The sequence below is a fragment of the Anarhichas minor genome, unplaced genomic scaffold (assembly GCF_050575085.1).
Source record: "Anarhichas minor isolate MPS153535 unplaced genomic scaffold, ASM5057508v1 ptg000037l, whole genome shotgun sequence".
In the NCBI taxonomy this organism is placed as follows: domain Eukaryota; kingdom Metazoa; phylum Chordata; class Actinopteri; order Perciformes; family Anarhichadidae; genus Anarhichas; species Anarhichas minor.
The window spans coordinates 3,661,902-3,805,503 of NW_027466483.1; the positions used below are offsets into that span (position 1 = coordinate 3,661,902).

Consider the following 143,602-nt stretch of genomic DNA (forward strand, 5'->3'; position numbering starts at 1 on the left):
CTGTAAAGGGAACCAGTGTGATGCTAACTTCCTGTTGGACTTCCAACATACTTCATCCTTGCAGCTCTCTAGCAGTAGTAGCAGAGGTAGGAGGATTAGCATTAGTAGCAGCACAATCAGCAGCATGACTCATAGGAACAGTAAGTGAGTCAATGAGAAAACGAGTTTGCATGTAAAATCATCTTCCCCCCATTTTTATTTACCCCCCGGCCACACTCCTCCACCCCTCTCCCCCATCTCACCCTGGCTTCATAAAGACTCGTCCAAAGTGGATCTGAGCATGAAGGTCAATATCCAGCACCTGTTTGAGGTAGTCCTGATGAGACACACAAACACAGATTGAGAACACTGTAGAAGCTGAATTAACTGTGAGACAATGCTGCTTTCAGATGTTGGTAGAGCAGAAAAACTAACCTGGAGGATAAACAGTCGGCAAACAAATACATAGTTAAAAAAAGGTTGACGAGTCTGTGAATTATTCAGTAAGTTAGAGGAGACGGGTCAGAGGTGAAACAGTTACCTTCTCTCCCATGGACACACCCCCTGAGGTGATGATGACATCGGCGCGACTGATTCCCTCATGGAGAGCTGACAGCAGGTCATCAGGGCTGCAACGATAGAGGATCCTCAGTTTACTATTTAATGGGGAGCGCTACTATGCTGCCTATGGACACTGCTGTGTAACATCTTCTGTGGCTGTGAGGGGAAGCCACATCATTAACGGAAAGCCTGCATTAGAAACTGAGATGTGGAACTTGAAAGATGTGGGTGTTCACCAGGCAAAGAAGGTTCTGAAAAAAAGACGCAATCAAGCGGCAGTGTGGGAAGTGAAGGATCCATGTTTTTCTGAAGCTTGACCCGTACTAGGGACTCCTCGTTCAGACCGTTCTTTTTCACTCCGTCTCTTGCCCACTGCTTAATTAAGTGCAACATCAAATGAGTACTCATAAGTACTTCGTATTAGTTGTATTATTAGTTATTTTGTAAAATGTAAATATAAAATTTGTAGCAGTTTACTTTTTGACATGCCTCATCTTCAGTCTGCTGCAGTTCGTGTTTTCCTAAATTTCCCAGACTGCCTGTTCACTAGGGACAGAGCATTAACTTCTTCAGTTTAGCCCAGGAGTAAAAAGTACTTCTCCAATAGTTTATTAACAGTGTTTCAGTTGCTTTGAGCTGCCTGAGAATGTGCTGACTGGAAACTGGAATGAAATGAGAACAAATGTATTGTATGTATATTCAATGTATCTCTATAACCAAAAGGTGATGAATGAAATTATACGCACCTTATAGTCCAAACGCTGCAGGCAGAGTACTTGTGCATGCTGCAAACTGTGTTTTGTTTTTTTACTGTATACTTTCACATATATTTCCTCAGTTGATTTCGACTTTCTTTTTTTTTTGTCAAAAGGACTGGTAGCAAAGCTCTCGATCAAATGTAGTCTGCGCTGTATTTTTGTGTAAACCTATAAGGCTCCTACTTGTCTCCAACGATGCCCAGGTTGATGGTTGGATATCCGTGCTCCTGGATGGTGGACAGCAGGGTGGAGCGGTTGGAGTCTCGGATTTTCCCTGGGTGGAGGTCATCCTCTGGATTTAACAGCTACATACCACACACACACAAGGACAGAAGAATCCCGAAAAACTCTAAATGCAAAGATTTTAAAGCCAAGCCTGTGTGTATTTTCCCGAGCCGTTTATGTGCGCGTACCTCGTTTCCGGTGGACATGACGGCCACCACAGGGAACTTGTGCACGCTGACCTCGGTCACTCCCACTGTAGCCAGCAAGCCGATCTCTGATGGGCCCATGTGTGTCCCTTTGGCCAACACACACTCCCCTCGCCTGATGTCATGACCTATGGGCCTGTGCAGACACACACACACAAACACGTTACATCATAATATGCTAGTTGCTTTCTGATGCAGCTTTGAATTACCACTTAGAATTTACACAGTCGAATCTGATTGGTTGTGCTTATCAAATAATCGTGTGGTTTTTTGGTGTTTTTTTTGCCATTGATCCACATTCTCATTCGGGACATTAGCTTTCATCTCTTCCACACCAAACAAAAGAGCTGAAACACCCAATAATACAATACTTTTTCTTGACTTTTGTGTAAGAAATTATTTTATAACTGGCGTTTTCTCCTCTTCGCCAGCCCCGGCGCCACGAAGATCAAGATCAATAGACAGACAGCTTTGTCTACATGCCTCCAGCATGCTGATCTGACAAACAATCTTCATAAATTCAAAATACATTTCGCTCTGATTAATCAATGTATTCTTTGGTTTTGAAACAGTAGCCTTATGCTGTTGTTATTTGATCCTTTCTGAGGCTATGGACAAGATGCCGCTCCGATGGTCCCGTTAATTTGGACGGTGGAATTTAGTCTACATGGTGATCTATTTAAACACACTAAAAAGGCTGATTGAAAAGCACATGACTTATTTTCAAATTTTATGACAAGGTATTATTAATAGGATGATATTCAGACCAAAAAAGGCTATACATCGTGATTTATTGGGAGATACCAAGCAGTTCTATGTAAAATCTGACATTCACCACCCCCATGTAGCCAGAATGGAATGATCCTTTGTTTCAGACACATTTTCCGTCACTGCAACGATCCCACTGTGAGAATCGACAGTCGAATCAGGCTAAAAGTCATTTGCCTTCACTTAGTTCCTTTCGCACATTGTGCTGTTTTTACCTGATGTCCTGTCCGGGCCGGGCCTGGACCATAATCCTCACCTCCAGCTCCTCTGTGCCCTGAAATAAGCCAGACTCAATATCGCCATGCCTGCTGACAACAACTCGTATACGGTTAAACTAGACAGCACTCAAGGTAACACCCTCACTCGTGTACTCACATCCTCAGACTCCCTCAGCAGCTCCGTGTCCTCCACCTGGACCACTGCGTCGGCTCCGCAAGGAATCGGAGCCCCGGTCGTCACCCTCATCACCTGACCTGGCATCACTGTGTGTGTGGGCTGCACACGCGCACATTGAATCATGAATTAGTTTCAAAAGATGATTGGCAACATCAGTGGGATGATATGATCAGATTTGCTGAGAGTGTGTTTATTAAATCACACAGACACACCCGCTTTCACCATTTCAGTAGCACCCTTATTATCACAGTATATTTATTTCAGCAGTGTTTACTCACCGTGCTTGATGTAGTTGGTGGGATTTGTATGAGCAGAAGTGCTAACAGTAGTGATTGTTAGCAGTGCTGGTACCTACACTGCTAAAGCGCACTAATGGTGCTAGGTTGTATTACTCTGGACTGTAACACTACCAATAGAGTATTAATAGCTGACCTGTTGTCCGGCCTGTGATTCTCCCATGATGAAGCGATCTCCAGGGCCGTCGGCAGCTACGGGTTAAACGACAACCATGTTGATTAGGTTCATTATGGAAAATACAAGATAAGATACTTTGTTATTGTGTCAGTGGTAATTGTTTCGGCACAGCACAGTAGGGAAGTCAGCCGACAGCAGAGCAGTGTGGCCGTGTGGAGACAGTGAACTGAACCAGGAGAGGTGAAGATTACTGTGACAATTATGCTTGTTACTGTACTTTAAGTGCAGTAAAAAGCCAACACTATATAAATACACCTGTTCATGAAGCATAAACATGAAGAGAAGAGATATTTCAATCTGCTCCGTCATCCGCCGTCGCTATGTTTACACAAGCACAGAGCGCTGGCTCGGCTAACAGCAAGTTGTCAAACAAAAGCTGTCTGTGTGAATGAATACATTCTAATCCTGTTCTCAATTTATTTTTTTCTAAAAAAATAAATTAAAAAAGCAATTATTTATTTATGAAAAAGAACCGATAAGAGTATTGATAAATAAACGCACCCTTATCCCTACGCATGAATATGAAAATATGTACAGTGAAAACACATGATATGATGCCCAGCATACCAAGTAACCCAACGGGCAAAAAGTACACTGATTGATGTCCAGTTTAAGGTCAGTTCCCTGGTGAGTGAGACATACATCTGTTGTTGTATTGATGGAATTAGTGCTGTTGAAAGTTTTGAGTTTGCACTAACAGCAAATTTAAATGGTAGCAGATGGGAAAACAGGGAGGCTTGTTACTAAAATATGATATAATAATTAGTACATAGACAGGACAAAATGTGAAATAAGGACCTAAAAGCTTGTTGGATAAATAAAAGCCTGTATCTCTTTGCATTTAAGGTAAATAAAGGCCACTATCATATGAGAGTTTTCAGTCATTTAAACATAAGAAAATTCTCACAAAATTAAATTATGTTTTTCAATTTTACCCGCATAGCCAATCCCTTGATATCAATTGGGATACAATTTAGGTGCAAACAAGTCCAGTTCATGTTCAGTCCAGAGCCTGCAGAGCAGTACGGGTCAGTTTACGGGGAACTTGTGGTAAAGGGGGCTGGCGTGGGGAGTTCCATCTTCTGACTGCTGTAGGAAAGATGACGTTTTTGAATCAAGTGGTGGTGGCCTGGACAGGATAGGTCACATGGTGGAACGTGGGATCCATGAAATTAGACCATGACAATAGATGTTTTAATATTTAAGTGGCAGCAAAGAGGACAGCTTACATACAGTGTAACAGTCTAATTCACTCAATGCCAAGAAGTGAAAGCATGTAAATGCGTGGATGAATGCAGATGTCAGCCAGGTCAAATTGAATGGCGTTTTCATAGATCCCGTTTTACAGCCGTGTCCCCTGACGTAGTGTTTATCGGACGTTGTGTGGTCGGCATCAGGGGTCTCACCTCGTACAGCGTAGCCGTCTTTAACGGAAGCAGGGAATGGAGGAAGGTTGTCTTTGGCATAGATGTCCTGAGCGAGCACTCGACCCAAACCGTCTGCAGAAATGAGCCGAGCCATGTCGGTTTTAGTGCACACTTTATTATTACCAACAACAAACATGACAATGCAATAATATCTACATGTCTGTGCATAAAACTGAACAGAACGCACATATTTACAGTACACACACACTCTGAGGACTCACCTCTGTAGTTAATGACTTCAATTCCCAGAATAGGTGTCATCTCTAGAACAGTGATGAAGGCTTTGTCCATTGACGTCAACGGGAACGGAGACATGCGATGACGACGTGCCACCTTGCTGATGTCCACCGCACTGTGGCCTACACACACACACACACACACACACACACACACACACACACACACGAATAGACGTGAGTGAGTGGAGAATATGTTACTATAAACAATACCACAAAGTTTAAACATTTAAACACAGAGATGTAAGTTACTGGTGCAAGGCTGGCATGTTAATGAGGCACACACACACACACACACACACTCACACACGCTGAACTTACTGGCTCTCAGAATGTTCTCATTACTGCCACATCGTGACTGAACCTGCAGAGAGACAGGACAGTTATTCTATATTTGGTCATTGTTTGATGCAAAGGATGATTTCATGAGGATGATTTCATCGCCTCTCCTCCATAACAGGACAGTATGGCCAAAGGCGTTCATGTTCTATTAATAACGTTTAAGACACAGGACATGGATACATAAGTAACACGAATTCCAGCTGAGACGTTCAAGCCGGGTTTGATTGATGCATCAGTCCAATTCTGTTCCTTAAATCGCACACAGAATATCTGCCGGTGCGTTGTCCACATCTGCTGTGGAAGTTCCTCTCCTAGCGGAGCGTTATCAAAACAGTTTGTAAAACCTGTGATGACATTTTACCTTCAGCATATATCATACTTGTTTACTGCTTTTATTATCATTTTCAACACTCTTTTTCCTGAGTTGTCTCTTTGATTTAAATGTTAATAACCGTGGTTGCCATTGAATATAAAGAAAGAAAAAAAGGCAAATTCTTGAATAAAGCCAGAATTCAAATAATAGACATGTCCGGTACTAACAAAAGAAGGCCGGTCAACAATAAAGGACAATTAAAAATCACTGAGGATTGGTAGAAATTCCTGTATACGTTTAACTAACTTGGTAAACTCAGCACTAATGCCAACTGAGTCATGTCCTACTCACCACTCTGCTGCTCTCACTTCTTCCTTTCCACAGAAATACTGTTTTCATTCGCTAATCAATTCCAATCTCTACTTTTAAGTTTATCTTCAATGAAAGACAACGCCTCCTGTGCTCATATTTCAAAATAAAAGCCTACAAAGGAAAAGGAACGATAGTCCACGCACTGAAGGTTGCAATTATTCAGATATGCAAAGTGGTGAGTGAGACATGAATGTGTTGTTGTACTGACTGCTGTTGAAAGTTTTGAGTTTGCATTAAAGCCTAATTAAAATAGTGGCAGATGGGAAAACAGTTGTTACTAAAATATGATGTAATAATCAGTATTTACATGAAAGGAAAAAACGAAATGAGGCCTTCAAATAAAGGCCTAAAAGCTTGTTGCATAAATTAAAGCCTGAATCTCTTTTCATTTTAGGTAAATAGGGGCCACTATCTATCATATGATAGTTTGTAGTCATTTAAATATGACCTTTAAGAAAACTCTCAAGAGCTTTTGTTCCCCCCCATATCCAATCTCTTGATATCAATTGGGACAAATTTTACGTGAATGTACCACAACTGAAGATATTTACATTTCAGTTTTGCCAAACAGTCTCATTCACTCCCATTCAACTCCAAACAGCACACGAGGCCCGGAGACTTTTAACCTATGGGTAGTCCATCCCTGGGAGAGAGAGGCCGACAGTCACGTCCGACTACCAACTTTTCAGTTTGGTCTCACATAAATATTTGAAAGCCAAAGTAAGACAGAATTAGGGGTCACATTTAGTTTGCTCATCCTCAACACTTATACCATTTGGTAAGGGATCTTAGGGGTTTTAGTGGGACCAAACAACTCTCGAAACGATCCGAAAGAAATCTTGTTTTTTTTAAAGCTAGGAATTCAAATTGGCAACCTCATCTTTACTGGGAGTTTGTCATAATAAGAAAAGAAATGAGCAAAAACTCTAGTCATGCATGAACTGTCCCTTATCGGTTTGTTTTTTATTGGTAACTGCTGAGATAGCATACAAATGTTATTTACATAGGAGTCTTGAAAAGCATATATATATATATAAAAACTTAAAATTTCATGCAAATTGTTTTTTTAATATACATTTCTTTATGGTTGAAAGACTTTCAATTTCAGAGATTCTTATTTCTTAGTGCTAATTTGTGTGTGTGTGTGTGTGTGTGTCTGTGTGTATGAAAGCATACGTGTACCTTGGGTGTCGGGCATGAGGCGGTGGAAAGGCGGGATGTGGCCTGTGTTGCCCGTGGTGACTCGGAAGGGGTGGAGCTTAAAGAGGCGGAATCTCGAGGCAGCACCTGAACGCCTCGAGAAATGATTGAGTCCGGGATCTACACACACACACACGCACACACGCTTAATGCTAAGTCAAAGAGTTTGTGTTGGTGTTTGGTTTTAAGGAATGCAAACTACACAAACTAATCTGGTGAAGAAAAAAAAAACTCTTAATTTAACATTTGCTGCAACTAAATCAAATAGAGGACTGCTTTATCTTTCATTATCATTCAGGTTACTTTTTTTTTTTTTCTTGTGTCCCATTCAACTTAAAGAACTTCCTCCAAAGGTTACGAGAACATAGACACCGAAATCATCCATGTTTCCTTACAGGATCGCTGCTTCAGCACTTTGGCATTTGTTTAGAAGCAACTAGGGACTGTGGACTTCCTTCATCCAACACATCGATGTGTGGCACATTCACATGTGGGGTAAACAAAGTCTGTTTCACCTCAATTTACCGACCAAATCCCTGACCGAAGGATTATCTCCGGATTCTATTTGAACTTACTCTTTCTTTCAATGGGTTTTCAACGGGACCCAAAATACTATCAAAGCTCTTATTAATATAATGTCACTGTAGCCACCATTATTCAGAATGAAAGAGAGAAATACAAAGAGTTTTAAATTTCAGTCGCTTAAATGGTCACTGTGATAAATAACCTATCGGCAAATAGATTTTTCATTACAAGCTGGAATTCACTGAAACCAAGAGCGGCCTGAAAGGTAAGGTAAGAATCATGCAAAACCACCGTTGAGAAGGAAATAACAACCATTAATATTAACTTAATTCTAGCTGATTCACACAGGTCTATTTGTTTAAGAGCTACATCGGGTTCCACCACTGGTCAACAGGGAGAAATTGGTTAATCAATCTGATCATGTATGCTAAAGTGTAGCATATTTAAGTCAAAAATGTACCAGGGATAAATGGATGGTTTTATTGTCTCTGTTCTCATCAATGAATTGCCCAGGTGACCACAAAAAAGGACACAATATTTGTCCAATTATTCTTAAGATACATAAAAGCTTTTTTACCCAGGTTGTAAAGTACACAGCCATCACACCTACAAACTGCTTTTATAAACGATGGTTAAACGTTAGCCGGCTAAAATAATCAATTCTTATCTAGCTACCTGAAATATATATAACAGCAGTTGGAAGATTTACTTGTTTTTCTTAAAGGCAACATGAGCAGAGAACCATGATTGGCTGTGAGCTGATCATGTGATTGCGCCCGTGACAGGCTGGCATGAAGCCGTGGCTAGCTGCTCTACTGCAGCTGCCCACCAGTTCATTCAAAACTGGAACCTTCTGTATCTTTCCTTAAGCAAGTGTATAGACTTTCTACTTCTGAAGTACATTTTTTACATTTCAGTGTGTAAAGAATTTTACATTTTACTAACATGAATAGTTTGATAAATAATAGTATCCCAAACTAATTTTGGATTGGTTCTTTTCTTTGTAAAGCTGCATTAACTTGTTGGCCACCTGTGGGTGGCAGAAACAAGCAGCTACAATATTATTTACATATTTTTCACCTTATAGCGTTGTTATGATATTGTGTGTGCAAACAGTTGTCTCTTTACACATCCAGCAGACATGTAATCCACCGTAATCTAATACATTTTCACTCTCCATTTTCGCTCTTCTTTGGTCTCCATCAACGCCTGAAAGAAATATCTGGCTCTTTAAATGTCGAATGTTCAACTTTCTAGCGTCTAGCTTTGCCCGTCTGCTGTTGCTGGGCAGGTAGTGTACAACAACAATAGTGTATTAAAGCGTTTTTTGCCGAATGCTCCAGATACATTTAAAGCAATTCAGAGAAAGGCAGATTCAAATAATGTAACAGTACCTGAAAGACACAATGAAGTGACCAATGACAGGGCGAGGAGGGGCGTGTGGGAGTGTCTCACCTGCTGGTCATGGGTACAGGAGCAGGTGAAATGAGTGGGCGGGGCAGGCGTGTTGCCGAGCAGGTAGGGACCGCCCTTAGCCATGACCGCAGCATGGCTCGTCTGATGGACACACACACACATGCACAAACACAAACAGACAGACACATGGCCCCATAGACAGACAGGTGAATGAGATGAAATGGAGTGCTTCAATCTGGTTAATGAATGACATCACAAAAGTGGACATTTTCCTGTAACAGCTGCTCCATCGGCATACTTCTCAATATTAACCAAACTTGAGTGCTAACGGTTCCTACCAGTTATGTTCCACATACAATATAATCAAGTATTTGGAATTGTGAGAGTAGGCCTTCTGTATCTTGATACATTATCTGGATAATGACATCGCCATGGGCCTTTGCATTTACAACTGCAGCCTGTTGCACAAGCTGAAAGTAGGATTGAGTGTCAACATCATAGACTGTTTATAAGAAGTGGACGTAGTCATGGTGACGTCATTGGTTTGTGGACTGATGTTTTGAAGCCTCATGTTCGCCATCTTCGAATAGGGCCGTTGCCATGTTTGGAATACGGAGGAGTGACGTAGAGACACCGTATGTTCTCTGGTAGTGGCAGAGACCTGTCAATCACAGTAAGCCCCGCCCTAAAGCATCCCCTGCTTTATGGTCTGTTTGACTCTAAATGGACCATCATTTACTAAATGAACATCATGCTGTATTGAAGAAGACTTGAAACTAGAGATTGAGACCATAAACTCATGTTTACAATGTTTACTGAGGTAATAAATCAAGAGAGAAGTAGAGTCATTTTCTCATAGACTTCTATACAACCAGAGGAGTCGCCCCCTGGTGGACAGTAGAGAGAATGCAGTTTTAAGACACTTCCTCATTGGCTTCACTCTGCAGAACCTGAGGTTGCCGCCTGGTCAACACTCACTGCTGAGTTGTACCTAGGTGTTACAAAATTCACAATCAAAACACTGTAGCAGTCCAGTGCAATATTTGGGAAATATTGAAGAAAAATAAATATGTTTTAAGGCTTTAAATCGACTATTTTATTAACAAGACTAGGTAAACCTAGTGTATGGCTGGAGCGTCCATGGTCAATTTTCTTAATTGTGGCCAGATTGTTACAGGGATAGTCAGTGGTGTCTATCATGTGAATTCCTGGATATTAAATGTTCATCATCACTTTTCTGGAGTGGTCCCAGTAATATTTGTTCTTAAAGTGTAGAAAACCACATGACATGGTTCATCTATGTTCGAGTCAAACCACAGTTTGATCACCAAAATCTAGTCAGTTCATCCTTGAGTCCAGGTGGACGCCTGTGCCAAATTTAAAGAAATTCCGTCTCGGCATTCCTGAGATATTGTGTTCATGACAATGCACCGGATGGACGGACGGACAACCCGAAAACATAATGCCTTTGGCCACAGCTATCGCAATGACAAAGCCAAGCACGCCCACTTATTACTATCAAAAAAAGATAGATGTAATCATTACCAAAATTCCCAACATGTTTTTATTTAATGAAATATTCTGCTTTAATCCACATTTGTTGGCGTTAAGGCATTTTGACTGTGGTCTAAAACTGGTCGCCCTCCCCCACACACACAGAGAGGCTCGCACCTGTATTAACAGACATTCAAAGCTTTATTCATAAACCCAATAGAAGCTTCGAATGTAAAAAAAAAAAAAAAGACATTCAGTACAGCCATAGTGCCTAAGTCTGAGTCACACTGTTTGTTTTGGATTTAGCGAGCCAGGGCTGTGTATGAATACAACCGTGAGGAGATATTCACTGATTTTGACAAGAAGTGTATTGGATTAGAATCACAGACTCCACCTTTAAATAGGCCTATGTCTTATTATCATTCAAACTTAAAAACAAAAATTTTAATTACGGCTAATAAAAGATTCCGACAACATGTTTACTGCTGGACCCTTGTGCTGCACATCGTTGTGGCCGCACATTTGCCAAGGGAGGGGTCAGCTGTTACTTTTTTTAACATGCGTTATGTGACTTTGATTTCAAATTGTTTTGAAGAACGTGGTCACACGTGTTCTACTCTATCCAGACAAGATATTCAGATAGAGATTTAAAAAACAGCTTTAAACGTGGTCTCACTGTCTCTGTTCGAAGTTAGATTACTTTCCATTCAATTTCCCAAGGAGTGGTATAAAATATACTGAAGTGCTCTTTCTTCAAACAGCAACTTTCCTCAGCTTGACCCAGACAATAATTTCTTTGTATCATAGTGGGAAAAAAAAGATGTTTCAGTTTTCTGAAATGCCCTGCTGCTTATTTCCTTTAATACTAATAAGTGATATTTTTGTCGTCTTCCAGCAGCTAATAGCATTTGAGCAGCGGTTGTCTGTATTACAGTACCCTGCTGCTGCAATGACCCAATTTCCCCACAGGGATCATTAAAGTTTCCTCTATCAATTCTCCAGCAGCAGCAGCGTCAATCGCATCTGGTTTACCTTGGCAGCGATGGCAGCTGCGGTGATGTGGGAGGAGCCATGCTGGTGATGGTGGTGGTGGTGGTGGTTGTGCACATGTGGACCCCGCCTCCTGTCCTCCTCCTCCTCGTCGTCCTCGTCCTCTTCATCCTCGCACTGGGTGCCTCGCTCCATGGTGTGCATGTTGATGTGCGTGTCGATGTGCGTGTTGGCCAGCAGAGGGGAAGGGGAGGGCAGCTGCTCCAGGGCGGCGTGAGTGGACTTCACCATGACAGTGGCCTCGCGCAGCAGGTCAATGGCGTGGGGCAGAGCGGGCAGGATGAACTGAAAGCACTCCTGGAGAAAACAACATGACGAGCAAGTTAAACTCCACTTTCAAACACTGGATTGATTGTAGTAGCCCCGCACTTTCTTACTTAAAACGTTACTGTGTTTATTGATATATTGGTAACATTTGATGCCGGACGGTTTTTAGAGCTTTTTCACTGAAAACAGCAGCCAGCTTTAAACAAAAAAGTACAGTTAATGTTGCAAAAACCCTCTCAAATGGAGCTATCCACTATATTTTGTCAGGAAAGGGCTACTGTATAGCTATGATGACATATGAAATCACTGCCACACAGTGGTTCAATTACTCTTTTTTCATTCGAATAACTTTTGGGTCACGAAAATTGGGGTATTACAGTATGTACAAATATATAGAACAGGAGAACAACAGACATTGAACTTTTGCCGTGGTCATTTGACAAAGTCAAAAGAAAATGTTGGTTGTTGTTAGTTGTTATGATGACAATGCCAATGTCAGTGGGGCCTTAACGAGTCTTGCTGCGCCGCTAAGCCGGAAGCGGAGGTAGTTACAGAGCCCAATCAATGGCTGTAAAAGCCATTTCACACTTTCTTTATTACTTACGTATTTATAGAGAGAACTGCCTGCATGGCGGGACTACACACACACACACACACTCATACACACACGCACACACACAGATGCCAATGCTTGAGTGAGTCTGACTTGCTGCAAGTCGGTTTGTGTGGAAGTTAGCCCGCTATGAAATGGCTGTCGCTCTGACCACCCTGCAAACGTTGATAGAAATGGGAATGTCCGTTCTACTTCTATTCTATGTCTATGTTTTGCCCCAAGTCCCAAGTAAATCTCAAGTCAAGTCCTAAACTTAGAGTTTGAAGTCTTTCACTAGTCGGTATGCGTTCTTTACCAATGTCATTTTCAAATGACATACACTTGACAAATTACATTATATTTCAAAGTTAATGTAATAGTAAAAATAGAACAATTTTTTATGCACCTGTTTCAAGTCTAGTCAAAACGCATCATCATCAGCTACAGATTCTCATAATAGCTAGCAGGCATTACATGAGTAAGCATGTATAGGGTTCTAGCAGAGTTCAGATAAGGACAGAATCCCACCTGAGAGCCCTTCTTGCTCCCTGGCAGGTTGATGATCAGGGTCTTACCACGGATACCACACACTGGCCTGGAGAGACAATGCAAGTAGGAAGCAGATTAGAGCAGGAGAGGATATCGCGCACACTAATCTGGTTAGAATTGAACAGATTAGCAGATTTAGCGCCGCACATCCCGGTGCAGACAGCATGTCTTAACTGACTGACGGTGAACAGCAGTGGTGAAAAAGTCTTCACCTGGAAAGCATGCCTAGCGGTGTAACGTTGAGTGATCCCATCAGCATGGCGAGAGCCATACCTGGAGCCTCTCGCTCTATCACGTCTCTGGTGGCCTGCAACACAAAACACCCGGTCTCTAGTTAAAACATCAAAATCACTGGTTTGGTTAGAAGACAAAATACATTTTTGAAGCAGTTTGTTCAGTGAATTTTCAGACAGGGCTCACTAGTTTAGTCTCTAATTGTCCTGATTTTAATCAGAGGGCCGTGGTTACGCTCGTCTCTTTAGTGCTTTTGTCATCCCATCGTTCCAGGACGCATCAACTGTCAAGTCTGTACGCTACGAGATCAGACCTCGCTCGCCTTGGGTTCCGATCAGCTGGACCACATGCCAAGGTGGCCTGGCCCGCATTGAGTTGGGATCTGAACGTGGTGTGGACAGCATGTGGACACAATCGGGACAATTCATCAAACATAGGTCACCATCATCTCCAGATCAGAACCAGTGCTGGTTTTTCCTGATTTTGCTGCTTCAAAATAACGGGGGACTTTTATTGTGAAGAATTTATGGGAAAGTGGGTTTAGCACTGAATTAACGGAGCTTCGCTAGCAGCTATTTTTCAATTTGAAAACAAACCTCTACCAATACTGCAGGGAGGAAGAGTGATCAGCAAAAATAACGGGGGACCTTTATTGTGAAGAATTTATAGGACATGAAATATTTATCCAGCATTTTACAGCCGCTCCTTTGACCACGGAATTTTTCCAGTCACTATCTGATCAGGCTGATCGCATTGAAGTGTCAAGAGTGGACACACATAGGCAGACACGGCCGACATCCGATCTAGCGCCCCATCACAAATACAAGTGTAACCACGGCCATGTTTAGAGTTTTATTTTATTATTATTTTCACTTTCAAGCGCTGCAGTCGGTGGCTCTGTGCATTTGTACCTCAGGTGTAACATCTCGTGGTGCAAATCCGGTTCCTCCGGTAGTGAGAATGAGATTCAGCTGCTGTTCATCGCACCACTCCAGAAGAGATTCCTGTGCACATGTAAACACACACGGCTCACAACTACACCATGCATCCTCTTGACCTGGAATGCTATGGGCCCAGCGGACAGCTGCAGTGGATAAAGACACTTTCATTCAGGATCATATCCTCACTGCATTCAGTGGCTAGAACAGCATTGAAGTGAGGGATCACAGGTGGCTAAATGTTGGATGATAGACGGGTGGTCACTGCAACCGCTAATAAGACTTTGAGTCAAAAGGAAAAAGATTCAGGGAGTATGTGATGAAGAATGTGCCACGGTTTTCATTCGGTGTTGTATCTCGAGTGCGTCTTCTTCTATGACAGATTCTAACTTTTTTGAGTGCCAGTGGGAAAGTGTGCAAAGTCCAGTCTTCACCTCACATTGCTTTGTGTCTCGTAAAACTGGGAGTGATGGGATTGCTAGTGAGCTCGAAGCGATGACACGTACCTTGATTTCATCAATCTCATCTGGAACTATCTTGTAGGCCGCTATGACTCCTCCTAGCCTGCAGGAGGGGACAAAGACGGAGCGAGGGTAACATCCGTGCACGTGAATGTGTGCACTTTATGCGTGTGCAGACCACAGACTACGGGGTCAGATCAGTCTTAGTATTAATGGATGCACACAAAGGGATTCACAAATGTATTTTTTGATGTACATTTAAATTACTCTCTCCACAAAAATAGATTTCAATGCAGAAAAAAAGTTATCAGTCATATCATACAAAAAATAGGGCTCACAAATGTGTTTCTGATGCATTGATATCTTAAATAAATGTAATAGAAAACATATGTTTTGAAATGTATTTGCAATTTTCATCCAAAACATGTGGATGTTGTTACATTCATATACAGATTGTTGTACCTGCATTTATAAACTCCTCGTCTTGTGTGACCTTTACTGCATTTGTGTGTGTGGGTTTAATTTTTGAGACTCCCCTGCCTCGGCTCCATTCACAAATGCCATTTTTTCAACGAGATTTGAAAGTACGATTTTATGTGATCACACAAAGCGTTACACTGTGCAGTCTTCGACTACGAACAGGAGGATTGACATCAAAGTGACTACATGCCGCTGCAAGGAGGTCAAAGGTCAACCTCGACATGTGTCTGGTGGTGGCGCTCCATGGCTGCAGTCGGATTACGTCCTGTATCTTTTCCTAACCACTTTATCTTGACCTCAAGATGAGAGAGGAAGCACTGAGGCACCTTTCCTCAGCATTGAATGAATCCGGCCAGCTCTCATCATGGCTGCCGCTTACATACTTCCTGGTCATTTCACTCGGTTAGGACACTTCCTCAAAAAATAAAGACCATTCGATCGCATCCCACGTGTAAGTTTAAGTGGAATAACTGTCTTGGCGAGAATGATTAAATATGTTTGAGTCATGAATGCTTGCTATGTTAGTGATGTGGCATTTAACACTAACGCAAGCTAGTTACCCATTTACTTACTATGGTTTGCTAGCAACTTACTTTATTGCAAATATTTAAACAGGTAAGCTATTTGCAAGTGAGTTAACTGTAAGGTTATTATGGCTAGCTAGCTAGCTAATAATCCTAGGTTGTCTATTAGTGATATATAGCTAACTTGTTAGCAAACGCTAGTGTTGAATGCCACTACCTCAGGGGTCGGCAACCTTTACTGTCCAAAGAGCCATTTTGCCCTATTTTCCACCAAATAAAATTTGTCTGGAGCCGCAAAAGCCATTTGATATCACAGCTTATAAAGTTTTATAGTTATATTATATATACAAAAACTATAGTTTGTTGTATTTATGAAATTATAGAACAAGAATAAAGACAATTCTTGACATTGTATTGCTATTTTACCCGTTATAACAATATCAAACAATACACCGGCATGTGTAGGCCTACATTGAGGTCAATTAAACACAACTGTGCAGGTCTATTTGGGTCCTCCCCATGTTTGTGGAAGATATATTCAATAAAAAGTAGCCTACTTTGAAATAAATATAACATATAGCTGCAGCCTAATATCTTAAAAAGAGTAAACGTAAAAAATAGGCCAGTTTGTATCTAAGTAAGACTAAAGTCCATTTCAGTGCGCTGTCAACATCTTGTTTTTTTCCTCAGACACTTACAGCCATCAACCTTCGTGCCTGAACATAAACACACAACAATCAGTTCAGGATCTAAAATGAATATTTTTTTCCAAGATAAATTCTCACCCGTTTAATGCGATTTTTGTTTCTGAACATCGCTGCAGAGTTTCTCTATATCAGGGCTGTAAGATGTGACTTTGAGCTTCACACAGGACTGCAGGCTGTCATCTGTGAGGCGGGAGCGATATTTAGATTTTATGTAGTTCATGCTTGACTAAAACCTACTCGCATAAGTACTTGATCCAAAGATGGACAGGACTCCAAATGTATACTTCTTCATGTTCATGCAAGTGTCGGGAATGGCATTCCATGTTTCAAACACAAGTTTATCGGGTTTGGGGAGGTTTTCAATATCGCTCCATTTGTGCTCTCTAGCGAGGATGGCCTTCGGACGGGCGACATCTTCAAGATCAGCATCGTTGGCAGTGACAGTAAATTGATACGGCCACGCAGAATTAAACTCTCTATTTTCCTCCGTGACTTTTCTTTTTTTGGATTCATCCATTGATAGTTTACCGAGGGTCTGCAAATCATGATTAGCCACCTGCAGGGAAAGGCTCTTGACAGCAACGTAATAGGATGTGACGCACATACAGTAGGATGCTGACAAAATATTAAGATCTTTTTTTTATTTCATCACACAGTATCACGTCAAACTCCAAGATAAGAGGTGTTCCCTTTGAAAGATTGTCCACTGTGCAAAACATTTAATAAAAATTATTTCCATGTTATTTTTTGTCAAGGGTGCCGCAACCGAGGGGCTGAAGAGCCGCGGGTTGGGGAACACCTGCACTGAAACGGAGGGAGACGTCCGATTGGCTACGGATACTTCCCTGTGGAAAAAATGGCATTTGTGAATGGAGCCGAGGCTGGGGAGTGTAAAAAAAACCAGACCCACAGACGCATGTGGTGAAGCTCACTCATAACAAGCAGGTTATAACTGTGGGTTCAACTGTCTGTATATTAACAGAACAACATCCAAACATGTATTTGATGAAAATTGCAAATCCTTTTAAATACATAAATTTGGGGATTTCTATTACATTTATTCAAATTCAGGTTAATGCGTGTGTGCATCAGAAATATATTTGTGAATCTTGTTTTTTTATTTATATGTAGATATTTTTTTTACATTTCTGTACAAAGATAACTTAAATCACTTTAAAATAAATCAGGAAATATACATCAGTGAATCCTTCAGTGTGCATTCATTAGTATTGAGAGTGATCTGACTCCATAACAGACGTGTGTGGACTCACAGTGAGGGATCATGGACCAGGTCCTTCAGGTTGACTCCACTCCTGTCCTCAGCCAAGTTCTTGAAACAGCTGTCACTGACTGAAGAAGAGAGAAGTTCAGGTTACACGACAGATAGATGTGATGCAAAATAAAACTGGTCACTGATACGCTGACTGGTGGAACCTCGGTTGATACTAATGAGACATTTCATTTTGCACAGTGGACAATCTTTCATCCATGTACATTTAAATAATGTTATCACCCAGAATTGTAATTGCGGTTGTTTGCAGCTCAGTGTCTCATTCATGTTTCTCAAATGCAATTTTGTCAGTTTTCCGAGGGAAACTGGAGAGTACCACATTCAAAATGAAAACGGCATTTAAACAATATAGTTACACACATATACAGGATAGTAGTCCTTTACGGTCTCTGAACATTGGATTATATATATTTTTTATTATACCTATTATGAATTGTTAAAGTAAAAACCTGAGATTGTCCAAAATCCACTTCAAAGAAAGTGTGTAGACTAACACGGTGAATTATAAAGTCTACCCAGTGAGTCTTACAATGCGAGCAGTCAAACTTCAGACTTTGTTATGGACTGGTTCTGGCGGTTTCTCCCCATTTCCAGTCGTTATGTTAAGCTACGCTAACCAGCTGCTGGCTGAAGCGTTGAATTTAACAGACAGATATGAGAGTGGCATCAGTTCTCTCATCCAACCCATTGCAGGAAAGGGAATGGTATGTTCCGAAACTTTCTAACTATTTCTGTTTTTTTTCTATTTAAATCTAAATTAAAAACTACATTTTGAAAAGTTAGCCTACATTTTGCTTAACATAAACATAAGTGACTTCTCACCAGAAAACCCAAGCTGTTGAAAAGCTATTACACTTTATTACATTTGAAGACTTTTAACGCATTTCCATTACAGTCCCTCTGACACAGAGAAATGTAGCTTGTTGTGAAACCTTGGTACCCTTGGTTCAAGGGCAAAACTACAGTATTTAGAGAGCATCCAGGCTATTAACTCTGGTATTCAGGCGAAAGGGAGTGTGTTCTCAAGAGTGACCAGGTGAAACTACTATGGCTAAAGTATAGTTTGAAATGTTTATTGTTTTGTAGTTTTACACCTCCGTTTCAAATAAGAACAACAGTACCACAGAATGTTACTCTAAATATTCTCCAAGAATGTAGGATAGTTGATTTCCAAAGGACATTAAAAAGGTAAGATTGACTCTGGATGAACAGCAACCTGAACACAAACATGCATTCTGTATTGACACATTGTTAAAAGTAAAGTCAACGTGATCACTGGGCAGTGAGCGTGACAAGTGGAGTTCAGATAAACCTTGACGACTTCTCTAATTTCTCTTGACTTTAACCCCTTATAGTCATGTTTAACACCACGGGAAGAAGAAAAAAACATTTGCATCCCCATCTTACCAATGAATTGTTCTGAAATAAACAGAAACTGCATCAATATACAGTTGTAATCGATTTGCCTGTGGATTAAACAATGAGACTCCCCGACTTCCACCATACAGTATATGATATTATTAGTACTCTGGCTTTATTAATCTGTGCTTTATTGTATTGTACTAACTCCATTGATGAGCCTATATAGTGAGATCCTAACTGTGGGATTGGCACAGTGCGCCGATTTGATAGAGTTTTGAAGTCTTTGGAGGAATAAGATGTATCAGGGATAAATACAAAAAACGTGTTAGTAGGATTCACCAATTGTTGGTTTGGGTCTTTAGAAGCATAGTTCCCTATTGGACAATTCCCTCTTTGGTAAAGCCATGGCCTAGTGTATTGGAAGTATTTCCAATAGTATCTTAGCTACATTTAGCACACCACAAACAGTGTGCTCTTTCTGCCAAGTAAACACAAGAAGCTAAATTACATTTCTTTGATTTCCCTTATGCTGACTTAACAATCAAAGACTCTGGCTAGTAGAAGCCACTGTTGTTATGTGTTCATGGTCAACATTATTTCATATATTCCAACACATTATGCTCCACATATGTGACCTTAATTAAACATGCCTTGCGTCACATTTTACCAACCGCATATTTGACCCTAAACATGACCTAAACTCCTCAGTTAAAACCGTGTCGTGTAAAAACCAGATAAACCCCCCCCCCCCCCCCCCCCCCCCCCCCGCACACATGGGCTAGGAACGTGTGTTAACATGTGACAGGAGGTTGTGGTTGTCGACTGTACGGACAACAGGGGTTAGCTGCCGTTAGCCGAGATGCTCGCTCATCAAAACCACAGACTTCCCAGCCAGCTGCTGGGGCGCATCCTCTTAGCATTATTCTCACGTCTCCCCCCGCCTTGGCGAGGAGGCAGCGGGGCTACTGGTGACTGTCACACGGCTGTATACTGGTCCCAGTCCTCCTCTGCACGACTCAAGACCAACATCAGATGAGCTAATAAGCTGTTAAACAACCTGCACAACGGGGGGAAAATCGCTTTGGCAGTCGGCCTTGCCTGCTAATAATATTTTAATAGCTACCAAACGCACGATTTATGATTCATAAATGTACATTTTTAAGTACGATAAAAAAAGCTGACTTTAAGTCCAAATTAAACGGCCGTCAAAGGAACCATACAATAAATATGAATGAATAGCGGCCAACACATCGGATCTGTAAAGGGACATGAATAATGCAGCTGATAGCCTCGGTATCGCTATTGCTAGAAGAAAAATATAACGTTCCCTTGCGTCAAGGTGGCAACATACAGCCACAGCCAGAACGGAAGAATGGTGTTTTTTCTTCCACAATAAAAGCGCCAATCTTAGTTAAAAACTCATTGCAGCACTAGCTCGCCAAAGGAATAGCCCCTCTAATTTTGAAAGTCCTGGCAAGTCGTCCTTTTTCCCACTGTCTCACTTGACGCCGATTAAAATATCACTACAATGTCGTGCAGCTATCATAATCATAGCTATAATGACAGCCAGTCTGCCTACGTACACATATACATAACATATTTTACCACAGAAATGCAAATGATGTCGTTACAAGGCAAACTCCACATCTGCCCGACCTGTCAAATAGGGAAGGCAGCTAACGTTAGAGCAATGACAGCCAACGAAACCGGTTAGCTTAGCATACTGGATAACGACAGCTAGGTCGGCAGCGGAGACAGCTCGTATCGTGACACCGACGTGCAGAGGCAACCGAAGGCAAAACGCCACGGAGGTGCACTACGGAGAAGCGTCTTGTCGCATTTGACCAAACAGGCTCCTTACCCGTCAGAATCCCCACTCGGGTCTGATGGTCGTGGTTGGTGAGCACCATCCCGTCCGCCGCCATGTTTACAACCTCTGTCTGCACTGTGCCGGCACATAGGGGAGAGCGGGGTAAGAATTACCTTGCACGGCAGCTGGATTCTCGCGATGTCACGGCAAGATCACGCGAGAATCGTAGGATCACATATATATATATACTGAATATATATGCACACGCGAAAATCCATCTAGTCAGGAATCAAGTAACGCGTTTGTGTCCGGTAAGCCAGAGGACGGACCAAATAAGCATCCTGTGAGGAGCTACTGGCAGCTAAGGACGTTGCTTAGGTGTGTGCGAGACCACTGTTTGTTTTAGACAACAATGGCGGCTCCTAAAGAGGTTCGCGTAGGTGCTGCAAATCACCTGTCACCTGTCCTTCACATATCACCTCACACATTCAACCTGACTTCAGAACACTCGTTCACTGAACTAAAACACAGAAAATGAGGCTACAAACAATAATAATAAAAGTAGCTACTAATATATCAGAAACATGATCCCTGTCAGTGTTTTACCATTATATATGGATATTACATATTTATATTTGTTTGGATCATTATTCCTGCTGTAGATGTTTAAGGTGCAGCTCATTTTAACTCCTTTATACACTGTTGTTCAGTTTGGGTAGTTAGGAAGGGTTTCACAAATTATAATGTGAAAAGTAACTAGTAACTAAAGCTGCCAGACAAATGTAGTGGAGAAAAAAGTACAATATTTCCCTCTGAGAGATGTAGTGGAGTGGAAGTACAAAGTTAAATAAAATAGAAATACTCAAGTAAAGTACCTTGAATTTGTACATAAGTACAGTACTTAAGTAAATATACTTAGTTACATTCCACCACTGATCATAATATTTACTCTAACTCTTACCACTTACAGCTTATCAAAACCATACAATTTACTGCTTTTTATAAAGAGGTGGAATAATATTGAGCAGGATTGAGTTCAGTCTATTGGTCCGGCCCACCACAACAATCCCTGTTTCTCATGTGGCCCCTTGGGAAAAATAATTGCCCACCCCTGCAATGGAGGGCACTATTTTCTCCACTGAGCAGGGCAGGGCAGAGCAGGGGTTCTTAACCTTTTTGACAAAGCAAGTTATGCTGGAGGAGCATTTACATGTTTCATCCATCCATCCATTTTCCTCCGCTTATCCGGGGTCGGGTCGCGGTGGCAACAGGCCAAGCAGGCTGACCCAGACTTCCCTCTCACCGGCAACATGTTCCAGCTCATTCTGGGGGATCCCGAGGCGTTCCCAGGCCAGCTGGGAGATGTAATCCCTCCAGCGTGTTCTGGGTCTTCCCCGGGGTCTCTTCCCAGTTGGACGTGCCTGGAAAACCTCCAGTGGGAGGCGTCCAGGAGGCATCCTAATTAGATGCCCGAACCACCTCAGCTGACTCCTTTCGACGCGAAGGAGTAGCGGCTTGACTCCAAGCTCCCTCCAAGCTCCCTCCTGATGACCGAGCTCCTTACCCTATCTCTAAGGCTGAGCCCGGCCACCCTACGGAGGAAGCTCATTTCGGCCGCTTGTAGCCGCAACCTTGTCCTTTCGGTCACGACCCAGAGTTCGTGACCATAGGTGAGGGTAGGAACGTAGACCGAGTGGTAAATTGAGAGCTTTGCCTTCCGGCTCAGCTCCCTCTTCACCAAGACGGTCCGGTGCAGCGCCTGCTTTACTGCTGCAGCCGCACCGATCTGTCTGTCGATCTCCCACTCCATCTTACCCTCACTCGTGAACAAGACCCCGAGATACTTGAACTCCTTCGCTTGAGGTAGGCTCTCCGTCCCGACCTGGAGGGAGCAATCCACCGGTTTCCGGCAGAGCACCATGGCCTCAGATTTGGAGGTGCTAACTCTCATCCCCGCCGCTTCACACTCGGCTGCAAACCACCCCAGTGAATGCTGGAGGTCACGATCCGAGGAGGCTAACAGGACCACATCATCTGCAAACAGCAGAGAGGCAATCCCGAGACCCCCGAACCTGACGTTCTCCACCCCCCGGCTGCGCCTAGATATCCTGTCCATGAAAGTCACGAACAGGACCGGAGACAAAGGGCAGCCCTGGCAGAGGCCAACACCCACCGGGAACGTGTCTGACTTATTGCCGAGAATGCGGACACAGCTCCTACTGCAGTCGTACAGAGACCGGATCGCCCGTTGTAATGGGTCCGGCACCCCATGCTCCCGCAGCACCCCCCACAAGAACCCCCGAGGGACCCGGTCGAAAGCCTTCTCCAAGTCCACAAAGCACATGTAGACTGGTTGGGCAAACTCCCAGAACCCCTCCAGTAGTCTTGCGAGGGTAAAGAGCTGGTCCACTGTTCCACGGCCGGGACGGAATCCGCATTGCTCCTCTTGAATCTGAGGTTCGACAAACGGTCGGAGCCTCCTTTCCAGCACCCTGGCATAAGCCTTCCCCGGGAGGCTGAGTAGTGTGATACCCCGGTAATTTGAGCACACTCTCCGGTCCCCCTTTTTGAAAATGGGAACCACCACCCCGGTCTGCTAGTCCATGGGCACTGATCCCGACCCCCATGCGACATTGAAGAGGCGTGTCAGCCAGGACAGCCCAACTATGTCCAGCGCTTTCAGCATCTCAGGGCGGATCTCATCCACCCCCGGCGCCTTGCCACCGAGGAGCTTTTTGACTACCTCAGCGGCCTCTGCCAGGGATATGGGTGAGCCTCCCCCTAGATCTTCAGGCGCTGCCTCCTCTGCAGAGGACGTGTTGGTCGGGTTTAGGAGTTCCTCAAAGTGCTCTTTCCACCGCCCGACGATGTCCCCTGTCCGGGTCAGCAGTTCCCCCCCCCTGCTGAGAACAGCCTGGGGTAAGCCCTGCTTTCCCTTCCTGAGTCGTCGGATGGTTTGCCAGAACCTCCTTGAGGCCAACCGAAAGTCCTTCTCCATGGCCTCCCCAAACTCCTCCCATGCCCGAGTTTTAGCATTCGCGACCACCGCAGCTGCAGCCCTTCTGGCCTGCCGGTACCCGTCAGCTGCTTCGGGAGACCCCTGGGCCAACCAGGCCTTGAAGGTCTCCTTCTTCAGCTTGACGGCTTCCCTCACCTCCGGTGTCCACCACCGGGTTCTCGGGTTGCCGCCACGACAGGCACCGATGACCTTCCGGCCACAGCTCCTAGCGGCCGCGTCCACAATAGAGGCTTTGAACATGGTCCATTCGGATTCCATGTCCCCAACCTCCCTCGGGATGTGTGAGAAGTTCTTCCGGAGGTGGGAGTTAAAGACCTCCCGGACAGGGTCCTCCGCCAGACATTCCCAGTTCACCCTCACTACACGTTTGGGCTTGCCAGGTCTTTCCAACCGGTTCCCCTGCCATCTGATCCAACTCACCACCAGGTGGTGATCAGTTGACAGCTCTGCTCCTCTCTTCACCCGAGTGTCCAAGACATACGGCCGCAAATCCAATGATACGATTACAAAGTCGATCATTGATCTCCGGCCTAAGGTGTTCTGGTACCAGGTACACTTATGAGCCACCTTATGTTCGAACATAGTGTTCGTTATGGCCAAACCATGGCACGCACAGAAGTCCAATAACAAAACACCATTCGGGTTCAGATCGGGCAAGCCGTTCCTCCCAATCACCCCCCGCCAGGTTTCTCCGTCATTGCCCACGTGAGCGTTGAAGTCCCCCAGGAGAACTATGGAGTCGGTAGGCGGCGCCCTTTCCAGGACCCCTCCCACCGACTCCAAGAAGGCCGGATACTCTGAACTGCTGTTTGGTGCATAAGCACAAACCACATCAGAGCCTTGCTCCCCGCAACCCGTAGGCGCATGGAGGTGACCCTCTCGTTCTCCGGGGAGAACTCCAACACAGCGGCGCTCAGCCGGGGGCTCGTGAGTATCCCCACTCCCGCCCGGCGCCTCTCACCCTGGGCAACTCCGGAAAACGACAAAGTCCAACCCCTCTCCATGAGCTTGGTTCCAGAGCCAGCGCTGTGTGTGGAGGTGAGTCCAACTATATCTAGCTGGTACCGCTCCACCTCCTGCACCAGCTCTGGCTCTTTCCCCGCTAGCGAGGTGACGTTCCACGTCCCTAGAGCTAGTCTATGCTGCCGGCGATCGGCTCGCCCAGGCCTCCCGCCTGACCCGCCGCCCGGTCTGCATTGCACCCGACCCCGATGCTTATCCCTGCGGGTGGTGGGTCCACAGGGTGGCTGCTCCATGCTGTTTGTTCGGGCTGAGCCCGACCGGGCCCCATGGGCGAAGGCCCGGCCACCAGACGCTCGCCGACGAGCTCCCCTCCTGGGTCTGGCTCCGGGAGGGTGCCCCGGTTTCCCTCGTCCGGGCGAGGTGACTGAAGTCCGTGGGCTGCTTTTCATTGGGGTCGTTTTGAACCGCTCTTAGTCTGGGTCTCCCCTGAGACCTGTTTGCCTTGGGAGACCCTACCAGGGGCTAATGCCCCGGACAACATAGCTCCCAGGATCACTGAGCCACTCAAACTCCTCCACCACATTAAGGTGGCGATTCGCGGAGGAGCATGTTTTATCATTGTTGTTAATGGCTTATTACTAAACTATAAAGCATTATTAAGACCATTAGTTACAACCAGATTCTGCAGCATTTTTTTTGTATTTGGAGATAGAGTGAAGCCCATATTATTTCTGTGCCCGTGGTAATGTCCATATCCGCTTCATTCGCTCTGACTGCCCCATGATGAATTTGCAAAGACTGAACACCCATTGATCACCACAGAGGATGTGAATGTTGGCATGATAAGTTCTTCCCTCTCAATAAGCCGGCCTGGTCTCCAGCAGGATGCCAGTGTCTGATGGCTGTCCACGAGGATGCAGCAGTGTACAGCGCTTTGGCTCATGAACTGACAGCCATCACCTCCAGTGAGTCCTCCACCAAGGCGGCAAATCCATGAGTGCTGGCTGGCTACAGTCTTCGTCTGGGCCTATTGTCATTCCCTGTGAAGGCCTTAGGCCGTGAGCCTGTTTTATATGTTACGGTTATTAGGGAAATGATTAGTGCCTAACTTTTCAAATCATGGGAAACAATAATTTTATTTTGTTCAATTCTTTGATCTGTTAAATAATATTCTATTAATTGAAATTGCTGGATTGCTTCACATCAGAAAAACAGGAAGTAGGGCTGTTATTCCATCACAAACAGAAGCTCAAATACCCCGGCTTCCTTCCATCTCATCGCCAGATTGTTTCGTCAGCTCAGTGGTAGCTAGAATCTTGGCCGCTCTGAGTCTTTTCCTCGACTAAGAGATTTTTGTACTCACTAACCTGTTTTCTCTTGTGCCTCAAGATTCCTGTGCCCACGTCGCAGCCCAGCCGCCGCCACTCACGCCGCCGCCACTCACGCCGCCTCATCTCCCTACCTGCATTCTTCGCCTGCTCTACGAGCAACTCATTAAAATCCATTTCCTTCACCTACATTGCCGTCTCCGTGTCTGCTTATGGGTCCAGGATAACCGACCGTAATAGATTTTCTTGTTGATTTTGTGAAAGTGAACATAGTTTCAAAGATTTTCTTCAAAAAAATGACTCAGGACAGTTTATTTCAGTCTGTCATTTTCATGAATTTCTGCAGCTTTCAGCACTTTACTGCCTAGAGATGCATTTTCACTTGTTATGCTCTTAAAAGACGTTTCAGGCAGAGAGGAGGACAAAAGTTGATTTTGTGAAAGTAAACGTAGTTTCAAAGATTTTCTTCAAAAAAGTGCTTCAGGACAGTTGATTTCACAGTCTGATGTCATTTTGATGAATTTGATGAAAGGCAGCTTTCAGCACTTTACTGCCTGGAGATGCATTTTCACTTGTTATAAAAGATGTTTCAGGCAGAGAGGAGACCAAAAGTTGATTTTGTGAAAGTGAACATAGTTTCAAAGATTTTCTTCAAAAAAAATGACTCAGGACAGTTTATTTCAGTCTGTCATTTTCATGAATTTCTGCAGCTTTCAGCACTTTACTGCCTAGAGATGCATTTTCACTTGTTATGCTCTTAAAAGACGTTTCAGGCAGAGAGGAGGCCAAAAGTTGATTTTGTGAAAGTGAACATAGTTTCAAAGATTTTCTTCAAAAAAAATGACTCAGGACAGTTTATTTCAGTCTGTCATTTTCATGAATTTCTGCAGCTTTCAGCACTTTACTGCCTAGAGATGCATTTTCACTTGTTATGCTCTTAAAAGACGTTTCAGGCAGAGAGGAGGACAAAAGTTGATTTTGTGAAAGTGAACATAGTTTCAAAGATTTTCTTCAAAAAAGAGATTTCACAGTCTGATGTCATTTTCATGAATTTCTGCAGCTTTCAGCACTTTACTGCCTAGAGATGCATTTTCACTTTTTATGCTGTTTTTTAAGACGTTTCAGGCAGAGAGGAGGCCAAAAGTTGATTTTGTCAAAGTAAACATAGTTTCAAAGATTTTCTTCAAAAAAGTACCTCAGGACAGTTGATTTCACAGTCTGATGTCATTTTGATGAATTTGATGAAAGGCAGCTTTCAGCACTTTACTGCCTAGAGATGCATTTTCACTTGTTATAAAAGACGTTTCAGGCAGAGAGGAGGCCAAAAGTTGATTTTGTGAAAGTAAACAGATTCAAAGATTTTCTTCGAAAAAGAGATTTCACAGTCTGATGTAATTTTCATGAATTTCTGCAGCTGTCACAGCACACTTTACTGCCTAGAGATGCATTTTCACTTAGTATGCTCTTAAAAGATGTTTCAGGCAGAGAGGAGACCAAAAGTTGATTTTGTGAAAGTAAACATAGTTTCAAAGATTTTCTTCAAAAAAGTGACTCAGGACAGTTGATTTCACAGTCTGATGTCATTTTGATGAATTTGATGAAAGGCAGCTTTCAGCACTTTAATGCCTAGAGATGCATTTTCACTTACTATAAAAGACGTTTCAGGCAGAGAGGAGGACACAAGTTGATTTTGTGAAAGTGAACATAGTTTCAAAGATTTTCTTCAAAAAAATGACTCAGGACTGCCTGAGTCACTTTTCTGAAGAAAATCTTTGAAACTATGTTTACTTTCACAAAATCAACTTTTGGCCTCCTCTCTGCCTGAAACGTTTTTTAAGACGATAAAAAATGAAAATCCATCTCTCGGCAGTAAAATGCTGAAAGCTGCAGATATTCATGGTAATTACATCAAACTGTGAAATCACCTGTCCTGAGCCACTTTTCTGAAGAAAATCTTTGAAACTATGTTTACTTTCACAAAATCAACTTTTGGCCTCCTCTCTGCCTGAAACGTCTTTTAAGACCATAAAAATGAAAATGCATCTCTAGCAAGTAAAGTGCTGAAAGCTGCAGATATTCATGGTAATGACATCAGACTGTGAAATCAACTGTCCTGAGTCACTTTTTGAAGAAAATCTTTGAAACTATGTTTACTTTCACAAAATCAACTTGTGGCCTCCTCTCTGCCTGAAACATCTTTTAAGAGTATAACAAGTGAAAATGCATCTATAGGCAGTAAAGTGTGCTGTGAAAGCTGCAGAAATTCATGAAAATAACATCAGATTGTTAAATCTCTTTTTCGAAGAAAATCTTTGAAACTATCTTTACTTTCACAAAATCAACTTTTGGCCTCCACTCTGCCTGAAACGTCTTTTAAGAGCATTCACTTTTTATGCTCTTAAAAGATGTTTCAGGCAGAGAGGAGGCCACAAGTTGATTTTGTGAAAGTGAACATAGTTTCAAAGATTTTCTTCAAAAAAGTGACTCAGGACAGTTGATTTCACAGTCTGATGTCATTTTGAAATTTGATGAAAGGCAGCTTTTTCTTTCAAAATGCATCTCTAGCCAGTAAAGACTGGCTAGAGATGCATTTTCACTTTTTATGCTCAATAAACTTTTTTAGGCTAAAAATAGGGCTAGGGCTTAAGAGGTTAAAATATGTTTCAGGCAGAGAGGAGGCCAAAAGTTGATTTTGTGAAAGTAAACATAGTTTCAAAGATTTTCTTCAGAAAAGTGGCTCAAGACAAGTGATTTCACAGTCTGATGTCATGTTGATGAATTTCTGCAGCTGTCACAGCACACTTTACTGCCTAGAGATGCATTTTCACTTTTTATGCTCTTGAAAGACGTTTCAGGCAGAGAGGAGGCCAAAAGTTGATTTTGTGAAAGTAAACAGTTTCAAAGATTTTCTTCGAAAAAGAGATTTCACGGTCTGATGTCATTTTCATGAATTTCTGCAGCTTTCAGCACTTTACTGCCGAGAGATGCATTTTCACTTTTTATGCTCTTAAGTTATTGCTAATCCTTATCATTTTCATATTATTTCCTCCTTTAAAGATCATTTACAACTTGTTATCATTAGTTCCCCACGGAGACAAATGTGTTGTGTGTAACATTAGCGCCCTCTGCTGGCTGCTTGCAGACTTTAGTGGTGCGGCCGTTTTCCTTAACTAACGTTAGTCTGAAGCAAGCTTTCTCCGTGGTAGGTTGATCTTTGACAAGCTCCGTTGTGAAACATCTCATTCGATATCTGAGATACATAAATATAGAGAGATATCTGTATAAGCCCTTTTTGTTCGTATAATTGTTTAAATTTATAATTTCTAGAGCAAATGTTTTTAACTGATAACTGATAACTGCTTTAGCATTAGTAACATGCTAACAACAGCTAGCTTAAGTATTTGTCTCTTTAATTTGACAGTGTTCCGGAGCTTGTAACCACGACGTTGTCCGTGAGAGTAACTGAATATATTCTGTCTGTTACCAGGTATCTATATGCTGTGCTGTAAATAAACGTCTGGTTGGAGCCATCAATCGATCAAGTGTGACTGAATAAACACAACGCAACCAAGAGAGAGAGTACACAACTGCTACACAGACAGACTTGATATTTCGGAGAGTGATGGTGCGCGTGAGTTTGGGTTCTGGGATGGGGATGTCGATCTCCATGATGATGGCTAGATGGTCGGAGATGGTGAGGTCATAGCCGGAGAGGTGGTTGATGGTGATTTCAGTGGAGCAGACCAGGTCCAGGATGTGCCCGCGGTTGTGGGTGATGAAGTCGATGTGTTGAGTGAAGTTGAAGCATTTAAGCATGTCCAGAAATTCTGTGGCAGTTTTACAGTCTGAGGAGTCGATGTGGATGTTGAAATCACCAAGCAACAGGATGGAAGATGAGACGGAGCAGAGCTGGGTGAGGAATTCAGATAGGTCGGAGAGGAAGGCAGGGTTGGGTTTGGGGGGGCGGTAGATAATTGCAATGACCAGGGGTTTAGGACCAGAGAGTTTGAATGTGAGCTGTTCAAAGGAGGGTGGACTTTCGATGTTAGTCAGGCTGGTCTTGATATGTTGGCGGTGAAGAGCGGCAATTCCTCCACCGCGGCCATCAGGGCGTGGTTTATCCAGGTAATGATATCCAGTTGGGGTGGTTTGATTGAGTGCGTAGTAATCCAGGTGTTTTTGCCAAGTTTCAGTGAGACAGAGGATATCAAGTTTGTTGTCAGTGATGAATTCATTGATAATTGGGCTTGGTGCTTAGTGACCGGGTGTTGAACAGAGCAAGCTTCATGGAGTGTTTTGTGATTGGTTGTGAGGTTTTGGGGAGGGTTCTGAGGTTGGCTGCATTCACCTAATTAAGCCTAATTTATCTACCTCATTGATTTAATTGTCACACTTAAATCCTGATTTGAATGGTTAAACAGAAGAGATCAAAGGGCCGAGATGATACGATATAATGTGGGTCAAATACTGTGGTCCAAATAAAATGACTTCAGTTTTAATGCCATTGAGTTACAGAAAGTTTGACTCTAGAATGTTTTCATTTGTTTTCCCTAATCTCTCAAAACAAGAGCAAAAACCAGATTAATTGGTTCTCTTTTCTTCTTTGCTGCCATGTTACCGGTCTCGTGACCCCTCAGATTGATCTCTGGAGCTGTAGGCGGATGCAGACCGTCAGGATGAATTGAGTTGGGAACCAATGCAACAGACTACCAGCTATTTAGCATGTTGGCCACACCAGCATGACACTGTCTCTTAAAATGAAGTTCCCATCCAATAACACTGGTCTGCAGAAGACTGCTGTGGGAGTAGGGCTGTTGAAAACTGTGACCGTAATATGAGAGAAAAACATGTCCCTCGAAATGTAATTGAAATTGCAGTTTAATGATATTGGAATGTAATTTTGTAGGAAAAGGGAATGTTTCTAGTGAGATACAATATTAGGTTCCTCTTTCGTTGTAAATTGGATTAATTTGCTCTATCATCACGAAGGTCAAAGGTCACATTTTGCCTGAGTACACTGTGTTGGCCTTCATAGTGGTTTAAATGATCAGATCCCCTTCCAGGTAGCAGGTGCTTGTGATTCTATACAGGCAGTATGACGCGTCTCCTTTAAATAAAAAGTTTGGAATTTTATGTGGTACTTATTTCGATTTCAAGTCAATAAAGTAGTAAAGGAAAAACTAAGTTTGCTAGTGTAATGCATGCACAGAAAACACATTGTGATAAGTGTAACCACAAATATTAACAATATCTGATGTAATTGATCTTGTTTTGAACAATAAGATTCAACAATAATTAAAAGTTCAAAAACATTTATTGAATTTCAAATATATTCTTAATATATATATATATATATATATATATATATATATAAATAATAGTACATTGCAAATACCTTGCCAATAATTGTACTATTTGCAAATATATAAAATATACTAACATTGTACGTCTAACAATTTGCAAATTAAATCTTTAAACACACTTTCAAATAAATGTAATATAGTGCATTTTCGAGAAATATAACAAAAATATACTTAACAGAGAGCAAAAAAATTCTGATTTAAGTTTATATGGTACATGTATTACTAAACAAAACAGAATGACCATGTTTCAAATTAAAACAACACAGAACACTGAACCATCAAAACAAATTGCACCGCTGCAGACTCTCGCTCACTAAATAGAAACACAAACATGCTCCACATTATGTTCCTTTCTTTTGGTTGAACTGCTCGTTGTTACACTTCCGTCTGATGACCGCTCGCACGTCCGAGGCACTCGTCTGTGGAAACTCTTGAATAACAGCATCTGTTAAGAGACGAGAAATGATGTCACACAGCATATTCATACAACAGTTTCTTCTATTTTGACCACACAGGAAATCCTGTTGAACCAATATTATTTTTTGAACAGAAAATCAGGATTAATATTGAGGAACTATATCAATATGACATGCCAATATTCCTACCAGTGCAGGTCAAACATATTTCATCACGGGTGGTGTGTTGAACATGTGATCCTGCTGCTTTATAAATCACAGAAGCTTTAAATTGTCTACATACGACTCAAGACAATTACCTACCTGTTATGGCCTGCACTTTGGCAACGTCCAGTTGTCTTTTAGGAGGTCCCACTTTCCCAGTCAGGGTGGACAGTACAAGGACCTCCTTTGTGAACACCAGAGCAGCCAGCTCCTGGCAAAAAAGGGTCATGATCGATTAAGCCGCAGGAAGGCCCTCTTTGAAACCGTCACTGTGCTGCCAGCCAAGGCGTGCTGTATATGAGAGAATCAATGGAACACATTAATATACAGTTGGAAGATCTCTCCCTACCTATTAGGAATTAATAGACCTTATTCACATATGAATACAATGCGCTTCATTATTTAAAACACTGCTAGTAGTCTGTACATCCCTCTATGGTGTGGAGGTTCCCACTCTCTACTAATTCACATGACTGATGTGTGACACATGTAACCTAGTAAATCCCATCACTTTATTTCTGACACATTTGAACTTGAACAGCAGACGATGCTGGGGAAGACAAAAGGAACGTGGTGTCATTTTTCTATAGCCCTTACACTGAGCAATCAACATTTACTTCACAATGACAAGTTAAAGCAAAAAAGTTCAGCATTGTTTTCCTTTCTCAAAATCACAGACATGTTCTATATCTATTCAACAGGTGTGAACTGAGTTCTTTGTGCTGTCGCAATGACTTGTTATAACTATTAGTGATATTAGGATCTTAAAAATGTTTCTGTAATACAAAACAGTACATGTGGCTGGTTACATTGACTTACCATATACTTCAGAATGAGATGCCCATCATCTTCCTCAAGTTGGATGCCTAGAGGATGGCCGCCCTTGAAAGCACTTGTCGCCTGTATAAAAGGATTACACTTGTTGAAATATCCCTCAAAACATCAATAATTACAAAAAATGTTTAGAATATATATATAGGACCTATGGTGACCTTAAAATATACACTGACTTCATTATACATTCTCTTAATGGAATAATGAATTATCTTAGTTCTGCTTACATGACCCTACTACCTTTACTTATAGTTATTCTCATAAAGCACAACCTGGTGATTACCTTCACTTTACTGAAGCCTGCTTCTGGTGAACTCAGACTAGACTTACACAAAGTGAGCTGCTGTTGCTCTGTAATGACTCAGCGTCATTGTGTTGACTGAACGGCAGCTTGCTGCTGAAATATACCGTTAACGTTACGGTGTCACGCCGTTCAGTTTACATTATGAGGGACGGTAACATTAACCCCTTGCTGTTTATTAAGTGCATCTTCAACACCATTTACTAACGTGATTTCAGTTAGCTTTGTCTAATTCTACCACACTAAAAATATTTGAAAGCACACTTGCAACCAGTCAGGAATATACAGTTGGCAATCAGCATGGCCAGTCTACAACTCATTCAATAGTCTATTAACATTTGCATGTTTGTGAAGTCCACACGCTACTAAAACAGTCTAAAAGCTACTCAAATTGAATTCACCGAGCATTACACTTGAGAGCAATACCATGTTAGCTTAATGTTAACATACATGTCACCTTCACATTATGTTACTACACAACTAAGCTAGCTGTTGTGGCGTTAGCTAAAGTAGCAAACACAAAATTGATAGTGTTAGCTAAATGATTTTTTCTATCAAACACTGTTTTAAAGTGTAAAGAAAACTCTGTTTTAGAACAAATACAACACACATATGGTTATAAATTGCTTACTTACCGAAAACTGAGACCTGTGGACAGACAGCAGTGCACGAACTGTATTGCATCAAACATCAATGCACCGATTAATCGAAAACTTAATTATTGCTGTGTACATAGATAAATGAATATTAAACAGCATGTAGTCAACTACTGATGCTAACGCACTCCCATCGGCCCAGATTAATTAATTAATGTATTAATTTCTTGCATACGGTATTGCCTTCACTTTTATTTTGAAATATTCTTGTTCCGGGTTACCTGTTGTGCTCTGCTTCTCGTTTTAAAGGAAAAAACAAAAAAGGGATTTGCAAAAACGAAATCGGTCCAAATAGGTCTTTATTTAATTTCAACCCGTTTTCAACCAGAAATCAACGTTAAAATCCGGGTCAGTGCTCACTGGGAAGGTTAAAGTAGAGGCATACCAAGCCCCGAGAACAGACTGTGATGCAATACTAAAGTTGTATCACTGGAGGGCGCTACCGCAATGCAGTATACAGGGTAGCATGCTGCAGTAGAGCATACACACACTACAAATTATTGTCTCTGTGTACAGAAAAACGTGACCAGAATCTCTTCACATTGTTTTAAGGTGAAAATCAAGAGTTTGCAGACAATCAAGGTCAGTATCTGAGACCTCTCCTTTGCTTTCAAGTTTGCAGGGAACGATCTGCGTGGATGAAGCGCTTCATCTGCGATGAGGGAAATTGTGATAATGGGTGACGAATCTGTCACAGCAGATACAGTCACTTATACTGTACTATCTAAAGTCGTAATGACATAAGAAGCCAACAGTTGTCTTGTTATTCTGCATTTAACTGGGTCAAACCCTGTCACAGTTACAGTGCGCAGTGCGCAGGCGCAGCTTGTAGGCTGGCTCTCAGTGCCATAGCAACCAGAGAGACGACGTCAACATGAACATGGTGAGTGTGTTGTGGCTTCATGTGTTTCGTTGCTATTTCGTGTTTTTTAGCGACATGTTACGACTCTAACCTTTCCGAACATGCAACGTCTTCCTTTCGGAGGGCTATATTAATTGACATTACGTGGGATATTGTTGTCGTTGTTAGCTAACATGGGCTAACTTTAATTAGCTGAATTGGATAGCTAACTTTAGTTAGCTGGCTAACGTCGAGTCTGCCCTAAACGTGTGTGGATGTCTGTGTCTAGTTTGGCAGTTTTTCCTCCCGCTAAACCGAGTATTGGGAAGGCTAGGACGAGGACTAATAGTCACTCAGAATGAAGTGTCTTAGCCGCCAAACTCCCCCAAATGAAAATGGAAATAAAGACATTGTGCATATTAAAAGCCTGTGTGTTTAATGTAGCACTGTTCTATCTTATCTACAGTACCCATCTGCTATTTTGTCATCACACTAGCATCTAGCCTCTCCCTGTCTAATGTTATGTAATGCCTCCAGGCCAAAGCAACGACTGTGAAAGAAGCACTGGCCAAACTGGTGAGTGGCATACATGCAATATTTTTCAATATGATTATTTGTTTGTGTTCATACGAGTGTTTAAAATTCATGACTGAAAGTAGTTGCATGATGGTAGCATAGGTGTTGTAATTGCATCTTTTCTTTTGATCTGTGTGTCTGTGCGTGTGTGTGTGTGTGTGTGTGCGCGCACAGGAGGAGAAGTCAGGGGAGAAAGTGAGCGAGAGTAAAGCCATAAAACTGTATGGTCAGGTTCCTCCTATAGAGAGGATGGATGCCTCTCTCTCCACACTCACCAACTGCGAGTGAGTCCTGTAACGACACAAAAAATAATACACATGACATCTATCACACTTCTGTCCATCCTGGGAGAGGGATCCCTCCTCTGTTGCTCTCCCTAAGGTCTCTTCCTCTTTTCTCCCCGTTAAAGGGTTTTTTGGGGGAGTTTTTCCTGTTCCGATGTGAGGGTCCCGGGACAGAGGACGTCGTATGTGTACATATTGTAAAGCCCTCTGAGGCAAATTTGTGATTTTGGGCCATACAAAAATAAATTGAATTGAATTGAATTGAATTGAATAGGTTGATACTGTCTGGTAAAGCTACACATTTACACTGATTCAGGCTGAGCAAAATCTACAGTAAGAATCTTTTAACATGCAATAGGAGGTACAGTATGGTAGTAGGCTAGCTGTTACAGATGACTATTTCAGCTGGTGTTTGAAACGATTTGGTCAATTTCAAAAGTATAAACTGGGCGTTGCTCGTGTCTGTCAGCTCTCTTCCTGAGTACAATTTGGCTTTACTTTTGTGAGAGTCTAAGAAAATACAGCTTTAATCTGTGAAAATGGATGGCTGGTTCCAAAGTTACTAAAAAGATCCTTCGATGTCGGCTCTTCCTAACATTGTGAAGCAGAATTCACCAAGCGTTGGATTGTTCACCGACTAATAGGGAACGTGAGTTGGGATTAGACCGTCGTGAGACAGGTTTTTAGTCTCTGCATTTTAGTAATTTACATATGCTTATTTTCATTACCAATCAATGTGCCAGTCATTTAGAATAAACTGATTGATTCAGCTTTAATTTGATAAAAGTTCCTGTTTATATGCACCAGTGAGACCTTGGAGCTACTTTTTGTCTTAAAATTAAATTATCGAACAAAGGAGTTCAGGTTGGTAGATAGAGGTAGATAGGTCGCTGTGCAGTTCACCCTTAGACTGCACTTCCATGACGTTTTCTTACTCTTAGTAAATTCCTCAGAAAATACCCCTTTAATGCAAAGATGTTTTTTTTGTTCCAGTCATAGGCTGTATACATGAACACGACTACTTTATCGACATTCACACTCTCACAAAACGTCACTGTTTTCGTCAGAAATTCACACAATCAGCAGCAGTGTAACTGACAGAATACATCCAAACATCAGAGTCCAAGAAACAACCAACACATTTCCATTATTGTCTAATACTTTAGTAGATGAATTATGTTGATGTTTCCAAAAAAAAACAACTAAAAAAACAATTAAACTGCAGATAACACAAAACAACTCACAGACTTCTTCCGGCATCAACAGGATATTCATGTTATGCATTGTTCTCATTTATTTGGGAAGATGGTCCTCGGATATTTTGTCACAATAAGAAGTGGGTCTTGAGTTACAAAAGTTTGAGAATCACCACTTTAAAAAAACACCCTCATCGAAATACCTGATCGGTTTTTGTACTGTATCCTCCACAGGAAGCTCTCTATGTCCACAAACTGCATTGAAAAAATAACCAATCTCAATGGCCTGAGTGAGTCCTGACTGCATAAATACACACCACACAGACACACACTCTTCACTGATGGAAATGTGGGGTTGTAATGTGTTGTTGTGTTGTGTTCTTCCAGAGAACTTGAAGATATTGTCATTAGGAAGGAATAATATTAAGTCCTTCAATGGGCTGGTAAGTTACAATATGCAACAGAATTAGCAGTGTTTTATAGGTTCCCTCTTTTCTTAAAGGGGATCCAGATATGCTACACGCATACTTTTGAGTGTACATTATTTTGCATGGGTTGTTTCTGTGTATATGTGTGTGTGCGCAGGAGGCAGTGGCGAACACATTAGAAGAGTTGTGGATCTCCTATAACTTGATCGAGAAACTGAAAGGAATTCAATTCATGAAGAAACTCCGAGTCCTCTACATGTCCAACAACCTGGTGAAAGAATGGGGTGAGCTACGTTCATCAACACAATCAACACATATTGAGATAGACAGAGCTAATGAGATAGTGAAAGTATTATGTCATGTTTATTCCTGGTTTCATGTAACATTTATGAGGCTTTTAAGTGACCTGTTTAGAAAAAATCCTCCTCTTGCCTAACATCATTTTGTTTTATTGAAGAGGATAACTATATTAGCAGTGTTTTTTAAAAGCAGCCTTTTATTCCTTCCACTGCATGTCTTGGTGGGGCGAACGTTTAAAATACAATAAAAATAAAAACTACTACAGTAAAGCTTTCCAACTTTTTAGCAATGGTCTCTTTAGTAATTTATATTTTAAAGGTATTGTGCTGATGGTTTGTTGGTGTAGGAATCCCTTGTGATCACTTTCATTTATTATATGCTGTCATGTCTTTTTTTCATGTCATGCCTACACTGTGTTGTGTAGGAGAGTTTGTGAGGCTGGCCGACCTGCCATCCCTCACAGACCTGGTGTTTGTTGGAAACCCTCTGGAGGAGAAGCATTCAGCCGAGGGAACCTGGATGGATGAAGCCTCTAAAAGACTACCTAAGCTATGGAAACTAGATGGTAAGAATGTTTCAGCAGCGACGTGTGTTAGAACCACTACCTACATTCCATGCCGCTCCTGCAATTGTCATCCAGTTATCCACGGTATAGACTTAACTGATAAAAAAACTGAACCATTAACTATCTATTAACATGTGATTCCAGGCTTGAAGAAATATTGTGATGACACTTTACCGGTCCATAAATTCTGAATAATTAATAATAATGAATTACAATTCATTGCCAACATAACCACGGCAGTATTTTTAGTGAGTCAGCTTAGGTAATGTTTAATGAATATTTACTTTGGTTTTAAATAGAGTATTCATTTTAAGAAAATGTCCAATTTCCCCCATTATGGACTCATAAATGTTACAAAAAGGGCTTGACGGTCTATGGAGTGAAAAGGAGAAACCATGAAATAAAAACAATAATTACCCTTTACATGGTCAGCTACAAGACACATAATAGCGATACGTTGTTTCTTTGAAGTTATGATTGGAGATCTCTTTTCCTGTGGTTTCCAGGAACCCCAGTCATCAAACAGGAAGAGGATGAAGCAGATGGAGAGAACTGAGGAGCATGACTCTCTGCAAAACTGCAACCTCCTTTTCTGAAGTCTTCCCTTTTTTTAAAGTTTTGTATGGTTTGTCATGGTGCTTTTCTTTTTATAAAATGATTTTTACAACAGCGTACACTTTGTTAGAGATAGACAAGCACAAGATGACCAATTATGTTTTATAGAATGAGAAAAGTCTGTTAAAAAAAGATTAATACTTAAATTGGCAATCTCGCAGATTTACATTTGAATAAATGTCTTTTACCTATCACTGAGCGGTAACACAGTGGTGATTGAGCCTATGGCCCACTGATTGCAATATATATATATATATATATATATATATATATATTTGCAGTATTACCAATTGGGTGTCTGTGGTTACATTCCCGAGAAAAAATGCTGTATTTCAGTTTTTCCTAACAAACACAAAAAACACAATTCTGAACACAATTCTAAAAAAAATAGCATGTTAGTATGGAATTTTGGGCGCAGCCATTGGCTTCACGCTATTAAACTCAAAGCACAATCCCATTGTTTTCACTCAAATAGAAATTGTAAATCAACCACGACTGAAATCTTAACGACTGCCACTTTAAGGCCTTGTGGGCTTGGGACCAAAAAAAAGTGTTGGTGAGACCTTATCAGTGGAAATACATGATGAGCACAGTACTATTTATGGGCCAAAAACACTGTCCTCCCTCCATGGAGAGATGAGCATATACAGCTAAATATAAGATGTATGATGCTACTTTCACACCATAGACTAAGCAGTGGAACAATTGTGACTTGGAGAGATACATTTAAGAGTGAATAACAAATGTAAATCAGGGTCTGTTACCGAACTCTGACTTATCAGGTAGTAAACAGTAGAAGCATTATAGCAGGAAGTTGGTATTTACGATCCTTCCCATGGGACATGAAGGGGCCATCACTGGCCACATTGCAACAGCCTTTGGTCAGGACTGTGGAGCCACAGTGATAACTTACATGCAGAAAAATACATATACAGTTCTGTTTGGCACTGTGTTTGAGGTATTCTATTTATATGTTCTAAACGTTTTGAACTCTTTGAAGGGCAGAAACTAGTTTACTGTATTTTACTGACAGTTCTAATCTCATTTTGGATTCTTAGATTTGACATTGTTCCAGTTTTTGTTATACATGTTATACGCATGTATAATGCATGTAGCATGTCCTCATTAATTACATGACACGTTGTCTTGGTTAAATTATTTTCATGTTTTAAAGTATTTAGGCGTGTTTGTACATACAATTGTAAAGTTTTTTTTTCTTTTGTTGATATCTCAGTTGAGCATTGTTATTTGAAATACAACATTAATATTGATAAATTCTGAAAATAAAGTATAGAATAATTTAGTACTTGGACTAATGCATCCAAACAGGGTTTTTCTTTTATAATTCTAACAATAGGTAATTTACAGTCACGTGATTGGCATATTTTGTCTCCACGAGTTAACCGCCCATAGACTGTAGGAAGTTTCCCCTGTTAATGTACGTGAAACATGTACTTTAACAGGGCACCAATGAAAAGTAAGTCCAACCTACCGCGTTCAGAATCCCATTTATAATTGGCCTAAGTAGATATCAGTCACAACTTCTTCCATTCGCTTCCCTGGCAACGGCCCTCGTACCCGGAAGTTGTTGTCTTCGCCGCGAAATATCAACAGCTCAACTTCAGAGCGGTAGAAGTTTCTTGAAAATATGTCTATTAAAAACAGTCTCTACTGGAATAAGCGTGACAGCTTAGTGGATAGAACGTTTGTCCGTATGCCTGTAGTGTGCTGTGGCTGTAATGCAGCAGAGTAAAGCGGCTGTGAGTGTGGAAGTGAAGCAGGTGATAGGAGCTCTCTGCAGACTGCTAGCGGCCGCCGGCCTGGAATCTGTCCCCCCACCGGAGAACTTCAGACGGGCTAAATTCGGCGGTGGACCCGAGGTGGTACGTTCCTATTCTGTTGTCACTGTCAGGGTGGAATGTAACTGTATTTTCTCTTGAGGTAAGGCTACATGTATTATTATTATTTGACAGCTTTAGGTACTAGTTACTTGATTTTCACTGTATTAGCTAGGAGTAGCCGAAATCAAACTGTGTAAAGCTGTTTTAATTCCATGATGATTTCTTGCAACACAAAAGCCAAACAAGTCATTACATACCGGTATTCTGGTAAAAATGAATGATGAATTATTTTTCATCGATTGCAATTGGATCTCAGCAGGAGCAGAAAATGGGAGAACATGTGGCAATGATATCAGTAAGGCAACAACAACATCAGCAGTGCGTCATGCTAAGAAGAAGCAGAGTGGAGCACTCTGTAAAGCAGCACGTGTTCCTGTCCTGTGCTTTCGGTGGCAGCACTCTTCCTAACAGACCGTGGACTGTACATATTTGACATCTCTCTGCTTGCTGTTGTTTCCCAGGAGGACCAGTTCTGGCAGCTCCTCGTTGGTATGCTTCAGACATCTAGCATTGTTTCACAGCCTGGAGGAGGTAAGTCACGTGGATCCCTCTGTGGCTTTAATGCTATTTTCAGGACTTTACTTTAATTTCCACAGAGATCATATTTTTTTCCCAGGATTTGAAAACATCCCGGTAGACAAAACACGTGTTTGCACATTAAATTGGTACATGGAAAAGCACCTAAAATGACACATTGTCCAATATGCAAAGTCTGTTCTGTGTGCTTATAAAAACATCATCTTGTGACTATTGATCACCACATATATGATCATGTACCCACTTTGTTTATAACCCTATTTGACTCTGATAACCACTGCACTTCTTGACTTGGATTCAGTTCTACTGTTAGAATAGAATCCAAAACACGCTCTCTGCACATAGCCGGACCAAACCCACTGGCATCTCCTGATGGGGATGAAAAGCGTTTAAGCGGACTTGCTGAGTGACCGAGTGTGTTTTCTCCATCTGTGTTTAGCCGCAGAGAACAGGAAGCTGGTGGCGGCAGGCCTCTGGCAGACAGGCTACCATGCGGACTGGATGTATGGGAGCTGGGGGGGAGGAGGAGGAGGAGGAGGAGGAGGAGGACTCTCCAGCAGAGACCTCCTCCTGGCGCTGGGCTGGCTGCTCGCTACAGGAAAACTGGATGAGCTGCTGACCTGGCGAGTGCAGCGGCTGGACAAGACACTGCTCACACCTACACCTGTAAGTATCCCATCACGTTAAACCTAATTCTGTATTGGTAAATGTGTATAACTTAATATCTCTCTGTCAGATGAACCCCCAGCTCCCCAACGAGCTCCCGTTAGACTCTGCATCTCTGAGGAAACTGCAGTGGCTCATTGGTTGCCTGAGACACCAGGGGCGGACCCTGCTGTCCATGCAAGAGGAGCGAACTCGCTTGCTCCACGCTGTGAGAAAAATCCCGTCTTTTCCAACTTTTCCACATGCTGCCATTCTGTACAGTGAACTGAACATTGCTTAAAGTTAAGCAAGTCCAACATTTTGTGCAGGAAGTGTGACAATGACGGAAGTTTCCATTCCAAACCGAAGCCAAGACTTTTTCTGCTCAATGATGCGAACATCCCAAAAGACAGAATAAACTCACTGTTTATGCCCTTTGGCTACTGTCAAGTGTTTTTCTGCCTTAAAATCTGGAAATATTTTTTAAATACGTTTTAAGTAACTGAAATAGGTATTTGAATAAGTTCTATGAAATCCATGTTTTTCTCAGGTGTTCTTTGCCAGCATTCCCTCTTCTGTATCCTCCTCCTCTGATCAAAGCTCAACCGTGCTAAGGGAGGTAAGAGAGTGTGCTGCTGTTATTGAAAAGAAAATACGAATTACATGCTCTGCCTATAGTTAGAGTTACATAACTGAACAATTTCCTCTCTGTTTACAATATGTGTTAAACATGTTCTATCTTACTTTCAGGCCACAAGTCATTTGGGTTTTGTCAATGCCAAGAAAATCAAATGTTTGAGTGTCATGTTCTTTATTGTTTATTTGACACTTCGTTACCAAGCTTTTGGCCACGTCATGATAGTGAAATTTGACTCGATAGCTTACTTAGTTTAAGAATTCAACAATAAACAGTTAATTTAGTTTGTTTTGTTGTTTGTGTAATTTGTTAATCTTGTCAAATGCAGTGTTAAAGTTACATCTGAGAGTACATCTTCATACTGTGTTAACACAACATGCTTTGGTGTCCTTAAAACTATATAATGTGTGTGTGCATTACAGGACTGTGTTTGTGTGCAGTGGCTCTGTGACCTCCTAGAAGCATATCTGAACTGGAAACAGGTGGAGAAAGTCTTCTGGACCTGGATGGTGAGTGAGACACAACAGCACGATTCAACACAGAAGTGATTTCCAACACTTGGCCCGGTTCACACCTGGTTTATCTGATCACAAGAGGAAACGCCTTTTTCCTCCAAGTGAGGAAATAGAATATTGGCAATACGCATAATCCGGTTGAAATTCATAAACATTTTTTAAAGCTTGTGAAGATCCAGTCATGCAAGAGAGACAGTAAAAAAAATGGACTGATCAAAGTTGTCATATTGACATTTAAGGTGTTTTGATTTAGTCCCAACGTCAACATGCAAGAAAACATTCCACCTTAAAAGATGCCCATTGCCTTTGAGTGGTACAGTTAATGAAATATTTTTTTTCTCAGTCTTTTGTTAGCAAAGTGCTGCATTTGCTCGGCACAAATAAGTAAATGAGATCATCTGAAACAGGTTAACAACAACACATTTGGTCTTTGCAAACAGAAACGATGTCCATGTTTATTTGCATGTAGAGAATGGAAATGAGATCCGACAAGTGGTCACTGAAGACTAGGGGTGCAACGGATCACAAACCTCACGGTTCGGTTCGGCAACCACTGTTCTTGAGTCACGGTTCAGATCATTTTTCGGATCAGCAAAGAAAAGGGGAGGAGACAAATATAACATTACATTACATTGCAGCCATTTAGCAGACGCTTTGATCCAAAGCAACTTACAATAAGTGTATTCAACATAGGTATTCAAGAGAACTACTAGTCACCAGAAGTCATAAGTGCATCTCCTTTGTTAAACAAGCATCTAAGAGCATAAACCAGAGTAAAAAGTACAGTGCAAAAACAAACCAATAAGTGCAACAACTAATACGAATACAATAAGTGCAACAAACTAATACGGATATAATAAGTGCAACAACAAGGTTATGTCATTCAAATACACTGCAATAATGTTTACCATTACTGTGAAATGGTCTACAACTTTACATTTGTTTTCAAAAAGATGAGAATATCTCCATTGTCTGGGTAGAGGGTAGACCTTTCTGTGGTGACTGGGATATTGCTATTGGGCCTGTCTAGCTTCCACTCTACTGCTTCTGTCAGCACCTGCACCAGGTGTGTGTCTGTGTGACTCACACAGAGGGGGCGTGTCTGCAGCACCGGACTATGAATCTCCTCCGTGATGAAGTGAGCGGTCAGTCTTTTCCTCTTCATAGAGGAACGATCTTCATTCTGAAGTGGGTGCGTGAGGGGATTTTGTAGCGTGGCTCAAGCACTTTAACCCGATTTTGAAATCCTTTATTTTCCAAAACGGAGTGTCCCCCGTCGCTGACAGACCGGGATGGTGTCTCTTCATATGTGTGGACATGCCCGATACTGCCGTTGTCGTGTGTGTCTTTAAACAACGCCTACATATCGTAATGGTTTTGTCCACCTCCCTCATCCCGTCATTATAAGTTACAGGGAAGACAAAATGCTCCTAAACTTGCGACTTAAATGACGCCGGGAGCTTCTCAAGCTCCTCCACTCGCCATGACTTTCACCGTTAAATGCTTTTAACACGCTCCGTTTACGTGAACACACTACTGCTTTATATCTGTTCACTGACACTCTGCATTGATATTCGGGGACTTGTTACTTGAAAAGGAACAGCAGCAGTAAAACTTTATTACACACTATGATGATTACACTGTAAAAACAAAATCATCGGTCGGTGATCCGTTACAGATCGATCCGTGATCGGTTACACCACTACTGAAGACGCATTCTAATGCCGGGTGTAAACGGGGCCATTTATTGTGATGTCAGCAGCCATGTATGCTTGGAAATGTGACGCAAAGCGTGTGTGTGTGTGTGTAGGACAGTGTGTTGGATTGCCATCTGACAGATCCCGTCGTCGAGGAGACTACACATGATGCACCCAATGGGAGCGCAAGAGTGTGTCACCACGGAAACCGGGGGCTAGGAAAATTGGAGGACGTGCTATTGAGGCTGCCTACAGGACAGGTGTGCAACACACACCCACACACACAGGTTGTTCATTTCTACAGAGGTTGAAAATGAATGAAAAAGTATGTGATTGAACTAAAGGAATGCTTCAAGAAAGGGGGATTCTCTGTTACATACATATATTACATATCAGTGGCGGGTCGTGCATTTTATACCTGGGCCTTCTGTGCTTTCCTACTACAGTTGAATAACCTAATTATGAGCCACAGCTACGGCTATTATTTGTTTCTAGGGGTGTAATAATACACATATTCGTATTAAACCGTTCGGTACGAGGCTTACGAACCGAACAATACGTTTGAATAATACTAGTGCATTTGGAAAACGCAGAAGCTTAAATTGTGGGAAATATGTTTTCGGTGGACTGCGCTCACGTAACAGACAACGGGCTGTGTGACCTCTCAACCCTGAACAAAAAAAACCATAACAAAAAACAGCTGAGGCTACGCTAAACTAGCTTATCGCGCGTTAACGCAGTTTGTTTTTTTCATTATTAAGCGGACATTTTTAACACAAGAACTGGGCAGAGAGCGGTGAACAGCTGTGTTTGTGTTGAGTCTCTTCCTTCTGCTGCCGCTCTCCCCCCCCCCCCCCCCCCCCACCGGGTGACACGCCAGATCCAGAACCGTCGCTCCCTCCTGTCTCACACGCACGCACGCACGATCGTCTCGTCACAGGATCAAACGTGACGATATCAAAATACATATTGTCGTATTTTTAAATAAACATAAGCACGTGAGAACAAACTGCTCTTAACTGCAACTCTTTATTAGCATAACTTCCACATGCACGTTACTGTAAGGATTACAGATACTTGAACCCAAAAGCACAACTCGGAGACAAAATACAAGTTTAGTTCTTTTACTTGAGTTCAGGCAGGGTCAAAACCGGGAGGTCAGTCAAACAGGCGAACAAATCCAATAAGGGGCAGGCAAAAATCCAAGGCAGACAGGGTCGGAACAGGCAGATCAGGAACAATATAAAGATACGCTGGAGAACTTGGCAATAACACACAAGACAATCTGGCAGGGAGCAAGTGAGGGGACTTAAATAGTGAGGGCTAATGAGGGAATGGGCTGCAGGTGAGATGGGTGTGGAGGATCAGGTGAGGGGAATGAGAGGTGATCGGGTGTGAATGGTAGGATCTGAAATGACAGGAGAGTTAATTAAACAAGCAGACAGGATGAAAACAAACTAATATGAAGGGGAATTCGTGACAGTTACTGCCATGGTAAAGACTACAGGTTCCATGCTTCACCTACATTCCCCTGGGTCCTAAGTCCCTCCAAGTACAGCTTCTTATCACCCTCTATGTACCCAGCGTCGGAAATACACGAGGGCAAAGGGCAAAACTGCCCCTAAGAAATATAATTTTGCCCCTGATATCACTAGGAGAGGGGCAAAAAATGCCCCCATAATTTCCTCTAATAATAATGATAATTTAATGAACTTGTCAAAAACATCGTAGCCTATATGACCTGGTCCAGTTGCCATAGAATGTTTTTGATTTTCGCCTACACCAAGCCTACACCAAGCAAAACGCTAAAAATGTCATAACTTCTCTTACATATGTTTCAACCTGAAGTCTTACAAAATACTAAGATCTGCTAGCTAGCTTTCTGTTTGACAACAGTCACGCTGGCCCACTGACCAATCACGGCGCACGTTAATGCAGACATACTGAGCAGACTACCTGGGTAGCAGTGGCACGTCAAATAATACGCCCAACATGTCAAACTAAAGATCTGATTGGTTGAAGACTATGACAATCAACAATATCGTCCCATATACTTTAATCTGCAAAGTCTACCTAGAGGGCATCGGGCCTCTCTCCTTACATAGAGACATAGGGGCTGAATCTGATTGGATAAAAGCTCTCCTTAAAACAAGCTGTGCTGGAAGCAGAGCAACAGAGGAAGACAGGAGCTGTGCAATAAGAAAATAAGCTAATGGGAAAAAATTATAATACATGTAGTGTATTTGTGAAAAATTATTAAATTATAAAATAGCTATAACTTTGTGATTCTGTTTAGGCCAGCAGAGAAGGCTTAGCTGGCCCTGACGGCCCACCACTGTTACATATACAGTTGTGTGAAAAAGTGTTTGCCCCCTTCCTGATTTCTTATTTTTTTGCATGTTTGTCACACTTAAATGTTTCAGATCATCAAACAAATTTAAATATTAGACAAAGATAACACAAGTAAACACAAAATGCAGTTTTTAAATGAAGGTTTTTATTATTAAGGGGGAAAAAAAATCCAAACCTACATGGCCCTGTGTGAAAAAGTGATTGCCCCCTAAACCTAATAACTGGTTGGGCCACCCTTAGCAGCAACAACTGCAATCAAGCGTTTGCGATAACTGGCAATGAGTCTTTTACAGCGCTGTAGAGGAATTTTGGCCCACTCATCTTTGCAGAATTGTTGTAATTCAGCCACATTGGAGGGTTTTCGAGCATGAACCGCCTTTTTAAGGTCATGCCACAGCATCTCAATCGGATTCAGGTCGGGACTTTGACTAGGCCACTCCAAAGTTTTCATTTTGTTTTTCTTAAGCCATTCAGAGGTGGACTTGCTGGTGTGTTTTGGATCATTGTCCTGCTGCAGAACCCAGGTGCGCTTCAGCTTGAGGTCACGAACAGATGGCCGGACATTCTCCTTCAGGATTTTTTGGTAGACAGCAGAATTCATGGTTCCATTTACCACAGCAAGTCTTCCAGGTCCTGAAGCAGCAAAACAGCCCCAGACCATCCCACCACCATATTTTACTGTTGGTATGATGTTCCTTTTCTGAAATGCCGTGTTACTTTTACGCCAGATGTAATGGGACATACACCTTCCAAAAAGTTCAACTTTTGTCTCGTCAGTCCACAGAGTATTTTCCCAAAAGTCTTGGGGATCATCAAGATGTTTTCTGGTAAAACTGAGACGAGCCTTTATGTTCTTTTTGCTCAGCAGTGGTTTTCGTCTTGGAACTCTGCCATGCAGGCCATTTTTGCCCAGTCTCTTTCTTATGGTGGAGTCATGAACACTGACCTTAATTGAGGCAAGTGAGGCCTGCAGTTCTTTGGATGTTGTTCTGGGGGCTTTTGTGACCTCTTTGATGAGTCGTCGCTGCGCTCTTGGGGTAATTTTGGTTGGCCGGCCACTCCTGGGAAGGTTCACCACTGTTCCATGTTTTCGCCATTTGTGGATAATGGCTCTCACTGTGGTTCGCTGGAGTCCCAAAGCTTTAGAAATGGCTTTGTAACCTTTTCCAGACTGATAGATCTCAATTACTTTGTTTCTCATTTGTTCCTGATTTTCTTTGGATCGCAGCATGATGTCTAGCTTTTGAGGATCTTTTGGTCTACCTCACTTTGTCAGGCAGGTCCTATTTAAGTGATTTCTTGATTGAGAACAGGTGTGGCAGTAATCAGGCCTGGGTGTGGCTAGAGAAATTGAACTCAGCTTTCCAAAGATGTGATAAACCACAGTTAATTTATGTTTTAACAGGGGGGGGCAATCACTTTTTCACACAGGGCCATGTAGGTTTGGATTTTTTTTTTCCCTTAATAATAAAAACCTTCATTTAAAAACTGCATTTTGTGTTTACTTGTGTTATCTTTGTCTAATATTTAAATTTGTTTGATGATCTGAAACATTTAAGTGTGACAAACATGCAAAAAAATAAGAAATCAGGAAGGGGGCAAACACTTTTTCACACAACTGTATATATATTTATATTAGTGCTGGGCAACGATTACAATTTTTAATCGCATGATTTTTTTGCGATTATATATCTAGGTGAAACATACTGCGAGGGCTGCATCGTCGAAATATTGTAGGGGGCGCTATCGAGCCGACTTGCCACTCAGCATTCAAATCACATCAGATTTCAGGATTTTATGTATGTGACAAGTTTGATTATGTTTTGAGCATTTTTAGCCCCTCAAAAACTTCGTTTTTCATGGCAAAGAAAGCGTCGCTGCGGCCTTTCACGAAACAACAAATTTTGAGTAACTTTTAATCACAAAGGTCTTTAGATTGTTCTGACCAAATTCAAAGTTGATTTGATTAATTCCCTAGGAGGAGTTCGTTAAAGTAGAGCGCCTGGAAATTGCATAAACGACACGAGTAATAACCACAAATAAAGTCCCTGCACACTAATTTCTCTTTTTAGAAGATGAGAAAAATATAATATGGCTTTTTTGATTGACATCACTTCACCCTGAATGAACTGAATTTAAAGCTGCAGGGCAATTCAGTGAAATTAATTACTTTATTTTAAGATGCACATTTTTCAAAAGCTCTGTTATGTAATTTATTCTTTAATCCAGCCCTTATTTTACTTGAAATGAGAAGAACATTTATTTATGTATTTCTATGTATTATTTATAATCCATCCAGTTAAATTTGAAAACTGAGAATAATAATTGTTAAAATATAATTGATGTGTACTTTCTTTATTTGATTTGACTACACAGAGACGTTGTTACTACTGCTACGCTTCTTGAATATATATATATATATATGGCACTAAATAGTGCAAGTTAGATATTATTGTAATGTTCCGGAACTTTGCCCGAGGAGATTTTCTCAATCCCGACCTTTTTGGAAATTTACTTGAATACCCCTGTTGTAGACCCTTCTTGTCTGCCTGTCTCTGAAATCGCTTTTTTGTTTTTCCCAAAACTACATAATATTCTCAGGGAGTTCAGTTAGTGACAGTGTGGGCTCCATGGTAACGTAGCTCTGACAGTTTGACGGACTAGCAGTGGGGGGCGGGGCTTAGCGAAGGCTCAATTGTCAGGATTGGGGAGACTAATTTAGCTCACTCTTAAACTACTTCTTCCACCATAGAACCATATATTTAAGAAAATATGGCAGACACAAAGTTTAATATTATCATAACATTTTGTACTGTTGACCGTACTGTTATTCTTGTTTTGTTTTGATATTTGTGTGCTGTATGTTGCCCCAGAAAGGACAGAGGAGAGGCAGAGGGGATGTTGAGGACAGAGGAGAAGGAGGAGAGAGGTGGCAGGGTGGATCGGACACCTCTTGCCTCTCTCCGCTTCCCTCCTCCCTCCCTCAGGTCTACCGAGCAAGTTTCCAGACCGGGAGGCCAGTCAGACACAGCAGCCACCAAGCAGAGGGGACCCGCGGCAGGGCCGAGACTCCGGACGAGCTCCCAGCATCTCAGGCTGCCCAGCTGCTTCTTCAGACAGAGGCTCTGCTGCTGGAGAGGAGGGACAGGCAGAGACTGGCCAATAGGATGCAGCTGCAGGACATGATTGGCAGGCTGGACGAACTGGTGTTAATACCACCACAGACTTTTATTTAATCCTCAAACTGCTGATTTATTAATTCAGAAATAAACACAATATGGATTTTCATGTTTTTAGTTTGCCAAAGATTCACTTGACATTCGGAAGGAAACCAGATATTTTCTTCTTTTACAAAGAAAAAAGCTTTTAACAACTTTAATTTGTTGTAGCTGAAAATGATAATAACTTTGTCATGTCATTTAAAAAAAATACAAAGTAACAAAGGGTTTTACAAACATTCTAACATTACTTAGTTAATATTTCATTCAACGGGCCATTTGAGTCGAGAATTATATGAGAAGATTGATACCACTCTCAAATCTGTGCGCTAACTATGCAGTTCAAGCCAGAAGATGGTTAGCATTCTAACAATACAATTAAATTCCTACATCACAAACATAATATTAATAATATTATATAGTATAGAATTAAAAAGTGTTTCAGAACTGGATTGTATAAGACATTTTGGGAAACACACTTGTGCGTTAAGTAAGGAGATGGAATTAGGACATGATTAGCCTAGCTTAGCAAAAAAACTGGAAGCAGGGGTAAACAGCTAGCCTGGCTCTGTCCAAAGTGAAAAAAATACCTAAAAACCCTCAAATTGTCATTAATTAACATGTTTCTCCTTTGTTTAATCTAAACATATGATTTCTGAACTTTAGACGGAGCTGCTTCCACCTTTCTTTAAGATGTAATGCTAAGGTAGGCTAACCCCATCCTGACTCCAGATCAGTACTTAACACTCAGACATGAGATTGGTAACAATCTTCTTATCTCACTCTCTGAAAGAAAGCAAACCAGTGTACCTCCCAGTATGTTAAACCTCTATTTTACTATTTGTTTTGTACATTTATTTGAAAGCTAAATATGTCTTTAATATAGATGGCTGATTAAAAATAACATTAGTATTAAATTCAGCTGTACTACTGAATTAAGCCAAACATAAGCTACAGTCATTGAAAACATAATTTGCATCTCTTTATTCATCAAATTGAATAACACCAAATAATTTTCAGCATCGTAAGATATTCTAAAGTGCTACAAAAAGTAATCGAATGTTAAGATGGTAGACCAATAATACAGCAGGTGTTAATGACTTTTGATGTCTACAATATTTTCTTGTCTCATAAGTTGATGGACTGAGCAATACCCACCGGAGACTTAGGGTATCCCTTCAAAAAGCTTTTTGCCAGTGCAGGATGCAGAGAGGTGGTTTGATTTTCTGAATAACAGGCTGTAAAGACTAAATTATCATGAAGAATTAACCACCAGTAGTTTCTGCATGTAGGAGTTGAGCCACTTCTGTCTCTCCATGGAGGTGAGGAGTTTACTCTTCTCTCTGAAGGCAGCGTCATCAGCCACAACCATGTTCCTCTTCACCATGCCGGCACCCTGAGACGACCATTCAGCAGGCCACGCCCTCTCCACACTAGAGAAACAGAGCTCAAGATCAGAGACTAGAAAACACGCCAGGTACCAACAGTCTCCAACACTTAATATAGTACTGCTGCTTTTTGTTTTTGTCATGACAATTTGAATTGTAGTTTGAATTGAAAATTGAAATTGTTTACTTTAAAATCAAGATGAAGTTAAAAATGCCTTTTTTTTCGATCACTTCCCCCGGTCGTATTGTGCACCTATTTAACAACATATACAAAGGAATTACCAAAAAAACGATTTATTGTATTTTTATATCAAAATCCAATAATCATTTCTTCCTGTAAAATATGAAGTGTGCTTAAGTAAGCTAGTACCAACTATTTTCAACCAGTAATGTCATGAGATCTAATCATCAATCAATATGCAACCTTTGCCGACAAGCAAGGTGTGTGAGCCACAGTCCTTTAAAACTCTGTAAATTTTCTTGTGCTAAATTCTATGCCCACCCACTTTTTATCAGTCCAATCAAATGAGAAGGATTGGATTTAAATCTGACAACTCAACTTGAGGCTTCAAAACAGCAGTCCACAAGCCAATGGGTGACGTAACGCCGACTACGTCCACTTCTTCTATACCGTTGATATTTTGGGAAATACCCATATTCGCTATCATTCCGAGAGTTTGATGAGAGGATCATTACCACTCATTAAATTTAAAGCTACAGCCAGCAGAAGGTTAGCCTAGCTTAGCATAAAGACTGGAAACAAGGAAACTGCTAGCCTGGGTCTGTCCAAAGTGAACAGAATCCACCCCTGCTAAGAAATAGACAGATAACTGTCATAATTTACACTTCGGTTTTTGTGGGAATTAAACAAGAAATAACATGTTAATTAGTGAACTTAATACCCCTGTTTCCAGTCTTTGCGCTAAGCTAACCATCTTCTGGCTTGAACTGCATAGATAACGCACAGATTTGAGAGTGGTATCAATCTTCTCATATAACTCTCGACTCAAATGGCCCGTTGAATGAAATATTAACTAAGTAAATAAAGGAGGACATCAAATTTAGGCCTTGTACCAGATGTCGGCACAAACAAAGGAAGGACAGGAATAGACAGCTAAAAGTGCTGCCAAACCCACACACAAAGAATTTGATTGTTTTGCATGGTGTGTTTGGCTCACTGCTGACAGCTACCGGCGCTACCAATGCACACACTGCTGTACATCTCTACCACTCAGCTGCTGCTACGCCGGCAGACGGCTTAGTGAGTTTAATTTAGTTTTTGTCAAGATTGTATAACGTGTCATAGACGACGACTTCGAGCCGATTGCCTGCTTGTTTTTCAGTTTGAATGAATATAGGACGTTTTCCCTCACTCTGCAGTTACCTCGCCTCTGCCCTCTCAGGGGTAAACAGCCACGCCTCCCTCATCAGTCTTGCCTTGCTATCAGCTCTGAGGCTGGGTGCTGACATCATTTGAATGCTCCAATGACGGAGAGAGATGGAGGGGAAGAGGACATTCCAGTCGTCTCGTTTAGATTCCTCTGAATCATCAGGACTTCTGGAATCAGATCGTATTAAACTTAATTATTCCTTGAGAAACATATTTGATTGTATTGTATATTGGCATATCAAAATAAGTACAACGTATAAAGGAAAATATAAAGTTAGGCATCTAGGTAGTTCAGTAGTCTGTAATTATGGTACGTAGTCACTCCAAACCACTGTGCCATTAACACTCATATTTTGCTGCTACCTTGATGAGATTGAGTGATTTTCCCACCTGAGAGGTAGTCGAGGCTGAGGGAAGCCAGATGTCACCAAGGTCATACCCAGAATGCAAAGCAACAGGAAGGACATACGGGGGAAAGCAGGCAGCTCAGACATCCTAAAAAAAAAAAGGAAAAAAAGATGCTTCCTTGACAATACAAGTTACATATTAACTGAGTTGTGTATTTACAATCTTAAACCCAATTAACAACAAAATAATACAAAACCATAAAAACAGAAACCTATTTTCATTATCATTAATACATATCAATATGCTTTTTAATGTGGAATAAAACTAAAATATTTTACAATACAAGTACCGTGTTGCTACTTTTTAAATTGTGATTCTTTAAATTAGAAGGTTCTGTATAATGCCAAAAAAGGCAAAAACCTTGTGGTCAATGTCTTGGTTTTTTTAAGACTCAGAATACAGTATGTTTGAAATAAAATAAAATAGGCTTTGAATATGTCATAATTTCTATGTAATCCACTTGGAGAGCTATCCAAGGTCTTTACAATTAACAAAAATCTACTGAAATTCAACTTGGAAGCTGCTGGTCTCATGAGAATTTTGGTCTGAATCTGAAATGAGCCAGAAATGATTGAAGCACCCTGACACCGCCCTTGTGTGCTGCTATAAAGAACCATTTCAGAACGTATGTTTGACACAGTGTGTTTTTTCAACATTTGTGATTTTCAAAAAATATTTCAGTGAGAGCACCCTTTAATAAAAAAACTAGAGAAACACTCCAATACAGACTCATTAACCTAACCTAACAACCTTTTAAAATCCTCTTTTGTTTTGAGATTTAGTATGTGCTCAGCTGGAACCAAATTCGGTCAGTCACAGTCAATGAGACACAATTTTTCTACTATCTTAAGCCTCTTGTGGGGAAAAAAATAAAATACACTAACATACAACACAGCTTAAGAAATTAGCTTGATGCAAAGGTGTTGGGATTTGTTAAAGTTGTTAATAGTCTGGCTGATTTCTTACCTGCTTCTCAAGTGGACGTGTTGGTCTGTCTGTACCAGCAAGGAGCCTCTCAAGGCTGAACTTCAGAGGTTAAACGTCAGGCGTCACATAAGCAGAGATATGTTCCAGGACGAACAACTGATCGCAGCGATTGAAATGATGACTGTATTTGCAGTTAGGTACTTTCTGTTAGTTGCTGCTTCCTATCTACCACTTATTTCTTCTCCTGTCTTCTCTGAATAGAAAGAAGTTTGTATAAAAACTTGGATTTACGCTTTTTTGTGTGCGTTTGCTCTGCCAGTTGCTTCTGTAAGTGGCCGCGCGCAGGTCTACGGTGGTTGAAAAGCATCGGTTTCTTGCCGGACATACTTATATACCCTGGACTAGAGTGTTTTAACCCCCCATCCCCCTAACCCACCCACACATATACGCAACCATACACACCTTTCACCAGATCAAACCAACATTGAGTTTAGCGTGCAAGAGGACAGCCCTAGTGGAAGTGCAGTTAGCTTGTTAGTGTCCTGTTTCAAAGACTTAGTCATGGTGCTGTTGTGGAGTGCCCACGATCTTATTCATTATTGTGTGTGTGTGTGTGTGTGTGTGTGTGTGTGTGTGTGTGTGTGTGTGTGCGCGAGTGTGTTCATTCATACTCTGTGGCAGGTTGGAACAACAATGGATGCTTGTCTCAAAGACTAAGGCATTACTGTCGTCTACGCAGAGAAAAATATATTTATGTGGGCTTGGGGAGAATGATTTTACGTGATGTCCATAATGGAATAGTCAACAAAATCATGTGAAATAAATAATGTAATAGTAAATTCAAACTGCAAGAACTGACTTGACTGACATGATATGTTGTCAACTATTAGTTTGAACTTCTTAGCTTACAGTTACTTATTTTTTTGATTTTGAGTCATTTTCGTGTCCACCTGCCCTTTAACACAGGGATGATTTTGAACGTCTGACGCCCGCAAATAATCTACAACCATGCTAGCGGCTCATGAGACTATGCTTGAGATTAAAGAGTAACTGCACACTCAAATGTGTTGTTTTTAGTGTTAATGAGTGGTAGTGATGACAATGTGCTTTCCTATGTTGTGACAAGAGTGTGTAGATGAAGTTTTTTTTTTTTTTTTTTTTTTTCTTTAGCACCAGGCTAGTTAGCTAACTAACATTAGCCTGCTAATTCCACCATGTTTTTAATGCTAACGATACACTGGCTACAGAAAGTGGTCACTTGTGAGGCAAAGGAACCGCAGTCATCAAATTCAGTACCTAATCAGCTCAGACCTGAGGGTGAAGTTACACTTAAACGTTAGCATGCTCATATGCTCATAATAACAATGCTAGCATGTTGATGTTTAGCGGGTATAATATAAGTTTAAGTGTTAGCATGCTAACATTTGCTAATGAGCACTAAACACAATGTACAGCTGAGGTTATTAGTTTTTAGGTATTTGGTCATAAACCAAGGTACAGTATTGGACCAAATTAATTTTTACCCAAACATGGCGCTAGATGACAGGGGATCAAAGTAGACAATTCAATCTAGATCAACTTGTCAAAAGCTCTTGTGACCACAGCATCCTGAAAAAATTATACTCAATCACATACTTTTATTTGCAAGTATGATCAAAGCAAAACTATTAAAAAATACTGACATGATAAGTTTATGTACTGTTAAATGCTAAGCTAAGAGAGCAACTTCATTCTCTGCTCAGGTAGACATCACTCCACTATATCTTTACATAGCAAATAGTTGTTTGCTGCTTTATTAATGCTCGGAATATCAAATGTTTCACCTCTTAAAGTGACATAGATATGAAATCACACTATAATGTGATGGACCAGCATACTGATCCAAACTAGAGCCATTGGTTGGACATTTTAGTTGCTTTTTCAGTTTGGGGGGGGATTGCTATTTTGTCCCAACCAATCTGTAGTGAGTGAACTATCCGTCCCATTGACGGCAGGCTGATAGCATCTTCATCCATGCTTGTTACCAATTGCATGGCAATTTTCCAGGACTTCCCCATTCTTAATTGCACATACAAAGGTCTGTGTGGCTCAATTGTTTTTTTAACTGGGGGAACGGTAGTCAATGAGCACACCATAGTGTGAATAACTAATGTAACAGACTTGAAGGTCGTCCTCCAAATGTGTTCACTGCATCTAGTAGACACAACAATGATGCTATCATGTCCATATACATCATCTCAGCTTACCATTTTCTCCAAGACAACCTTGTGAAAACATCTGTGGACTAAAGGCATCCGTTGATGTGATCCTCTGAAGTAGTACAGTAGCTATCATTTCCTGGACAAATCATTAAAAAAAAAAGGTTATCTGGCTTTGTTATACTGAATGGCATCTACAATTTATTGAGAGAGTTTGTTGACACTTGTTTTAGTGGAAGAGTCGGCCATCACTGCTGTACATAGACACCTTGTTAGTATATCAGTATTGAGAAACCCCTCATCTCCAAACATCAGCTTTACAGGAAGTGATGAAAAAGAAAATTGGATGTGTCCATTCGCACCCGCGTATTTGATACGTTGCCTCTGGGAAAGTATAAAATACTGAAATGGAAACAAGACAAAAGGTGATGGAGAATCTGAGGTTTGTCGGCAGACAGGAAGCTTGTTACCATTTAAATACCTCATTATGGCTCTTGCTGGAAATAATGACCAGCAGACAGGACGCAGCTGGCCTTAACAATGGCTGTGCGACACACTGATGTTACAGAGGATAACAAGCGTCGCATACAAAGTAGTGTCACCTCACACCACCTGTATTCTCATCAGACACACCGTCAACTCCCATCGAACCGAACTGCATTCATCAGTTGGAAATGGCATTTAATCAGTGATCATATCCTGGAGAAACTTGAGTAGTATTTTTGATGTTAAAGTTTGTTGACAGCCCCGACATTATGAAGGTATATTTGTGTCTTTATTACGCAAACAAACAAAAATGTTTTAAAAGCAAATTTCTCGCACTGCAATCAAAAATCAAGTTTGTAAGTGAAAATATATAAACTGAGAATAATTTATTTGTTAGTTTTGCTTATGAAACTAGAATTTTTGGTTAAAAAAATTAAATCTTTGGTTAAAAAAATTAAATCTTTGGTTAAAAACAAAACAATCTTTGGTTGAAAAAAAAAGCTTTGGTTTTGAAAAAAAAGCTTTGGTTTTGAAACCAAAGGAATTTTGGCCCACTCATCTTTGCAGAATTGTTGTAATTCAGCCACATTGGAGGGTTTTCGAGCATGAACCGCCTTTTTAAGGTCATGCCACAGCATCTCAATCGGATTCAGGTCGGGACTTTGACTAGGCCACTCCAAAGTCTTCATTTTGTTTTTCTTAAGCCATTCAGAGGTGGACTTGCTGGTGTGTTTTGGATCATTGTCCTGCTGCAGAACCCAGGTGCGCTTCAGCTTGAGGTCACGAACAGATGGCCGGACATTCTCCTTCAGGATTTTTTGGTAGACAGCAGAATTCATGGTTCCATTTACCACAGCAAGTCTTCCAGGTCCTGAAGCAGCAAAACAGCCCCAGACCATCACACTACCACCACCATATTTTACTGTTGGTATGATGTTCCTTTTCTGAAATGCCGTGTTACTTTTACGCCAGATGTAATGGGACATACACCTTCCAAAAAGTTCAACTTTTGTCTCGTCAGTCCACAGAGTATTTTCCCAAAAGTCTTGGGGATCATCAAGATGTTTTCTGGCAAAACTGAGACGAGCCTTTATGTTCTTTTTGCTCAGCAGTGGTTTTCGTCTTGGAACTCTGCCATGCAGGCCATTTTTGCCCAGTCTCTTTCTTATGGTGGAGTCATGAACACTGACCTTAATTGAGGCAAGTGAGGCCTGCAGGTTTGGATTTTTTTTTTTTCCTTAATAATAAAAACCATTTAAAAACTGCATTTTATGTTTACTTGTGTTATCTTTGTCTAATATTTAAATTAGTTTGATCTGAAACATTTAAGTGTGACAAACATGCAAAAAAATAAGAAATCAGGAAGGGGGCAAACACTTTTTCACACAACTGTATATACACACACACCTCCCTAGACGAGAGTAGAGAAAAATGGAGAGAAGAAAGGAAAACGTTGCTGATTTACAGCCGGCTCTGTGTCAGCGAGGGCAGTGTGTAGATAAATGGCGCCTGGCCTCCCACCACGTCGCCAGCGCCAGAGGAAAACTCAAAAGTCAATTCTTTGCGTCATTCGGCTGACGTTCATCTGCTGTGCTGCCTGCTCTGCAGTGACACAGAGCCGTTTGAAAAGTTTCCCTTGAATGAATCAGACCTCAGGCACATTGATATAGAAATGAAAACAAAGTTTTTGCCCACAGATATCCAAACGCACATCTTGGTCTCTGTCCGTATTGCCCTGTTAGCTACTACGATCAACAAACGCGGTTTTACATGACCGGTGGGGCTAGCTAGTCGCCTAAAGTCTCATTTGGTTGGATGATTTTTCGTAAACGCCCCAGTGTGTAGGAAGACCAACCCAGAAGTTGGTTTTATTAATGGCTTTGTAACTGATCTAGCATTTGTGAATTGTTATTTGATATTGGAACCCTTTCTGAGATATTATACACTGAAGAAACATTGTTGAGTACTCCTTTAGTCTAGAAATGTCAACTTAAACAAGAAACAGCATTGGAAAATTGTAAAAGCCAGTTTATTTACAATTCAATCCGTATTAGTATACAGACACATGTGATATGAAACTTGATGATGCTTGCTGGATATTTGGGAATGACATTAAAAGTTTTTGTCCATAAAGCTGCTACTGTAACATCCCCCACCCCCCACAACAGAAGTTACAGAACCAATTTCTGAACCAATAATCAGTAACGTGCAGTCCACCCCTGTAGCCAGGCTTGAGCATAGTAGAGAGTAGCATCGAGTATCATAGAGTAGAAACAGTAGAAACATGATCATATATGCGCATGTTAGAATAACATGCATTTTTAACATTCTATAAAATCATTTCCTCCTGCAGTCCCTGGGGTTCCAGACCCCATGTTGAGATGTCAGTCATCTCTTTTGTCTTTGTGTCATTTTAGTCGGCCGCTGCTCTGTTTGGTGGTGCATCTAAAATGAATTTCAAAAGAAAGGAGTCATACTACATGCTTCATCGCATGCGATATTTTGTGACATCCTGCACGTGTTCATTTCAGTTACACTTAGATCAACATTTCAAGTGAGACCTGAGATAACAACACTGTCCACAGTAATGCCGTCGCCACAGTGATGTAGTTACCATGGCAATAAAGCTGCTGCCCCTGTGATGCTGGAGCGGCTACAAGCTAATCAGACTTTCCTCCTCCTCTTGCGCCTCTGGCTCTACAGTGTCCACAGCTGCAAAGTCAGCTGGGAAAAAGCTTTCTGCAGGGGGAGCTGGAGGCAGGTCAGTGGGGCAGCTACGTCCAGGCTGGGGCTGCTCGACGGGTTGGTCAACAGGGTGGTAGACAAAGCAGTAGGCTCCGGGTTGGGAACCGTTCTTCACACTGAGGGCCAGCTCTGTGGGAGCCAGGGGCTGGTGAACACCATCCATGTACACACTGAGCATGTAGGAGTCTGGGAGAAGGAAACAAGGAGGCATGACGTTACCCAGAGAATGATGATAATGTAGATACAGGCTGTTCTCATACCGCGGTCGTAGCTATATCTACGAAAATAAATATACGCTATAATTCGTAGATATCCCACAAAATACATTTGTATGTAATCCACGTAATCATGAACCAGGAAGTATAAATACTGCAGAAACCCACACAGGGTGGGCAGGAGGGGTGGTGGATGGGTCAAACAAAAAACAGTCTTTCAACCAGGAGACCGTTGTTGTTTCCCCCGTATGAAACGAGAAGTCAACGTTGATTTATTTGCCACGTAACTGCGGTACTTAAGCAACACCACTTCCGTAGTTATTTAAACCCAAACTATGATCTTTTCCTGAATCTAACTAAGTAGTTTTTTTCCTGAACCTCACCGAACTGTTTCCTGTGATTACAGAAGTTCATTTTGAAAAGACTATCCATGTAACAAGCGGAAATAGACACGTGTTGCTGGACTTGAAAAATGAGTGACTTTTTCGTAAGATATCATACGAACCGCTGTAAGGGGATACGTGATAATATCACTGTTGTAGTCAAGAACAAATTGTTGACACTGGCAACCTTAAACACCACTCAAATATCACTTGTCTTTAGAGCTGAGTATTCGTGGTAATGTAACAATTAAAGTAGTTTGACAATTGAACAATCATTTTGATACCTGGCAGAGATTGCAACCTCTGCTTGACAACAATGGAAGGTTTTTCTTTTAATGAGTCCTGCAACCCATACGACCACATATATCGTTTTTAATGCGACCCACACAAGCGTTTCCTAAATAAGCGCCCCCTACTGGTGACAGGAGATCAGCACGTCCTCTGAGGGAACGGTTGCAGTTTTAAACGAGTGGTTAACGTTGTGAAGCAGTCGCACTTTGGTTAGCTTTAGGCACCAAAAATACTTGGGTTTAGGGAAAGATCATGGTTTGGGTTAAAATAAGTATGTTTGTGACCTAACTTAAGTTACGTACGTAAATTAACCACACGTGAGGTCATAAGTTAACTTATGTGACACTGACTTTTGTTACTTAAACAATTAAAGAAAACTGCAACGTGTGAAAACAGTTCAATAACATTTACATGTCTTCTGTGACTGTGGAGGAGCTTTGTCACTGATGATGTGCTGAGTTGTATTATGGGAAGTGTGGGATCCTGCAGTTTTGGGGCTTGTCAGGAAGTCAGGATATCTCATCCTCTGCTAGATCAGTGTTGATAGTTATTTTCTTTTTTTATTTGTTTCTCGGAAGTCCTCCAATTTGTGCATTGTCAAATTGCATCATTTTAGATTTGAGCATAACACAATACAAATCATGTTCTTTTATATAAGGCCAAGAACTGAATTCTGCTGAATAGAATACAAATGAAAGTGTAAAAACCCAGTTCTCTCAGCAACATGCGACAACCTCTTCCAGACATTTACCTTGTTCGAAGCGTGCGGCACACTGCTCAGCTAGCTGCTGCATCGTGGTGGTGGGGAGGACACCCAGAGTTTTTGGACTGCCTCCCATCTCTGGACAACACACCGTCAGAAAGTCCTGTGCAACAGAAATACACAGGAAGCTCCAGAGAGATATCTGTATGGAAACATCTCAGCTTGTTTCTCTAGGGGAGTCTGTGTGAGACGTCTGTGATTTGTTTTCAGTTTTTTCCCCTGACAGAATACAAGCACAATACATCACACATCTACCAGTGCGTTTTCCTGTTTATTCATTTATAAATATCGGTCAATGAATACTGCATTCTAATCATATTATACTTTGAGCCATAGTACATTCTAATACTGGCGGCATGAGTGAGTGAGTGAGTGAGTGAGTGAGTGAGTGTGAGTGTGTGTGTACCCGCACAGATCCTTGGGCCATGCGTTCCTGGTTGAGTGTGCGTCGTCTCTCCCAGCGGTGGATGGAGTCCTGAACCTCTCTGCTGAGCTGCCGTGTTGCTGACCTCTGCTGGTCAAAAGTCTTGATGTGCTCCAGAGCACCGTAGGTGGTGGTCAGATAATAGGAACCTGCACACACGCGCACACACACACGCAAGGACACAATCAATAATGTGATGAACACAGATCACGTCAACGGGGAGAAACAGTTTGAAGTGTTTACTGGGCACCTTCTCCTAGTGCCAACGATGGGTCCATCAACTCCATCATGTATTCAACGTCCAGCTGCAGAGCGGACAGATTGGATCTAGCCAGGACATACATCATTACAGGCAGGAAGTCATCAGCGCCGTGGGCCCGCCCTAAACACATACAGGCAATTACAGGATAACGCCACATTGGGTTTACCTTCATTCAAGATTTTGTCTTGAGCCAGTTGAGGCCACCACAAGGCAAGCCCCGTGGAACGGCATTGGCATGCGGGATGACTTTGGCATAGTTACCAGAGTTGGAATTACAATTTACGTGATGCCCACTGGCCCAAAAAGCCACGGCATTAGAACAATGAATACATTTTTCTTAATTAAGTCTAGTATTCTCACAATTTGAATCATTAGCTCCAATTAAAATGAAAGAGCTGTATAATTTGTGTATATGGAGTGTCAGCAAGAATGTAGTGTCACAGCCAGAGGAGTACTCTAATGCTTAATCCTAGCTATGGGTCAAAAAACGAAGCCACCTGAGGAGGCCTAATAAAACTAATCTGGTTGAATTACAGGCAGCAGCAAACAGAAAAGTCTTCAATCTTGATTTAAAGGAGCTGAGGGTCTCAGCAGACCTGCAGCTTTCTGGGACTTTTTTCCAGATATGTGGAGCAGAAAAACTGAATGCTGCATCTCCATGTTTAGTTCTGACTCTGGGAACAGAAAGTAGACCGGTCCCAGATGACCTAAGGGGTCGGGATGGTTAATAAGGTAGCAGCAGATCAGAGATGTATTTTGGCCCTAAACCATTCAGTGCTTTATAAACCAACAGCAGGATTTTAAAGTCAATTCTTTGTTAAGATAAGATAAGATAATCCTTTATTAGTCCCGCAGTGGGGAAATTCACATGATCACAGCAGCAAAGTGGACAGTGCACACAAGATACAGAGTAAAAAAACAAGTAATACAAATAAGTAAAGTAATAAACAGTAAGAATATCAACTAAGTCAAAAAGTACAAAATCCACAGTAACTAAGTATAACTAAAGAACTAAAATATTATATATACAGACAGGGTATTTTTACCTGTCTGTGTGTTTCTATTGCACAGATTTTTAGTGTTTTTTGGTGTTGTGTGGTCTACTGGGAGCACAGCTGGTTGTGCAGCCTGACAGCAGCAGGAAGGAAGGACCTGTGGTACCTCTCCTTCACACACTGGGGGTGAATCAGCCAGTGGCTGAAGGAGCTGCACAGAGCTGCCAGGGCGTCCCGCATGGGGTGAGAGGTGTTGTTCATCAGGGATGATAGCTTAGCCATCATCTTCCTGTCTCCCACCACCTCCACCGTATCCAGTGGACACCCCAGCACACTGCTGGCCTATTTGACAAGTTTGTTCAGTCTCTTCCTGTTGCCGAGATGCTGCTGCCCCAGCAGACCACTCCATAGAAGATGGCTGATGCCACCACAGAGTCAAAGAAGGTCCTCAGGAGTGCTCCCTGCACTCCAAAATACCTCAGTCTCCTCAGCAGATAGTCTGTTCTGACCCTTTTTATAGAGTGCGTGTATGTGGTCAGTCCAGTCCAGTTTATTGTTCAAGTACTTATAAGATCTCACGATCTCAATGTCCGTTCCCTGGTACCGGAGGAGAGCGTTTACCCCGGCGGAAGTCCACCACCAGCTCTTTGGTTTTACTAGAGTTGATCTGGAGGTGGTTCTGCTGGCACGATCCTATAAAGTCCTGGTTCAGTTCTCTGTATTCTCTGTCATCGCCGGCAGAAATGAGGCCGACGATTGCAGAGTCGTCAGAGAACTTTTGCAGGTGGCAGTTGGCAGAGTCGGATTTAAAGTCTGAGGTGTAGATGGTGAAGAGGAATGGAGCTAGAACAACCGTGGGGCCCCCGTGCTGCAGGATACCAGGTCAGACTCCGGTATCCGCACATACTGTGGATGGTTGGTGAGATTGTCCAAGATCCATGCAGTGAGATGGTGGTCCACCCCGGTCTGCTCCAGCTTGTCCCTCAGAAGCAGAGGCTGGATGGTGTTGAAGGCACTGGAGAAATCAAAAAACATGACTCTCACAGTGCTTCCAGCCTTTTCCAGGTGAGAAAGGCATCTGTGTAGCAGGTAGATGACAGCGTCATCCACCCCGATGCCAGATTGGTAAGCGAACTGTAGTGGGTCCAAAGATGAGCTCATTAGGGGGCGGAGATGGACAAGGACCAGCCTCTCTAGCGTCTTCATCAGGTGGGATGTTAACCCAACCGGCATGAAGCTGTTGAAGCAATCTACAGGGGGTGCAGTCAAAGGAGGTTGCAGCAGCAGGGGGAAGGGGTGGATGAGTGATCAAATCTGTTAAAGAATAAGTTCAAGTCATTCACCCACTTTTGGTCCCCTGTAGGCCGTTGGTTGGGCCCCTTGTAGCCAGACATCGCCTTGAGGCCCTTCCAGACCCCGCTGATGTTGTTCTGCTGCAGCTGGTCCTCCATCTTTGTCCTGTATACTTTTTCCCCCTCCCAGATCTTCCTCCTCAGCTCCCTCTGTACAGTCTTCAGCTCCTTCTTGTTTCCTGATCTAAAGACCATCTTCTTCTCCTTGAGGAGGGCCTTTATTTCAGGAGTGATCCACGGTTTGCAGTTGGAAAAACACCGTACAGTCCTGGTGGGTACGGTGTTCTCCACACAGAAGTTGATGTAGTCAGTTATGCAGTTAGTGAGACTGTCAATGTCCTCCCCATGGACGTCACTGAATACTTCCCACACAGTAGAGTCAAAACAGTCTTTCAGAGCCTCCTCGGCTTCCTAAGACCATCTTTTTACTGTGCGAGTCACAGCTGGCTGCCTTTGTACAAGAGGTTTGTACAAAGGCCAACAGCAGGATTTTAAAGTCAATTCTTTGTTGGACAGGAAGCCAGTGCAAAGACCTCAGAACTCGAGTGATGTGATCCACTTTCTTGGTCTTAGTGAGGACTCGAGCTGCAGCGTTCTGAATCAGCTGCAGCTTTCTGATTGACTTTTTACAGAGACCTGTAAACACACCGTTACAGTAGTCCAGTCTACTGAAGATAAATGCATGGACAAGTTTTTCCAAATCCTGTTGAGACATAAATCCTCTAATCCTTGATATATTCTTCAGGTGATAGTAGGCTGATTTTGTAATTGTCTTGATATGGCTGTTCAGGTTGAGGTCTGAATCCATAACTACACCTAGATTTCTGGCTTGGTTTGTGGTTTTTAACATCAGTGATTGAAGCTAAGCGCTGACTTTCAATCGTTCGTCCTTTGTTTAATTGAAGAAAATTCTGGCACAACCAGTTGTTGATTTGTTCAATGCAGTTACCCAGCCCTTGTATGGGATTATAGTCCCCTGGTGATATAGCTATGTAGATTTGTGTGTCGTCGGCATAATTATGATAACACACTTTGTTGTTTTCCATAATCTGAGCTAGTGGAAGCATGTAGATTTTGAACAGAAGAGGCCCCAGTATTGAACCTTGGGGTTCGCTACAGACGCAAAGTATTCTCGGTCCTTCAAGTAGGATTCAAACCAGTTAAGTGCTGTGCCAGAGAGTCCCACCCAGAGTTTTAGTCTTTCTAGTAGTATGTCATGGTCGACCGTGTCGAATGCAGCACTGAGATCCAGTAATACTAAGACTGAAATTCTGCCATTGTCTGTGTTTAAGTGGATGTTATGTCTTGTTATGGTTGAAAACCTTAACAAGAGCAGTTTCAGTACTGTGGTGCTGTCGAAAGCCTGACTGGAAGACATCAAAACAGTTATTTACGGCCAAGAAGTTGTTCAGCTGTTGAAAAAACATTTTTTCAATTATTTTACTTAAAAATGGGAGGTATTGGCCTATAATTTTTCATTGTTGCAGAGTCTAAATTAGCCATCTTTAGAAGTGGTTTAATAACTGCAGTATTTAGGGCTTGTGGGAAGACACCTGAGAGAAGGGATGTGTCTACAATTTGTAAAAGATCAGTGGTCATGCAGTTTTGAAAAAGTGTGTTGGTAGAATATCCAAGCAGCAGGAGGATGACTTCAGATGTTGTATAATGTCTTCTAAAGTCGATTTAATGAAATTGTGTCATGATATTTGAATGGATGCTATTTAGAGATGGGGACAACACACATCCTGTGGTTGGTGTGGAGGCACTGACTGCTTGTCAAATTTTCTGAATTTTGTCAGTAAAAAATGAGGCAAATTGATTGCATGCCCAGGTGGATTGGAGCTCAGCAGCTACTGACACTGGAGGGTTTGTTAGCCTGTCGACGGTAGCAAATAAGGCGCGTGTATTGTTATTGTTTTTGGTTATGATGTCAGAGAAGAAGGACTGCCTTGTCACAGTGAACCAGGAGATTTGTTTTTCGCCACCTGCGCTCAGCTTTCCGGCACTCTTTTCTCTATTCTGACCAGCGTGGCATTTCTCCAAGGAGATCTTTGCTTACCAGAGACAACCTTCACTTTAGTGGGTGCAATGGTATCAATAACATTTTTAACTTTAAAATTGAAGCTATCTACAAGCTCATTGACTGAGATGCAGAGAGGGCTGGTGTGGAGGAGAACTTCTGAATAAATAGTTCATTGGTGTTTTCAGAGATGTAACGCTTTGTCACAACCTCGGAGATTGCACTCTCAAAGAAAACACAGAAATGATCAGAGAGTGCAACATCAGTCACAGCAACCTTGGAAATGTTTACACCTTTGGTGATGATTAGGTCCAGAGTGTGTCCCCTGTTGTGGGTGGGTCCTGTCACATGCTGAGTCAGGTCATTTATCAAGGACACCACATAGTTCTATAGACCCTCTGTCCTGGGGATTATCAACATGGATATTAAAATCTTAATGTTTAGGAATAAAGCTTGAGTGGAATTCAGAGCCACATATTCAAAAGAAGTAAAATGACCAAAGGACATCTGCTTGCATTGAAGAGAATCATTAAATAAAATAGCAACTCCACCTCCTTTCTTATGCGCTCTTGTTTCACTCATGAAACTGAAGTTGTGAGGTGTTGATTCAATAAGAACAGCTGCACTGTTATCTTGGTCTAACCAAGTTTCAGTTAGAAACAAAAAGTCCAGTTTGTGCCTAACAATAAAATCATTGATTAAAAATGTTTTTCCTGACAGAGACCTGACATTTAATAAAGCTAAGTTTGATGTGTTTAAAGCTTTATTTGCCCAATTTATTTGGACAGGCTGACGAGGAAAGAATGTTAAGTTTGATAAGTTTGCATATTTACTATTGTTTCTTCGCAGCCTCACCTTTCTTTTTCTATAAACTATCAGGACAGGAATTGAGAAGGCTCGCTGCATACAGGGCCCCGACTTTTCCTGGAGAGAATCATTGGTGTCATTAGCCTTGTAGCCTGGACCCAGAAGATATCAATTATTGCCTTTATCAGGTAGGGGAGTCAGAGGATGGTTGTGGGGGAGTGTGAATAGAGAGGAGGGGGACCTGGATGGAGTCTGGGGGGTGGAAGTAGGTGCTGGTGAGGGAGGTAAAGACTCCTTCTCTTGGAGGGGGGGAGAAAGTGGGTGATCGGAGGCGGTCCCTGATGATGAGGTTGGAGACTCCTCCTCTTGGCTCTCCTTAGGCGGGGGCATCCTTCCCGTAAGGTCTCTTCGGCGATGCTGTGTGGTTATCTCTTGTTTAGACTCCTTGGGAACAGACGGGTGACGCAGGAAGAAAAATAGGTTAGAGGTAAACAGGTTTACCCCTGACTTGTTCAGGCAAACTCCATGTGACTTAAAAAGATGTCTGCGCTCCCAGAAAAAGTAGAATTTGTTGATAAAATGTACTGAATGGTCAGTCCATGCAGTTGACAGCCATTTGTTCGGTGCAAACAGCCTGCTGAATCCTTCATCTCCTCCACTGTAAACACCTCAGCCTTGACAGAGCTGACTGTGTTTAACAGATCAATAAAGTCTCACTTCAGAACTTCAGACTGTTGTTTCACAATATCACAGCTTCCTGTATGCACGATGATGTTTTTCACCGTGGAATGGTCAGCCACGATGTCCAGGATTTTGTCTCTCATGTTAGAGACCATATCTTTCGGAAAGCAGAGTATTTTGGTGTTTTTGCTGCACAATGATCTGACATCTTTTACGGCATAGTCACCAATCAGAGTCTCAGGCCCAGTCATTAGCTTTCCCTGCGGCCTTTTACATCCAGTTGATAACAATGCTGGTATTTTGGGCATACAAACACTATAGCAACATGTCCACAGATGAAAGTTGGACAGCAGCAGTAGCAGTAGTAGTAGTAGCAGTACTACTACACACAGACTGTGAACGACTGATTTAATGAGACACAAATGAGACAGAAGTGCTAATAAATAGTATTAATTACAGCCTCTTTACTATTGATGCGTGGAGCAGCAGTCTTTGATTTTGAGGTCAGGTTTGTTGAGCTTTGTTTGACTTACTGAGCAGGATCTCCCACTTCAGGGGGTATTCCAGTTGAAATTTCCGACTGGGAACTCGGAAATTCCGACTACGCAGTTCAAATGGAATGCAGCATGAAGCCAATGTGGAATTGCCTTGAACTTGCATTCTCTCTAATGTCCATCAGGGGGCTACTCCTCTGGTTGTATAGAAGTCTATGAGAAAATGACTCTACTTCTCTCTTGATTTATTACTTCAGTAAACATTGTAAACATGAGTTTATGGTCTCAATCTCTAGTTTCAAGTCTTCTTCAATACAGCATGATGTTCATTTAGTAAATGATGGTCCATTTAGAGTCAAAGAGACCATAAAGCAGGATATGCTTTAGGGCGGGGCTACCTTGGGATTGACAGGTGTGACGGCCCAGGGCCTCTGCCGGGGATTGTGTGTCTTTCAGTGTCCCTGGGTCCTGGATCGTTGGAGAGTGACATCAAGAAGATTGGAGGCAGCTGGCCACCGCCTTCGCCTTATAAGACCCGCCCCATCCGGAGGAAGGGCTGGCTTCTTCCCCTCTGACACACCTGGTGTGCTGCAAGGAGTGTCTGGCAGCAGTGTTGCAGTAGTTGAACCTTCTGGCATTCATTACGAGAATGCTCATTTTTGTTGCACATTTGAAATGTCCTGGCCTTTTGTTTATTAAAAGTAGTTGTTTGGTTAGCTCCTTGCCTGAGTTTTCATGACATTTGCTATGGTTTTAGAGCCAGGCCATAACACAGGTCTCTACCAAGTTGTTGTCTGCTCTGTGAGTTGTCTTTTTTTTTATCTTACAAATTAAACCCTTTGACAATGAGTTTTCAGTTCATGAAAGTTAATGTAACATTTTGGTTGCCTAGAAATGTCTTATTCAGTGTTTAATTTTACTTAGCTCCACCCTCTGTCAAAACCAAGATGGCTACGGCCAATAAGCAGAACTCAAGGCTTCAATACCATCGTCCACAAACCAATGGGTGACATCAAGGTGACTACGCTGGCAAGTTTACTTCCTGTTTTACCTTTTTTTTTGGTAACAAAACAATAGTGATATTAGAATATCATTCAGGGTCGAATGGTTAAAGACTGTCTGACCTGGACTGCTGACAGACATGGAGTCGTAGATGAGCTTGCAGGCCTTCAGCATGAGCTCAATCTTTTTCTGGGGAGAATACTCCAGATGGAGGTTGTTCAGTTTGATGCTGATCTTCTCCATAGCAGAGGCCTCGGGGACGGCAGTGGTTATCCCCAACGCCGTGGTGGTGCTGCCTAGGACGCCAGACTGACACACACAACAACAACACACACACACCGTCAGCATCACAACTCTTACTACTGGTATGGATATAAATGTACTGCACATGTACTGCGGCTGTGTGTCGTCTCCAGCGGGAGTGATCCCGTCCAGCCCTACCTGGTTCTGGGCCAGCTGTTTCAGGCTGCCGTCGTTGGTGTGCAGCTTCTCCAGACTCTGGTAAATTGGCTCCCTCAGTGGCTTCAGTACGCTCTTACACAGAGCAGCTTCTGCTATGCTCTCTGCACGGACACACACATAGACGATTACTTCAAACTGTTTCTAATTTTCTATTTTGCTAATTTCGCCTTCTTGAAAATCACCATGTAGTTGAATCAACACCTTCGGCGACACAGTGTCGACAAAAACTAAGCACTAAGTAATGGCTTCACAAAACCTCCAACTACTACAGGTTTGCTCTATTGGATTATATTAGACTGTACAGGTGTTAGAATAAACGGATACATTGATAATTAGAAGTTATGACAATGTTGAACAGCTTTAAATTAATAAATTCTATTTTCATCCACCTCATCACGGGCTAAAGACATTATGTACTTAAAAAAGCTTCAGGCTCTTTAAAGTGACACTCCAGCGATTGTAGCATTGCACTGCCATGAACCAGTGGGACTCACAAGAAACAGATAAAAAAAAATGAATGGTCGAAATTCGAAGCAGCAGGGGCCAAGATATCTGGAATTTCAGGTCAAGCTCCATAAATGCAGGATCCTACATTTCCCACAATGCAACTCAATAGTATCTTTTCGTTAGATTGTCCCTGTCGATAATGCCGTCTGTCACACAGGCTCTGTTATAAATGTCATAGTTTACAAACCCAAACTGAGATGACCCCTTATATTTTGCAGCGACAGAAGACATGACAACTGTTTTTCACAGGCTAAGCATGACAATGTAAAGAAGTAAGATATACAAAGGACACAACATTTTTCCAATATTCCCCATACAGCTGGTCCCACAGACACAACACTTTAAGAAATCAATTGAAAGAGGTTTTAAAGTTACCCAGTTTATCTTGTGCATACTGATGCTGTGGCTCCAACATGGCTCGCAGCTCCGTGCTCTGCAGCAGGTAACTCTTCAGCTGAGTCATCATTTGTCTGATCTCCTGTAACAGCTCCGTGGAGGAGGAGTGCTTCAACATGGTCTCCAAGGTGAACGCGCGGTGCTCTTTTACCTGAATGCAAAACATGAAAGCTTCATTCCATTTGTATTTTAGATTTGTTGTTGTTGTCCAGAGAAATCCAAATCAGCTGAATGTTGAAATCCAAAATCCTTAACAGATCTTTTTCTCCCTCGTGTGCACTCACCAAGTTACCGAAGTAGCTCAGAGGGTCCCTGGCCAGCTCCACGAGGCGCTGTGTGAGGCGGCGGTCGTGGCTGATGAGGCCGGTGATGACGGTGGACAGGCGGTAGCAGGCTCGGTCCAACATAACAGTGGTGGGGGTTCTCCTCACCGTTGCCTTGGGGCTGCGGCTTTCTGCAGGGCGACTGGAAAAGACATGTAAAGTGAGGCTTCCTCCCTTCTATGTGTGACGAGTATGGCTAACTCTCTCCACCACGGCGTTTGATTCAGTGATTTCTGTCCAGCGTGACTCGTGACTCGTCTAAGACCTTCGGTGCGGGGAAGTGTTACACAGAGTTGAATTAGTACGCATAGCTCGGAACGTTTGATGAAGGTCCCTGTCTGTTTTAATACACAACAAGCAACCGCGTGCAATCTGATGCTTTGCATGCCATGTACTTAACTACAGTATGTATTTGTGGTTTCTGGGCTGTGAATGTAGCAGTGGAATCTTGTGATTTAACTTTACTTTATTGGGCTTCCCAAAAAAAAACCTCACGAGAAAGAGAGAGACAGAGAGATATATTCTTCATATGAAATACTGTTTGGACCTAAGATTTCTAGCTGACTTTCACCACACAAACACACTTAGGCTTTCACTTCGGTCAGGGGTTGGACTAAAACCTAACTAAGACTGTGATATTTTAATTAATAATATTTAGTACGAGAAAAAGATGTATCATCCATTTACTACACAGATATTTTAATTGGAAACCTACTCTCCGTTGTTGGACCTTTTGCCAGTTTACAATAGTTTAGTACTTTTATTAAAGAGTAAACAGGTTTGGCAAACATGTTTCAACTATGTGTTTAAAAAAAGGCTAAGACGTCATACTTTGTCACACTGGTTCAATTCACTACACTTTCTGATGTGAGATGTGAATACACTGATCTTAAACAACGGCTGTAGTAAACAGATAAATAGTTAATGTTTAATGCATTTAACAGTAGATTGAGGCTGCATTAGACACTACTAAGGACAACATGCTTAAATCTCTGACTTTACATTATTTGACGTCATACTTAGTATGAATAGTAGCTTAGTGTGAAATTCATACTAAGCTACTATTCATACTAGACTACTATTCATACTATGAATAGTAGTCTAGTATGAATAGTAGCTTAGTATACATAGTAGGTTTGAATGAACAGTAGATTAGTAAGAATACTAGATTAGTAAGAATAGTAGGCTAGTATGAATAGTAGATTAGTATGAATACTAGATTTGTATGAATAGTAGGTTTGAATGAATAGTAGGCTAATATGAATAATAGGTTAGTATGAATAATAAGTTCGTATGAATATTAGGTTAGTATAAATAGTAAGTTCGAATGAATAGTAGGTTTGAATGAATAGTAGATTAGTAAGAATACTAGATTAGTAAGAATAGTAGGTTGGTATGAATAATACGTTTGTATGAATAGTAGTTTAGTATGAATAGTAGATTAGTAAGAATACTAGATTAGTAAGAATAGTAGGCTAGTATGAATAATACGTTTGTATGAATAGTAGTTTAGTATGAATAGTAGATTAGTATGAATAGTAGGTTGGTATGAAAAGTTTGTCAGTATGAATAGTAGGTTAGTATGTGATTTTGAACAGAGCCCAGGACTTTGCTTCTCTACACCAGCCTACCCAGACCTACTTTTGGTTTTGCTCCTGTTCCTGGTTCGGCTCTCCGTCTTCCTCCGTGCTGCTGGTAGAGCAGGAGTCTGGATCGGTCACCATCACAGTACCCCCCTGTGGCGAGTACAGAGACACATCTGGACGCCTCGCCGGTGAGGGAGGGGGCACTCTCATCCCAGCAGTCTGACTGGCTGATCCTCCTCCTGCCTGGTTGGGGCACACAGGTGCGTCCGGGGGACACTGTTTCTTCCTCGGCGGAGGGATTGGACGGGACGGTTTTTTCACTAGTGGCGCACAGTGGGAGCTGGATTTTTGTTTTTGCTCCTCTGTATCCATTTTCACCTCTTTTTCCTCCTTCTCATCCTCAGTCTCTCTCTTTCCTCTGTCCTGTTTTACCTCACTCTCTTGAGGTTGGCTACAGTTCTGTTGTTCAACCCCCTCATCCAGCTGACCTGATTTACTTCCCGTTTTCTCCTCCCCTCCCTCTCCTCCTTCCTCTCTCTCAGTTCTCTTTGCAGGATTTTGTCCCTTCTCTCGCTCCGTCCCCTCTCCCACCTCTCGGTCAGTGCTTCTCCTGGAGGAGGTGCGACGGAGAGGAGCAGGAGGCAGCGGGGGAGCGGCTCGGCTCTGCAGGGGGACAGGAGGCCTCGATGGAGTGAGTGATGTTGACATTGACTTCCTCTCTTCTCTCTCGCCCGCTCCACCCCTTCCTTCCTCTTTTCTCTCAGCTACTGGAGGTGAAGTGTGAAGCGAGGGGGGAGAGGAGAAGAGGAGGCCCATCCCAGACCCTGAGCCCAGGCTGGGGGGTCGTGGTGGGGGGCGCTTGTATTTAATGTCCTGGGTGGGAGTGGTTTTGGCCTGACCTTTGACTTCTGTGCTGGTCTTCTGTGAGACTTCTCCATTCTGCAGGGAGGAGGTAAGGTATTGGGCGGTGACAATATCAAGTTTGGAGATAGTGGAGTGGTTTAGGTCTTTGTAGGCGCTTTCCTCCACAGTGACTGGGTTGACATACAAGTACAGTCTGTTGTGGTTCTGATCCAAAGCCAGGTCCTGGTCCTTCGCCGGTTGGTTCAGATCGGACATCCAGAAATCTGCAACACATGCAGTCAGTGTCAAAAAAGTGGCTTTTATCAGGTTTTTGATATTTGTTTCCTTATTTTTATAAATGTTTCTCTCTCGTCCGTCTCACATTGAATATTATATGAAAACATTTGTTTACAGTTTGACTGAGCTTCATGGTTCATTATTGACCTTTGAAAAGTTTCATACTGAACAGAAAGATACAGATCTTGGTAAGATATTACTCTAACTCTCGGCTAGAACGCAAACAAAATTCCAAAGTATCTTGACAGTTAAAATTGAATACATGCATATTAATTCCTTTACAATGCACCTACCTAAGCACCCTTTTATGCCCATGAAGATCGGTAAATGATATAATGCATACATTCTGTGTCTGTATATATTCATTCATGTTGTCCTTCACATATATTTTCATTTAAACATTCTGCTGAGTAGCTGTATTGATGCGATTCCTTTTATCCTCTATCTTCCATTACTGTATCCAGCTCTTTGCAGCAGCAGTGACCCAACTTCAATGTGCTAATTATGTAGATTTATCTACCTGCACCCATAGCAGAGATGACCTCCAGCTCCTCTCTCTTAGTTGCCGTGGTAATAGCGCTGGGTAACCTCAGTGGGATGGCCAGAATGTCCCTTGGGTGGATTTGATAGTAAAAAAAAAAAAAGCAGCATTAAGTGTAGGAAGGGAGGTTTAATAATATGACATAACACAGTGTGTGTGTGTGTGTGTGTGTGTGTGTGTGTGTGTATGTGTATGTACAAGTATATGTGTTACCTGCTGGCACAGTAGAACGAGATTAATTTGAAGATGTCATCAAACACCAGAGAGGAACCATCTAAGTGGAGCACTGTGACAGAAAACAAACACAAGAGTGAATCACCAACCACTCTGCTGTCTGTGCTCTGCCACGCATATCTTGCATTTTGTATTTCCACAGTAGCTCTTTGCATTAGTGTGTAACACGCACATTTCTTGTGTTGTTTGACCATCAGGTTGTATACGGGCGGCGCCCCCTGTTCATCAGGCAGGCGTACTGACAGCGTCGTGCTCTTGTCCTCTGTGCTGTGAACCAGGAACGCCTGCGAACGACGACATGTGGTTAGAACTCTGAGGTCAGAATGGAGAACATGTACAGAAAAGTACTGAATCAAATATGTACATAAATGCCACAAACATAAATGCACTGCTTTGTGACAAAAATGTCAGATATACTGTATCACATTTTCATATTGCAAAAGCTGACAACAGCAAAAACAACGCAGCAACTACTCCAGCCTGTGTTAAAGTTCCACAAATATGGGTTTTAAAAGCTGATATTTTTTGTCCCATAGTTTCCTATGCAGAAAGAAAATGACATGTAACCGTAGATTCATAAGAAGAGTCCTGGAAAGGACTATGCCTTTCGAGGAACCTGAGATAATGTTCAGCTGTCAAACTTCTAATGAATTAGTGGTGTAAGCTTGAGATTCTTTAGTCAGTCAACAGCAGGTTATACAAAAATGTTAACTTTGTCTACAGTCAAGCATATAATTCAGTATCTAAACATGGAAATGAACATTTTCAATTTTTAATATGAATAATTAATTCATATTTTACTTGAGCTTGAAAGAATAGTTTGACATCTTAGGATGTACACCTATTTACTTTATTTCCTAGAGTGAGATGAGAGGATTGACATAAAGCTCATTAAGTATGAAGCTAAACTACAGCCAGGAGTCAATTAGCTTAGCTTAGCATAAAGATGGGACACAAAGGGAAACAGCTAGCCTGGCTTTGTCCTGACTTTAAAAGTACATTTACCGACATCTCTAAAGCCCGCTGTTGTTCTCACATGCTGGATCTTGTTTCTTTAATCCGTACACAAACAGAAAAAGGCAATTTGTGGTTTTAGAGGGAGTGACATGCTGTCACTATTTTGAGACCGTCTTTTAATACGCCCAGCATAACTAAAAACCACAATTTGGGGTTTTTAATGTTCTGTTTGTGTATGGATTAAACAAATGAAATACGACAGGTCAATAACTAAACTATAGTAGTGTTGCTTGTATTTTTAAAGGTGCTAAATATGGAATTTAGAGCATTTCTATTGCCTCCACACGGCTCTGAACATGTTGAGGGCTCAGCCGGCGGTTAACAGCTAATGGTGCTACAGTGCAAACAGCGGCATATGATAATACACAGAAGGAGAAGTTTATATATATATATATATATATATATATATATATATATATATATATATATATATATATATATATATATATATATATATATATATACGCATTTTACAGAAATCCGAAGAATATTTAAACACTTCAAGTCTATTTCTTAGACTACCAAACTACAGGGTTTGAGTATTGTCTCTGAACGTTCTGTCCAAAACGCAATGTTTTTTTCCAGAGAGGTTTTAATATAAACTCTAATTCGAAGAGTTGAACAGTGTGTAAATGTGTGTGTGTCTCACCCCAGCCATCTCTTTCTCCATTATACTTGTGGTTTGGTCTTGGCTGAGTCCTTTTGGCTGCCATACAGAGACACTCGCAACCAGTCGAGCTATAGGACTCAGCAATGGAGGAGTTGGAGGTGATGGTGGGATAACAGGGGTAGGAGGAGGAGGAGGAGGAGATGAGGGGGAGGAGGAGGATGGGATTGCTGGCAACAATGGGGCGGGAAGAGAAGTTAAGAAGGGAGTAAGATCAGAGGAGACAGTTGGCTGCAGAGAAAGCAGGGCATCAGGAGAGACTGGAGTAGGGGAGAGAGGGGGAGGAAGAGACGGGGGAGGAGGGTTGTAGGAGAGAGGGGGAGGAACAGAGGAAGGGGGAGGATTGGAGGAGAGGGGGGGAGGAGGTTTGGAGATGGGAGGGAGAGTAGGAGGGGGTTTGGAGATGGGGGGTAGAGGGGGAGGGAGGGTTGGAGGAGTGGATGCAGGTAGAGGAGCGCACGAGGGGAGCTGGGAGGACTTCATTGTGGGAGGGGGCGGTTTGGGTCGACATGGCCGGACCGGAGGGTTGGAGGAGGGCAGGGAGGTTGGAGAGAGGGGAGAAGATGGAGGGACGGAGGCAGGAGAGGGGATGGATGGAGTGTCAAGTGATCCTTTCAGAGGGCTTGCGTGGCTGTAAATGGAAAAAAGGCGAAAGGTTAGAGAAGGAAACAACATGTGGAGGATTTGTTTATATCTCGTCTCTGCTTCAGTTTGCCTCCAGAAACGAGCATCCGGTCACCAGGACTTGGATCATTGACTCGGATTGCAGAAACACTTCAGTAAAAGCTGAAGCTTACCCCGTGTGCTGCATGCAGTTGTGTGACACATGATGTGTTTTATAACTGTGAATGACTGAAACCGTTGTTGAGAGGGCCAGGGGCCATCCATTTGCTTTAAGGAATCTGCTGCATTGTTTTGCTTTATGGCACAAAACAGAAAGATGGTCTGCTGTTGCAGTGTGGTCTCAATTTGACATAAGTTTTAAGGATAGAGCTGGTGTTATTCTATATTTTTCTTATTGCCATCTATTCCAACATGTTGGCCCATCTCTCAATACTTCCCAATGTCCTGACCGTGTCTCTAGCATTCAGCCCCATTGGTTACTACTTAACATCAAACGCAAAGCCTACATCCAATTACATCCAAAGTCAGTGCAAAGACGCGAATGAACGCGACTATATGTGAAATCAAGCCGAACAGCGCGAATGAGGCGAATTAAATGGCGCGTATAACAAGACGTTAGCCTCATTCACAAGTTGACATTTTTCAACTCAAGTAAGAAATTTGCATGACGCTGTGTCTCAAAAGCCTATGAGCGTTGAGATTCTCCTCCTGTCATCACTGACGTCCTGACGTTGTTGAATCAGAAATGGAGGAAAAAAATATTGTAGCCATAGGTTTTCACCCAGAGCTCTATAATACATAGTCCAGAGACTGGACGAAACTATGTATGGGTCAATGACATGCATATTTTTGTGTCCGAGTCCACTATTTCCTTTTAAAATAATTCGTGACATATATCATTTCATTCTATAAAACCTATCCAGTTTTGATACATTTTCAGTACAATCAAATAATATATATTATTTTATGTTTTGGCATCTTAAACCCTGAAAATGTCAGGCGGTGCACCTGTCCTAGCAGATGAACAGTCTAAGAAAACTATTAAAAAAGGTATTTAAATGATAATAAATTAAAAATAAAATACTATGGCATGCTTTTATTGTTGAAACGATTCAAATAAACCAAATTTTTACAAATACCAATAGTTTTAAGCTGTTGCGATAATTTAAAAACTTTTGTCCAGCAATTTGAATGTTCTCAAATATCAGGGTGGCACAACTGTAAAGATGGGACTTTTATTATGAAATTAAAGTGGAAAACAGTAAACAGGTTATTGCATCATCAAGAGGACCTCAACTGACCTTTTAGCAGAGTGAGAACGTTTTTATATCTCTTTTGAATATTGATAAAAACAGCTACTTTCAACTTATAGGTAGAGTGGTTCACTTTCCATGTCAGGGCGGTACAACCAATGTAAAACTAGAAAAATGTTATTTTATCATAAATGTCTTTATTCTATTTAAAATGTATATGTATGAAGTTGTTAGCAAGAACAAAAGCTAATGCTAGTGTCCGAGTAGATGCCTGTTTAATTTGCAATCAGTTGCAAATGTCAGGTGGTGCAACCAGTAAGGCAGGTGGTGCAACTGCAAAGAATGTTACTGTATGATATTATATTTAAAGCTCTAACATTATTTTAAAAAAAATTTCAAAAGTTTAACAGTGTTAAGTTAATATTATTATACACTTTCAAACTATTTTTCATGATATTAATGAATATTGTTTAACTATTAAGGATGCCACTGTCAAGTAAAGCAAAACCAGCACGACGCAGGGAGCAGACAACAAGTCATGTATGGAGTGTGTGCAAAACGCTGCTACAATGAGGTAGAAGCTGCAACACCCCAGGCGGAAGCGACTGTGATTTTGCCTATTCCAGTTACAGGTATGTGCTAAACATGATTACTGTGAAATATTTACTACTTTTACTTAAAAAGAGTCTGTTGACTAAAAGCATGTTGTTGTATTTGAATAAAAAATGCAAATTGTCTGCATATTTGCTGTGATTGCTAATATTGTCAGGTGGCACAACTGATAAATGTCATGGTGGTGTGACCAGGTAAAATATTAATTTAAAGCAATAAATAATAGGCTAAAGTCAATTTTTTTTGCTTAATATGATGTGAAGAACTATTTTATTGAATGTATTCATTTGTATATTTGTATTATTATGTTTCTCTGTTTAAATGTAAAGTCAAAAGTTAAATATACTAAATACCTGGCCAAGAGAACACAATTATGATAAATTATTGTATATATATAAAACACAACCACAAAATACGATGTGTTAGACACAGTAGACACTCTAAGGGATACTTGTCAAAAATTTCAGTTTGAATAAATATTAGGAAAATATATATTTTTTTTATAAATATGTGGTTGCGCCACCTGACATTTTTTAGCCTGTGAAGTAAAAAAATACTGTTAAAAACTATTTAAAACACTATGAAAAGTTGGTTCACAACTTAGACGTGTTTCAATACATTTTTCCAGACACAAAAATATGCATTGCATCCATTTTGAAGATAATTTTTTTAATTACCTTTTTAGAAGCCTTATTCGTCAATGACCCGTATATAAATGTGCGTGTAAAATACCATATGGTACAATCAATAACAACTGCCGTATTTACACCTATATGATGTTATTTTGAGTGTTGATGGAGCTGCTACATTGTTAGCAAAGCCTAGCACCGATCGATGAATATAGATTTATTACTAATCTGCAACATTATGTAGTTATTTCAGCATCCTTTTTATCCGGTCATTGCAATTAAATCACAGCAATTTTTTTAATTTTGTGTTCATACAGCTGTGGTAAACCAGCCGATGTGTGGCTTGCTCGGTACAGTGAATACAGCTCAGTGAAATTCACCAAGCATTATGAACCCAGACACGACGGCGATTAGTTTCCCGGAATGTCTTGAGTTGCACAACATGTACAAAGCAGAAATAGTCGTTATTTCAGCCGTGACTGATGAAACGTTGTCTACGCGGAGGGTGACGTGAACAAACACGAATTAACCTGAGATCAAACCTCGACGAGTAACACAACGCAAAATTTGCTTGGTGTGAACACAGCATAACTCGGCATTAGTAATGCTGCATTAACAGATTCATTTGGGCCCCTTGAGAGCAGCAGAACAAGCATTAAATGCAACATTGACATACATGTGTGATGATTGAGATCACCACAGTAGCACTGGCGTGATACATCTTTGCCATGTCTGTATGTGCGACAGAGTCTTCTCTTCAGTCCATACTTGTACTCTCTCTCACCCTCTGGAGTTCAGCATCTAACATTATTAAATTAATAATCCTTAAATATATTCCTGTAAACTGATTTTGAAACTGTAGTTTAGAATTTTTTTATTTGGTAACAACACTAATGAAAGTCGTGGCTAAAACCACAACAATGTTGGTGATATTTCTCTGCAGGTTTGTCACTACAGGCGACACATTACACATGGTTAATTGAGAGCTTGTTACTACTCTATAAAATTAATAATGCAATGCATGTAAATTGGGTGACAATTCTATAATCTAATTTGAAAACAGCTGGGCAATGTGGTGTTAAATTAACGTCAGTCAAACAGGAAGTAGGCTATTGTTGGGGACTATTTTCAGATGAATCTACATTTGTTGTGTTGCTGAGTATTTTTGGCTGCAGGAAGGTGTGTATTACATTGTGTGTGTGTTCATGGTTTGAAGGAACATATCACCCAGTGCAACAGTGTGGCCTATTGATGTGCTTTTAGCAGTTGTGACGGACCTCACAGTTGGTCTGTGTAATGTTTTTGGTGGGCCACCTCGTGATTGGTTTGTGAAATGTTTCGGTTGTCCACCCTTTTGATGCTTAATTATTTGCTTCTGCTTACTCAGTTTGGTAGACAAAATCCAGTGCCGTCCTCTAGTGCCTTTGTTTTTGCACCACAGAGACTTGTGACAGACCTGTTTGTGGAAAGGCCAAGTGTATAAATGCATACGTGCACAACTGAGATGCGTAATGAGTTGCAGTACTAGAGAAACAAATAAGTAAAAATTTCACTTTTTTAGTTGTTTTATGATTTTCTGTTTGCTTAAGAAGAACCAAAGAAATAAAATCAAACGCCCTGTTCCTCACAGCATTGTATTGCATCACATTCATTTGTATCATGTTCAATGGCATAGTAATGCGTTGAATCGCACTGTGTTGAACCGTGTGAAATCGCATAGGGTTCAATCGTCTCGTATCATATCCCTTTGGTATATATGTATATGGTATACATGTTAGGCTGATGGAAAACAACACAATTGTCTGGAGAAGAGGGTCAAGTTCAACACTGTCATTGCAAGAGGAAGCAGTGTGGGAATAGTCTTAACTCTGAGCAGGAGAAAGATGCTACGATTAAGGTAGTTTCACAATGATGTCATGTTGATGTTTAAAATGCTCCAGCGTTTCCGACTTCACGTAACAACTAGCAACTCTACTAGTAACTCTACTTTGCCTTCAGATGGCAGAGAAGAACACTCCCATGGTCTGATGGTTTTACCTTGTATAGCACAGAGATAGGATCTCTAAACCAGTTCCACTTAGACGCAACCAGCTCTGCTTTCACTATTACAGCATGTTGATATTCATTTTAATACAGTGACAGTTGAGATGCTGTGTTTGCAGTTAGTACAACATGCAGGATTTTAATGAGAAAACAACATGTTGGGCGTATTCTTTGACATGTCAGAGCCTTCTAGCTGGCCTACAAGTACGTGATTGGTCAGTGGGCTAGTGTGACATGTTGGGCGGTGACAATCCCAATATCTGCTGCCTCTGCCGAGCGGACATTTTCAGCCCTCAAACGCATTAAAACCTATTCAAGAAATACAACTGGGGAGGCTCGACTGTCTTCACTGGCGTCCATGAATCGAGAAGGACTTCTTACTGAAACTAAAACGCACGGATGTACTGAACAACCGTGAGATCAAACTCTTTGTTAACAAAGAAAGGAGGATGCACTTTGTCTTTAAATAGTGAACAGCAGTTCTGGTAAGTTAAATGCGTTTGTTTTTACATCTGCAGTAGCTTTAATATGCTTGTTTTTTATTATTTATTATTATTTGTACAACTTGTTTTTATGAATATGGATTTTTGTTTGATGTAATATGTGATAGGAACCATTGTTACGTCCAATGTTGCTCTGGGGACATATTTAGCCAGTGTTGGCAATTTGGCGACTTTCTCGCTAAATCTGGCGACTTTTTTTGTCAAAAGCTACTAGTGACAAATCTAGCGAATTTTTCTGGTGTTGTTGGAGACTTTTCTGGTGTTTTGACTCTGACGTCAAAGCATTTACGTTCTGCACTGTCGTGAACGAGCAGCGGGTGCTGCCGTGAGCCCCTCCGCCCCTCCAAAGCACTCAGAGGTGGTAACTCTCACAGAAGCCTCACGCAGCAGTCCCAGCTGCAGTCAGAGAAGAGAGGAAACGCACTCTCTGCGTATTCTCTGCAGTTAGTGTATTTGCAGGTGTTGGCTTCATTTTTACACGAAACAAATAATAACCGTAGCTGTGTTTCAGCTGCAGGACAGCAGTCCTGCAGCTGAAACACGAAAGGTTTGCGAAAGGTATAAAATGCACGGCCCACCACTGAGTAACACAAACACACTAACGTAATTGATGCATTGGTGGACCAACAAAAGTTCTACGAGGTAAAATTACTGCTTTTGTCAATTGAATTCGGTGACTTTGAAGAGAGCGATGCAACTCCTTCAGTTCCCAGTTTGAAAAAAGTGTCTGATGGCAAGATAAAGCAGTGAAATATATTTTAAATATCGAGTAAACTTTAACAGATGGTGAATTTTTTAGGGGGGGCCTTCTCTTAAGGTTGCTAAAATATGTTTTTCTGCTGTTCCCTTCTGCTTTACCTCGCCGTCAGACAGCCTTTCCCGGTAAGCGGTAACTGAAACCGTTATATCGCTCTATTCAGAGCCACAAGACTCCATTAAAAAAAACTATACTTTAATTTTACCTCACAGAACAGGGGAGTATATACATAGAAACCCACTTCTATAAATCTGAACTTACTCTTTAAGTTATTTCCAAATTTAGCATAGCTATCGTTGACTCAGCTATTGCTAGTTTCGTCATAACCTGATTGATTAGCTTATGGCGGAGTGGGTGTTTCCATTTGAAAAACCTGGGAAAGAACACAGATGGGGTCATCCTTTAATGGACCTTAGCTCTTTTAGAGGTATTAAAGGGTCAGTTCACCCAAATAATATATTTTTTATTTTTTAAACTATGTGGTGAACATCACAAACAAATTAAATTTACCTCCATAGTTTTTGAGCGGTGGCAGAAATCTCATTGCATCTCAATACCTGAGCAAATAAAACATCTGGATGTATAGAAACCATGAGAGGTAAGTGAGATGATATGTTGTTTTGTCATTTGGGTGAACCAACCCTTCAAAATCTAACAGATATTTGAGTTAGCGTCCTACTTAAGATCTGCCTCCTTTGAACTATTTGTTACTTGAACCACTGAATATCTTTTTAAGCCACATAGAATCCTGTTTTGAGTCCGATCACTCTCCTGTGAATTAAAAAAGGAATATTGAGCAAAACTGAGCAAATCACATGTCTGCAGATCACCCTAACCCTGTTAGTGACACACATGTGTGACACATATTCATATGGTTCCAAAGGGTCAAAGAGGAATTGTTTTAAATGTGGGATGTGAGCTTTATTTGCAGTCCTTTAGATAACACACCAGCACTTTACTGACTGGTGCAAAGTATCTAAGTACATTACCTCAAATGCAAATATAGATATAGGAGTGGTACTTTACCATTCCATGCTACTTTATACTTCAGTTCCACTACAAACTACACAGACAAGTTATTACAAAACGACATCTTTTTAGATTAATCTACCCAACAGAATATGAAATCTCCCTTTCCAGCAACAACAAGCTACTTATGGATCATTAATAACAATAATTCAGAAATGAAGTGTAATATTCAAAAGGAAATCATTCTGCATTACTTTTAAGTACATTTTGCAAATAATACTTTAGCGCCATTACTAGTGACAAAGTAAGGGATCTGAAAACCTCATCCACACCTGACGTTTGCTTGACCTAACATGACAAAGAGTGACATTCAAACTCACGGCTGCGAACATTAGAAATCAAACATGCTTACAAATCCCCACAGGCCTTATAACGGTCTGATCTGCCCTTTCAGTGGTCAGTGACAACTTTCAACCGCTCTTATTCCCCCATACAAGCAATTCATGGAGTAGAAATGTGATTTGACGAGAAGGTATTGACCTAAATATCAGCCGTTGAGTCATCACATCTGTTTTTCCTGCTCTGGCTGTCTAACTTTTCAACCCCCGGCCCCCCCCCCCCCCCCCCTCTCCCCTCCGTGGCAGTTTCAACAACCCCCCATTCTCACTGTCTCGACCAAGTACAGTTCCTCCTCTGTATTTTCACCCAGCTACACTGTCACAGACCCCTCACACACTCACCTTGTGTCCTTGCAAACAACGCTGGCTTCCATCATATTTCCACAGATTAAGTGTTCGGCTGCTCTCTGTCACTCTCTCTCTCTCTGCTCCATCAAGAACCTCGCCTTCCCCTGCCTTTTTCCTTCCTGCTGTTGAATCGGAGCAGGGCTGAATAAGGAAAAAAAAGGCAAAGGGAAAATATGCTTCTCCGTCAGCCCTCCCCTCCGTTTCTGCCTCAACTTCCTGAGCTGATCGTCAGGCAGGAAGAGGCCGAGCACTTTTGTCAGACTTCCCCTGCTCTCTGTCTCTGTCTTTCTTTTTCTTTTCTGTCCAAGACAGACTCTCATGCAACTTCTGTCTCATGCAATCATGCTTTCTGGTCCCACTGTTGACAGTCCCGCCTAGTGTCGTTACTCCTTTTTTCTTCTTCTTTTTTTTGTTAAGCGCTGAAGTTAAGACATCGTCCAATAGATGTCATCATCTGCTCATGTCAGCGTATTCAAATCTGTAGATGTGGCCCAAATATTCAGCAGATTGTCTGTTAGCCTCCTCCTCTCCTTCCTTCTGCCCTCCCCTCTCCTTTAAAGACTTCCAGATGCTCCCCTGTTCAAACTGTGGAATGTCCCCCACCCCCCCCTTTTTTCTCCTCTCTTCCTGCCTCCTCTCACCTCCCCCCCTTTTTTTTTTTTACACAATTAAAACTCACAACTTTAGTTGTCTTGTCTTTCCTTCCAACCTTCTCTCATTTGCAATCTATTTTTTATTTTTTTTTTACCACATAGATCACACTTGGGGTTGGACTGATATGTTGGTGTGAAGCTTTCAGTGTAAAGTGTCTATGCACTTGTTGAGGCTTATCGAGAAGAATCATAATCCGGAGGAGTGACTTGATACTTTGCAGGCATTAAAATACTCAAAACAAAAACCTGAATATTGTCACAAAAATATTGATGCTAATCAGAGACTTGCGTCAGTTAAATTCTAGCACTGTTAACAAAAGCATGGTCTAAAGGTCAACAGCTACCTTTTTTAAAATGTATATTTGCATTTACTTTCTGCGTGGACATGCAGATGTGGTCAAAGACACACACACACACACACACACACACGTACACAGCCATGCATTCACAATGCAGCCAAGTGTGGTGACTGTGCAGCTGCTTCCTGTGCAAACAGAGGTGGTCACACATGCTTGGATTCTGCAAACTCTGCTCGGCTGAACGTCACGAGCGGTGAGCAACCACTGGAGGGAGCTCCTTACACGCCATAGTTACAGTAGCCATGGTGGTGGACTATTATAGAACAAAGGCCTATTACACACTATGAAACATGGTCAGTGCTTTTCTAGGCACCGTTTCATCACTAAGCATGCCGTCAGGAGGGAACATGGATCATTCAAATATCATTGTGGTCATAACTGTTCACATCTCTCATCTAGACTGCCTTGGTGTATAATAGCAGTGTAGGTTATACATACTGGCTTAGGTGATTAAAGGTGCATTAATTGATTTTCTCAGCCACTAGGGGGCAGTGAAACTAGCTGAAAACAAACACTAAACAACATTATCACCTTATGAAGTTGATTTGGCGAAAGATATATTGAAAACATTTTAAGGCCCTGATTAAACGGAGTGCTTTTTATCAGCCTGAGGAAGCTTTTTGTAATTGCCTAGTAATTGAAATGTTTTTGCCAGGTGGCAACGTCCGGTTCTGAAAAGTGAAGCCAATGCGGAAGTACCTTAGACTTGCATTCTCTCTACTGACCATCAGGGGGTGACTCCTCTGGTTGTATAGAAGTCTATGAGAAAGTGACTCTACTTCTCTCTTGATTTATTACCTCAGTAAACATTGTAAACATGAGTTTATGGTCTCAATCTCTAGTTTCAAATCTTCTTCAATACAGCATGATGTTCATTTAGTACATTATGGTCCATTTAGAGTCAAATAGACCATAAAGCAGGGGATGCTTTAGGGCGGGGCTACCTTGTAATTGACAGGTCTTTACCAGAGGCTTATACGGCATCTCTATGTCACTCCCCCGCAGTCTAAATATGGTCACTTCCAATCACCGGTTTCAAAAATCCAAGATGGCGACAGCCAAAATGCAGAACTCGATGCTTCAAAACCGCAGTCCACAAACCAATATACAGTCTATAGTTCTGCGTTTTTGCGGGAGTTCCCTGAACGCCTTGAGTTCAAAGAACTTCAGCCAAGACCGGAAAAGAACCCCAACGTCATTTTTTCTCATTGTTGTGAATTAACTGGTGACTTTCAGCTGAATGCGTCCGTGGTTGCTTGTAGTAACTTACGTAAATGGTAGGCGCAGATAATAAACAGATTCTGAGATGCTGAGATTCTGGCCACTAAATATTGGGCCACTTGCACATGGACTGGAAAGATGATAGCTTCAAGGCTCTCTTCCTGCTGACATCTGTCCTAACTTCAAGTCCAGCCATGTTCCGACTGTTACATTCACTCATGCAGCTGCAACTTTTGGGTATTCTACCCATTCATATCGCATGGATCTGGAAAGTCACTTTGTTTAGGTTGCATTCACCATCTTTAGTGGTCAATGCCCTTACATAGCTTACATGCTTGACATCATTGTTTCCAAACTGTAAAAGGGTCTATAGTTAATGTTCTACATTTCACTAGACTTTCTGTTAGATTGCCACTCTACTTGGCAAGCTCACTACACTTACTGTGAAAATGTGATTTGTGGCATTTGTGTCGGTCACAGGCAGCCATATGCTGTGCCAGAAGCCTACCGTGGTGCTTATGAAGACATTCCTAGCCAGTGCTTTGTCTTTTATCTGCCTTCTGAGCACAGCCGCCATTTTCTGTTCTAGCTCAAATAAACACTGAGCATTTGGTTTAGGTGATTCATTTGTTTACCAGGAGCTGTCTGCGGGATTTGACTGTCTTTCAAAGTTATTTTCCCGATGATAATAAAGGAGGAGCAATGAATGAGTTGAGCAGATGTCTGCTCATACGACATGAGTTTGTTTTCTTCCTGATGGAGATAGACACGACTGAGGGAGATAATAAAGCCAAGGCCATATACTGTACCATTCACATACGCATCATTTAACGTTTAATATTGAAACAGTCACGTACTGAAATTTTTTATGTACAAAACAGAGCTGAAACCTTATAACACTGACTATTGAAAACCTTTCCCTTCTCACATGCTAATGAAATGTATATTCTCATTTTCTTGACCTTTATTATTTAGCTTATCTACATATCTGAGGACAGGCTGGTATTCAACAGAAAATGGAAAAATAGATTTAAAGGACATAAATTCAAGAGAGACTGTAAAGGCAAACAAGGCTGTCCATAGGAATATAAACGGTTATCATGTACATTACAGTGTCTATGCTAGCAGCTCTGTAAGGTTATAAACAAAAACTTCCGTATTCATGCCGATTACGTTATTTTGAGTGTTGATGGAGCAGCTACAATGTTAGCATAGCCTAGCCCTGATCGATCCATACTGTATTCAGAAAGCAAGCATTTTATGAATGCATGAATTCAGACCTTTTACAAATTGGCGTCATGATGGAGTTATTTTGGCATCTTTTTGGTCCGTGTATTGTAATGAAACCCTAACCCTCCATACCGCTTGTTAGATACAGTGAAGACAGGCACCTCTGGATGATGTAATGAACCTAGACACGACGACGTTTGGTTTACGGACATATCTGGGACTTCTACATTATGTAGCTACAAAGCAGCAGTGGTGGTTAATCACGGCATGGTTGATAAAACGTCGGAATTTACATGGAAATCCTCTCTGGTGCGTCGCACGCGAGTGACACAAATGAACGCAAATGATTTCAACTTCGCACAAGTTGGTGTCAGCAAGGCATGTCAAACTCCGCTGTCAAGTAACGCAAGGTGAAAATTCGATCTGTGTTTGGTGTGAACAAGGAGTTAGACTAAGGTCAAACATTTACCCTCAATGGCAAATTAGACCTCAAGAAACAGTGAGAAATACTTACTGCTAGGCTTCGTCTTCTCACAGCTGTTGGTCTTATCAAACACAACATGCTCAGCTGTCCGGTGTAGACACACCAGGTCTGCAGTCTGGAGAGAGAAAAAATCACAGCCACAGATTTTCAGAGCAAGTCACTGTTTTTCTTTCAGACAATGTATTTTCGAGGCTGTTGACTGAGATCTTTCTCCCTGTCTCTGCTTGCCTCTCTATCTCCTGTCTGTCTTTCTCTCCAACACACACACTCACAGAGTCAACACCACTTGAGCTCACATAGCGAACAAGCATAATAAAGGAGAGTGTGAGTCAGTCTTCTTCTCTGTCAATCACACGAAACATCATGGAAACGACTGGTCCAATTCTAACAAGAACCAGGTACAGCTTGCACTTGAAACCCAGGAGTTTCAGACATCTCAAACTATTGTCATGGTATTCCTCGTGTTTAAATCAATTTAATTAAAATCATTTGAATGCATATGGTCCGTACAGACTTTTTGTACAGTGAGCCACATATATTGTCTTTGTTGTTAGAACTCTGTCCACTGCCTTAGCATTGAGTGAGCCGAATGTTTCTTGCAGGAATATTTGATTGAGGGACATTTTTTTCAGTTGATTAACATAACTCAATACATATAATACTCATACTCATCCTCCTCCTCATCAACATCTGCGTTTATGATAATCATTTAGGACTTCTTAAAAATGTGTTTCCTGCACCGCCGAACAAGTGCCGTAATGGCTGAATAAGAGGCGCCGGTTAAAGTACAAACTCAGTGCCTAATATGTATAATTCCGAATTATCAATCGGATTTAGGTCCTGGGTCCGGATCCGGTCCGCCAGTTGGGGACCCCTGATGTAGACTTAGGGAGCCGCAACAGGGGCTGAAGAGCCGCAGGTTGCCGACCCCTGCCATAGACAAATGAACACAGTAGTACAGCAGATGTAAAAACACAAAAGCAGTTCACTTACCAAAGCTGCTGTTCACTTCAAGACAAAGTATATCCTCCTTTCTTTGTTAACAAAGAGTTTAATACCGCGGTTGTACAGAACATTGGTTCAGTTCAGTTCCAGTCAGAGGTTCTCCTGCGAACGTGTTCGTTGAGTTGTAAATCCACTCGGGTCTCTCCAAAAGTTTTCAAAAGCACCGTAGTTTGTAAGTGTCCTGTCATGCTATGGTGTCGTTTTGCTGCCTTGCACAGCTCCAAACATCAAGATGCTCAGTTGCAAATAAAATGCATTCCCAGCCATAAAATGTGCAACGCTTCTCCGATGCTGAAATACCGTTCGTACAAATCCTTTTCCATGCTGGTTCAGGGCTGCTAGCTGTGGGGTTGACCGACCCTGTCCAGCTTTTCCTGAAATGTCCTCCAGAAATCTGTTTCTCCTCCTTCAGCCATTGAGTGTTAAAAAAACAAACGAGTGTTAAAAAAAAATCTACACCAAGCAAAACGCTAAAAATGTCATGTCAATGTCATAACTTCTTACATATCTTTCAACTTGAACTCTTACTACTAATACTAACTTCTGCAAGCTGCTTCAGCTTCAAAACAGTCATGCTAGCCCACTAGCCAATCACAGTGCACGTTAATGCTGAGCCAGCTGCATTAATGCTGACGTACTTGTAGGCTAGCTAGAAGGCTCTAGCACGTCAAAGAATACGCCCACCATGTCAAACTAAAGATCTGATTGGTTGAAGACTATGACAATCAACAATATCGTCCCCATTCACTTAAACTGCAAAGGGATTCACTTGTGAGTCTGCAGGCCTCGGGCCTCTCTTCTTACCTAGAGACACAGAGGTGAAATCTGATTGGATAAAAGCTCTACTTAAAACAAGCTGCACTGGAAGCAGAGCAACTGAGGAAGACAGTAGCTGTGCAATGAGAAAATAAGATAATGGGAAAAATATTTTTATAAATTATAATAGTGTATTTATGAAAAATTATAAAATAGCTATAACTTTGTGATTCTGTTTAGGCCAGCAGAGAAGGCCTTGCTGGCCCTGATGGCCCACCACTGCATAACAGCAATATGATGAATGGTCATTGAGATGCTGATTAACTTTACATTTTGAACAATTTATCCTCTTACAAAGCTCTGATATTCCTGCTTAGGATTTTGAAATGACCCAAATTAATGGCCAACAGATATGATAATGTGATTCGTTTTTTAAAAGAGCAGAAATTGCAGTGAAGAAGTGCCACTTCCCAGTTGTCATGTCAATGTGGTTGTTGAGTGACCGAAATGAACTTTAAATTTCAGCTATAATCGAGGGGATTGAGAAAAAGTGCCTATATCACACATGTTCAGATAGTACTGATAAATTGATTTTTCCACTGTAAAATGTCCCATATGCATATCTTGGTCACATGTCTTTAATAACCACATTTAAGAAATCCCCGTTCTCAAAATGGCGGCTTGAGGAGGGTTCAGGTTTAAGCTAAAGTTATACTTTCTGCGTCTGAGTATATGCAAAGGTCCGCAAGGGTCAGTGTGAGGGATATAACGCGTCTTTCAAGCGGACAGTATAAACAGAACTATGAAGGCAAATCAATGTCAAAATCCACGAGCACAACTGGGATCCACACACCCACGCTCGTGTGTAGAGGTCCTGCGCGTGCAACTCAAGGAGCCCCGGAAATTACTTCTGCGAGCGCTTTGACATCACTCCGCACAGAATATCTCTGCTCGAGCAAGCAAAATTGAAGCTCACGAGGAGAAAACCATGCTGAGGAGCAGAAGTTTAATCTACAGCAATGCATGCTATTATATAAGATCATCGTATGTTTGTAGTGTCAGTACAGTACATTATTTACCTCTGAGATGTAGTGCAATCTGAAAACCACCTCTATACCTCCACCTAGCGTCTGTGTCAGAGTGACATCCGGCCAATCCAAAGACGAGGATTGTAACCAATTAAATTTAGTGATACAATGGTGACTGGGTTCCCCCACTTACTGTCAAAAAGTAAAAAACACTTGTGAGCGAGCAGGTTAAAGCTTCGCGAGCAGAAGAGCAGTGATAGAAGTCGTGCACCAGAGGACGCCCCTCGCGCTCAAAGCATGGTTTTCTCCTCGCAGGCTTCAATTTTGCTCGCTTGAGTAGAGATATTCTGCTCGGAGTGATGTGAAAGAGCTCGCAGAAGTAATTAGCGATCTCGATTTGGGCCCTCTACACACGCTCGCTGGTGGATCTCATTTGTGCTTGGGGATTTTGACATTGATTTGCCTTCATACAGAACTACTACGCATCCATGCTGTCATGTTCGTGTCTGTTTGGAGTGGAACAGAGGCTTTAGTTAAGCTGACGTGCCTTTACGCTAATTTTCTACACCTAAGCATTGTATCTCGTAAACCTTTACAATTTCAGTAACGGGTATTAATTACTGCTTTTTGAGACAGTCCGACGACATGTCGCATAAAAGAGACACAAATTCCAGGTAGAGCTTAGCCAACAAGCTGGCGAACAAGCTAATGCAGGAGCTAGCGCTTTTGAAGGCGAGTTTCTGTTTACTGTTAATATCTCCAGAGTCATCGATGGAAAGCTTGGGCCATCGTTACAGTTCTTACAAAGCCCCCAATAACTTTACAGTCATGAAAACCGGATCACCGGATCGAAGACTAGGACCTCGGCTCTGTAAGATGCTGTCGATCTTGTCGAGGGCAAACTGAGAGCGCTGGAAAAACAGGCTTTATCTCTTTAATCCTGTTTGGTTTTGGCTCTAATTTTGAGTTCCTGATTGAGATGCAGATTAGAAATTTCCAAATATCGTCTTCTGTGATCAACATTACAGGACTGTGCAGCCTTGACAATTAAATAATGTTAACAGCACACCTTCTTCCTTGGATTTTTTTTTTTTTTTTCTGTAGGTGGCACTTATTTGATTTGATTCTTCCTCATCTGTTTGCACCGAATGGAAAAAAAACCATCACTGCCTGCGTTTGGTACAGGAGCAAAAAATAAAACAAACATACATTATGATACTACTGATCATTGCGTCACATTAACATCTCTTGATGATTAAAAATAGAGCATGTTCTTCCACACAGCCGTACATGGTCAAATGATGTTGCTGATGACGATGCTTTATAAATTGCACTGCACTGTATGTGAGCGCCCATTGTTGCTCTCTCTTTCTCTGTCTCTCTCACTCTCCCTGCCGCCTCCACAGTGATGCGTGTTGCATTAACGCTGAGGTGAAGAGTAGGAGGTAGAGGGCAAACTGAAAGGGCTACAAGAGGGATGGAAAAGAAAAGTGTGTGGGAGACTGAAAACATGGATAGATAGATCCTTCCTTCATTCCTCTTCTCCTTCGTTACCTAATTTCCAAAATGTCGGATGGTGATGATTTCCCAAGTGAACACACTCGGGTCAACTAAATCCAGGAGGGAATGAGAGAATGGGGGAGAGAGAAGAATAGAAAGGTAGCTACACAGAGAAATAAAGAGTGAAGGATGAGACGGAGAAAGAGAGAAAAGAGAAGCAGCTGGAGAGGAGAAGTTGGTCTCTTTACAGCTCCAAAGCTCTTAAAGCCCCGAAGCTGTGTGGAGTGTAAATGGGAGGAGAGAGAGATGGATGGATAGATAGATAGATAGATGGAGAAGAGCAAGAGATGGAGGGAGGCTGAATTGTGGAGAAGAAAAGCTAGAAGGGAGAGAGAGTGAAAGGGAGAGGAGAAGGAGGAGGAGGGTTTGCGTTGGTGTGTTGGTTGGCAGAGAGAGCGCTTGTCAAAAAAACCTTCCTCTGACAGAAGGCATGATTCACAGCAGAGAGAGGGAGTGAGAGTGAGAGGGGAGAGAAAGAGGGGGGGAGAGAGGGAGACAAGCGTCAGAAAAAAGCGAAAAACGGCAGAGAGAGAGAGAAAGAGAGAGAGAAAAACGACAGGGGCAGAGAGATGCCGGTAAGAAAAACAAATGAGGACGCTGATTTGAGGCAGAATGACAAGACGCTACAGGATGGGACTGAGATCGACGGATTGGATTGACTGAAGCCGTTTAATGACTGTGACCATGTTGATAAGGTTCTGGCTTTTCTATTGATCGGGGGGGGTAGAGCAGGTGGCAGCGGCAGTGATGAAAGAAAGAGAGAGAGAAGGAAAGGGAGAGAGGATGCTTAAGAACGAAGGGACGTTGAAAAGATATGGAGCGAGATAAAGAGACCAGGAATGATTCTCAACTATCAATAGGCTCCTTTGATGGAGCTTAAAACTAATTTGTGAGGAAGGCATACATGCAAATTAGACAGTTCTGACTCTTTGATACTATATTTGAGATGGATATCAGTGTGGATACTTCAGGACTACGGTGGAAAGCCTTCTAAAGATGTTTTTTCGATACGTGAATATCAATCTCTTCTTTTCTTTATGTGACAAAAAGAAGTCTTAATGGAGTTTTTAAACCAGTAAATGATTTTTCATTTGTCTCTCAACTTTTATTCCCCTCTGAACTGGTGAATTTAGTCAGTGTCGTCACAAGGTTGCCAGTGTGTGTTGGGGGGGGGGGGGGGGGGGGGGTGCCATGCTTCTGCTTTTTTTGAGGTGTTGGGGACTTCCTGTAAGCCAATGCTTAGCGCTAATCATCATACTAAGTATTGTTGTTATCTCCCACAAAGCTGGAGTTAGCGGGCTAGCTGCTGTAGATTAACCAGTTTGATATATTCAAAGCAGGAATGGCAACATCAAACTAAATTGCCACAATGTCATATACTATGACATGTTGAAGTATTCAGCTTCTGATTTCTCGTAATGATGGAGGGAACAGCTTTGAAGGAATATTGACGTCACCTTGACTTTATTTTTGGCACCAAATTTGCATGGGGCTTTAAGGCTGCTTGGTGCAGGCTGTCGCATTTTCATCTCTCCAAATTCAAAATGCTTGCTGAGTTGTTTGAGGTTTTTTATTCTAATCGTTTGTTGTTTTGACTATGGACAGTTTTTCTAACCCTTTCGACTTCAGTTGGTATGTTATATCTTCTTAGATATAACTTCTAGAAGACCAAAGGGCCAACAAGGGCTTCAGTATTTAGCTTGGTTTTAAGCTCATCCTGTGGATTAAAAACATAAAGCAAATTTGAGATTTTGTAACATTTGTTGCTTCGGCTGTAAAGACTTTTTTACCATTTAGATGTGAGAACTCTGATGATCAAAGGTGTGAGTTCTTATACAGTTGATGAAAGGGATTGGCAACTAAGGCTTCAGTACTTGGCTCAGTGTTTAGCCCAAATACATAAAGTTCTACATAAAGTACATTAAAGACTTTTATCTTTTGTGTCTTAGCTTGAGGAACTATTCTACATTTAACCAAATGTATTATCTAAGTAGGGCTTCAGTAACTTAATGTTGAGCTCATGTTTCAGGGGGGAAACATGTCTCCAAAAAGAACATTTAGGTTTTTTTAATCTTTCATTGTCTTGCCTTATAAGTGATATGTAATAAATTCCAACTAAGACTACAGTTCCTCACTCAGGGTTCAGCCTGTCCTTGGAAGAAAAACACAATGGGTTTTTATAGAATACAGTTGTACTGACGTTGTTTTGAAGTGATGGCTTAACTTACAAATTGCAAAAAGTAAATGCCCTTTGAGTTAAAAAAGGTTTAAAACAAACAATTTTGACAACCCATATGGTTCTCCACTAGTCCCAGCACAAGGCTTCTCCCTCAGCATTATTGGTAACCCACTAATGGATGGAGTTCATTGGGTTGGTGCTGTTTGACCTGATTGCATTATTTATGATAACAGATTCTGATACTCAATACTAATAACTAGATATATACTGTACTAATAACTCAATAGTACTCAATAGACTGAGGAAATGGCTTGCTACTTTTATTCCCTAATATGGGTCAGGCTCCAAACACTGAATCTTATGCTTCCCATAATGCAGCTTGATACAGTCTTTCTGTAGACACTTCTTGTTTGATCAAACCCCCCATTTCAAGTTTGTAACAAGACTTTGAGATGACTCTGATGACATCATCAGGGTTACTTTCTCAGATTTGAGGACATTATACAATGGTTGAGTAATACTTCTTGTAAATTGCAACCTGAGCTTTGTTTTTAAAATTAGTGGAGGGCCTGCCCCTTCAATTGGCCATGCAATGAGATCAGTGATTGTTAACTAATATCTTAATACTGTATATACTACCATACACTTACATTAATATTCATGGAGAGACTGTCTTCAAGCTGTCTTCCATACAGATCTTTTGTTGTTTGCTTTGTTTTCCAGACAAATGATGGAAATCAACAAACAGCCAGAATGAGAGGAGAAGCTTTGACTGGATTCAATCCTCCATCCACTGCATTCAGTCTTTCTGTCGCTTTGTGTCTGACTGACTAACGCTCCACTGGATAAAGACTTAATTGGCCCTAAAAGGACAGCCAGAACAATAAACAACCAGAATAAATACAAATTCAGCCATGCTTGGAAGAGAGTGGGCGAGAAGATGAGCTAAGAAGTTACCTTGTGGACATAAAAACTGGACATATTTTGTCATATATTTTCATGTTTTTCTTCAACTTCTGGTTGGAATATTTCAATTTAGACATTATCTTGTTTCCATTGTTATTTGCAATACTTTGATCACAAGATTGCCCTGACTTGGATGGAATATGCCTCAGTATTTTACCATAAAAAACAAGCAGAAGAAATTTTGAATTTGATATTTTTCCATTTATTTTACTTTGTCATGGCCCCCTCAAAGCCAACTGCCATGCATCTTGCACATTCTGAAATTTATTTTGCAACCACATTTTTTCAGTATTAGTGAAATTACCAAATTCACAATTCACTCTTCAAACTACAGACGCATCTCCCACCAACCCCTCCCACCTTCAGCCATCCGACCAATCATGGGCAAGCCTCTTAGCCGTCCCGGGTGTTTCAGGAAGAGCTCCTGCTGCCTTGAGAAACCTGGGGATGGGGGAGTGGGAGGGCGAGCTGGGGGACTGGAAGGAGGATACGGAGATGGCTACGTACCCCAACGATCCATTTACGATACCATGTGCATCAATCAACAGATTGACAGCCATCACCATCACCCAGGAGGGTCCATTAGGCGAGATATTGGAGGTGAGGGGAGTTTTAGCTACTCTGCAAGCGGCTCCCTTAGGGTTAGCAGGTCTCCGGCTGACATATTCGATCCGCAGCCCCGCTCTCTAACTCCGAACCCCTCATTTGTTCGACGACTGGATGAAAGAGCCATCTATGATTCACTGAAACTTGGGGCTCAAGATGTTGATGGTGGCGGCTGCCATTCACCAGGATGTTTCAACCGATCAGTTTCTCCCTCTGTGTCATCATTCTCAGCACCTGGAGTGTCCTCTTCCTCATCTAAGAAACATCACCATCACCAACACCATGGAGACAGTACAAAGAGCAGAGATGGCCGACATTCCTGGAAAGTCTTGACACCTCCGAAACACCTGGAATGTCTGGAGCTTACTACAAATGAAATGATGGACAGGGGAGGAGGGTATCTGAACCCTGGGCAATACCCTCCCCCTGGGGGCCAGTCCTCCTCTCTTACCTCCCCTCTCATTTCCCCCTTCTCAGGCTCACCTCTCTCCTCGGGTTACCATACTCCGGTGTTTTTCTCCCCTGCCAAACCTCGCCCCAGTCAGTCACAGAGTTTGCGATGTTCACCTCCCCACGTCACCCAGCCGAGACATTATTCCCAAACCCAGAGCCTCAGACTGTCACCACCCCAGGAGCTTAGACGATCCCCCTACCGTGCCCCCCTGGTCCAATTGTCTGCTCATGACCTTGAGCAGGACATGAGGGAACGAGGAGGATGGGGCCGGAGTGAGCGAGAAAGGGAATGGGAGAGGGAGAGAGAAAGGGAGATGGAGCGAGGGTGGGCCCAGCGTGAGTGGGAAAGAGAGAGGGAGAGGGGGAGGCTGGAGAGAGAGAGGGCAAGAGAAAGGGAGAGGAGGGAAACATCGACTTTTGGGACCTTTGGATATGGTCGACCAGTTCCACTGCGTTCAGACAGAGATTCCGTGTTTTTAGAGTCCGAACAGGTTCTAGACACAACACCCCTGTTGCTCCCCCAGCCCTCCCCCTCCCCCAATGCTGCTCCCAGAATGGGCACGGGAGCTGTGGGTAGGAATAGAGCTGGATCTAAGGTTGGCCCTGAAAGTGTAGGTGGGGGTATGGTTTCAAAGTTTGACAATGGGAGTGTGGGTTTGGTGTTAGTTGACAGCAGATCTGGGTGTGGGCCGAGGTTAATAAGTGAAGTTGGAATTAGAAACATGTCAGAGGCTGAAATCAGGGCTGGAATACAAGAACACCATAGAGTTGAAAGTTGGAACAAATATGACAACGGGTCCAGGGCTAGCATTAGAAATGGGTCTGAAACAAGAATGGGTTCCCAGGTGAAAACACGACCAGGGGGACGGGATCTCGAAGGAAAAGTGCAGTCTGGAATGGGCATAGAAAATATAGCTCCAGCTTTGAACAAGGAGGGACACAGGGGAGGGACAAGGAGTGGAGAAAAAAATGTAAGGGGTGTGGCTAAACCAGAACATTTTGCTGAGACTATACCTTCAACTGTGAATGACAATGAGAACAGGATTGAGCCTGGTGACAAAGTTGAGATTGGAGATGAACCTGGTCTGGCGATGAAGCCAGAGGCAGGGGTTGAAGCCAAAGTCAGTTCAAGGCAGGTGGAGAACAGGACTGGAACAGAAGTTGGAGGTGAAGCTACAGTTAAGAATGAGGTTGGTTCAGGAGCAGAGTCTAGAGTAGAAGCTCAAGTTGAAACAGAAGTTAAGATTGCTCCTACATCTGAGCCTGAGGAAGTACTTGAGGCTGTTAGTAATGAAACAGAGACTAAAAGTAACACTGAGACTGGGGTTGTCAGTGAAACTCAGAACAGCAACAACTTTACTACAGATAAAGCCCAGATAAGTATTGTGGCTGGGGAAAAAACTGATATTGTCTCAGCAGATCAGGTTGAGAAAAAGCCTTCGGACATCGATAAAATTAAATCTAGCCATGTAGAGAAAGGTTCCAGGTCTCACAAGTCCAAATCATCCAAGTCCAGCTCTAGGACTCGACCTGGCACAGCCACAGGACTCCGACCAGGCGTGGTCAGCCCTCACCTAAGTAGAGGGTTTGCAGACCTTGAGTCAACAGGCCCCGCTGACGGCATCGAATCTACCTGGCCTCGCCGAATCATGGTCAGAAAGAGGACTGTACGGCAGGGCGGGGCACTCCACAACCTGCCTATTCTCCCCCCACTCCCTTCTGTCCTCTCAGCATTGGAGAAGAGGCGCCCTCATGCCCACCTCCACCCCCGTCCAGGCCACTTCTCAGAGAACCCGCTAACAACCATTATGAATGCTTCAAGTATGGTGGGACGATGCTCACTTAAAGAGCCCTCCCATCCAGAATTAGGAATAGGGGCCAGTGTGGTGGGCAGGGCTTCCCTGAAGGAGCAGAACTTGGAGCACTGGAGGGCCTGCAGCGAGCAGGATGAACCCAGGAGATCCAGGAGCAAGGAGAAACAAGTGGAGCAGAGCAAGAACACTGAGATGGAGGAGAGAACGGGGAAGGAAGAGAAGCGAGACAAGGCGAGGAAAAAAGACAAAGTGAAAATGGAAGAGAAAGTGGATAAGGAGAAAGATAGGGTTACTGTCAGTGAGGGGCTGGTGGAGGAAACCAAACGAGAAAAGTCAGAGAGAAAGATTGAAGGGAAGGTGCAAGAGGATGGAAACACAAAGGAAGATCTCAAAAAGGCAAGGAATGTAGAAATTATGGGGGGGGACATGGAGGTTAGAGGAGTGAAGACTAATGATGGAATACAAGAGCGGCATGTACAAGAGTTGGAGAAGGTGGTGGCTAAATCAAAGAAAGAAGAAAGCCAAATGGAGGAGCAAGAAGGAGGCACATTTGGAGAGGAAGGGGGGATAGAGGCTTGGGACACTGTCCTTGACATGGTCAACACTTTGTGGGAGGATGGCTGGGAGAAGGGGGGAGAGGGGGGAGGTGGGGATACAGATTCTTTCTCGGGCTCCCTGCAACGTTGGCCTCTTCTCCGGCCCCCGATTGGCTTTGGAGGCTCCCACCCCCCTTCATCGGCAGCCTCGGAGCTCAGCCTGACAGAGTTGGAAAGGAGAGCCAGGGAGCTGGACTCTGACCTGGAGCACCTAGACCTGTCTCAGCCCCACAGGGACACCCATGATGTATACCAATCACTGCTGGAGCCACAGAGGGAACGAGCTGACATGTACCAAACACACCCTGGTCCGCAGAGGGAGAAAGCTGCTCTCTCCACAGGTAGACGGTTGTTGCATTTTGTGTATGGTTGTTTTCCTTCTTCCCATGTTCTTTTCAGTCAGAATAACACACTGAATAGCATTAACAGCTGATAATATTAAAGCTTAATTGATGAATTAATTTCCCTCGTAATCCTAGCTCAAAAAACCAAACCCGATCACAGATTTCTGTGTAAATGAGTTTGCTCTAATTTAATCAAACAGAATTTGGCAATATGGACCATGAGCAAGATATAAACTGTTAATGGTGATAATCCTCTACAAGGGCACATAATCAGTAACAATGCAGGATCCTGGGCCTTCAGTGCTGTCCTACTACAGTTGAACCACCTTCTAATAACCTCATTATTATTATTTATTTTGTGTAAACACCTCATATTCACATAACACTGCAACATTTGACAAGTGAAATAAAATGTTACATGAAGCTCAACACCTACAAATACACTAACTGTAGGTTGCAGATACATCAATACGCGCATGACAGGATGCTTCGTCATTAACGGACAATGCACGATTATGGCCAAAATCATAATCACGATTATTTATCACGATTATTCAATAATTTTAGGGACAACATCTTTTTATTGCACTTTCATGTTTAAATGAACAAGAACACTGCTTCCACTTCCATTGTTGTGCTACATTCCGGCTAATGTACAAATCTTTGCATCAGACTGGTCCTTATCACAGTGCATCTCGTAGAAGGAAAATATAAATAAAATAGTATCAACACTTTTTACCCAAAATTAAATAAACAGAGCACTGCTTTCCCTTCCATGTTGTGCTACATTCCCGCTAATGTACACGTCTTTGCATCAAAATAAAACTTATATGGTTCTTATTCACCTGAAGCAAAATATAAATAACATTTTTACCCAAAATAAAGGGCTAACTAAAAATAAATATGCCATCACAGAATGCAACCAAATGAAAACAATTCAGGCCTATGCAGAAAAGGCAATAACAAGGTGTTAGGCCTACAGGTTTTTGGTAAGAAACACCGGCCTGTCGACATTTTCTGGCTTGAGAGATGAGCAAAGGCAGGTCACTACATTTCCCCCAGTGCTAAAGACCCTCTCTGAGGGGGAACTTGTGGCCGGAATGCACAAGTACTTTTTTGTCTTGACCATTTTTCTGAAGCCTTTGCTCACAGTATTTATTGGACACATGTCTTTGGCCAAATGAAATGCGATTGCATCCGTTATTTCAGCGTGTCTTTGGGAGGTGGATAGATATGCTGTCGCGCTACAGCGAACTCCGCCACCAAATTCGTTTCTCCTCCTCCTTCAGCCATTGAGTGTTAAAAAAACAAAGCTAGGAAAAAAAACCTCTTACTACTTCAAAGATCTGCTAGTAAGCTTCACAACAGTCACACTAGCCCACTGACCAATCAAGCCACACGTTGATGACTTACTCGGCTAGGCCAGCCAGAAGCTCTGGTACGTCAAAGAATACGCCCAACATGTCAAACTAAAAATCTGATTGGTTGAAGACTGACAATCAACAATATCTTCCCCATTTACTTAAACTGCAAAGGCATTCACTTGTAATTCTGCAGGCCTCTGGGCAGATTTTCTTTTACCTAGAGACACAGGGGCGAAATCTGATTGGATAAAAGCTTACTTAAAACAAGTTGTGCTGGAAACAGCATTGGAAGCAGGGCAACTGAGGAAGACAGTAGCTGTGCAATGAGATAATATGCTAATGAAAAATATTAAGAATACAAGTAGTGTATTTTTGAAAAATAATTAAATTATAAAATAGCTATAACTTTGTGATTCTGTCGAGGCCAGCAGAGAAGGCTTTTCTGGCCCTGACGGCCCACCACTGATGTAAATGCACTAACTCAGACCTGGGCATTGTATGGCCCGCGGGCCATATCTGGCCCGTTGGCTGTCGTCGACCGGCCCGTGGGACTTCAATGGGAAATTAGGAATAAAACATAAATAATTGTACAGCATGCACGGAATACAGCTGCATTGCTTTTAAAGTTTTTCATCTCAATTTACTACGTTAGTACTTTCGTGGATGTGTGCAAGCAGCAGCGTCACTGCTGCTCGCATAATAGCAGTGTCGGCAGCCGGAATCGGGCCGGTGTATTTGTCCCGATTCTGGGCCGTACTTCATCCCGAGTCTCAGCCGAGTCGGCAACCGGACTCGGCCCGACGTGTTTCTTTCGGCATGCCAAGCTTACGCCGGAGCTGGGCCAGGTCATTTTGGTTACCTGAGATGTGTTGGTGATGCAGAGCGGCACGGACATCTGAGGCTTTGCTAGCAAAGCTTCAAAAGCAAAATGCTCAGAAGATGTTGGTTCTCTTTGGATCGACCTAGATATGTGAACAAACATTCTCATCATGATGAAGTTTAATTAATTAATTAATCCAGATCTTCTCTCACTGACGATCACCTGTCAGCTGTCCTTCACATCTCACCTCACACATTCAACCTGACTTCAGTGCACTCGTTCACTGAACGGAAAAACTAAAAATGAGGTCATTGGACTACAAACAATAGTAATAAAAGTACTAATCTATCAGAAACATGATCCCTGTCAGTGTTTTATTACTATATATGGATATTACAAATGTATATTTGTTTGGATCATTATTGCTGCTGCAGATGTTTAAGGTGCAGCTCATTTTAACTCCTTTATTGTTGTTCAGTTGGGGTAGTTAGGAAAGGTTTGAAAAATGATATTGTGCAAAGTAACTAAAGCTGTCAGACAAATGTAGTGGAGTAAAAAGTACAATATTTCCCTCTGAGATGTAGTGGAAGTACAAAGTTGAAATAAAATAGAAATACTCAAGTAAAGTACCTTGAATTTGTACATAAGTACAGTACTTAAGCAAATATACTTAGTTACATTCCACCAGTGATCATAATATTTACTCACAGCTTATCAAAACCACAATTTACTTTTTATAAAGAGGTGGAATAATATAGAGCAGGATTGAGTTCAGTCTATTGTCCGGGCCTCCACAACAGTCCCTGTTTCGCATGTGGCCCCTTGGGAAAAATGATTGCCCACCCTGCACTAACTGGTCCATCAAGGGGCTTATTTATTTTTTGTTTGCTTGCTTGTCGTGGGTCTGAGGCGTGGTTCGTGCTGTTTGCTTGTCCTACCTCAGCTTCCACCATATTGCCTATTATAATTATTTGGCTCCGGTACTGTAACTGGCAAAGTTAGGCTCTCAGAAACCTGTGTGTCACTTTTCTAATACGGCAGAAAGCTAAAAAATGAACAAATGTTACCACAGCCACTAGACAATGGCAAACACTGATCGACTGGCTGTGATCAAATATCCAAAGGCTTGACCAGGAAGGGCATGAATGGGGATGTTTTGATTATAGCTCCCAATTCTTTAATTGTGTTGAATCTGTGCTATTTTTTCCAGGAGTGGTGAGCAGATCCGAGGTCAGTTTGGAGCTCAGTGCTATTGCCTCACCAGCTACAGACACAGACAGACCTCCTGTTGACTGGTCAACCAAATCTGCTGGGACTACCACTGTTGGCACAAGGTAATTCCTCATTGTTGTTAGCATTGATTCTGAACTGTTCTCCACCAGATGTTGATGTACATCCTGGGTGACTAAAGGTTCATCACACAGGGAAGAAACAACATCCAGGTTTGAATTCAGCCAAGGTATACTGGAAATCTGATCAAAGACGGGATTATTAATGCACAGGGCCACAATGACTTTGGACGGTTCAAAGATAAGATAGAACTTTATTTATCCCAAGGGAAATTGTTGTGCAGCAGTTGCAGTAGAGAAGAGTGACCAATTTTAATATCAATAAAAAGTTCAACAATAAAAATATAAGCCATAATTGTGTACTGTAAATTTATATTTACTGGCCTTTTTGGGTCAGTTTAGCAAATATATGACTTTTATTGGGATATCTGTGAATTTAAAAATTAATTCTGTGTGTGCCAGAGTAAACATTTTAATATGGATCATGGCACGTGCATCGCTTGTTTTTTGAGAAACTACAGCTGATTTAGACAACAAAACATCAATTTGGATGTCATTCTTTTAATTTCTCATTTTCTTTTTATATTTTTTATATATACTGTTAGACATGGTGGACACTAACACAGTAATGAAATCTATCAACATCCAATTTGGACTTGTGGCTTGTACAGTGCAGTGTGGTGGCAAGATTTGTTCTTTAAAATTGACTGTTTGGATTCTACATGTAAGTAAATGCCATGAGTGATTTAAATAAACAAAATGGAGTGACCATTTTGTTTTGAGCCTTGAGCCTTGACATGCAAGGCTGATATCACATGCAATCAGTAAATCAGAACAGTAACAGTGACAAGAAATATAGATAACAATCTTGGTCAGTCCTGGAGATAAAGATAGATTCATTAATGTCACAAATAAAACAGCATAAATAGATGTAAAAGGTTTTTAAAGTCGTTTCAGAATTTGTTAGTTTGCTCCATTTTTCCCTAGCATTTAGTTATTTGCTAAATTCAATGCTATTGTATTAGTTTAGTCCAGCAGACGACCCATTGCAACAATTTAAATACTGCAATTTGTTTATTAAAGGTGGGGTCAGTGATTCTGGAGAAAGATTGTTGATACAGTCTTTGCGGGTCAAATTGACCACTATGCAGATGATTATTATAACCCCATTGTTGTTATTATTTTATGCTAATGCGTATTACCATCTAATTGACATTAGTATATTTTTCACATGAATAGGAAGTAATGAAACAGACAGCTTCGCTATTTAATGGCCCACTGCCAGTTCTTCGCCTTTTCCCCGAACAAGGGCTCGCTTGGGGTGAGATTTGCAGTTTTTTGGCTGGCTCTGTGTCTATCCAGCATGGCCGGTGCATGCAGCTGGAGTTTTACTTTGAGGGCATTGCGTGACCAGGCATTATCAATCCACTTGATGAGGGCGGCTTCAACCACAGGCACATTTTTCATTGAGAGAAAGTGATTTACTTTTCCCTGTAGTGATTTCAATGTGCCTCAGGTGACCAGCCGGAAGCAGACGAGTCACTGCGAGGCAAAGTATCAAGGGAGTAAAGTAAAAAACAAAACAAAAAATTAATTTAATTAAGCCTACAGTAGTTTTAAAATGTTTTTCCATATTTTGTCATGTATGTAAAGACCCAAAATGAACAGTTTTAGTGTACTTCTTGATTACTATAAGAGAATAATTTAAACAGCATTTGTATAGGAGTGGTTCTGTACAAGCTTTTTGATCAATATAGGTGGTTGATGACTGTAACAGTGATCACTATGAGCTGTTCACACTGTATTTGAACACACAAACAAATACCCCCCTCCCAGATCGCTCCCACTGCCTTTACAAGTGTTCAATATGAAGGCAAATCACTGTCAAAATCCGAGACCACAAATGAGATCCATGCGCGCGCGAAAATCAAACAGCCGCGCGCATATTTTACTTTGACATCACTCCGCGAGCAAAATTCCGTCTCGTGCGAGCAAAATTCCGTCTCGTGCGAGCAAAATTCACTCGTGCGAGCAAAAGTTGCTCGCGAAGCTTAAACCTGCTCGCGAAGCTTAAACCTGCTCGCTCGCGAAACTTTTTTTTGACAGTAAGTATCTCTACATCTAATTGGTTACAATCCTCGTCTTTGCGTCAGAGTGATCTCTGACACAGATGCTAGATCTGATAGAGGTGGTTTTCAATCTGCCACTAAACACTACTCCACTACATCTCAGGATGTATTCTACATTTGTCTGACAGGTTTTGTAAACTTTTTAGACTGTAGAGGCTGATGAAATACAAATTATGTTAATAGTGTTGTTAAATACAATAATTAAAAATGTGTTAAAGTCAAGTTGCTCAGATTGGTTTAAACTCCATCATTCTATTACAGACATTGTGTGTTTGATACTCAAACCTCTTGTGACAAACAGCTCAAAGAAACTTTTTGATCTTAATTGATTAAAACATGATGTGATCATATTTAATCATACTGTTGTGTTTACAGAAGAGATATAATATAGTTGTATATAATATGAGCAACAATTTGGACCTGCTCAAAGATCTGGAGCCAAGATTAGGGACCACTGTTTGTATATTAACTGTTAAATCACTGACAAGTAATTAGTGGATGAAAAAGTATTCAGATCCTCACTGCAGTAAACGTACTAATACCATACTGATGAAACAATAATCCATTACGAGTAAAATAACTGCATTCAAAACTTTAGTCAATGTTATTATCAGCAAAATGTACTTTAAGTGCAGAAAGTAAAACTGCCCGTGCAGTAAAATGTACATTATTTGCCCCTGACCTGTAGTGCAATCTGAAAATCTCCCCCTAGCGTCTGTGTCAGAGTGTTATCCGGTTTATCCAAAGACGAGGATTGTAACCAATTAGATGTAGAGATACAATGGAGACTGAGTCCGCCCACTTACTGTCAAATAGATGTTTATAAATAAATAAATAAATAATGTTGTGTGGCTTGGTCCGAGTTCCTTTGTTTGTTTCCCATTTACAGCCAGGGCTGTGTTTGAACACCAGATTTTTTGTCAGCTCACACAGAGAACTGACAGCTAGCAGACCGTGACGGGATATTTGCTGAATTTGGCAAAAAAGTGCATTGGATTAGAAGCCACTGACTCCACCTTTAAGTGATCTGTGTGTATATGGCCGATGCAGCTGGAGAACATTCATATATTTGTTACGATGGACTGCCAAATGCTTCGTGTTGCTATTTCATTGCTTTTCATCTGTCATTATTATGAACATCTCATTCTGGTAGAACAGAGTGTGTGTGTGAGTTTGGGATGAAAACAGGCACATTCATTACATGTGAGCAGGACAGTGTTGATGAGCTGCTAGAGAAAGGGAAGTTGTGTTTTTTTCCTAGATCTGTCCTGTGTATTGGCCATGAAATGGTAAAAGCCAAGAAAGGCTGGCTGTCATAATCCTGATTTATTAATCTAAACTATTTTATTTATGGAAGCCCCAAACTGCTATTGACATTCCAGCCCAAGTCCACATGATCCATGTTCAAATACAAACTGTGCTGACTCTACAACATTGGCTAGTTTTATAATGTAGACCATTTCGGCTTGAAAGGTTGCTGTGCAACATTTGTGATTAGTGGGCTTATATTGGCGGGACCTAGAATCCAATATATATGTCTTTAATAACCTTACATCTGTTTGAGTAATTATCTCTGGCCGATTACCTCATTTAAAGTTAACTTTGTATGTCTTCCCTGTTTTTGCAGTATTTAACACCCTACAGTAGTTGTAATTGTTTTGGGTCACATTTGTGGTCTGGACCATATTAAAACTTTGCTATAAAAAAAGATTTGTGTGCATGCACAGTTCGACAGCACATCATGCATTAATGAACTGTAAAAGTAGGTTCCTTTGATTTGCACCAAGTGAGGTAGGTGTGAAAGCAACACGTCCTCAGCTAAAGTAGGGGGCTAATGTATCCATATTGATGTGTTCATTATCCAATTAGTGTTCAAATCAGAGCTGGGGACAAAGACACAATCGATAACTTAGATCTGAAAGAGTAGGTTATGACAAGTCTGATGGCATCAGTGATAACCAGTGGTAGAGAGAGAGAGTATTAGAAGGGAAGGTGGCACATGGGGATGTAGCAGTCATTTGACTGCCTTGTCTTTTTTCTAGCTCCACTAAGGAGGACAGCTCTCCAGACTCCAACCTCACGCTGGAGTCCGACTCCAGCGGCGTCTTCCTCTCCTTATCCAACCAGAGCCAGGAGGAGGCCGGCTCCGACAGCGACCAGCCGATCAGCGGCTCTGACCTGGGCAGCAGCAGCACGTCGCTGGAGAAAGATGGGGAAGATGGCGGGTTGAAGGAGTGGGGGAAGGAGGAGAGTGCGGAGCTGCAGTGGTGCTACCCGTCACTTCTCAACACCTCCGCGTATGAGGACGTAGGAGGTGATGGCGGAAGACAGGAAGCAGGGCGTGGACAGACGGGGAGAGATGGAGACAGAGGCAAAGGTGAGAGTGGAAGAAGGGTTGGTAAGATAGGAACGGTTTCAATCATTAGGACCCAACTCGACCAAACAAACATTGAGGGCTCTATGTCTTTAAATGCTCCACAAAGTGAGGAGACACCACCCAGGAAAAAAGTGACCCTTATGGGAAGTGACTTCCCTCTTCCTCTGTCTCCCTCAAAACAACCAATCAAACACCTTCTAGATCCCTATCAGAAGCCAATCAGAAGCTCAGGACTGGACTGCGGGGACTTAGATCCCTTTGTCCAATCGGACAGCTTTGTTTACCTTGCCGTGTCTGCAAGGCCTGCCTCCCAGGGGGGAGTCGCTGCACTGGCAGAAGTCCCCACCCATGGCATAAAACACGACATTGCGCAGCAACATTCGGAAAGCATGAAAACACACCTGGACCAGTCAAATACAGAAAGGAATGCCAAGCCGACTTATCTTGCCCCACAAAAACCAGAGGAAGGAGACTTTCTGTGCACTGACAGCTTTGTCTACCTGGCCGCTCCAGCCTGCCTCCTACTGGGCCCTGCAGGAAACGCACCCTACAGCGGCAGGTATGTGTATTTTTGTGTGTGTTCACTGTGGCTCCAGTGCAGTCTATTGTTTGTTGTTCAGTGAGGGGTCCGAGAAATAACTAAAACAGCATTTCAAAGCCTCTTTGTTAATTTAGCTTTAGATCCGTCTGTCCATTATCTTCTCCGCTTATCCCGGTCCTGGTCGCAGAGGCATTCGGCTAGTAAGTAAATAAGGTAGCCCAGATGTCTTTCTCCGGAGCTACGTCTTCTAGCTCTCCCTCAGGGAAACGAGAAGGTTCCAGGCCAGATGGGATATGTGATCCCTCCAGTGTGGTCTGGGTCTTCCACAGGGACTCGTCCCGGCTGGATGTGCCTGGATTACCTTCACAGGAGGCTTCATGTTTGGATCAGGGGACTACTGAAGCAGCATACAAGTATGAGGAAGCCAAAAGGACTGCTGACCATAGACTGTTTGTAAAGATAAACGAGATGACAGCTCCTCAAAAGTGAAGCCAAAACATCTAGATCGCTCCCTTGTGGCCGACTGCAGCATAGGTCATAAACTCCGCCCCTTCCATGTTAGCAGTTCGAACATGGGCCAATAAAAACACACAGAATTTTTGTTTTGAATAGTTATTTGACGTTGAGAGGGGATGTATTTTTTAAAGATCATTTTTGGGTCTTTTTGCCTTTATTTCAGTACAGCCGAGGATAGACAGAGAAGAGGGAGAGACAGGGGACGACATGCAACAAAGGGCGCCAGGTCGGATTCTGCTAAGGACTTCATAGGGCGCCCACTCTACCAGGTGGGCTACCTGGGGCCCCCAGAGACGTGTAATAATACATGCCCATGTTGATCATGAATGTATTCATAGAGATATTACAGTTGTGTCTTTCTAGCCAAATAGCAACCGTGGTGCTAACGTAGAAGCTAGATGGCTTTCACTCTAACAAGCTGCGGCTGATGATTGGCTTGGGGGCGATGCATGGCGAGACCTCGGTACCACGGCTCCAGCACTCCTATTACTACTGCATAGCCTCTGACTTCAGATAACATCAAAAGCACAAGATGACAGCTCAGGCATCCGGCATATTTTGGCTTCACTTTTGTATAGTGGGAAGAAGTGGAGACGTGTTGTCCATCCATATATACGGTCTGTGCTACAGACCTGTTTAGATGTTCGGGGAGGCCCCGGAGCAGACATCTCAGGAAGGGCAGACAGGGCTTAGCTCAGGCTGTTTTGAACAGGGGAGGAGAACTGCTGACCAGGACTGGGGGCACGCGAAAGTTAGAGGGAGCACTTTGAGGAACTCCTGAATATGAATCAAGGACTAGGTTTGCAATATTTTGGGAGGACAGAATTGAACCTACCAATATTTTGAGTGAACACACACACACACACACACACACACACACACACACACACAAAGGAGCGGAAGAGCAGAAATGCGCTTCTGGTGTGAACAGCCCACCAGCCATGAAGTCACCAAAATCCAGTCATTATTTCCTAAAAAGCCCACAGTCTCTCCGCATCTAAACCACTTGAAACTGGCAGGTGAGGTGACTGCAGATGAAAGAGTGTGATATGAACAGTATTAGAAGATGTTATTGAAAATTATTGACGCTCTGTTGTGACATTATTTTATTCTATTTTATGTTATATTAGATTTCTAAAACAGATGATAATTTTACCAGCTGCGTTGCTCCACAGCTGACCATATAGCGTACAGTATAAAATCTGGCCCTCTCCTCTGTGAGACAGCGCTGATGAAATATTGAGCAGATTTTGATTTGAGATTTTGAGTTAGACTATTCCCAACGTAACACGCTGCAATGTGTTACGTTATGTTAGCACAAATATCCACCTCGGCTCAAGGATGAACTAATTACATTTTGGTGGTCAAAGGTCACTGTGACTTCACGAAACACATTTTTTGTCATAATTCAAGAATTCATATGCTAATTATGACAACTATGACATGATAAAATAATAAAGTGATGACATTTTGGACAGACATGAATGTAAACTATAACTTAGTTGGCAGAGGCATACAACCATAAGGAGGTAATTGTAGTTATATTTTGAATTGTCACCTGCCGCCAGAGTTTTCCTTTACATAAATGAACACATTTCCACCATAACTTGATGCAGAATAATTCACCAGAACGCAGGAAATGAAGTGTTTGATGCTCATTTTTTAAAATCCATGCAAAAGTATACTTTGATTCACAAACTATCATTCATCTCATTTCCATTACGACTCAATATAAACTATTTTAAAAGGATGTATGTGTGTGGGTGTGTCTGATTTCCCCTCCCTCTGCAAATTCAGCACTAATAATAATGTCATTTCAATAATATAAAGATTGCTTGTGAGAGAGTTTAGATTTTATGCAACATATTTAAAAGCAGTAATTTTAACACCATTCTAATAAATATAAGAATGAAGATACCAGAGAAATATTTTAAATTGTTTGAATTCAAGATTGGTGAGTCTGTAGATGCCAGTGATTACTTTGGTCACTGTAATCCAATATTACTGTGGTTCAATTATTTCACCCAGATTCTGTCTGTTGTGGTTTTCCAGGGAGTCAGACTCAGAGAGTTCAGGATCCGGACCTGTTGATCTGTCGGTGCTGGGTTGTGACTCTGTGGCAGGGGACAGTGACTGGGACTCCGACCTGTCTGACTCCGATCCCAGTCGCTCCTCCAGACTCTCTGCTGCTGGTAACAAATCTGCCAGCGTAGCACGGTCCAAGCGGCCGCCTGCTGAGCCGGGCTGGGACTTGTTCGGAGAAACCAACGAAGCCGAAGTCCTGAGTGAGCTCTTCACGGAACAGGACAAAAACAACAATGGCAAAGCAAGGAAGGTTACCGGGGCCACCGCCGGCCTGGCAGATACAGCAGCCATTCCTGAGGCAACCCAACATGTCCCTTCACCGGTAAAACGGGAGACATCGGCAGAGCAGTCGTCGACAGCAAAGAAGGTGACTTGGCAGTTTAGACCAGCCCAGAGGTCCATCTGCACCGGAAGCAGGAAGGAGAAAGAGAAGGAAGTGACATCATCCCCATTGGTAGGGTTCACGGGACTGAGGGGGGGCGAGACCCATAGACCCTGCCCTTCGTCGTCATCATCGTCGTCATCGTCCTCGGGTTGATTTGTGAAGGAAATGTTTTTTTTTTGTGCAACCATTCGGGAGGAGCTTCCATCACCTGAAGCTGAGTTTGTTGCCAAGAGAAAAAGAAGAAGAGAAGAAACTGACAACTGGAACAACTACAGATTTTTTGCCTGTAAATTTTGAATTTTGCATCTAGCTGCTGCCATTGCCTTCTTATGACCTTCTGAAGGCTGCATAAAAGACTAGTTCATTGTTGCATTTTCTTACACTAGCCTAGACAACATCATATATAATCAGTTTAACGTAATCGTCTCAAAATTGTAATTTGAATAAATATCTTCTCAGTCACTGTCTGTTGACGGATGAGTCAACACAGTCCCTGGAAAAATCACAAGCGGACACTGTTTGGATCTTTGGGAAGTGAGACCTGAAAACACACCTGCAATTACTGCTCCACAGGCGTTGTCAGAGAAATCGAAACAGAGATCTTGAAGATTGTACGTTTGACACAGTGTGAGACTAAGGCTAAACAGAAACCTTCAGGTTGAGATTATTTGGAAATACGGCCACTGACAATTTATTATGGGTTTTAACAAAAGGTTAAATTTTGAAACACATGGATGATTTATTCGTAACACGTTCACATTATTCTCTATCTAAATAAGAAATATGAATAGTTATGAGTTTTTTTTTATTCTATTGAATGTACTGTACAGGATATACACAACAACAAAGAAAATCCACCTTAAAACGTAGTTCACCAATGAGACATTCTTAATGATTTGACTCAGTCACCTGTATTTAAAGAAAATACTACAATGTTGGAATTCAGTTACCATAAACGCATACAAATAATTACAGCTGGAGAAAAGAATTTCTGTCGGACTCCGCCATTGCGCTATCCATTTATACAGATCCAACAATGTAAATGTGTCTCAGGCCTTATATCAAATTACACTTCCCATGTAATGCCTCTCTTTAATACCTGCTTTTACTAAGTGTATTTGATTGTCTGTCAATAATATATTTTGAAACATTGAAATAATTATAGTGAAAATGATATATATATATATACATATATATGGAAGGATTTAGTAATAACATTTAATTTAAACAAATTGTGTTATTTATCATTTAGATTTTAAAATGTGAATGTAATAATTGAGCAAAATGCTTACAGATTCATGCTATATTCTACGTTTCATAAGTGGAAAGTGTTGCCTCAGTGGTGTGTATAATAATGGCTGAGTTTAATTGTATTTATTCAGCCAAATACTAATTGTAAATGCAGTCTTACACTCATTTAGAGGTTCCACGTGTTACATTTTTAAACATGTCTTTATCATCAGGTAAAATTGCCATTAACAATGAGACCGCGGTTGAGATGATTGATAGCCTTCGTCTCGTGCCAGTGGTATTTTTAGTGCTAGCGACTTCATCTCCCATAATCCCTTTTGCTTTGTCTCTTCTCCTCGCCTCTGTGGCATATGTGGCTTTACTGAAGAGGATAACATGTTGGAGATGTTTTTGTTTTTTTCTTACCATTTTGCTCTCACATTTGTCACAGTGAGACAATTTGACAGATTTAGCTCTGTTTGCGCAGAAAGGGAAGCAATCCAGAAGATTTTCCTCTGAATCCATGTCAGTTGCACAAAATGTAAAATGCAGTGTGGAGGCTGGTCGGGCTGTCAATCATCCCAGCAGTGGTTTTGTTGTTGAGTAATTATGCTAATGTCTCAAAATGAATGTGGTCATCATTTGCTGATGTTGAAAATGACACATGTACCTTTAAAAGAGAGCACAGTGATGTCCCATTTATTTTCCTTTTGCAAATGGGACAAAGGGAACATGGCAGGTTGACAAATAATTGTCAGTTACACAATAATAATTATTGTTGCAATATGATGTGGTTATGAAAGGCTGTGTGTGGGAAGTTATGGCCTTGCAAGCAAATTGCTTCTGAAGCAGGTGTAGTCGTGCTATTTTAAATATGCATTTTTCAGATTGGACAGTGAGAGATTACCGTTTGAATTATGACAAAATCCAAGTCAAGTATTGGTGTGAGTTTATTGGTGAGAGAAGGTGATGCCACAATAATTCAGATATCTGTGGGGGGGTTGTTGTTTTGTTTTTTCATGAAATGAGAACTGTTGCCTTGTGCTGCTTTAACTGCCATTCTAAACATGAATATGCTCCACCAGTCCTTATTCTTACAGATGATGCTCTGTGTAAACCAGCACGATTTGGTGGAGCCCTAAATGCACCCCCCTGGTTTAGTGATGGATTCATTATTATACTTTCTTGTGCTTTGGAGCACAGATTTATAAGCACTTCCACCATAGAGGAATTACGTGCTTGGTTAGCATGCATCTGTATTTTTAAAGATGCAAGATTGTCAGTATGTCTTTGGACGTGAATGTTAAGCAGGACTGAACTAATGACTGACGAGGGTTTAAAATGACCAAAGCCTTGAAGGTTCTCTATACGATATTCAGAGCATCAATATAGCAGCAAACAACTATTGTGTATGTAAAGATATCGTGGACTAATGTCTACCTGAGCAGAGAAGGAAGTCAATCTCCCTCCGTGTGTGCTGTAATCAGAGCTTCTCTGTGCTTTGTTGATGTAGACGGGCCAGCGGCACATGCTTTTTAGTGCATGTTAGTGTATGTGAGTGTGAGCCCGCTGGCTAGCTCACGGCCGTCGCTCTGCACTGAACCTTTTACGGCGGTTGCAGATGATGCGACGTTGTCGTGGAAGCGTTGCGCTCACCCTCCTGTTCCCCCTCAGGTAAACACTGTTAGCTCCGTCAGCGCTGTTGCAGCACTGTTAGCTGTGAGCAGGTTGCTCAGCCTTCACCATGTTGAGAGACATGTAGAGGCAATAAATATGCTTGGAATTTCCTATTTAGCGCCTTTAACCATGTCAAAATGCATTGAATGTAAGTTCATTTGTATTGTTATAACAACCAATAGCACCCCAAACCCCTGTTAAAAGTCAGCAGTTTCAGAACATTAAAAAGTGAGCTGTGAGGACATTTTAGTACGGAGGGATGAACCTGTTAAGGGCACAAATTTCCTCTACTGTTTTTCTGTGTGTGTCAGTTAGTGGTAATTTAATTAAACAAAATTATTTGCAGTTATTTGTACTGTTAGGGTTAGATGTTTTCAGGGGAGACCCAGACCGCTGGACTTTCCAGTCGCACCAAAAATGAACTGGATCCGGTTAACAATCAAAAAGTATTTAATAAACAAGAGAAGCTAGAACAGTTGCAAACTGAATTACTCTATCGATATCAATATGTCCCCAGGGCAGAGTTCTCACAAGGCCCACTAAATAGCCCAGCCCAGCTGGTAAACTACCCAGAGTGGTAACGGCGCGAACTCTGGCAAAAACCCTCTGGAACTAAGCCTATATTTAAAAGTCTCTGTCCGAAAGTTTAAATGTCCAGTATCAGCCTCTGTGATTGGCCGAAATTCAATAGCCCCTCCTGGCTTGGGGCAGTTATCATCTCAGTGTTTGGTTGAAGTCGTCCGGACTCCTCCTCAGGTCCTGGTGGTCAGTTGTCCATCCCTCTGTTCTCTGCTGCACCTCTGTAAAGTCTCACTCAAAATGTTCCCTTTCTGACCCTCAAAACTAATCATACAGTGTTTTAATACCTTTAGTGACTATACTTCTATGGTTTAATACATTCAATGAGTAAAATACTGTAACATAATATCCTCTACAAGTAAGAATATTGTAAACATAATACATTCCATAAGTAAATATTTTGTGACTTTTTAACCTATTTTGACATTATTATTATTGTGACACTTCTACTCACCACTAGGGGTGTTATTTAATCCTACTAATAATATTTCTAATACTGAAATCCTTAACAGTACCATACTAACACAATAAGGTGTTGTTAGCCTCGGCGAAGTCCATGATAATTGACTCATAAAGTAATTGCAAAACTTTTCTAATTAGTCAGCGGCTAAAGTAATTAACATTACTCATTATTTCACGTTGCAGCTTTTCTATTTAACACATGTAGAAACATATATGGAGACATTTTGGTTCCACAAGCCGGCAGGCCTATTATTTGGAGGGATTTATTGACCATCCAGCAACTGGTTTATCCTCAGCGACTGCATACAAGAGAATGGTAACAAAAGCCTGAGTGTCTGGTTACACGGTAAACCTACTAAATGTTAATCCGCACCTGTCAATCAAAATTGAGGATTCTCACTGGCTATCAACTAATAAAATAGATTTGGGATCTCATAATAAGTTTATAAAGCAGGACCTGCCTTATTTGATATTCTACTGTAGTGGTGCCAACAAATCTGCAATCAATCAAATTACCAAAGACCTTTGACATACAGTGAATCAGGAACTCTTGGGGCCCTGGTTCATGTTCTTGCTTTGGTTGTAATCTAGTCTTACATCTTGGGACCCGTTGGTTGAAATATTAGAATTCTAGAAACATGGCAAAATGATCTCTTATTTGGAATTGGTCAGTTTGGACACATTCCACCCATATTTCACACATGAGCAATATAAAGACACGGAGCGGATGTATGTGTTATGAGACATCGTTTTCACAGACGCAATCTCATATCTCCTCCTTGTTATTCTATATGAAAGATTGCATTGGAACAACTTGATCATTGGCTGTAGATCAAGTTTAGCAGAGCAGAGTTTTCCCCCTACAGCTACACAGTTGGGGCTCCGGCCAGTTTCTTGGTGGTTCTCTGCCAGCTCTGGCATCTCGAAGTGATCATGTATGGAGAGCCGTGCTTTTTATTTGAAGCTGACTACTTCTTGTTGTAGAAACGGGACAGGGCCCTGGCATTTATAAAACTACCTGGTAGTCCACGCTGCCTGTTAGGTCACAACCACTGTACGTTCTGGCTGAGGTCTCATCCTAAAAAGGCTGTTTACATGACAATGTTCATTACATGTAACCTGTGGGGGATTGTCTCTATTATATATTAAACATTTGGCACTATGCTGTGTAGCACTTGAAAACCTGGTTTCTATTGGAATAACGACACACAGTATTTTCTAACCATGCTGCTTTACATGTCTGCTGGATGGGAATCTTTCTCTTAGTAACTAAACTTTAAAGCTCACACAGTGGACCAAATGAGAGAATGATCCGCATAGCTGTATGCATTCTTTTTTATCAATGAAATAATTTTGGATTTCCGCTCGCAAGGCATCTAGTTTCACTGTGAAATATTAAGGCTAAATTACTATACACCTTTACTGACTTTTGTAAAATTCACTAATATTAGGCCGTACGCGTAATACTTTGCTGTTCATGTAAACGCTGATCACTGTTAAAGCTTAGTGATGATTAAGAACTAAGACCTGAGACGACTTTTTAGTGGATAAAGATGATTTATGTGAAATCGTATTGTGTGCCGTATTCCCAAGCCTTGTTGAAATGCATTCATGTGCAAATAAAGACTACGCTTGATGGTGGAATGTGACTCACTCTGACCTGTTTGGTGTCTGTCTCCGCTGTCTTAACCCTGCATGGTACTCAGGGAAGTAATCAATCAATAGACCCTTTTACAGCCGACGTCATCAATAATATGCGCGCGTTTGTTAGCAACAGAATTGGCGGTTTGTTCCAGCCATCCAGAAAAGTTAGCAAGCTTTAAACAGTGAATTAAAACTGTTAACAGCGTCCAAATGTCTGGTTGTTAAATGTTTGGTTGTCGCAATTGAAATTCTAACAGTGACCTCAAGTTCTACAGAATTCCGACAAGATCACGACCCTTTCAAAGCGACGGGTGTTTCAGTTTAATCAGTGACTTTCAGCCGAATGCTTCCGTGCGTTCTACCCGCTCACATAGATCTGGGAAGTCCCTTTGTTTAGGTTGCATTCATCATCTTTGGTGGTTAATGTCCTTGCATAGGAGACAATGGGAGAGTGACAAGCTATTGTACTTCTGTTGCGTATACGTCATTCTTGCGTATACGTCATTCTTGTAAAGGGTCTATGCTTGGATTACACTACACTACTATATAGGCTACCTTATACCATAACCCAGGTTTACTAATATACAAGAAAAGAACCCTGAACAAAGCTTAAAGCTGCAGTAATCAATGGCACTTTGAATCCAGCACCAAACAGCAGACAGACAAAGTTAGCGAACAGCTGGTGAACAAAGTGGTTAGCAATAACGACTTTATGAGGGGATAATATGTGAATGTTGTGTTTACAGCTTGTTCTACCGCCCAAGGTGGACTAAAACTGCAATTAATCCAGCTACAATCTTTAAATAGCGGCAGATTTGAAATATTAAATGATAATATATTACAACCTGGTTTCAACTTGTAAAACAATAACATTTTACATAGGAAGTAAATTGAAGAAGAACTGATAAAATCACTAAAAAGAAGCCAGGTCAAGAAACACAACTCCAGACCCTGTTGGACTTTCTTTTTTCTTCTTTTTTTGTTCAATGAGGGATGATTGGCAGCCTTTCAGGTGAGCTCATTTTCAGTTTTAGCCACAAATGAAGTGGATTTGAAAACCCAGCTAAACTGTCTCCTTGTTCCCTTTGTTGTAGGGTTTTTATATCTTCCCAGATCTCAACAATTGCTCAGGTGAATAAAATTATTTTAAAAAACCCTGTAGAGAAATGCTGGCAAAAACTGATTGCAAAAGCCAAGTTGTAAAAAACTGACATTTTCACAACAATCCTCGATAGAAACCCTGCTTTTCATTTGGAAAAGTAAACTCATTGGATTAACTATAGAAAAAATAAAGATGTATTATTTTTAAAAGTACTGTGATGCCACTGGCAATAATCTGTTTAATAACTCAATCCTGGAGAAAAAAGCGTCCCTATAATGCATCAGTGACACATAATTTATAGTGGTTACCATGGTTACAATAACTCTATTGCTACAACTTCTCCATATTGTCTTTTTCTGCGATTACAGTATAACAGAAACACACACAGAGAAGCACAGCCTGCGGTGCCATCTGTGTATTAAATAGTACATGGTGTAGGAGGAGTTGTGTTGTGTCAGTAATGTAGGTCTGTCCATCTATTTAAGGCTGATTAATTAGAGCACTTTGAATAAGGCCAGAGAGAGAGAGAGAGAGAGAGAGAGAGAGAGAGAGAGAGAGAGAGAGAGAGAGAGAGAGAGAGACCGACCGACCGACCGACCGACCACCTTTATGAATAGTTAATTTATGTGCCAGTTCCACAGCCACCACGGGGACGGTGGTGATTTATTGGGCCAGATGACACAGTCTGTTTGTCACACAGTCTGTAAAAATATGTGACCAGATTAACTGTAATTCTTGAACTAATTTGAACAAACTTTTCGGGATCAGAACACTCTGAGGAAAATGGGAGAGTGAATTTAAAGAACTTTTCTGGTGAAACATAAATGAACAGGCTGTTGTATTTTGTTCATCACTCCCCTCACACGACCGTAACATGTCTTCAGGGACTAATGTGGTTGTTCAGCTTTTGAGGCTGCAAGTGGAGGTCATTATTTTTCTCATCTTGACTGTAGGCTACCATGATGCTTATACTCCAACATCCCGATGGGAAATACGACCAGGCTTTTTTGTTACTTTTGTTACTTTGTTACTCACCTTTCTAAAAAAATGTAAAGTATGGAAAGCTGACATGTTAACTCAGTTGGATTCTTGTTTTTCATCCCAATCTCACCACTGCCTGGAGATTTCAATCTGATAATCACACCCACCCACTTTGCACAGATTGGCCAGGTGTGTGGAGGTGTGAAAGTGGGCAAGGTTTGACTTTGCATTTGTATGATTCATTTCATCAGAAGTGCGAAGAGACTTCCAGGAAAGAGATCAGTAAAGCAGTGGAATGCAGCCAGTTGGAAGCTATGCCAGACTTAAAGGTTGACCATACTAGCCCTATCCAGATACACCATTTAGTATTTTGAACATGGCTATAAACATTTTTTTTATGATGATGTGAAAGGGGTCGCTGGTATCGATGCACCTACAGAGAATTATGAGCTGAATCTGAAGCTCCCCTCGGCTCAGCTCATTATTATTATCAGGCCCACAACTTTACTGTTTTGTCTCTCTCATTTTCGGCCACAGCAGCCAGCTGTTTTCACTGAAAAAGTACTGAAAATCCCACTGTAACTACCTACTCAACACCAAACAGCCGACAGACACGCCAGCTGGTGAACACAGTAGAGCATTTAGCAGCTAAAGAGACAGATATTTCCCCCAAGAGTTGGTAGAGACCAAAAACAGAGCTAAACGAGAGTGAATATTACATTCTCAAGGGACGCAAACACTATTTCTTAATGCTGATGTTGCGCTCTAACTGCTGAATGTGTAAATATCCAACTGTTTGCTAACAAGCTCGCCACGTCAACTTAAAAAGTGATGCTTTGTCAATGTTGTGTTTGTAACTTGTTTCCGCTGCCCCCAAGTGGCTGAAAAAAATCTGTTATTGCAGAGAGTGATTTACTGGCACAACTCCAAAGAATAAGCGGAGGCAACTAGCCGACAATGTAGCCACACTTGGCCGTTTTGTTGCTCTGTGCCTCCTAGTGTGAACATAGCATTACCGAGTCCCGGTAAGTATAAGTTACACCATCAAAATGATGTAAAGAGGAGGAACATTTGCTGTTGGATTGGTGCCACACCATCCTCCGTCTATGAGCAGTTGAAAATGCAAATGGCTCTGTTGTTAGCCCCAGACCAGAGTTTCTAAAGGAGTTTGGTATTGATGCTATCTTTCCTGGAAACACGTTGAAGCCAGTAGAGCTCAACAAGTGTGTTATCAGGCAAATATGATAGGAAAAACCTCAGCACATTACCATCTGTGCAATATTTATTCATTGAGAAATACGTGATATCCGTCAGATTGGAGAGTGAGGATGCTGTCCCCACCATTATACATTGAATCTCAGCTCATATTTTGGGGATTGGACTTAATTAGACAAATATCAGAAAATCAAACACAATAAATTGTTTATTATTTACATAAATGGTAAAATCCATCATATTGAGTGGAGACATAGTGAAATCAAATGGAGCATGACGCTCCTTCACTCCCCCTGTTGCCCCATGGATGTATAAAGAGAACCGGACACAGCGTTGGATGCGGCGCTCCGTTTATTCCTATGGAAGTTGCTCAGTGGCGCATGAAACAAAAATAAAGTTTGACTTCGGAGTAGAAAATTCAGATAAATTTACCCAAATCATTCGGTGATCTTTAGCATCCATGTGCCCATAGAGCAAGTGCACTAGCGTTTCCTTTAACGCTGCCTCCCAGCCTTTGGTCCAGCCTCCTTCTGGAAAATCACTCTGGTTTCGGTTATTAGTGCATTTTACAACTTTCAGGGCAGAATGATTTAAATAGCAACCATTCAAGTGTTCGTACTGGAGGGTTGACTCACCTAAAACAAATCTGCTGAGTTACACACCTCTCTTTCCCAATGTAAGTCGATGGGAAAAAGGTTTTTTGAGCCACATGGTATCTGGGGAGGGGGGTTATATTGCAACAGTGTAAAATAAATGATCAAAGCAATAGTATGTTATTTCATTTTGTTTGTCATTGGATGCAGACCCCACTGATGGATTACTCAAGATGGCGCCGTGGATGGCTGCCGCAGTGAGTTGGTGCTCATTGTTTTGTGTTGTTTTTATTGTAAATACTGTTTTCTGCTGTGATACCTGGAGCTCTTTCACCAGAGATGAGCTCATAAACATCAGGGGAACAACTCCAGCGGACTTACTTCCAACATTTCTGTTAACTTCTGTGGAATTAGTTTACATTCTAGTCAAAGGTGCTCGGAGCGAAACGCCGTCGGAGAGGGAAACGTTCCGGAGCGCTTGTGCGTTCACGAGGATCTCGCACACCGCTGCCGGGCATACTTCTCTCCAACGTTTGCTCACTCTGCAACAAACTGGACGAACTTCAGCTACTGGTGGGGTAAGACAGAGACTTTTCTTCATCCTCCGTTTTGTGTTGTACTGAGACCTGGCTCTGTGGATCGATACCAGACTCGCAACACGGAGCTCTCCGGCAAATCGAAGGGTGGAGGACTCTGTTTTCTACTCATTGGCTGGTGCCACGATGTGACAGTGATTCTACAACACTGTACTCCTGATCTGGAATCTTTTATCATAAACTGGAATCTTTTATCATAAACTGTAAACCCTTTTACAGTTTATGTACAAACTACAAGCCTAAATTCCCCATTCCATGAATGATCTACGCCTGGCAGACAAGCTGACTGTAGATTTGAAAGACAATGGGACAGTGGGCCTGACTGGGCCCCCCTCCCAGCAGGGGCCCATGCCTCTGCACCACTTCTTCTCTTCTCCCTGTACACCAACAGCTGCACCTCCAGTCCATCAAGCCAGTCCATCAAGCTCCTGAAGTTTGCGGATGAGTTTGCGGTTGCCCCCATCACCCTGTGTGACTCCCCTGTCGACGCTGTGGAGTCGGGCTCCATCATAACCCAGGACCTCAAGTGGGAGCTTAACATCAGCTCCATCACCAAGAAGGCATTGTAGCTGACCCCTCTCACCCTGGACACAAACTGTTCGTGCCTCTTCCATCTGGCTGCGGTCCATCAGGACCAAGACCTCACGCCACATGAACAGCTTCTTCCCATCGGCAGTCGGGTTCCTCAACAAAGCCCGGGACCCCCACTGACTCTGTCATCCCCAGGACAATTTCTTATCGGTCACTCCTCTGCACATCCCTTCCCTGTTTCTTCATTTAAACACACTTGACACTTTACATTACACTTTATCATACTTGTTTATGGTACTGTTATCTGTTTGCTGTGCACTTTATTTTATATTCTTTTATATTCTATTGTCAATTTTAATATGTTTCTATTTCTTGCACTGTGTTGATTGTTTAATGTTATGCACCGCCCGCCATGACAAATTCCTTGTATGTGCAACATACATTAGCAATAAACGGTTTCTGATTCTGATTACGAACAGAATGTCTAGTGGATCCAGATTATCTACTGTGTGAGTGTGACTGATATCATTGTGGCCTGAGAGGTGTGCAGAACAACTAAATTGAAAACAGGGTAAGTTTTGATGGAATATATCATCAGTACTGTATATGTGGTGGGAGCCGTTGCCAGTAACGACCAATCAGATCCTCTCTTTTCTCTTCCTCTGCCAGCAGCAGGGTGCTCGGTGTCACAGCGCTCTGACAGGGTCATGATGTAAAGAACAATGTGGATCCATTGTAAAGCTTCCTTTCACTGCAGAATTACAGTGCCGTGTATCCAGGTCTACAAATGAGTCACTACAAATGAATATGACATTTGATTATCATGCTGCTCTGATCTTGCAACTACCTCTATAGTCTAATGTAAGAAAACCGTAAACTAACCGTAAGAACAAAACCAGTGGACAACTGCACAGTTTGCAGTTGTCCACTGGCCAGCAGTCGGTTCCTGAGTGATCTAGAGAGAATGCAATCATTTCTACAGAACATGATTCTTACATAAAGTTAAAGGTGTATTACAGTGAAACAGAACTAACTTTTTTTTACAAGACCTTCATCGCCTGTTGAATGTCCACACCTTTTAAACTGACGTCCTCAATTTGTGCGTCAGGCTCTCTGCTCTAAATTTGCAGTCTCTGAGCTCTTGATTAAATCTTCAGCTCACACTATTTTTGTCAAGCTCGCTCAAGAGCCACAGAAAAACTGTGGCTGTGCAACTGTTTTAACGGGCTCCCCATAACGAGTAGACTGACCTTTATGGATCAAATTGGTTTAGTTGATCTTCAAGAGAAGTATTTCTACAGCCCAATACTACATTGTGAGACCACGACAACATGGGTGGATACTTTTTAGTTTTGTTTGTGGAGCTTATTGTTATCCAGCACCTGCAGAACCAGAAGGGCAAAAAGCAGTAAAGTGCACTGTAATATACAGAGTATACAGAATGAACAGTAATACATAGACACTCTTCACCGCTGCGCTGGACAACCTCAATGACTGAGGTTGGACTGGGGAAGATGTGTTGGGCAGTTTTCACCACCCTCAGTGCTTTCCGCTTTGGAACAGAGCACCATGCCGTGATGCAGAGGGCGCTCACAATGATGCAGCAGTTGTTTCTGAGGAGACAGATGGACGTTGATCAGTCTCCTCAAGAAGAAGAGACACTGGTGAGCCTTCTTGACCAGGGTGGAAGTGTTGAGGGTCCAAAGCATGGACTGTATAAACGAAGTGGACGTAGTCGTCGAGACGTCAACCATTGGTTTGTGGACTGCTGTTTTAAAGCCTTGAGTCTGGCATTTTCTGCCGTCGCCATCTTGGATTTTGGCCATTGACAACTTGGTTTATTGCAACCAGTGAACGGAAGTGACCATATTTGGGCTGCAGAGGCACTCCTCATAGTGATGTAGAGATGCCGAGATGTAGAGATGATGTAGAGATGCCATATACAGCTCCGGAAGCCATAGCGACCTGTCAATCCCAAGGTAGCCCCGCCCTAAAGCATCCCCTGCTTTATGGTCTGTTTGACTCTAAATGGACCATCATTTACTAAAGGAACATCATGCTGTATTGAAGAAGACTTGAAACTAGAGATTGAGACCATAAACTCATGTTTACAATGTTTACTGAGGTAATAAATCAAGAGAGAAGTCGAGTCATTTTCTCATAGACTTCTATACAACCAGAGGAGTCGCCCCCCTGATGGTCAGTAGAGAAATTGCAAGTTTCTGCATTGGCTCAGAACCAGAGGTTGCCGCCTGGTGTTAAGAGATGTGGCTACACAGAAACTTAAAGCCGGCGACACGCTCAACCTCTGTCCCGTTGATACGGATGGGAGTGTGTATGCCGCCTTTGGTCTAGGGGAGCTGGCCTGAAAGCTGTGAACATCGCGATGCTCTAAAACCGATATCATTTATTTCAAATTAAGCAGACAAAACTTCAATATCAGGTGCAGGAGTACGTTGTAGCCGGGGGGGGGGGGGGGGGGGGTTCCGTGTAAAATAATACTCACTGTCCTTTATGTCAAACTGTGTGTGAAAACTGAACACAGACCAGTAGAGATATATTTGATAATTTGCCACAAAGCACACAATTAGTGATGTGAGTTGCTGTGCTTATGATAAATTTTTATGAGGCCAAATTAGAAATACATAAAGAACACGAGCGGTGAAAGGAGACCACTGTATTGGAGAAACTTGTAATTTAACATTTCAGATTTCATTTGACTGGTAGAATCCGTACACTTTGTATTAAAACAGACAGAAAGAAATACCAATGAAGTGGAAAATCTTTAGTTACTGATGAAAAATGAAATTGTCATGGAAGTCAACAAACACCTTTTGCCCTATTTCAGCTCAGTCCAGTCACACATAGACATCAGGTTGTTCTGAAAGCTTCCCTGTAGGCTCAGCACTTCAAACATCAAGTGACCCAAAAAAAAAGAAATGACCCAGAACATGTTGACACACTGTCTCAGATTCACTACTGAGAATTGAATGGCTTATGACCAGTGTGATCTGTACCATAAATACACCAACAAAGGGGGATATTCATACTGTAACAAAAACATCAATTCCAAAAAGGCCAGAAAGAGTATATACAACATGCGTAACGGATAGAGACAAGAGTACTGCAGACCCCAACCGCTGGTCTGTGAGCCAATGGGAAAAGAGCCGGGTCTCCTTGTGCATCATTTCCTTTTCTGTTACAAAAGCAGAAACAAAACGTACAGGTTTACCTTTGCTGTGTTAGCTTGATCAAGGATAAAACTGACCAAAGGATCTTCTGTTGGTCTATGAGAATTGTTTTCCCTCCTGGTTTCTAGTTTAGATCAATGGGACAATATCACATGCGGACCCATCAGGTTATGAACAGACGCTTATTGTTTATGGCAATGCAGACTCCATTAAAACAAAATCTACTACAGGCTGGGTAGGATTTCAACAAGCACAATGAAACCAGACACATTATGTGAGAGTTTACAAATTCCTCATTTAGTCTCAACCCACACTTCATTTACGTGTGGTTTATGGACAAGGAGAAGCATTGAAACAGTATATTATGATGCAGGATGTAAAATCAACCAACATACAGTAAACTACCATGCACCATGCACTGAGAGTGCAGTCTCAGATGGTATTTGTATGCTCATTTTCTTCTGAGACATTCATGAACCTGTGCTGTTCTGTATTCAGCAGACACGTATATAATTACGGTTCATGTGTATCATTAATTCCCCCTTTCGTTTAGTCAAATTAAGTCGTTAAACTAAGGACTTCCTTTTGATTAAACTTGGTATCTTTATTGCACAGCTGTTTTGTTTTACTGGTTTGTGCTTTCTGTACCAAGTGATGTGCAGCAATTGAGTTATGATGTAAATATCCAAAATTAGTGTTTATATGCATGAAGGGAGATAGAAATGCACAACCTGTACTTCAAATTTAATATAAAAAAATTGCCCACAAATATTTGGGTTGGTGTAATTAGGCACTTAAAAACAAATCGATATTTGTATATGAACAATGGATTAAATTACTATATTTTATGTGAAAGGGGAGTGACATCCCTGATCTGTCAGGAATGGAATTCCCCTCAGCTCTGCTCTGGCTTTTAGCCCATTTTAGCTCATTGTTTTGAGTCAGCTGTGTGGATAGTGGTAGTGGGACATTTAGCTGCAGAAGACTCGAGCCCCACATACACTTATCCGGACCCAGACGCTCTCCTATCCGGACCCGGACTTAGAACTGATGGATAATTGAGAATTATACATTTTGGCGGATCGCTTCTATTTTAACCTGCACAACTTTTCTAGCCTTTAGGGCACTCGGTCAGCAGTCCAGGAAATACACCGACCAATTACATGCATTGTAAATCATCTCAGATGTAGCCAGTCTGCTCAGCCAATCGAATATCTCTATTCTGAAATGCATCGTGAGCCGAGTGAGATCTACACACAGACAGGGGAGAGATGGGGAGAGAGAAAGAGCAGAGTGAGTCGGAGAATCAGATTCACACAGCGTACTCTAAAAAGTGAAAAGTGGACCACGAAAACAGAGCTTTTACCAAAAAATGGACGGACTCTTATTTGTTCATTTTTCCTGCTTGTGCTACAAAACCACTCTGTCTCATGTGTTCAGATACCGTGGCCATTATTAAAAGCGCCAATGTGAAACGCCACTACGAGACCAAACATGAATCTTTTGAGCAAATATACCCACTCCAGTCTGAACTGAGGGCAAGATGTTATTAAGATGTGTAGATAATGTTATTGTGCTTGTTGCTTGCTCCAAGTGGCCAAAAAAGAAATGTAATGCATATTTAAATTTTACAAATGTTGGATCAAATATTTAAAAAAAACACACTTTATTTTAAGTAAATTCAAAAGTTTGGGGCAATAGTACTGTTGTCAGTCTTGAAGAAATAGCAGATATATTTGAGTTGGTTCCTTGTCTAAATCCCTGCAGAGGGGAATTTCTATCTTCTGTATTATTTCTTTACCAACATCACACACATCCACTCACCATACTGTACATGTCACCCTAACCCTGGGCGATTTAGTCTGGATTTGTTCAGCACTGTCCTTTTTCTGCAAAATCCTGAAGCAGCATCCAAGATTTTTTGGAATGCTGCAGGTAACAAATTTGGAAGTGGTTTGCTGTGATAAAAAAGCCCCAGTTGGCATTACCTAACATGTCTTTAAAGTCCCGGTCCGTTATCTGCCAGGTTTCTGCAGGGAGGGGAACACACGCTTGACACACACACACACACACACACACACACACACACACACACACATAGAAGCACAGCTTTCTGTGATGGCCAACATATCAGCCCACACTGTTTCTTTCTCCGAGCTCAAGGTTTAAAATAGCTCCCGCTCCCTCTCAGGTCTTTACCATGATATCTGTGCTGGTCTTATATAATCGGCACCTCCTGATCTTTTCTTCCTCTTCATCCTAGTGCTGGTGTCCCACTCTGCCCACCTATATCTGTTTCTCTCTCACTCTCTCTTCTGCAGCCTTGACAGAGAAAAAAGGAGAGTCATTTTCATGGCAAAGATGTAGCCGGTCTGCTCCAGCTCAGAACGACTGGCAAACATTAAAAGTCCTCCTATTTTCATCTTTTGTTGCTGCCTTTGTCATGCCATATTTGAGGAATGAAAGGTAAAGGATATCACTGTGCTAATGGTCCTGGATTTTGTTTGTCCCACATGTAACAAAGGGCCTATTTATTTAGTGACTTCCTCTCTTGCTATCCCCCCACCAGCTACTAACCTGCATGCTGCAGAGCTCTCTTGTTGCACTCTGAATATAATTCATGTCAAATGCAGAAAGTGAATGTGTTGGGTCTATTGCAGCTGCTCTAGGGAAGATTTAGCTGTGGAACCTGTCTTACTATAGTTTTTGTTTGAAAAACGCTTGTTACTCCATGGATGGATGTTTTCAGTAAAACCCTATGTCATCAAAGTACAGAATAAACTTCGATTACAACACACACAGAGGTACAGTTCCCTCTGTGCTCAGGTAGACATCCCTCCATTATATATTTACATCGGTAATATGTAAATATACTGTTTGCTGCTCTATTAATGCTCTGAATACTGTTGCACCTTTAGAATTAGTTGAAATGTTAATAATATTGTTGAATGATGTTTTGTTCATTTGTGCATATGAAATATTTATTTGAGGGCTCATATTAACCACTCCTACATGCTCATTTCTTTATCCTATGTCAGCATTGCAAATTTCAGGATTTTTTTTAGGTGCACAAGTAGGTGCCAGTAAATACTGCTGGTTATTATTATTATTATTATCATTTGGGAATATTGTTGTTGACAGTGATAAGAAACCAGATTATAAACGTACAATATGTATGGCTTTTTACCGTGCAGCCTGAGATACAACCTTGAATTCTGATGCCTTCCACTTTATATTCCTGTGTTTGTGTGTGTGTGTGTGTGTGTGTGCGGGAGTGTGTGTGTGTAAGTGTGTGTGTGTGCGTTAGATTCTGGTGAGATTCAGCAGCTCCTTTCTCCTCTCTTCACACATATGCAGTGCATACAAACAGCTAGCACCCACACAGAACAACACACACACACACACACACACACACACACACACACACACACAAACAGACAACAAAAAAAGCCAGCAGCCACCCCCACACACCAACACACACACACCCACGCCCACAAATACACAACAATGTGAAGGATAGACGGCCAACAGAGAGAGACACTGATGGGCAGAGTTACATGTTCTGCTCTTCTGTTCACATTACTTCTCCATGTATGTTAATGTGTGTTAATCACTGAAAGAACAATGACACAGGGCCACAGTTATAAGGGCAGCAGTGGGTTTAACTCAGTTATTTGCACAGTTTCACTTCAGTGGGCGAGTTTAAAAGTGGACATTGTGGTAATGGTCACTGCAGCTACATCTCGTCAGTGGGAAGATGAAGAGCAGTGTTTTATGACACTAATAGTGGTGCTGTGGCATTTTTTTTGGCACAGCTTTTATTGTCATCTGTTCACATTTTATGTTTTCTTTTTTTTTTTATTCTATACTTCCAGTTCCAAGCGTGTACAGAATCACTTTTTTCATACAGTTTTTAAATTAGTTTTTAATATTTTGATAAATCACAATGAATGTGATTTCATGTGAACATAAAACAAGGGCTTTGCTCAGCAAATCTACCCTGGATCATCTGGCAACGTAGTGGGGCCACCCACCTGCTCAGACCACGTCAAGACGCACCGGTTGTTCTGTGTTGGTTTAGTGGACAGTACATGAACAGATCCTCTCTCTAGCTACTGCAGTGAGACTGTCCTCTCCAGACAAACCACAGCATCAGCCATTTGTTTACAATGTTTTGCAGCCATGCAAATGACCGTTGTCTCTCAGAGGCAAAAGTAGCTGAATTGATGTGATATTGCCGTAAACACCTCAAAACCTAATCGGAAGGTTATAGACAGCGACGAGTCGGCCTACAAGGAGGCAGTCCAGCACTTAGCAGTGTGCTGTACTGACAACAACCTGATCCTCAACAGTGCTGCTTTATGAAACACCCTCCAGGTGAAGCCGGTTGGAGTGCAGTCTGTCTCTAGTATGGTGCCCTCTAGTGGTTCACCTGCCACAATGCTGCATTAACAACCTTAAAACTGGAAAGGGAATTTGACCAAAATGAATGCAATAATTTCCTGAATTTATGGAATAGTGGTCAATTCTGATGACTGACTTTGTTAAATCCTGCGTGTCTTTTTATTGTCATTTTATTCAATAACATTATGCAATTCTTTATTTTATTATTGTGTGGTTTTACATTAATTGTGAGTTTTTAAAGACGTGCTTTTATTTGTCATACACTTTTAGATATGCGGCCTCAGTGAATCAATGTGATTTACACTTCCAGAGAATATCTTATCATATTATCTCTGATGTCCAGAACGTCAGAATACCTGAAGCTGGCATTGCAGCCCATTTAAGGAGCTCATTTGTTTTCTGTGTTGGTTCTCAGAGAAAAGACACAAGGTGGGGGGAGGAGCAGCAGGCTGGATGGAGACAAGGACATCAAGTGAAGAGAGGTGGACCTGAACAAAATGTTAGTATAGTATGTCATAAAAGTCATAAAAAATGTCAATGTATAGTATGCCATAAAAATGTGTTTAAAGATATCATAGTTTAGTGTGCCATAAAAGTAATAGTATAGTATGTTATGAAAAAAAGTCATGGTATAGTTTGTCATAAAAATGTCATAGAAATATAAAACTATAGTATGCCAAAAAAGACAAATATAAATTTCAAAAAATATAAAGTACTACACCATTAAAACATCGTAAAAAAAGATTATAAACCATTTTATAGAAAATATAGAATAGTTTGTCATACAAATTCATATTATTGTATGACATAAAAATGTCATTAAAATATCTTTGTACTATCCCATAAGAAAAAAATTATGTTGTATGTCATAAAAAATAGAATGGTTTAATGTGTCATAAAAGTAATGGTATGCCATAGAAATGCAATAAAAATGTATAGTATATATACAATATATAATATTATATGCAATAAAACGCCATAACAAATATAGTAAAGTAAAAGTATATTTCAAAAAAAGTCATAAAAATATCATAGGTATGCTATAAAATGAAATAAGAAATGTCATAGTGTAGTTTGACTTAAACATTTCAGAAAATAAATAGAAAATTCTATATCATAGAAAATGTCAAATTGTATGTCATAAAAATATCATGAAAATATAGTTTATCATGAAATAAGTGATAAAAAAATGTCTTAGTGTAGATTAGAATGTCATAATGTCACATATGGATACAAATGTCATAGTATAGTATGTAATAAAAATGTCATGAAAAGTATCACAGTATTGTTTGCGAGGAGAGATTAATAAATATACAGTGACGTATACTATATAAAAATGACATTGTATATTAAACATTGCCTTGTCTGTCAAAGCACTTTGTGAACTCTGTTTTTAAATGTGCTATACAAATAAAGTTATTATTATTATTAATATTAAATACTGTAAGATACCTTTGAAAATCCACTGTAAATCTACAGCAATTCATTACAGTGTATGACTTGGAAGAGTTGATTAATTTAGGCTGACATATTCTTCATTACACAGCCAGGTTTCATTAAGACAAAATAAATCAATATGATTATCTGATATTAAATCATTTAATAGATGACAGAGATCTGATATTTAAGAGTCCACATTTAATTATCCTATTTTGTTGCAGTTTTGCAGTGGTGGTGTTAACTTTTATTAGGTTATTTTGTATTACTCCTCTTCTGTTTACTTTTGATTTTCATCTTCATCTGCAAGTCATGGCAGCTTTTGGATCACTTGAAGTCACATTTGCGCAAGTTTCTGCAGTGACTTTCTATCAACCAAAGCTAACCTGATAAGCATTTGAATAAATACACTAATGTACTTCGTCCCTGATCAATATCATAACCAGCCTTCTCCCAGCAATCAGTTCCTTTTTTGTGAGCTATAAACCTATAAATTGCAATTATCAGAGGGTGCAGCTCTATAATAAACAGACCCCAACCTCTCCGTGTTTCTTGTAAACCTGGTGATATGAGAGTCATACACAGCAAGGCGTTTTCATGTTTAGAGGGCGGATCACTTGAAAACTGAAGCTGTGCAACAGTGAACAAAAAGAAGTTGAACTTTCTTGCTGAGTAGCAACGCTCAAGTACCTCATACGGTAAGACGTATATTAACAGTTACACAATGCACTTTATTGTTTATTACTATGTATTGTTTAATAAGACTGTTAAAGTTAGATTTGTTCAACATTCAGTCAAAATTGGTGACTTCTCTTTGCTTATCAGCTTTGTCCTATGTAACACACTTTGCACTGTCCTACTTGTGATTGTAGTCTGCAAGGAAATCACTATGGCAATAGCCATAGTGATTTGAGGGAATGTTTTTCATTTAGAATAAATACATTTAATTTTGTGTATTATAATAATATTATAATTACTTTTTTGTGCTTGATTAGATTAGGGTGAGTGTATATGTTCTGCAATTCCCCAAAACAAAATAGTACAATGATTTCTGAATTTCTTTATTTTTCAAGGAGAGCTATGGCTAATAGATTTGAAGAAGAAATTAAAAAAGTTCTGCAAACCAGTGGACCTGCCGAGATCCAGATTTATTTGGATCAGCAGAATGATATTCCAGTAAATATTGGCATTACAGGAGAGTCCGGCTCTGGTAAATCCACCTTTGTTAATGTCTTTAGAGGCTTAGCTGACGGGGATGAGGGAGCTGCCCCCACTGGTATTGTAGAAATCACCTCAAAGGTTATACCATACCCCCATCCAAACCATTAGAATGTTATATTATGGGATCTTCCTGGTATTGGCACCACCAACTTTCCAGCTGACAAGTACCTGGAGCTTGTTGAATTCAAAAGGTTTGACTCCTTCATCATCATCTCAGACACTCGCTTCAGAGAAAATGATGCGAAGTTCGCTAAAGAGATTTAAAGAATGGGGGAAAAGTTCTACTTTGTTCGCTCAAAGATTGACCATAACGTACGTGACGAAGAAAGACGTCAGGGGTCAGCGTTCAACAAAGAAAGGACTCTTAACAAAATCAGGGGAAACTGCATTCAAGGTATGTCTGAGGTTAAAGCGGAAGATCACAAATGCCTAAAACTTTAAGGCATATGCAACACAAGCAGACACTGCCTAATTTAAAGGGCAGAGAAGAACTAAGGAGAGCTAACAGGTTGCAAATTGAGTCGTGTGGTACTGGCAGAGCCACTAATGAGGGTCTGTTGGCCTGACTGCTCATCTCCTCAGATCTAAAAAAAAAGATACCTGTCTTTGTGTTGTGCCTGGAGAGGGTTGCTGGGGCTTTCTCTAATTTTATTATATCATCATCTGAAATAAACTATTCTCTTTGTCTGAACTAACATGGTGTTACATGGTCAACAAGTCTTCCTGGTCTCCAGCGTTGAGCTCCACCTGCATGATTTCCATCTGTTGGAGGAGACCCTGAGGAAAGAACTTCCTGCACACAAGAGAGATGCTGTTGGCTATGCCCGATGTCAGTCTTGGGATCATCAGCAAGAAGAAAGAGGCTTTGAACACCTCAGTCTGATATGTGAATGGGAATATGGCACATTTAAAACCGTTAGTGTACAATGCAAATGAGCTTCTGAATTATGTTTGTGAGTGCACTGTAATATTACTGTAGTGGTGGCTGGTGGAACATGTTCTAGGTAGGGCTGTGCCACATCCAATCAATTTCAGCAAACATCCCGGAATGATTTAATGCAAACAAATTAAGGTATCAAACACGCATAACTACTTTGCAGTTAAATATTTAATATTTATTCCAACATGAAAAAAAGCAGTAAATAACACTTTGACAAACACGTCAGGACATCTTATTTGTCACCCTCACAGGCAATTCAGTATAATATAATATGTATATCATATAATAATATTCTGTGTGATAAACTCACAAATCTAATGTGCACTTTCGTCAAACATTTATATGATCCTTCGTACAGCTGGATATATATCATATAATAATATTCACTATAATATAAAACACACACACACACACACACACACACACACACACACACATATATATAATTATTTATTTATAAATATCCATTTCTCAGCAGGTGCTTCATGTCCCTCACTCCCGTAACTGTCCCCGTTGTTTTAAAAAGCTAACTAAGTTATTAGCATGACGTCATTCAGCTAGCCAAACCTGTCTGGTACATGCAAAGCTAGTACAGAAGCTTTGCATGTACTGCTTCCCTTTCCCACTAGTCTGCTGTCTGATTGTGAGGTCAGGCTGATCTGGGATCAGCTCTTTGGCCTGCAGTTTCTCCGCCAAAGTTCTCCTCTCAAACGTGGCTTGGAGGAGCAGTGCTCGCGCTGGCGCTGGCCTGTAGAGACTAGTCCGGACGGGAACGCGCATCTTGGGCCAAGCTGACTCTATTTGAGGACGCTGATTGGCTAAATTGTATGTCACACATTTATATCTTATAATCAGCAATTCGCTAAACTGCTTCATAGACCCGCCTCTTTTGGGCAGTTTCGCCAACTGAGACGTGCACACACGCGCAGTACGTGTAGACACGCGGAGAAGACGTGCAGGAAAGGCATATATTTACCGCAGATATACTAATAGTTTACACATATTACTGGGTTATTCCATATTTCAAAAACACAAATATTGACAATTTGTATAGTTTATTATTATCATTATTTATTTTATTTTATTTGTTGTGGCTCAAGGTGGAGCGGCGCCCTAGCGCCCTCTATTGACCAGCCGCCACTGCTGTAGTAAAAGTACTGCATACAAATCATAGTTTTCTAACCGTGTCGCACATTTAACCAAACAAATCACAAATTCTGACGCTTACTGTCTAAATGTTTATTTGCATCTGAATGAAATTGGGTCTTTTGAGTGATTGAATAAAATGTGTATTGTAATGAGCTGAAATTTGTGATTTTGTAATAATAGGAAACCCAGTTTTTCCATGATGTTGAGTACCAGAAGTTTGTACAAACAGAAAATCCTTGTCTTTCGCTATCTAGTGGACATATGCGGTCCCTACATTATCATTACATTTTTTTAAATGACAGCCTCAGTGAAAAGGTACGTTGGTTTGAATAATTATTAAATGTTTGTTCTCGCGGATATAAGTTATTATTCTATCCACAAAGGACTGGGCTGTTGACTGTCATTGCATCTTACGGAAGAATACACTGGTTCCCTCTACTTTGCAAAAAACCTGATTCAAACCTCATCAACATTTTAATGTGACAGACATCGTTTGTTATACAGTAGTGGCAAGAACCACCCGTGGTTTTAATGCTGAACAACATGCGGACATCACATATTTGGACATCACATATTTGGACATCACATATTTGTGACAGATATTACATATCTTGTGTTAGTCTGATGAGGAGCAGGAAGTAGGAGTGGCCTGGATCAGAGCATATATAGGGGAATGAGTTCTGGCAACAATTGGGTCTGAGTAAAAATGTGATTTTCCTTGCTCTTAGTACACTTATGTTTGCAGTACCTTGATACTTGAGTTATTTATGTTAAGTTAGCATTGTGTTATATTATAAGTTTGTCAGATACTTTCTCCCTATGTATTACATTTAGTGTATGATGTCTATATTTTCCATTTAGATAAAACCTGCACTGTTTGTGCCGTCTTTGTTGTCTATAAATAAATCTCAATCGAAGTGGACTCTTTGGGTGTTTCATTTACTGCGTTGTGTGGAAATATCTGTATTGACAAACTTCTTACAGCAAAAAAGTACATTACAACTTAACCTTCCCAATTGTAGTATAAAAAACAACATTAACTGCACATCTAGTTTAAGCATCAGATTGTGGAGGAACCAGCCTGCACAGGAACACCACCTGGCATTGTTTGAAAACCCACCCAACTGGCGAGGAGAAGCGGAGTGTATCAGTGAGGTGAAGGAGATGAAGGAGGAGGCCGACGGTCCGAACAGTACGCTTGCTCACCAGACTCATTTTAACTGGGACAATAAAACACGTTTCAAAACCTCAGCTCCAATAAATCACACATCTGTGGAACCGATGTGTGATTTATGACAAATAAAATTGCGTAATTGGACCACTGCTCCACATAGACATTTGAATCACTTTTGACACACTATGTAGTATAGTTAGTTAGTATTCTGCTTCTCTCTGTTGGTTAACATGCAAAGTGCACCTAAATATCTTAAACATTATCATCTCAACCAGCTCTAATTAGTATTCACACTTTTGGTGACGCTTATGAGAGTTAAGCAGAACTAGAAAATGCATTTCCTGCTGAAAATGCGTTGGAATGCTGAAAGCTGAAAATTAAGAAATGGGAGACTACCCGTCTTAAAAATGTTGAAGCCCGAAAGCATTTAAACTGCACTGCTGAAAACCCTTCTAGTTGAAATGTCTAACTATGGTGTCTGTAGCTGAAATTATGAGGAAGAAGAAGGCTTTGAAAGTTGAAGAAGTTTAACAGGATTTGAAGATTTTCTCCATAGAGATCCCATTCAAAAGAAAATTGCAAAAAGCTTAATAATTCAAAGAATTTAAAGATTACAAATATTAAAAGTCATATCACCCCTCTCCTGAAAGAGCTGAACATTTTGATATTCGAATGGTTTCTGTGGCTTAAAAAATGTCAGCAGTAGTGATATTTGTAGTAGTAGTACTAGAAGTTGTAGTTGTAGTATAAGTATTATTAGTAGTAGAAGTATTAGTAGCATTATAATAAGTAGTAGCAGTAGTGATATTTGTAATAGTAGAAGTTGTAGTTGTAGTAGAAGTATCATTAGTAGTAGAAGTATTAGCATTTAGAAGAAGTAGGAGAAGTAGTAGTAGTAATAGCTGTAGTAGTGGTCGTAGTATTTAATATAACAGTAGTAGAAGTAGTAATAGTAATGGCAGTATTTGAAGTAGCAATAATAGCAGTAGTATTAGTAGCAGTCCTACGAATAGCTGTAGTAGTATTTGTACTGGTAGTAGCATGAATAGCAGTAGTAGCAGTTGTAATAGCAGTAGTGGTAATAATAATATTGATGGTAGCAGTAATAGCACTAGTAATAGTAGCAACAGCAAAAGTTGGAGTAGCAGCAGTAGTAGTAATACTATAAATATTAGCAGCAGTAGTAGTTGTCGCAGTATTAGTAAGAGCATTCATTATTTCAACAAAAAGCCTAATTTTGAGGTTAATGTTTACATACAGTTAATCCATGGGGCTTTTATTTTGAAAGGGTGGGGCTGGGTGGGGGGGGGAGGAGACAATGATAATGTTTGACACATAAACAGAGATTATTAAATGACAGGCTTCATCACAAGCATTTCAGTTATATTTCACTCTGTGGGGCTTTTATTTTGAAATGGGGTGTGGGGGGGAGAAGGGGAGAGGAGATGGACTCATATTGTTAGATTAACACAAACGGGTTATTAAATGACAGGCTTCATCACAAGCATTTCAGTTAGAATTAATTTTGTGGGGCCTTTACTTTAAAATGGGGTGTGGGGGGGGAGTCCTCTTAAAATCTCTAAGACCTGAATGACTGTATGAGAGACACACAGAGAGAGAGAGACATACAGAGATAGAGGGAGAGAGACATACAGAGAGAGAGAGAGAGAGAGAGAGAGAGAGAGAGAGAGAGGAGTGTGTGTGTATGTGAGTCTGTGTGTTTATCAACATCACTAATGAGCTTGATCAGAAACACCTGTGTCCTTGCAGCCTTTTCATGGAGATTAAACAGGGAAACACCTCTCAAACAAATCCTCAAAACTCCCATAACCGTAGCTCCTATTGCTCCGATATTAATAAATGAGAGGAAGGATGAGTTGAAGAACAGATCCTGTAAAAATTGTGTCTGTAGTGTAAAAAATGTGGCTGAACTGGCGATCTAGAAATGGGGTACCGTGTTCTGTGGAAGATGTTTTTGAAGCAAAATTTAACATTGGTCTCTATGGAGCAGAAAGTTGGTTTTCCTCTCAATTACAGGCTTCTGTGCCAAATGTGTAAATCTGTGGGATTCCACAGTCATTTGTCTACAACAAGGACAAGATTAGCTACTTCTACATCCAGAAATTATGCAGAAATTATGCATGAAGAGTGAAGATTGTGGACACAGTGGCAAAACACAAATGTTTGTTGGAATGCTTAACAGCATTCCAACAATAAAGATTTGAAGAACAATAGTTGGAATGCTTAACAGCATTCCAACAATAAAGATTAGGATAACAATAGTTGGAATGCTTAACAGCATTCCAACAATAAAGATTAGGATAACAATAGTTGGAATGCTTAACAGCATTCCAACAACTATAATTTACCAGCAGAGGGCCTGGTCTGCTGTGGACACTTGCTGGTGCTTCCATTACACAAAACAGACTTCTCTTTCTTTTCCAGAAGTCAAAAGGAGTCCATGGAAGGGGCCGAAGAGGTCGAGTTGTCCAGTGAGGGTGTGGTGAAGTTCAAGTAAATACTTAAAGCTGGAGCAGATTTATGATTTCAAAGGTGGGGGTGAATCATTTATACAGGCCTCATCATCATAGTGGTATGCCATACATACAGGTGCATCTCAATAAATTAGAATATCATCGAAAAGTTAATTTATTTCAGTAATTCCATTCAAAGAGTGAAACTCATATATTATATAGATTCATTACACACAAGGTGATATATTTCAAGCGTTTCTTTTAATTTTGATGATTATGGCTTACAGCTAATGAAAACCCAAAATTCAGTATCTCAGAAAATTAGAATATTACATAAGACCAATTTAAAAAAGGATTTTTAATACAGAAATGTTGGCCTACTGAAAAGTATGTCCATGTACAGTATACAGTATGCACTCAATACTTAGTCGAGGCTCCTTTTGCATGAATTACTGCATCAATGCGGCGTGGCATGGAGGCGATGAGCCTGTGGCATTGTTGAGGTGTTATGGAAGCCCAGGTTGCTTTGATAGGGGCCTTCAGCTCGTCTACATTGTTGTGTCTGGTGTCTGTCGGGTTTAGGAGTTCCTCAAAGTGCTCTTTCCACCGCCTGACGATGTCCTCCGTCCGGGTTAGCAGTTCCCCCCCCCTGCTGAGAACAGCCTGGGGTAAGCCCTGCTTTCCCTTCCTGAGCCGTCGGATGGTTTGCCAGAACCTCCTTGAGGCCAACCGAAAGTCCTTCTCCATGGCCTCCCCGAACTCCTCCCATGCCCGAGTTTTAGCATTCACGACCACCGCAGCTGCAGCCCTTCTGACCTGCCGGTACCTGTCAGCTGCTTCAGGAGACCCCTGGGCCAACCAGGCCTTGAAGGTCTCCTTCTTCAGCTTGACGGCTTCCCTCACCTCCGGTGTCCACCACCGGGTTCTCGGGTTGCCGCCACGACAGGCACCAATGACCTTCCGGCCACAGCTCCTAGCGGCCGCGTCCACAATAGAGGCTTTGAACATGGTCCACTCGGATTCCGTGTCCCCAACCTCCCTCGGGATGTGTGAGAAGTTCTTCCGGAGGTGGGAGTTAAAGACCTCCCGGACAGGGTCCTCCGCCAGACTATTAATTTCAATCATTATTTTTTATTGTTTATTTTATAGACTGTATAAAGCAAGGGTCTCAAACTCATCTTCACTCTGGGCCACATCAGCATCACGGTCGCCCTCAAAGGGCTGGTTGTAAATGTAAGACTGTGTAAATGTAACTACTCCTAACATATTGGTAAATAACTGTCTCTTCATTTGATTATTGTTTATTCAAGTGTAAAAATATTGTACATGCAGTTATATAAATGTAAAAATATATTTAAGCACATTTCTGTTATTATAACTTAAATCCTTTTAATTTAGGGTTAAGAAACCCACATTACTCTATCAAAGATAAAACTTTTAAAGAAAATAGCAAAGACAAATATCAAACAAGTTATTATAATAACTTTGTACAAAGTTTAAAACCTCTTGCACACGACGCCCCCGAATTCGGGGGCTCTCGGGCTCAGCACCCCTGAAAATATTGTTCGAAAAAATAGCCTTATTGTTCGCCAGTATTGTGGATTTGTCCAGTTGTTTTACCGGATTAAACAGCAACGTATGGGCAACACTATCATAGAAGTCACTTTTTACACACTCCAAACACAACTATAGACTACTAATATAAGCATCTAGAAAACGTGTCATAAAAGCATGAAATCCTGGGCATAAATCGCCATTATGAGTACGGCAAATCAATATTTGTACCCGGAAGCTAGCGGCTACCTAGCATTGCAATGCATTTTATAGCATTAGCACTCGTGGCCGAACGCATAAATACTTTCGGTTTTTCTCCCCGTGGAAGCAGTAGAAAGCTGTGAGTGGACAAAGGTACCATCGCACTGCCCTCCGCCGAAACAAATCGTGGGTTTTTGGTCCGGTTTTATGAAAAATGAGTGGAATAACGTCGCAGATTATCAGTTTCAAAGCTGGAATCATTGTTGCCAACTGCACCCTGTTTACTTCCAAGCTGTTTCCAGAATAAGAGCGGTCAATCCACCATGGGTGAGCGGTCAGACTTCTGAGAGTAAATTTCCGCGTGGGGAGACGCGGCACTTCTTGCAACTTTACTGGCTGAAACTTCTGTCAATCAACACCAAATTCGACACACGCCTTCCTGAGACTCTGACGCGTCGAAGGCGGGCTCATTGACTGAAATCGACTGATGATAGGCTGAGCTACAGCCCCATACACACACAGGAACTGAGAAAATCCTATAGATGACAGCCAGAAACAGGCTCTGATGATGTTAGGAATCTCAAAATGATTCCTAACAGCTGTATTTGGATGTATTGAATAATATGAGTGATAAAAAAGTGAAATATATAGTTATATAGTATATAAAAGTACAATGTAAGAGCTGCAACAGCTGGTTCGAAAATGATGACCTCGCATGACCTCTCTGTACTAAAGCCTCTTATTCTTCACTTTATCCCAGCCAAACGTTATTCTACGACGACTGACCATACATACATAGGTTGTGCTATGATTTGGGAGAGTTTTAGGGAGCCAGCTGCATTATTTCAAAAACATAATATCAATGAAAGTGCTTTTTCTTCAGGCGAACCTGAATATTTTCAATTTGAGCTGTGTAATGTCTTCATTTACTATATTAACCAGCAACATATACACAATATTACCCACTGAACAACCTCAGAAGTGTTGTGATCTGATTATAGCATCAAAAATTATTAAAATAGACCTTGTAGTTACAGAACTGTGGTCACTTTAGTATGGGTATGTCATTTTCGAGCAGAGGCCTACAAATAGGGCCCGAGCTCAAGAGGTTTTAAAATCCTTTCAAGGGTGCGTTTGCATAATCCCACGTGAAGTGTTTCATGTGTTGTAAAGCCACGTTTAAAGTAGTCTTCAATGTACTCACAATACATTTCCATTTCAAGTGTACAGTAACCAGCCAAAGAGCTGCTTCTATGACTGTGTTTAAGTATCTCATTATTTTGACTTTCTATCATCATTTTGACTTTCTGTCTCATAATTTCAACTACGGGCATATTTTTTTTTTGCTGGCGGATTCGTGGGCCACATAAAATGACGTGGCGCGCCGGATTCGGCCCACGGGCCTTGACTTTGAAACCCCTGGTATAAAGCATTACTGTAGTCTCCGTGACATCACCCATAGGTGTCTGAAGAGCCAAACTAAAGCTAAATGGGCAGCTTAATATAGATTATCGGTTATCAGTATCCGCACCGCGTCATGCTATTTACACAGTGAAGGACAGAATATTAGAAACACCGCTGTTCTTTTTTCATTGTTTCATTTGAAAAGCTCTCAGCCAACACTGACTATGTGTTCACTGTCCTCCAGTGGTGACAGCGATGAACTACAACGTCACTCAAAGGAAATATCTCTGATATTAATAACATGGAAAAACATAGTGCAGATGGATCATGAATGCTCTAAAATGTTGAAAAAAAAGTGATGACGCCTGTATCTATATAGTCTATATGCTTTTGGTGCACATGCATTGTGAATATATAGATCTAAACTGAAGATGCTAATTACATTTTTATTATAATTAATCTATTTTTAGTTTTGTATATGCAGTTAAGCGTTCAGTCAATAAAAGATATGAAACTAGTGAAACCAGCAGAATGTTGTTTTTTTCTCAACAAATGACTTTGCATTATACAGAACAATTTCCGTCGTTGGAAGACTGATTGGCTAATAGTATATACTGTATGCTATAGCTATGACCATATCAATAAATGATTCAGAAGAAAACAACACCAGCAGTTGTAAGGGACAACAGTTTATTGTAACCCTACAAAAGACAGGGTGAGAAAAAAAAAATACAAAACTAAAATAAAGTTATAGAAATGAAAAAAACAGTCTCCAACTATCCATCACACACGGACCACAGTTTAGTTATTCATATTTTTTAATATAATGCTGTGTGTACGTACAAAATATAGCAAACTAAATAAGGCAAATAAATAGAGGTACAATTTACAGGAAAATGGAACATTCCTCAATGTTTGAATCATTGTTTTTTTTCTTTTTAATCTTATCTCAAACATCAAGAATGGTGTACAAAATGCGTCTTTTTTTTATCCAACTGTACATCTTTTCGGTGGAGGATACTTTTTTTTCCAACCGTAAAAATACCGACTCCTCGCACTCACACAGCCTCTGAAACCGGGTGCAACTTCTCTCAGGCAGTACAAATTGTGGTGCAACAGGTGTGTTCCGTATTGCAAGTCAACACATCACAAGTTCTGCACAATTCTTCAGGCGTGCAGGTCCACGGCAAGTGCATGATGTGACAGAAATGTGGCGGATAAAAATCCCCCCCTTCCCCCGTTTTGTCTTTCTACACACGAAGCAGGTGACTCAGACGGGTGAGGACAGGAGAATCTCCTCTTTGTGTCCATGTCCCCACCAATCCCACCTTTGCCATCCATCATGTTTTCCCTCTTTCTTCTTCACACCATGTTTTTTTTTTTTGCACCACTCGTTTCGTTGCACCCATCTCATTTCTAGAGGGGGGGTCGAAACCCTCGCAATGGTGCCGGAAAAGTCCCATAATAAAAGTGCATTGAACAAGCTATTAATTTCATTCCTCTGATTTCCCCCTGTACACTCCGCAATCAGCCAGTCAATGGCCGAAATAAACATCCAAACATGTAACAATCTAAACGTGTGATAATACTGACTGTCTCAACGCCCCTCAGTAAATAGTCTGCACTACAATACGGGGTCAAAGCTCTGGATTAAGAGTTTTAAATGCTCTGCCAAAGTCTCGTACGCTAACTCTGATTATTTGGAACGACAAGAGGAGGTTAGGAAATCCAATAGCTCAAATATACATGAGATGCTGGTTAAAGAATAGGCAATCATACGTCATTTCCCCCTCAGGGCTGTGTGGGAGTTTGAATAGATTTGGTTTAATCTCTAAAGTGTCACGTTGTCTCTTCAACCTCACTTCAGCTTCTCTCTGCTTCCGTTTGAGGACAAATGAAAGGACTACACCCCAGGTATAGGATGAGGTTCCTCTGTGAAGTGACCCATTGTGGATTAATTAACGGTTTAGGCAAAAAAGAATTTTCTCTGTACAGGTAGAAGGTCAACCCTCTCTGATCACAATGAGGTAAACCTGTTGGGGGTCGAGAGTCACATTGTGACTGTCTGAAGCCACAAGATGGCGCCAGATAGTCTAATTCCAACCTGCATATCACTTGCGAACACTGCAGTTTTCTTTTGGGAGAGCCAGACTGAAAACATGATAAAAAGGAATGGTACATGTGTGAAAACAGAAAAAAGATGGAGGGAATAAAGACAAACTGGGAGAGACATCACCACTGCAGTAATCACATACAGTAGTGGGTGTTGAGTGACGGGTTTATCTGTTCGGAAACACTGGAAATTAAATATAAAATGACGATGAGTAATCCAACACCGGAAATGTCTTTTTCTTGTGTTTTGCAACACTGCTGTAAACCCACCGAGCGCTCATTGAGCCACGTGCAGAGGGAACGTGTCTCTAATTTAACTCCTCGGTGTTGATCTGTGACTGTGAGAACAACCACTTCACTCCTCCCTTACAAACTGAAGGAAG

General features: G+C 41.4%; 8 protein-coding genes across 30 annotated transcripts in view; 4 read left to right on the forward strand and 4 right to left on the reverse strand.

The window, feature by feature from the left end:
- Nucleotides 1-21,112, reverse strand: part of gphna (gephyrin a) — a 35,858-nt gene extending 14,746 nt beyond the window's left edge. For all 4 annotated transcript variants that reach the window (XR_012957818.1, XR_012957819.1, XM_076106950.1 and 1 more), the window contains exons 1-19: nt 21,009-21,112; nt 17,766-17,844; nt 14,829-14,886; nt 14,296-14,388; nt 13,363-13,457; nt 13,130-13,196; nt 11,725-12,039; nt 9,238-9,339; nt 7,240-7,377; nt 5,352-5,394; nt 5,016-5,153; nt 4,774-4,866; nt 3,326-3,381; nt 2,873-2,992; nt 2,713-2,771; nt 1,712-1,865; nt 1,482-1,603; nt 521-608; nt 243-316 (exon numbers count right to left, since the gene is read on the reverse strand). Coding sequence is in view for 2 of the 4 variants with exons in the window: in XM_076106950.1 (XP_075963065.1) it covers nt 243-316; nt 521-608; nt 1,482-1,603; nt 1,712-1,865; nt 2,713-2,771; nt 2,873-2,992; nt 3,326-3,381; nt 4,774-4,866; nt 5,016-5,153; nt 5,352-5,394; nt 7,240-7,377; nt 9,238-9,339; nt 11,725-12,039; nt 13,130-13,196; nt 13,363-13,457; nt 14,296-14,388; nt 14,829-14,886; nt 17,766-17,844; nt 21,009-21,072 (1,958 nt within the window). In the remaining 2 variants the exon portion in view is untranslated. The remainder of the gene's footprint in view (nt 1-242; nt 317-520; nt 609-1,481; nt 1,604-1,711; nt 1,866-2,712; nt 2,772-2,872; nt 2,993-3,325; nt 3,382-4,773; nt 4,867-5,015; nt 5,154-5,351; nt 5,395-7,239; nt 7,378-9,237; nt 9,340-11,724; nt 12,040-13,129; nt 13,197-13,362; nt 13,458-14,295; nt 14,389-14,828; nt 14,887-17,765; nt 17,845-21,008) is intronic.
- Nucleotides 21,113-29,426: 8,314 nt separating this feature from the next.
- On the forward strand, nt 29,427-40,158 carry dnal1 (dynein, axonemal, light chain 1). Of its 7 annotated transcripts, none has more exons than XM_076106970.1 (10): nt 29,427-29,469; nt 29,755-29,898; nt 34,841-34,924; nt 35,349-35,458; nt 35,633-35,742; nt 37,173-37,228; nt 37,326-37,381; nt 37,524-37,650; nt 38,091-38,231; nt 38,738-40,158. In XM_076106970.1, exons 5-10 carry the CDS (start codon nt 35,708-35,710, stop codon nt 38,785-38,787), a joined length of 465 nt encoding a protein of 154 aa, XP_075963085.1. In that variant the 5' UTR covers nt 29,427-29,469; nt 29,755-29,898; nt 34,841-34,924; nt 35,349-35,458; nt 35,633-35,707; the 3' UTR covers nt 38,788-40,158. The 7 variants fall into 7 exon arrangements, with proteins under 7 accessions (XP_075963085.1, XP_075963081.1, XP_075963082.1 ...); XM_076106966.1 differs by having other exon boundaries at nt 35,420-35,458; XM_076106967.1 differs by having other exon boundaries at nt 29,755-29,892; nt 35,420-35,458.
- A 153-nt stretch (nt 40,159-40,311) lies between these two features.
- Nucleotides 40,312-50,418, forward strand: tedc1 (tubulin epsilon and delta complex 1). 3 transcript variants are annotated; one of them, XM_076106963.1, is made up of 8 exons: nt 40,312-40,729; nt 41,209-41,278; nt 41,724-41,950; nt 42,021-42,158; nt 42,480-42,548; nt 42,989-43,075; nt 44,892-45,038; nt 50,004-50,418. In XM_076106963.1, the coding sequence occupies exons 1-8, from the start codon at nt 40,586-40,588 to the stop codon at nt 50,364-50,366; spliced, it is 1,245 nt and encodes a 414-aa protein (XP_075963078.1). In that variant the 5' UTR covers nt 40,312-40,585; the 3' UTR covers nt 50,367-50,418. The 3 variants fall into 3 exon arrangements, with proteins under 3 accessions (XP_075963078.1, XP_075963079.1, XP_075963080.1); XM_076106964.1 differs by having other exon boundaries at nt 43,007-43,075; XM_076106965.1 differs by having other exon boundaries at nt 40,597-40,729; nt 41,004-41,278.
- Nucleotides 50,419-51,388: 970 nt separating this feature from the next.
- On the reverse strand, nt 51,389-53,735 carry pth2 (parathyroid hormone 2). Its single transcript, XM_076106974.1, has 3 exons — nt 53,517-53,735; nt 53,126-53,294; nt 51,389-51,795 (listed from the first exon to the last, which is right to left on the reverse strand). The coding sequence occupies exons 1-3, from the start codon at nt 53,618-53,620 to the stop codon at nt 51,604-51,606; spliced, it is 465 nt and encodes a 154-aa protein (XP_075963089.1). The 5' UTR covers nt 53,621-53,735; the 3' UTR covers nt 51,389-51,603.
- A 5,417-nt stretch (nt 53,736-59,152) lies between these two features.
- Nucleotides 59,153-85,123, reverse strand: rin3 (Ras and Rab interactor 3). 4 transcript variants are annotated; one of them, XM_076107041.1, is made up of 15 exons: nt 84,583-85,121; nt 76,435-77,083; nt 74,941-75,052; nt 74,748-74,820; nt 74,514-74,605; nt 72,909-73,980; nt 71,229-71,409; nt 70,924-71,095; nt 70,021-70,142; nt 69,702-69,888; nt 62,217-62,348; nt 61,949-62,115; nt 61,531-61,645; nt 59,760-60,076; nt 59,153-59,590 (listed from the first exon to the last, which is right to left on the reverse strand). In XM_076107041.1, exons 1-14 carry the CDS (start codon nt 84,615-84,617, stop codon nt 59,799-59,801), a joined length of 3,387 nt encoding a protein of 1,128 aa, XP_075963156.1. In that variant the 5' UTR covers nt 84,618-85,121; the 3' UTR covers nt 59,153-59,590; nt 59,760-59,798. The 4 variants fall into 4 exon arrangements, with proteins under 4 accessions (XP_075963156.1, XP_075963157.1, XP_075963155.1 ...); XM_076107042.1 differs by having other exon boundaries at nt 59,153-60,076; nt 61,955-62,115; nt 84,583-85,123; XM_076107040.1 differs by having other exon boundaries at nt 59,153-60,076.
- Nucleotides 74,964-116,940, forward strand: LOC142966336 (uncharacterized). Of its 5 annotated transcripts, XM_076107036.1 has the most exons (6): nt 74,964-75,085; nt 78,812-78,961; nt 95,787-99,839; nt 103,237-103,360; nt 107,487-108,380; nt 110,931-116,940. In XM_076107036.1, the coding sequence occupies exons 3-6, from the start codon at nt 96,410-96,412 to the stop codon at nt 111,499-111,501; spliced, it is 5,019 nt and encodes a 1,672-aa protein (XP_075963151.1). In that variant the 5' UTR covers nt 74,964-75,085; nt 78,812-78,961; nt 95,787-96,409; the 3' UTR covers nt 111,502-116,940. The 5 variants fall into 5 exon arrangements, with proteins under 5 accessions (XP_075963151.1, XP_075963149.1, XP_075963150.1 ...); XM_076107034.1 differs by lacking the exons at nt 74,964-75,085; nt 78,812-78,961 and adding an exon at nt 92,946-93,579; XM_076107035.1 differs by lacking the exons at nt 74,964-75,085; nt 78,812-78,961 and adding an exon at nt 92,946-93,459.
- Nucleotides 116,941-132,070: 15,130 nt separating this feature from the next.
- On the forward strand, nt 132,071-133,094 carry LOC142966293 (T-cell-specific guanine nucleotide triphosphate-binding protein 2-like). Its single transcript, XM_076106980.1, is given in 3 exon segments — nt 132,071-132,607; nt 132,908-133,026; nt 133,028-133,094. Coding segments are annotated over 3 exon segments (723 nt in total).
- Nucleotides 133,095-141,780: 8,686 nt separating this feature from the next.
- daam2 (dishevelled associated activator of morphogenesis 2) overlaps nt 141,781-143,602 on the reverse strand; it is a 120,401-nt gene continuing 118,579 nt past the window's right edge. For all 5 annotated transcript variants that reach the window (XM_076106937.1, XM_076106940.1, XM_076106936.1 and 2 more), the window contains one exon: nt 141,781-143,602. This exon is cut by the window's right edge and continues 2,496 nt beyond it. The gene's annotated coding sequence lies outside the window, so the exon portion shown is untranslated.

Coding starts and splice junctions, on each gene's coding strand:
- pth2 (XM_076106974.1), bottom strand. CDS start 53,620: ATGTCTGAGCTGCCTGCTTTCCCCCGTATGTCCTTCCTGTTGCTTTGC. Junction 53,295..53,516: donor CAGCCTCGACTACCTCTCAG/GTGGGAAAATCA, acceptor ATCTGATTCCAG/AAGTCCTGATGATTCAGAGG. Junction 51,796..53,125: donor TTACCCCTGAGAGGGCAGAG/GCGAGGTAACTG, acceptor TCTGATCTTGAG/CTCTGTTTCTCTAGTGTGGA.
- dnal1 (XM_076106966.1), top strand. Junction 35,459..35,632: donor AAGAAGCACTGGCCAAACTG/GTGAGTGGCATA, acceptor GTGCGCGCACAG/GAGGAGAAGTCAGGGGAGAA. Junction 35,743..37,172: donor TCCACACTCACCAACTGCGA/GTGAGTCCTGTA, acceptor TATCCTCCACAG/GAAGCTCTCTATGTCCACAA.
- tedc1 (XM_076106963.1), top strand. CDS start 40,586: ATGCAGCAGAGTAAAGCGGCTGTGAGTGTGGAAGTGAAGCAGGTGATA. Junction 42,549..42,988: donor GCTCAACCGTGCTAAGGGAG/GTAAGAGAGTGT, acceptor TGTGCATTACAG/GACTGTGTTTGTGTGCAGTG. Junction 43,076..44,891: donor AAGTCTTCTGGACCTGGATG/GTGAGTGAGACA, acceptor GTGTGTGTGTAG/GACAGTGTGTTGGATTGCCA.
- rin3 (XM_076107041.1), bottom strand. CDS start 84,617: ATGATGGAAGCCAGCGTTGTTTGCAAGGACACAAG. Junction 61,646..61,948: donor TGGCCCAAGGATCTGTGCGG/GTACACACACAC, acceptor TCTGTTGCACAG/GACTTTCTGACGGTGTGTTG. Junction 60,077..61,530: donor TGCCGCACGCTTCGAACAAG/GTAAATGTCTGG, acceptor TCCTTCTCCCAG/ACTCCTACATGCTCAGTGTG.
- LOC142966336 (XM_076107036.1), top strand. CDS start 96,410: ATGGGCAAGCCTCTTAGCCGTCCCGGGTGTTTCAGGAAGAGCTCCTGC. Junction 103,361..107,486: donor ACTACCACTGTTGGCACAAG/GTAATTCCTCAT, acceptor TCTTTTTTCTAG/CTCCACTAAGGAGGACAGCT. Junction 108,381..110,930: donor AACGCACCCTACAGCGGCAG/GTATGTGTATTT, acceptor GTGGTTTTCCAG/GGAGTCAGACTCAGAGAGTT.